Below are 122,669 nucleotides of genomic sequence, written 5' to 3'. Positions count from 1 at the left end.
GGGGTTTCACCACATTAGCCAGGCTGGTCTCGAACTTGTGATCCGACACCCTTTTCATCCTCTTTCAAGAAAAACACCAACAAAGTTCTGTGTGGGACAAGGACCAAGGACTGTGGTCTGAGGCTGTGCAACCACATAGCTTCTGTATGGCTCTAATGCTTGAGGTAAAAAATGAGAATGGCCAGGGCCTTAGCTGCTGTATTGCTGTCATAAGGTGAAGTACTTTATGGTATTGTACTTCCCCACAATAAGCACACGAGGGGAAAGAGTGGAATAGGGCAGGGGGAAGAGGACAGGACACATCAGTGCACTCCAAGAATGGTACAGAGGAGAGAGGCACCCTTGTTACATACAAATGTCATGAGAGGCCGGGCGCAGTGGCTCACGCCTATAATCCCAGCACTTTGGGAGGTCAAGGCGGGCAGATCACTTGAGGCCAGGAGTTGGAGACCAGCCTGGCCAGCATGGTGAAACTCTGTCTCGATTAAAAATACAAAAAATTAGCTGGACATCATGACAAGCGCCTGTAATCTCAGCTACTTGGGCGGCTGAGGCAGGAGAATCGTTGGAACCCGGGAGGCAGAGGTTGCAGTGAGCCAAGATCGCGCCACTGCACTCCAGCCTGGGTGAAAGAGTGAGACTCTGTCTTAAAAAAATAAAAATAAATAAATAAATATCAGGAAAAACTTTGAAAATGTATGGAATAAATATATGCAACTCTAGGGCCTCATGTTAATTTCAAAGAGAATATTTGACAGAATGAAGGTCACTCCCAACCACCAATCTTTTCTTGAATTCATCAGTTTTCACCATCTCCCAGTCTGGAGAGACATCTGCTCCAGGTCTGAGCCCCCAGAGCTCCCTCTACTTCAGGGGCCTCATGGGAAAGCCCTCTGTGGGGTAAGGGGGAAGAGACTAGAAGCCCTCACCCACCCTCTATTCCAGAAACCTCCTCCTTGTGAATTCAAGTCAGCACTGTTCAAGTGAGCTCACAGCAATAACCACTCACACTAGCAGGTGTTATTAAAAGGAATTTAATAATTTTAATTAAAAACTCTTAACAGCGAATTCCGTCACAGGCCTTGGCATCTGGAAGCAACTCCAGGGACATGTGCCCCCTTTGGGATGTGGCTGAACCACGGTTTTGGACCCGAGGCCCACTGGTGCCGTGTGGCGAGGGGCTACCTGGAAGTTACTTCAATACGATATCAAAGATCCGCGAAGATTTTTTTAAAAAAAGTTTTAAATATATTAGACTCTCTTGATTGCCATTTTTACACAAAGCTGCTGATACAGTATACAGAGTTTTAACTTTTTTTTCACATAAAATACATTTTTTAAAGTGTTCTCTGTACATCAGTGGCTTCTGGTCTGGTGAATTATTGCGGAGGGCTGGGGGTCTGCAGACTTTTCCTGGGTGTGCAGAGCCAGGCCCCGCACGGTGGCACTTGCAATGCCCATGGGAAGCGGGCCCTCTGGCCAACAAGAGAGTCCTGTCGGGGAGAGGCCTATAGCTTCTGGCACAGGGGGTCACTTTTGCAGAGTCATCCACTGACCATTGGACCCTTTGCTCTTATGTGCCCTGGGGCAGGGGAGACCATCCCCAAGTTACAAATAGCAAGAGTTAAATACAGTCTTTCTGGGCATCTTGAAAGGAGCACCCTTCTTGAAAGTACCCCAGTATCCTGCTCTAGAAGAGAGAGCAGGTAGGTGAGAGAGCTCAGGATGAAAAGGTATCTGACAGCAACAACCACAATGGTCTCATGTTACTACAAAGCCAGCAAACCGGTGGGGCAGGACAGGGGACACACCCTTGTTAACTTTTCTAAGCCCCTTGGAAATGGATCAAACAGTGCAGAGCAGTTTTACTTATGCTGCGTATTTGATGGAGAATTCTATCCTGAAGTCTTCAGTAGCTCTGGGCCTAGAGTTTATTTGGCTTCCCTAAGCTACTCACCAGAAACCCACAGTCTGGTAATAGCCGCCAACTTTCAATTGTTTGGGGCATATGATGGTGAGCCATGCAGCACCTGCTTTGGAAGTGGTCTCCTTTAATCTAATGAGGAGCTGCCACAGGACCTGGGTCTCAGCAGGAGCTAGGCATCTGGTTGACTTTGCCTGGTTTCTCCCAGCTCCCGAATCCACCCCTGCCATGGAGGGAGGCGGATTCCCGGGGAAAGGCTTTGATGCTGAAGGAAGCAGCAACTTTTCCTCCCATTATCCATTAGTGGGGTGAGAGGACTATGTAATAAATGAGCTACCATGAGCAAGAAACAACGACTTTAAAAACCTGAGATGCATTTGGCAGCAAATTGCAGAACAGTCTTCTAGACACTAATCTCAAGCTGATATTATAGAGTCCCCCAAAGATGCTGGCTGAAGGCAGCTATCACTGAAAGTTCCAGATGGAGCTGGATGATGTCTGCCTGGAACCCGAGACCCAGCATCTATAACTGGTGGCAAATGTTATCCAGGGGTGGCCATGACAGCTGTTCCCAGCTAAAGGAATTCAGACTCTAAGGATTCTGGGAGCTGAAAAGCAAAGGGTCGCTGCACCAAGATGCAGACACTTTGCCTCAGGAGACTTGAATGGGACTGCTGATGCCTGTGATCCCCAAGGGGCAGAAACCACAAAGAACAGTTCTCTTGACTCTGTCTTATTCCTCCTTTATCCGCAGAACCTAATAGTGGCTGGCATGTTGCAGCTACTCAGTAAATTAGTGAGTGAATTAATGAATGACGGCGGCTCATTCATTGGAGGTTGGTCTCCAACTTGTCTCTCAACACTCAGAAGACCTACAGGGAAAGCTCCCCAGGGACTTAAAGCCCCAAGAGGGGATGGTTTATCCCTGGCTGAATACATGAGCCAATGCCTGAGAGGCACCTGTGTGTGAAGTCAGCTCCTGTCAGGGAATCAGCTGGGATTCCCAGGCTTCTGGGTGGAGAGGAATGGCCCAGGAGGCAGGAGGCATGCGGAAAAGGAGGGAATGGCCTCAGGCGCTCAGTGGGTTGGGCAGCACATGCCTTCAGTGTTTGGCCCCTGAGCAAAAAGATCGGAAAACCTGCCCAGCTCTCTCCTGAGGAGCACGTGGCTTCCCTCAGAACTCCCTACCTTGTAGCTAAGGTCAGCTCATGAGGGATTTCAGCGTCAGTCTGGGCTCATACTGTTTTACAGCCAATGGTACTTGTGTTTTACATCATCCTGTCCTGTTCCAGCCACAGCCTGAGATGTTGAAGAGCCTACCCCAGATGGCAGGGACGTGGGAAGCATCTGTGCACCTGTCTTCAGCCTCCTGGGCCGCCTCCACCTCTACTCTAGAATACATCTATCCTGGCACTGGGGTGGAGGTGGCCTGATGCTGAGAATCTCTCCCCTTCCAGCAGCCACCAAGGGCGCAGTCACTCCCACAGGCCCTCTACTCTCTGGTCCAGTCGCTCTGCTCCTGGGAAAGCATCACTCAGGCTCCCTGAAGTCCAGCTTCCTCTCTGGGTTATAGGGCCATGGGGGCCACAGTAGCGGGCTAAGAATGAAGAATGACAAAAAGCAGATCCCATGACAAAAGTTGTGGCACAAGGCGGGGATGGTCTTCCAGCCCCAAGCCCCTAGCCCAGGTGCCCCTCAGGGAAAGTTTCTCATAGACTGAGAAAGAAGTGGGTTAAAAAGAACCCAGATCTGTTCCCCAGATTAAAACCTGGACCTAGGGGACCCCTTCAGAGCTCTAAGGAGGTAGTTTAAGGACAAATAAAAGGCGCACAGAGCAGGGGACAACCTGCAGCTTGTTGGTTGCACCAAAAGGTTCTGGCTGAGGCTGTGGGTAGTGCCCGTGCCATGGGCAACTCCAAAGGGGGTCCTGGGAGAATCAGCAGTGAGGGGAGAACAGCCATTCACAGTCCTCCCTCCCCAGCATCAGGAAGGCTGGGACTATGAAACTGCAGAGCTGGGCAAGACCCAACTCCAGCCCTACCACGGCTCTCCTGAATGCAGGACGGGATATTGACCACGTGCACCCTGGATTCGCAGATTTGGGACATCACCACTCCTGCAAGTGCAGGCTGGGAGCCCCTGGGCCAGGCAGGAACTCAAAAGGGCTGACTGGCAAATCTGCCTCACCAAGCATCCCCAGAAAAGCAAAAGCTGGGCCCGGGATCCTGAGCACTGACTCCACACACATGACTGATGGGGTGGAAGGGGCTGGGAGGTGGAGGTAGGCTGGCCCCTAATTGCTTGCTCTGACAGCTCAGTCTGAGGAGGGCTGGCTGAGATGGGCTGGGCTGAAACAGTCTGGATATTCACAAAGACCCAAGGGTGCTGGGCTGTGTCACTGTTAACTGGCGACTGTTTTTTAAAATTAACTGGCCTCTCTGGCTGGAAAAGCATTCCAATGGAAGCTCCTCGCTTAGTTTCATTTTTCCAGCACCAGCCAGTAAAACCCAGTGACCGTGATACGATCCGCAAGAAGAAGTGAATTCAGTTACCTCCCTCCCTCTAGGAGTTTTACAGACTACAGGAATTTTTTAAATCAGATATGCTTTTGTAAATACTGACCTTGTCCCCCTCCCACACCCTTTGACACTTCCATCCAAGAGGAAAACATGATTTGGTTGATTCCAGAAATGGAATCGCCTGGTTTTCCTCCTTTACCCCTGGATGGTCATACAGCTGACTCCTGGCATGGGTAGAAGTGTGGCTCTCAACAAGGCTGCGGGGAGCAGGTCTGTGTCCATCTCATCTACCCATGTAGGTTCCTGGCTCCCTCTGAACACAGCGAGGACTTCTCGCTCCTGTCAGGTGTGGCTGGTGGCCCAGACCTTGGGATGACTCTGAGCAGGACTATGGGTCTCAGCTTAGCAGGTCCCCTCCCCTGCTAAAGCCACATTGGCAGTGGTAATGAGACTCTGAGTCTTAATTTCCATCCTTTTGGGAATACCCCATACATTCTAAGCCCCCTTACTTCCCCTGAGCCCAGGTATGTCATTCCTACACACACTGATCGAGCTTGTGTGTGCGTGTGTGTCTGTGTGTGTGTGTGTGTGTGTGTGTGTGTATGTGTGTGTTGAGGTGACATGCACGTACTGATCCGGAGAAGCCTTTATACCAAGAATAGAGCTGGGATCTCAAGCCCACCCTCCCAAGATCAGACAGCAGAGTGAGCCAGGAGGCCATGACGGGCCTTGTGTCAGATGGCAGACGATGCAGCAGGAAGCAGAACCATGGGACATGGGACATGGGATGCTATGGGCAGCCAGGTGAGGGCTGGGGTCTGAGTTTCTCTGAAAAGCAGAGCCCACCTCTCCCCAACTGCCCTCTGACACCTCCCCAGCCAGGGCTGTCGGGCTGGCCTGGATTCCAGGAGCCCCTCTCCAGGCATCTCCCTCCGCCATCACATGAAGACTAGGAGATACGGCAGCAGCCATGCACCTTCTCCTCCATCTCCTCTATGGGGGCCTTGAACTTTAAAAGTGGGGGATCTCCGCTGGTGACCGTGTAATATACCGAGGTCCCATTGCTGCTGTACGGTGAAGTTCTGCCTCCGATCAAGGGGGCCTTGCCTTCACTGCTACTCTCGCCCGTCCTGGCCATGCTGCTGCCCAGGTGGGTGCTAAGGAAGGGGTGGCTGAGCAGCTTGGCTGCAGCCCGCTGCCGCTTCAGCTCCAGAAGCGTCTGAGGGCTCTCCTTGTAGCTGCTCCAGGGCGGGGTGGCGTCGGCCACGCCAGGGTTGCCATAGGCCATGCTGTAGTCGGGCACCTCATGCACCTTCCAGACATCCCCATTGGCCAGTGCATACTGGTAGGCACTGACCGGAGCCCGGAGGCCATTCTCAACAGGCATGTCCAGTTCACCTCGTGGGATCTTGGTAGGAAATTCGGAGAGTAGCACTGGCTTCTCCAGCCTGGGGTTCTGCGAGTGAGAAGGACAACATTACCAGCTGGCTGGAAGATCTGAACCTACTATCCACCTGTCTCTCTGCTGAGGGCATTATTCTTTAGACCTTTCCCCTATCTGTTTTCCCTCTCTGGGTATTGGGGCCAGGGTTGTCCTTTGGGGAACCCCCAATCTATGAATTTTTGTAGAGCTGACTGACCCCTGGTCTTGCTCCAGGGCCTGGATCATGACCTAAGGCCTAGCCAGTCAACATATTTCACTACCGGGATTGGCCCAGGGATGAGTTCTTAACTGAAATTGCTTCAGTGAAGCAACCCTGGGACTTCTGCGAGAACAACTGGGAAAGAGAAGTTTCTGTAGGAACTGTGGGTAGTAAGAATGATGTCAGCTGAGGGCTGGGGAGATATTATGTTGAAGGGTCTGCTTGCAAGTGAAGCTGACATGAAGGAAAACTAAGAGAGACTGCATCCTAGTGACACATTTGAAGCCCAGGATCCTTCCAGGCCCAGACTTTTCAGTTGCACAAGCCAATAAATTCTTTGTGTGTAAGTCCATTTTAGCTGGGTTTTTCAGTCACTTGTAATCCTTCCTCTGTATTTGAAGCGTATCTCACAAAGATTCTTACCCAGGGACCCTGTATACCCAATAATCCTTGGATAACAAGAGTTTGAAAAGTAACTGCTTCCTAAAAACTATAAACTAAAAAATAGATACAAGCGACAATAACATTTAAAGCACAGCAAAAATCACCATGAACAAGGAACAAGGTCAAAAGACACACTAAGAAACTAGAAAAATATTTTCAACATGTACGACAGAAAAGAGAAGAAATTTCGAAAGGAAAAAATACTCTTAAAAGTTTTGTTTTTTTTTTTTTTTTTGAAACGGAGTCTTGCTCTGTCTCTTAGGCTAGAGTGGGGCAGTGGCTCTCCGCTCACCACAACCTCTGCCTCCCGCATTCAAGCAATTCTCCCACCTCAGCCTCCCAAGTAGCTGGGATTACAGGTGCACACCACCACACCCAGCTAATTTTCGTATTTTTGTAGAGACCGGGTTTCACCATGCTGGCCAGGCTGATCTTGAACTCCTGACCTCAAGTGATCCACACTCCTCAGCTTCCCAAACTGCAGAGATTGCAGGCATGAGCCACCGCGCCCAGCCAAAAGTCAATTTTTAAAAGACTACCTACCCAGGCCAGGTGTGGTGGCTCATGCCTGTAATCCCAGCACTTTGGGAGGCTGAGGTGGGTGGATCACGAGGTCAGGAGATCAAGACCATCCTGGCTAACACAGTGAAACCCCGTCTCTACTAAAAATACAAAAAATTAGCCGGGTGTGGTGACGGGTGTCTGTGGTCCCAGCTACTCGGGAGGCTGAGGCAGGAGAATGGCATGAACCTGGGAGGCAGAGCTTGCATTGAGCCGAGATCTCACCACTGCACTCCAGCCTGGGCAACAGAGCGAGATTCCGTCTGAAAAAAAAAAAAAAAAAAAAAAAAGCCTACCTACCCCAAAAAAATAGTAGGCAGAGGATACTAATATGCAGCCCACAGCAAAATATATAGATATACATGGCATTGGAAAAAAGTATTCATCCTCACACATCGTTAATAATATAAAAATTAAAACAATAAAATATCACTTTTAGATATCACATTGACAAATATGTTTAAAGTGTGTTATTACTCAGTGTTGGCAGGGGTATAGGGAAATGAGTGAGAATGTAAATTGCTACAGTCTCTTTGATGGACAATTTTGCATCATCCTTCAGTGAAATTTTTTTTCTTTTTTTCCTTTCTTCTCTCCCCAGCTCTTCAGTAAAAAATAATAATAATAATGATAATAATTTTTTAGAAAAGATTGTATACTTTGCACTAGCAAGCCTATTTCCCAGATTTTCTCTCTCATTAGTGCAAAGCCTGAAAGTCATCATTAAGCAAGCAGGAAATTGTGGCCAGTACTTCTACTGGAATGCTCTGTAGCTTGTGAAAAGAATGAACGAAGTCGCCATGAGCTGGCATGGAAAGATGTCGAAGATATATATATAATCTAGTTTTCTAACATATATATAATAACACATATATATAACAACATATATAATAACATATATATGGTAATATGTGATAAGGCAAAGAACACTTTCCATAGTAAGTTTCCATTTATGAGTGTGTATTTCTTCTCTTTCTTCTTTTAGAGTCAGGGCCTCACTACGTTGCACAGGCTGGTCTTGAATTCCTGGTCTCAAGTGATCCTCTCACCTCAACCTCCCAAAACACTGGGATTACAGGCATGAGCCACCGAATCCACTTTTTTTTTTTTTTTTTAATGCTCCTTCTGAACTATGCAGGCAGACTGATGCCATGTCATGGGGAGACCGTTTCTTGGTGGTCCTAGTCAGTGCTTCTCAAACTTCGATGTGTATGTGAGTTGCCTAGGGATATTGTTAAAATCTGTATTCTGATTCAATAGGTCAGGGTTGGGGCCTGAAATTTGGCACTTCTAAGAATTTCCTGCTGATGTTTAGAGTGGCAAAGATCTGAGACACTGATCCCATCTTGGATGCACATTGGCATCATCTAGACCGTTAAAAACATGTACAGGCCAAGCGCAGTGGCTCACGCTTATAATCCCAGCACTTTGGGAGGCTGTGGATGGATCACTTGAGGTCAGGAGTTCAAGACCTGCCTGACCAACATGGTGAAACCTTGTCTCTACTAAAAGAAAAATACAAAAATTAGACAGGTGCAGTGATGCATGCCTCTAATCCCAGTTACTCAGGAGGCTGAGGCAGGATAATTGTTTGAAGCAGGAGGCAGAGGTAGCAGTGAGCCAAGATTGTATCACTGCGCTCCAGCCTGGGCAACAGAGTGAGACTCCATCTCAAAAAAAAAAAAAAAACCATATACAACACCAATCTGAAAACATCACATATTATATAATTCCGAGTATATACCATTTTGGAAAAGCAAGACTATGGAAACAGTAGAAGATCAGTGGTTGCTAGGGTTTGGGGAGGAAGCATAAGTAGAATACCGGGGCTGTTTAGTGGGACAGACTTGGTCTCTTTAACCAGTTGTTCGCAATCTCAGCCGTCTAATATAACTGCTTAAACCAATTGGCGAGAGCATTCTGTGTGACCCTATCATGATGGACACATGACATTAAGCATTTGTCAAAATCCACAGGAGGTACAGCACAAAGAGCAAACCTGACGTAAACTATGGGCTTTAGTTCACAATAAAGTATCAATATTGGCTCATTGGTGATAACATATGTACCACACTAATGCGAGTTGTTAATAACAGGGGAAACCAGGGTGGAGGGGGGTGTATATGGGAAATATCTGTACTTTCCACTCATTTTTCTAGAGCTCTAAAACTGCTCAAAAAAAAAAAAAAAATCTATTCGTTTAAAAAGAAAAAATCCCTGCTGGGTGCAGTGGCTCATGCCTGTAATCCCAGCACTTTGGGAGGCTGAGGTGGGAGAATGGCGCCAGCCTGAGAGTTGGAGACCAGCCTAGGCAACATAGTGAGACCTCATCGCTACAAAAAAATTTAAAAATTAGCTGGGCATGGTGGTGCGTGCCTGTGGTCCCAGTTACATGGGAGGCTGGGCAGGAGGATCACTTGAGCCCAGGAGGTTGAGGCTGCAGTGAGCCATATTTGCACCACTGCAGTCTAGCCTGAGTGACAGAATGAGACCCCGTCTGAACAAAACAAAACAAAACCCACCTATATCCATCTCCAGTGTCAGAAATCAGAGCACTGAAGGAAGAGGAATTAACTCCGGCCTGAAGGATGTGGGTTAGACGAAAGAGGTTTTCTCATGATGCAGGGAACTTCTAAATATATTTATCTGCCTAATGCTTAATGAGATACAAATTATGGGCTGAGTCCTATGCAGATAAGAACACAACTGACCCTAGAACACCCTTTGTGGTAGGCACATCATCTTGGCAATGGTGAGCTGAGATACTGGAAAACAGGAAGGTTAAACGAAACCCCCACCTTTCATGTTCTGGGGAATGGCTGACTGCACAGAATCACCCTTCCCCATAGGATTTCCAGAGCGCTCAGATGACCCCTCCTTTTCCTAGGACCACCCAAACACAGTTCCCCAAATTCTCATTCTTTTTCTCTGCAATGATTAGCTAAACTGTCAACTTACCAACTGAAATTAAATGCTTGCTAAATGATTTTTTTTTTTTTTTTTTTTTTTTTGAGATAGAGTCTCACTCTGTTGCCTAGGCTGGAGTGCAGTGGTGCGATCTTGGCTCACTGAAACCTCTGCTTCCCAGGTTCAAGTGATTCTCCTTCCTCAGGCTCCCAAGTAAGCTGGGATTTCAGGCACCTGCCACCACACCTGGCTATTTTTAGTAGCAACAGGGTTTCACCATGCTGGCCAGGCTGGTCTCGAACTCCTGACCTCAGATGATCTGCCCACCTGGGTCTCTCAAAGTGCTGGGATTACAGGCGTGAGCCAACATGCCCAGCGGTAAATGATTTAACCAAATTTTAGTTAAGCTGCTCCCCTCCCCACAGGATCCTGGACTTTGACTCACCCTGAGGGTAAACAAGCACTACAATGCAGAAAAACTCTCCTGAAGACCCTTCTGGAAATGGGCTGACCATGGGACACACATTCCTGGTCAACTGTCCAATTACACCACCTGCTCGTCCCACCCCCCACCCTCAGTCCTTGCAGCCTCTGTCTTCCTCCCTAGGAAACGAACTCCTTTCTCCCTGACCTCCGAGATCCTTGTCAATTCTGTGGTTGAAGCAATCTACTTACTGCTGCAATCACTTGAAAAACAGTCTCTCTTTAGGTTTGAAAAACAACCACATGGCCGGGCTCGATGGTCACGCCTGTAATCCCAGCACTTTGGGAGGTCGAGGTAGACGGATCACGAGGTCAAGGGATTGAGACCATCCTGGCCAGCATGGTGAAACCCTGTCTCTACTAAAAATACAAAAATTAGCTGGGTATGGTGGCGTGCACCTGTAGTCCCAGCTACTCAGGAGGCTGAGGCAGGAGAATCACTTGAACCCGGGAGGCAGAGGCTGCAGTGAGCCAAGATCAAGTCACTGCACTCCAGCCTGACCACAGAGCAAGACTCCATCTCAAAACAAACAAACAAACAAACAAAAACCAACAACAAACATATACAATGCCGAGGTCCCAACTCCTGAGATTCTGATTTAGTCTGTCTGTACTACTTCTTAAACATTAGATTAAAAAACAAGGGGCACAGTGGCTCACGCCTATAATCCCAGCACTCTGGGAGGCCAAGGCAGGCAGATCACTTAAGGTCAGGAGTTCGAGACCAGCTTGGCCAACATGGGGAAATTCCGTGTTCTATCAAAAAACACAAAAATTAGCCGGGCATGATAGCGGGTGCCTATAGTCCTAGCTACTCAGGAGGCTGAGGTGGGAGAATTGCTTGAATCTGGGAGGCAGACGCTGCAGTGAACCAAGATCACGCCACTGCACTCCAGTCCAGCCTGGGCGACAGAATGAGACCCTGTCTCAGAGGAAAAAAAAAAAAAAAGAAGAAGAAAAAACAGTGAACCAAAGTCAGCCACAGCCTTGAAAGAAATGTGATTTGGGGGTCAGGCTGAACAAATTATTCCTCAAATAAGTGGTTCTGAAATTCTTATGTGCAGCAGTATCGCCACATCTGGGGTGGGTCCTGAGAATCTACATTTATTTATTTTTACTTTTTGTTTGTTTTTAGAGACCAGGACTCACTCCGTCACCCAGGCTGGAGTGCAGTGGTGCTATCATAGCTCACTGCAGCCTCGAATTCCTTGACTCAAGCAATCCTCCTGCCTCAGCCTCATGAGACCGAAGACTACACACCACCACACCCACCTAATTGTTTTTTTTTAGGTGGGGGTGGTAGAGATAGGGTCTTGCTAGGTTGTCCAGCAACTCCTAGGCTCAGGAGATCCTCCCACCTCAGCCTCCCTCAGTTTTGGGGTTACAGGTGTGAGCCACTGTGCCCAGCCAAAATCTGCATTTCTAACAAGTTCCCAGGTGTGCTGATGTTGCTGCTCCGGGCACCATGCTTTGAGAATTCCCACCTTAACGTGGTGAAACCCCATCTCTACTAAAACACAAAAATTAGCTGGGCATGGTGGCAGGTGCCTGTAATCTCAGTTACTTGGGAGGCTGAGGTAGGAGAATCACTTGAACCCGGGAAGCAGAGATTGCAGTGAACCGAGATGGCGCCATTGCACTCCAGCCTGGGCAACAAGAGCGAAACTCTGTATCAAAAAAAAAAAAAAAAAAAAAAAAAGACTGACTATACCAAAAGTTGGCAAGAAACAGTCTGCCATGGGAAAGCAGACAGGTACAAAGCACCTTGGATAACTGCTTGGTAGTATCCACTACAGCTAAACATATGCCTACCTGTGACTCCCACTGTGTTCCTGGGTATATTCCCAACACAAAATAGTGCTTATGTCCACCAAAAGACACACACAAAAATGTTTATAGCAGCTTTATTCACAGTAGCCAGAAACAAGAAACCCAAATGTCCACCAAAAGGAGAATGGAGGCCAGGAACAGTGGCTCACTGTAATACCAACACTTTGGGAAGCCGAGGAGGGTGGATAATTTGAGGTCAGGAATTCAAGACCAGCCTGGCCAATATGGCGAAACCTCGTCTCTATTAAAAATATAAAAATCAGCCGGGCGTGGTGGCACGCACCTGTATTCCCAGCTACTCAGGAGGCTGAGGCAGGACAATCGCTTGAACCTGGAAGGCGGAGGTTGTAATGAGCTGAGAGCACGCCACTGCACTCTAGCTTGGGTGACAAAGCGAGACTCTGTCAAAAAAAAAAAAAAAAAGGAGAATGGATATGTAAATTTTAATATTCAAACAACCGAATTCTAGAAAGCAATAAAAAAGAATGAGGCAGCCAGGCGCATTGGCTCACGCCTGTAATCCCAGCACTTTGGGAGGCTGAGGCGGGTGGATCACGAGGTCAGGAGATCGAGACCATCCTGGCTAACACGGTGAAACCCCGTCTCTACTAAAAATACAAAACATTAGCTGGACGTGGTGGCAGGCGCCTGTAGTCCCAACTACTAGGGAAGCTGAGGCAGAAGAATGGCGTGAACCCGGGAGGCGGAGCTTGCAGTGAGCCAAGATCGCGCCACTATGCTCCAGCCTGGGTGACAGAGCGAGACTCTATCTCAAAAAAACAAAAACAAAACAAAACAAAACAAAAAACAGAATGAGGCCAGGGAGACTGGGGCATGAGGATCACTTGAGCCCAGGCGTTTGAGACCAGCCTGGATAACATAGCAAGATTCTATCTCTAAAAAAAATTTTGTGTTTTGTTTTGAGACAAAGTCACACTCTGTCCCCAGGCTGAAGTGCGGTGGCTCAATCTTGGCTCACTGCAACCTCCACCTCCCGGGTTCAAGGAATTCTCCTGCCTCAGCCTCCTGAGTAGCTGGGATTACACATGCCCACCACTACACCCAGTTAATTTTTGTATTTTTAGTAGAGACGGGATTTCACCATGTTGGCTAGGATGGTCTCGATCTCCTGACCTTGTGATCTACCCGCCTTGGCCTTCCAAAGTCTGGGATTACAGGCATGAGCCACAGTACCCGGCCAAAAAAAATATTTTTAATTAGCCAGGCATGTTAGTGCATACCTATAGTCCCAGCTACCCAAGAGGCTGAGGTGGGAGGATCACTTGATCCCAAGAGGTCAAGGCTGCAGTGAGCTAGGATCACACCGCTGCACTCTAGCCCAGACAAAAGAGTGAACTCCTGTCTCAAAAAAACAAAAAACAAAAAAACCCAAAAACAAACAGAACTACTGCTATATGCCACAACGTGGGTGACTCTCACAGATGTTAAAAAAGCCAGACATAAAAGAAAACAAACTACAGTGTCTATTCATATGCATATACAAAACTAATCTTTAGAACTCAAAGTTAGATAGTGGCTACATTTGGAGTGGGGGAAAGGACAGAGAGAGAACATGGATGATGAAAATGCTCTATGAATTCATCTGAGTGTGTACATTTGTAAAAGTTTGTTGAAAATCTCATTTAAGATTTGTCTACTTGGCCAGGCATGGTGGCTCACACCTGTAAGTCCAGCACTTTGGGAGGTTCAGGTGGGCGGACTGCTTGAGGTCAGAACTTCAAGACCAGCCTGGTCAACGTGGTGAAACCCCATCTCTACTAAAAATACAAAAATCATGTCATGGTGGGCACTAGTAATCCCAACTACTGGGGAGGCTGAGGCAGGAGGATCACTTGAACCCGTGAGGCAGAGGTTGCAGTGAGCTGAAATCACACCACTGCACTCCAGCCTGGGTAACAGAGCAAGGCTTCATATCATTTAAAAAAAAAAAAAAGATTTGTCTGCTTTACCATACTTAAGTTACACCACAATCACAAAGGAAAAATAAATAAAGCACAGCTGGGAGACATCTGAAATGTGATTTGATCTTGATCTACGTCTCTTTTCTTACCAATCCTCAGACTAAGGGGCCAGGCAGAACAAAGCTTCCCTATGTGCCCTCTCCATCACCAGCTGGTGGCTTTGATGTGGCCTCCCCTTGGGCAGGCACCTTCACACCTCCTGGTGAGACAGGCAGTAGGTGACCTCACTGTTCACGCTGGGAAGCAGGGTCTCTCTGAGACACGTGGGCATGCTGGGTAGCTAATCAACTGCATCCCACCAAAGCTAAACTCTCTAGGCATGTTTTCATCTGTTCATGGTGTGGTGGAAGAACGAAAATGGCAGACCACATCTGGTACAGTTAGCTTCTCCCTCGTCTTCAGCAATTCCACTCCAGCCCCAAACTTGTTCACTCCACTCAGCAAGAAAGCAGCCATGCTGAGTGTGTTGGTTCTGGGTTAAGTAGTGTCCCTCAAAAATTCATGTCTACCTGGAACCTCCGAATGTGACTTTATCTGGAAATAGATATTTGCAGGTGTAATAAATTAAATTAAGATTAGGTCATACTGGATTGGCATGGGCTCCAATCCAATGACTGGTGTCCTTATAAGAGGAAAAAACAGGCTAGGTACAGTGGCTCGAACCTGTAATCTCGGTACTTTGGGAAGCCAAGGTGGGAGGATTGCTTGAGGCTAAGTTTGAGACCAGCCTGGGCAACATAGCAAGACCTCATCTCTATAAGAAATTTAAAAATTAGCCAGGCATGATAGCCCCCGCCTGTAGTCCCAGCACTTGGGAGGCTGAGGTGGGAGGATCGCTTAAGCCCATGAGTTGGAGTCTTCAGTGATCTATAATCATGCCACTGCCTGAGTGACAGAGCAAGACCCTGTCTCAAAAAAAAAAAAAAAAATTCAATAAAATAAAAATAAAAAGAGAAAATACACACACACACACACACACACACACACACAAAGAAGAATGTCATGTGGAGATAGAAGCAGAGACTAGAATCGTGCTAGCAAAAGCCAAAGAATGCCTGAGCCACCAGAAGCTCACAGAGCTATGGAACGGAATCTCCTTGAGAGCCCCCAGAGGGAACCAACGCTGGTGTCACCTCGATTTTAGACTTCTGGCCTTCAGAATGGAGACAGAATAAATTTCCACCATGTTAAGCCATCCAGTTTGTGATAATTTCTCAAAGCAACCACCAGAAACGAATGTGTGTTCCCTTAGGAAAGCAGCTTAAAGCTTAAAGGACCATTGGCTGCTACAGAAGCAGGCTTCTCAGAGGTCCTGCTAGGATCCTACTCCATGTTTCAAAAAACATGTTCTGATAAACACAATTCTCAATATTTTGTTATATTTCCTGAAAAAGAAGTTGTAGCGCCCTCAGTTCCTGGGTGACTACCCTATTGAAGCTCTCTTCTGGGAAGCCTACTGCTAGGTGTGCTGGAGCACAGCGAGGCACACAGCGGACACTCACCCCTGTCAGTTAGGAGACCCACCTGTGTGCCAAAGCACCCAGCTCAGCCTCTAACACGCTCCCTGATCACCTCTTTAACTACAGCAGCCACCAGCATCGGACTGAAACTGCTGGTTTAACTACAATAGCCACCACCATCAGACTGGATATGCTAGTTTAAGAGCAGTGCCTGGCTACTTCCCTCTGAAGGCTCTCACTTGAAGAGGCAAGGCTAGGCTGGGCCCTGTTCTCCTCCCATTGCGTGGCTGATACTGGGGCAGGGCGCGAGGCCACTCACAGGGTCCTTATTCTCTTGGTCTGTCCTGGTCTCCCTGATGTCCCCGTTGTAGGTGGAGGTCCGCTGATCCTCGGCTGCACTCCGCTGCTGCCACAGGATGGCCTCTCCCTCATACTCCTTTCTGTACAGGTTGGTCCTGTCCGACAGGCTGGCTCGACGCACCACCTTCCTGAGAGGACAAAGTGGGTGCTGGAGGCTGCACCCAGGCGCCACAGGCAGAAGCACGCACGGGGACCCTTGGCTGCCCTGCCCTGGACTCACCCACGGCTGCCTGCGCTGGATGTCCTCCGGCTCAAGGATGACTTGTGCCTCAGCTGTGACTTCATGATCACGTCATGCTTGTGTTTTAGCTCCAGCAGCAGGACCTTGAACTCTTCCTCCTCGCACAGGTCTGAAGGGGCAGAGGAGTCTGTTGTGGGTGACAGGGCCAGGACCTGTGGCCCAAGAGGGTGCTCCACACCCCAACCCAATAAAAACTCCAAGCATCTTTTGGGGCATGCAGGGAGGGAAGAAAACAATGCCAGCCTAAGTTCCTGGGCTGCAACCCAAACCTTAGAGGACTATAAGAATGGGAAACCCAGGTTCTCGGCACAGTCACAATTCCTAAGGTTCCCAGCTATAACCGAGGGATTCATATTCCTCTTTGATAGTTTCCAAGAAGAGTCCTCAAGTCTTCACTGACAGGAGAAGTAGTGAGGGAAACAAGCAGGTACCCCACATAGCCCAAGCAATAAATTATGCAAAGATGCTAAGAAAGCTACATACTCCCATCTATTCTACTTAACCCCTTCATCCATCTATCTACCCACTGCTGACTGAGCCATCTATTCAGATTCATCCTTTACCCACTCATCCACTTATTCTTCTATCTATTCATCCATCCATCCACCCACCCACCCATCCAGTCAACCATACCTCATAATATCTACCCATGTACCCCTCTTATCCATCCATTCATCCATTTATCCATCTATCCCTTCATCTGTCCGTCTGTCCATTCATCTACCATCCATTAATTAATCCATCTATCTATCTATACACCAATCCATCAGTCTATACAACCACATATTTATCTATTCTCCCTCTACCCATCAAAAAATTGATAACTGTCTATTTGTGCACACCAGCTGTTGTGCTGGACTTACCTATTGGCATCTCATCCATGGATGTCCTTGCACTGAGACTAGCTCCATGGGACACCAATAGCTCTGCCATCTGCATCTGAAACACAGGAAGAAGCTCACGTGTCCCCCTGCCCAGAGCTCAGAAAGCCTAGGAGGTGGAGAGAGTGCCCAAGGCCTCTTAGGATGTGATTCAAAGAATGGTGGGACAAAGTTGATTTCCAGGGAAGGCCTGCATGCTAGAGCCATGGGGGGAATCCAGACAGATGCAATGAGCTTAGCTCCTCCTCCACATGCCTGGGCCACACCAAGAAGAGGGAGAAGAAAGAGTTGGCTGTAACTCTAGAGCTGGCAGGTATCTAAGGAGGGACTAGGTATAAGTGACAATCAGAGTTTTGTGTCTGGAAACAAATGGAGAAACTACTGGGAGCAAAAATGCTGGAAATTTTCTTATTTGGCAAATTTGATTACCATCCTATTAGAACACAACTTGTCGGCTGGGCACGGTGGCTCATGCCTGTAATCCCAGCACTTTGGGAGGTTGAGGCGGGCAGATCACCTGAGGTCAGGAGTTTGAGACCAGCCTGACCAACATAGTGAAACCCCGTCTCTACTAAAAATACAAAAAATTTAGCTGGGCATGGTGGCACATGCCTGGAATCCCAGCTACTCAGGAGGCTGAGGCAGGAGAATTGCTTGAACCCAGGAAACAGAGGTTGCAGTGAGCTGAGATTGCGCCACTGCACTCCACCAGCCTGGGCAACAGAGCAAGACTCTGGCTCAAAAAATTTAAAAAAAGAATAATAATCATTAAAAAAAAAGAACACAACTTGTCTTGTCCAATGTTTTTGCAAACTCCCTAGGCCTTTTCATATCCCACATATGAGCTATAGTCAACACCTTAAGCCTTAAAGTCTTATGTTCTTTGAAACCAATTGCCAGCCCAAAAAACTTGATGTTAGCAGGTTAGCCCTGTGCCGGCTTCACCCACAGCCCTATGGGTGAGAACTACCTGTCCCCAGAAGGCAGCTGCGTGCAGGGGCTCCCAGCCATCCCAGTCCTTCACATCCACACGCACTCCATGATCCAGGAGGAGCTCAGCTGCCCTCAGGTATCCATTGGCTCCAGCTATGTGCAGCTGGAGAAGAGGAAAGAAGTAAGCATTCCCTAGGGGATCAGCCCCACATGGAAGGTAGGCTAGCCCTCACCCCCACCCAAGTCCCACAGCATCCTTGGGGCCAATAGAATGGAATAGAATGAGATGGAAATACCAGTCACATTGCAGAGGATTATTAAGTCTGAAATATGGACCTAGAAGGAAAGGTAGAGAGCTAAATTCTTCTCCCATGTGGTTGGTCTTAGCATCCATGTGGTTAAAGCAACAGCATTTACTGAGCCCCTACTATGCACTGAGCCCTGAAGAAGGGGTCTCTGAGGTTCAATATGGTGATTTTTAAATATGTCTACAAATTATTTGACACACCTTCCTTTAGAAGATGGAGCCCGACTGTTCTCACCTTGAATGTGGGCCAGATTGAGTGACTCACTTCTAACAAATAGGATATTGTGAAGAGAGTGACGATGTGTGATTTCTGAGGCTAGAGCATAAAAGGCATTGCTGCTTCTACTTCACATTGTCTTGGATCAATTACTCTAGAAGGAGGCAGCCACTATGTTGTGAGGATGCTCTAGAAGCCTCAAGGAGAGGTCCTAAGCCTCAAGGAGAGGTGAGAAACTGAGGCCTCCTGCCAACAGCCAGCACTAACTTGCCAGCCATGTGAGTAAGCCACCTTGGAAGTGGATCCTGCAGCACCAGTCAAGCCTTCAGATGAGACTGCAGCCCCAGTAGTCTCAACAATATTGCAACATCTTGATTGCAGTATCATGACAGCCACCAAGCCAGAGCCACCCAGTTAAGCTGTTCCTAACTCTCTGACCCAAAGAAACCATATGAGACAATAAATATTTATTATTGTTTTAAGATGCTACATTGTGGGGTAGTTTGTCATGCAGCAATAGATAATACGTCCAATAAGGGACTGTGATCCCATTCAAGGCCTTCAGTCATGGCCACTGCCTGGCAGACCTCAGTTGTCATGCTTGTTCAATCTGCCCCCAAAATACATAAAGTGCTTAGCCCATAATGAACACTCAGTAAGGGATTCAAATTCTTAGAGAGCCCTAAGTGATGACCATGAGAATGAATGAGGGAGAAGGAAATAAGGCAGAAAGACATCAACTGTCCAGCCAAGATGAGAGATAGAAGTGAGAGTCCAAGGCGGCCAGCAGAGGACTGGCTGGGAGGAAGTCAGAGAGCCTCAGCAGACCTGAGGTCTGGGGCCAGAGAATCAGTGGGACAAAGAAGGCATGGCCTCAGGAAGTGATCCTTCCGAACACAGCCCTGATGGTCAGATGCTACCTCATCCTGGGAGAAGGTTGCTTAAAGCTCTGGTCAGTGGAGGGTTTTTGTTTCTTTGTTTTTTGTTTTGTTTTGTTTTCCAACTTGAAAAAGCAAGGGTATGATGTGAAAATTAGTATAATTATCTGATTTATAAATGTTTGATTCTTGCCAGTTGTAGAGAATGGTACCTGCTGGGCAGTACGACATTACAAACCTAACTACTTGGCTGGAAATTAAAAGGTATGAGTGGAATAGTGGCATTGTTAGTAAAAATAATGGTCATTGCTAACATATATTGAGAATTTACAGACTGTGCTAGGCACTTTCACACAGAATCTCATGTAATGCTCCCAACAACACTGTGAGGAAGACGAGGAAGGCACTATGATCTCCACTTTACTGGGAAGACCCGAGACCTAGTATATGCCTGGTCCATGGGGGTGGGGCCACCCTGAGACCAGCCCCAGCCCAGGAAGAGAAGATCCCTGTATCTTGAAGATCCAGTCACAGCCCCAGTAGAGCTGCAATGAGAGTGGGTAATGCCCTAGTGCAGCCTGACCTTGACTTCAGACAGAAACAGTCAGTCCTCCTACCTGACCCCATTCTTGAGTGCTAGGCTGAGCAGGTAATCCAAGCAGGGACCCAAGTAATAGAAATGGGCACAAAACAGATGTGAGAGCTCAGGAAGCAGGTGGAAGAAGCCCACTTATCACACCTAGGCTGCCAGGACAGGCCTGAGGGGTAGTGAGGATACCTGGTACTGCTGAGCCCTGCCTAGTGAGCTTGAGATCCCGAGACTGCTAAGTGCTTATGACCAGCAGGAACCTAAGCCTGGGACAGGGCACCCGCCCCCCAATCGGGGGGTAGGCTGCCACAGCCATGCTCTGAATTTTGATTTACAGGCTGCAGAAGTAGACCTCCCAATATTAGGCTGCAGTGTGCTCTGAGAGCCTATGAGGAGTGGCCAGGGAGGTTTTCCTAAGTCATTGACACTTGAGCTGCAAGGATGAGTGGAGTTAACCAGACAAACTTGAGAGAGAAGAAGGTCCCATTGTTCTGTCTCCAGGGTCTAGTAAAGTATGTGGCACAGAGGAGATGCTCATAACTGTGTATTGACTGGATGGATGGATGGATGGATGGATGGATGGATGGATGGATGGATGGTTGGATGGATGGATGGATGGAAGTCAGGGAACCCAAAGGAGAGACTATTGCAGTAATAACAGGGGAGCTGATGAGGCAAGGCAGTAGGGTGCTAGGATGGCAGAGGAGACACTAAGGCAGAGGAATGGACAGTGCAAAGAAAGAAAGCATGGGTGAGTGGGTGAATGGTGACACCAGTCCTTAATGGAGGAGGTCATTAGAGGAGAGGGAAATAAGGAGCTTAAGATGGACACCTGAAGCCTTGGGTGAAGGAGTATCTTGGAGACAGAGCAGGTGGTGAACAGGTGGGAGCCAGGTCTCCCACCCATGCTCCTAACTCCAAGCCCCACTTGAGAGTGGCCAGATTCTTTTTTGTTTGTTCGTTTATTAAAGACAAAGTCTTGCTCTGTCACCCAGGCTAGAGTGCACTGGTGCAATCACAGCTCAAACTCAAATTCCCGGGCGCATGTGATCCTCCCTCAGCCTCCCAAGTAGCTGGGACTACAGGTGTGAGCCACCAAGTTCAGCCCAGAAACAGGCCAGGTTCTCAAAGAGGCTGAGCCCTGCTCTGCTGACCCTCCCTATCCAGGGGCAATCCTGGCCCAAAAGGATTCTTGAGGAGGTCCAAGGTGACAGACAGGCCCCAAGGGTACAGGGTTGGTTCCCACCAGTTGCTGGCCCACTTTGGACCTAGCTGGTCTTGGTTTTGGCACTGGCCCATCTCCTCACCAGTGTGGCACCCTGGGCATCTATCCAGTCCAGGTCCTGGCCTGCTGCAATCATGCAGTGGATGTCCGCAATCATCTGCTGCTCAGGAGCTGCCCGCATCTCATTGATTTTCTCTTGGGTGATGCCTGCAGTGGGAAAGAGGGGATTTATTTAGCACCCTCAGGCCTAGGACCCCAGAGGGGAGGGGAAGGCAGACGAGGAGGAATGGTTCTTGTACCCTAGGGTACGCCAGTCAAGGGGGCATGCAGACATGCCCATAGATCATTGTCTTCAGGCCTGATGAGCATAGACACCATGCACTGGCCCACAGAGCAAGGGCATCCCTGCCTGGCACCCACTAGGCACTGGATTCATGTCAGCTGCTTTGCATATGCTGTTCTTCTACCTGAAAGTCCCTACCATCCAGCTACACACCTCCAGCTGCTCAGATGGCTGCCTCTGTCTTGTTCTTTAGGTCCTGGACTGGATCATCTCCCAAGCTGGCCTCTACTGACCACCCTATCTGACCAGGGTCTCTGTTAGTTTCCTTCGTCTTAACCACAGTTGTGTCTGTAGCACCTGGCACAATGCTCAATCAATTTTAGTTGCAGAACGACTGAATAAATGAATGTATTACTTTCAAGTGGAGAGCTGAGTCAGTTGAGGTAGGGGGCGCAGAGAGACATTGTATAGCCCGAATCCCATTCCTGTCTTAAAAGCGTGTTACTGACAGCTACGAATAGTATTTAAGGAGAGGATGACATGCTCCGTAAAAAGATGCATTAGACCAAGCACTCTTCGATCGAATTCAGGAGAGGTCTACAAAAGGAGGAAATAAAATCACACGTTTATTTTGACTAAGCTTTAAATGAAATTTAGCATTCCCTACCATTAGAATGTAAGCAAAACCCACAGTAGTGCTAGCAGTGCTTGTGACTTTGTTACCAATAGATACTATAGCTATTTTCATATCCTGTTATCTTATTGTTTAATGAATTAATGAAGTTTCTATCTAACACATTGAAAAATATTTTGGTAGTTATGCTTTAATATAATTGGCTTCCTTTATAATCCTATAATTTTATAACTGCATTTAAAAACATTATTCTGGCCAGGCGTGGGGGCTCATGCCTGTAATCTCAACACTTTGGGAGGCTGAGGCAGGCAGATCACCTGAGGTCAGGAGTTCGAGACCAGCCTGGCCAACATGATGAAACCCTGCTCTACTAAAAATACAAAAATTAGCTGGGCATGATGGCGCACGCCTGTAATCCCAGCTACTTGGGAGGCTGAGGCAAGTGAATCACTTGAACCTGGGAGGCACAGGTTGCAGTGAGCCGAGATTGTGCCATTGCACTCCAGCCTGGGGGACACAGCAAGACTCCATTTCAAAAAAATAAAAACATTATTCTGAGAAGGGGTCCACAGAGTCACCAGATTGGCACAAAAAATGGTTAAGAACCTCTATGGGAGATGAACAGGAAGAGCTGGGTGCAGGGAACAGGAGTTTCAATCACGGTTACTGTGGCTCTGTGGGGGACACAAGGGCAGGGCCAGCGCAGGACTGCAGCTGCAGCTGAGGATCTGGGGTGTGTGACATATTTCCAAGGAGGTGGAGTTTCAGAGGCCTGTCTGTGGGGTGCTGGGGGCACATAGGTCTCTCACTGCTGCATTTGTTTCCTCTCTGAACCTCATTTGTGAGTTGAGAACAGCCCACATCTTGTTTATCTGGGCCCCTGGCAGCCAGTGTGGTGCCTGGCACAGAGCAGGCACGCTCCAGTGTTCTTGACTTTATTATTGTCCCGCATAGAAATATATCTTTACGGTGAACGTTTATTGAATCAAATTGTCACAGCTGATGAAGACAAGGCCAGCTGCGGCCATTTGCGTGTGTGGGTGACACAAATGAGATCAATACCTCCCTTCTGTGCAGCACATTTTCCAGGGTCCTCTCATGTCCTGCTCTTGATAATCACACAGATAAGGATACGAATGAGGACCCATCCTATTCACCGAGCGTGGCGCACAAGGCAGGCCGAGGAGTAGCTAATCTGTTTGCCTGCACTGATTTAAGAGACGCTCTCTGAAACTCTGTGCTATGCTCACTTCAGAGCAGGCTGCCCTCCCTTACCCTGGTATGCCATGCAGGTCTCGATGACATCCAGGGTGGGTTCATCCTCGCAGAGGTCATATGGCATGTTCCCATCCGAGTTGACAGCAAGCAAGTCGGCCCCACTGCAGAGAAAGAGGCAGGGTGAGGGCCAAGTAGGTGTGGCTACGGTTGGTCTAGCTGCCTCTGCCCTCTGGCCTCTCACCTGCAATCCTACTGTACAACCCAGCACTCAAAACCCTACCAAGGTGTACCCCAGCAAGATGATGCTTGGATCTGCCTGACACACAGTCCAAGAGCATGACGGCTGCAGGATCCCAGGGCCCTAGGTGGGAAGAGACCAAAGTCCCAGGACAGCTATCCCAGGAGACCTCCCTAAGCCTTTCACTCTGTTGAACCAGCAGGCAGGGACTTAGGGACAGATATAAAAGTCCTCCTGGTGACAATAACAAAAATCGCATGAATGGCAGCAGCACCACTTACCAGGCACTTGCTTAGAGCCAAGCCTGATCTAAGCCCCTTTTGCAGGCATCCTTTTATTTAACCCTCATAATAGCTCAGGTTAATATTGTTGGCCCCATCTCACACAAGGGGAAACAAAGACTCAGACATGACTGGGCACAGTGGCTCACGCCTGTAATCCCAGCACTTTGGGAGGCCGAGGGGGGTGGATCATCTGAGGTCAGGAGTTCGAGACCAGCCTAGCCAATATAGTGAAACCCTGTCTCTACTAAAAATACAAAATTAATGGGGTGTGGTGGTGGGAGCCTGTAATCCCAGCTATTCAGGAGGCTGAGGCATAAGAATTGCTTGAACCCGGGAGACAGAGGTTGCAGTGAGCCAAGATCACGCCACTGCACTCCAGCCTGGGCGACAGAGCAAGGCTCGGTCTAAAAAAAAAAAAAAAAAAAAGACTCAGACAGGTTAGGTCACTTGTCTAAGGTCACACAGCTTGGATACAGTAGAGTCCAGACTTAACCCTCTCACACTAGTTTTTACTTCTCCATGTTCTATTTCATTTTTTTGCCCATATGCAGAAACACCCTCAGTTACATTCCACCTCCTCCAAGTCCCTACTCAAAAGGCTGATAGGACAGAGGTAGAAGAACAGAGACTTGGGACTCCCTGGAAGAATTTGCCCTTTGGGCCAGTGGTTCCTAAGAATGGCCCTGGATGCCCTGTGGCAGAATTACCTGCGGACCATGGGAATAAAATGCAGCATCTTGGATGGGCTTCACTCCAGCCCTCCTGAAAAAGTCCTTGGGTTAGGGCATGGGAATCTGTGTTTTAAACCCATGCCCCAGGTGATTGTAATACCGATCAGCTTTGGGACCCATTGACCCAGGCTGGCACCACTTTCCTTGTCCTCTTGGCACCATCACTGATCAGGTTGTGACTGCCTGAAGCTCTAGCAGAATTAACCGTACTCAGGTTCCCATCAGAGATGTAGGCATGGGCCACCATCCAGTCCTGTGGCCTCACAGTGCTCTGCTGTGACTTCTCTGAGCTCTTGTACGCCTCAGAGCAAGTTCATCCGGCTCTCTGAGCTGGGGCAGCAGTACTGTCATCTCCATCCCCGCGGGAGCCAATGATGGGCTCCTGCTGCTCTGCCAAGACCAGTGCAAAAGGCTACCTGCCCTTGGCCACTCTCTCTGACTCCCTGCCCTCAGATGATCAGTCCCCTGGTCTGGCTCTGTATCAATTCTGGTACTTAAACCCCCTGGCTTTCTTCCTGGCTCCCCAGGACTTCTGCATCCCTGTGTGCCCAGTGCCCAACTCTGGGTAATACCAATTATTATTTAGGTTGGTGCAAAAGTAATTGTGGTTCTTGCTATTACTTTTAAGAATCACAGTGATTTTTGTTCTTGTTGTTGTCGTTATTGTTGTTGTTGTTTTGAGACAAGGTCTTGCTCCATCACCCAGGCTGGTATGTAGCGGCTCGAACTCAGCTCACTGCAACCTCTGCCTCCCAGGTTCAAGCAATTCTCCTGCCTCAGCCTCCTGAGTAGCTGGGATTACAGGCATGCACCACCACGCCCAGCTAATTTTTTAATTTTTAGGAGACACAGGGTTTCACTATGTTGGCCAGGCTGGTCTCAAACTCCTGGCCTCAAGTGGTCTGCCCACCTCGGCCTCCCAAAGTGCTGGGATTACAGGTGTCAGCCACTGTGCCCAGCTCTCCAGTGATGTTTTTTGCAGAGTAGAATAGCTTATTCTAAAATTCATAGGGAATCTCAAGGAACCTGAATAGCCAACACAACCCTGAAAAAGAAGAACAAAGCTGATGGATTCACATTTCTTGATTTCAAAATGAACTCCAAAACTCTAGCATCAAAACAGTGTGGGACTGGCATAAAGACAAATATACAGACCAATAAAATAGAATAGAGTCCAGAAACAAACCCTCACATATACAGTTAAATGATTTTAGATAGGGTACCAAGGCCATTCAATGGAGAAAAGACCAACCATCTTTCCAACAGATAGTGTAGGAAAATTGGATATCCATATGCAAAAGAATGAAGTAGGTCCTTACCCAATATCACATATAAGATTTAATTCAAACTGGATCCATGACCTAAATGAAAGACTTAAAACTATAAAACTCTTAGGAGAAAACATAGAACAAAAGCTCCACGACAGTGGATTTGGCGGTGCTTTCTTGGATATGACATCAAAGGCACAGGCAACGAAAGGAAAAGTAGATAAATTGGACTTTGTGAAAATTTAAAAATTTTGTGCAGCAAAAGCCACAACCAACAGAGTTAAAAAGACAACCCATAGAATGGAAGAAAACATTACATCTATCTGATAAGGGATTCACCTCCAGAATACATAGAGAAATCCTAAAATTCAATGACAAAAACCCAACCCAATTCAAACGGACAAAGGACTTGAATAGACATTTCTCCAAAGAAGATATACAGATGGACAATGGGCACATGAAAAGATGCTCAACGTCACTCATCAATAGAAAAATACAAATCAAAACCACAGTGAGAGACCACCTCACACCTACTAGTATGGCTAATAACAAAAAAGAAAAAGCAGAAAATAACACGTGTTGGCGAGGCTGTGGATAAACTAGAACCCTTGTGTACTGTTGTGGGAATGTAAAATGTTGTGGAAAACAGTATAGCAGCTCCTTAAAAAATTTAAAATAGCATTACCATACGATCCAGCAATTCCACTTCTGGGTGTATAACCTAAGGAACTGGAATCAGGGTTTCAAGAGATATTTGTACACCCATATTCATCACAGCATGATTCACAATAACTAAAACATGGAGGCAACCCAGGTGTCCATCAACGAATGGATGCATAAGTGAAACATGGTATAGACATACAATGGAGTACATTCAGCCTTAAAAAGGAAGGAAACTCTGACACATACTACAACATAGATGAACCTTGAGGACATTATGCTAAGTGAAATATGCCAGTCAAAAAAAGACAAATACTGTACGAATTTACTTCTTGTTTTTTTTTTGAGATGGAGTTTCATTCACTCCATCGCCCAGGCTAGATTGCAGTGGTACAATCTCGGCTCACTGCAACCTCAGTCTCCTGGATTCAAGCGATTCTCCTGCCTCAGCCTCCCGAGTAGTTGGGATTACAGACGTGAGCCACTATGCCCAGCTGAATTCACTATTTATTTATTTATTTATTTATTTATTTATTTATTTATTTATTTTTTGAGGTAGAGTCTTGCTCTTGTTGCCCAAGCTGGAGTGCAATGGCGTGATCTCAGCTCATTGCAACCTCCACTTCCTGGGTTCAAGTGATTCTCCTGTCTCAGCCTGCCAAGTAGCTGGGATGACAGGCATGCGCCACCATACTCAGCTAATTTTGTATTTTTAGTAGAGATGGGACTTCACCATGTTGGTCAGGCTGGTCTCGAACCCCCGACCTCAGGTGATCCGCCCGCCTCAGCCTCCGAAAATGCTGAGATGACAGGCGTGAACTACCGCATCTGGCCATTCCAAATCCACTTCTATAAAGTGCTTACGGTAGTCAAATTCATAGAGACAGAAAGTAGAATGGTGGTTGCCAGGAACCAGGGGTGGACAGGGAATGGGAATTACTGTTTAATAGGTACAGAATTTCAGTTTTGCAAGATGAAAGTCGTTCTGAAGATGGAGGGGGTGATGGCTGCACAACAGTATGAATGTACTTAACACCACTAACCTGCACACTTAAAATGGGTAAGACGCTATTTTATGTTATATGTGTTTTATCACTAAAAAAAATTGGGGAGAAAGAGAGCACGAAAGGAGAAGAGAGAAAATAAAAAGAGACTGGAAAAAAAGAGTGAAGGACAGACAGAGCAGACAGAGATAGAAGAAGAAAATAACAGGCACACAGAGATGGGGACAGTAAGGGGGAACTGAGGGGAGGAGAGGGCAAGAGGTAGAAGCAAAGAGAGAGAGAGAGAGAGAGATGAAGAGAGGATGTGAGGAGAAAGAAAGTGACAAGCACTAAGAGATACTGAGAAAGAGTGACAGAGAGAGAGAAAAAAAGAGGAGAGGAAGAAAGAAAAGCAAAAAAGGAGGGAAGGAGGAAGGGAAGAAAGAAGAAAGGAAGGGAGGGAGAAAGGGAGGGAGGCAGGTAGGGAAAAGAAAGGAAGGGAGAGATGGAGGGACAAAAGAAGGAAGGGAGGAAGGGAGGGAAGAAGGAAGGGAGGAAGGGACAGAAGAAAAAAGGAAGAGAGGGAAGAAAGAAGGAAGGGAGGAAGTGAGGGAAGAAAAAGGAAAGGGAGGGAGGGAAGGAAAAAAGGGAGGAAGGAAGAGAGGGAAGAAAGAAGAAATGGAGGGAGGGAAGAAAGAAGGAAGGGAGGGAAGAAGGAAGAACGGAGGGAGGGAGGGAAGAAAGAAGGAAGGGAGGAAGTGAGGGGAGAAAGAAGGAAGTTGGAAAAAGACGAGAGGTGGAGGGAGGCTGCTCTGGGGCAGGGAGGGGCACGTACTACTGAACGAGGATCTTCACCAGGTTGATGTGGCCACACGTGGCTGCAGCATGGAGGGGTGTCCACAGCTCGTTGTCCTTGGCGTTCACGTTGGCACCATGGGAGAGGAGCAGCTTGACAATTTCCTCAAAGTTGTCGATGCAGCACTGGGAGGGACATACAGGCAGAGTCAGCTCCAGGCAGGACCCTGGGCCCTGGTCAGGACATGCCAGGTTCCCCCTGGAGGCCACGAGGAAGACTGTGGAAGGCCTAAGTTTGAGTCCAGCTCCATGAGGTTCACACTGTAAGCATTGCCCTTGACCTTGAGCAAGCAACTTAACCTCTCTGGGCCTCAATCTCCTTGTGAGTAAAAATGAAGTAAATAATATATAAGATAAAAATATACGGGTAAAAAACACTCTGTCAGCTATAACATGCTTTGCAAGTATCAGTGAAATGGAACAAAATTTTGAATGAGGTTTTAAAACGTTTTTTTAATCCCAGAAGGCTCTCTCCAAACAAAATTGTATGGAGAACTCTCACTCAGATGACCAGTAAATCCAAGCAGGATTGCTTGGGTTGAGGCAGGGGTGTGTGTGTATTGCGGGGGGCGGGGTGTCCCCTTTCCCGGCAGTGGCCTCCAAAGTGGTTTCAAGATCATAGCTTGAAACCTCTGACTTAGGAACCTCTGACCCAGTAGCTCAGATCTTGGGGAAGCCTCCAAGTAACCAAGACTCCCCTCGAAAGAATCTAGCTCCACGTGAGCGTTCCACCGGGTCCTCATAGCCCCTGCGAGGAGACAGCCATGTTTGTGCTCCTGCCTGTATGCTGCAGGATTGCACACGGCACATGGGGCAGTCCCGGTAAGAGGGAAGGGCCAGCAGCCTGCAGCCTCCTAGAGAGAACACAGGCTGCAACACAGGTGGCCCCCAGACTCCAGGGATAGGGAGGAAAAGATCCCAAGGAGACAGAGTGGTGTCAAGCTAGGCGCCAGGGTGAGAGAGGCCGGGAGAGAGGAGAAAGACAGGGAGCCACTTTACAGACTGCAGGAGGAAACTCTTCCCTACAGGTGACTCCTGCGGAAGCCAGCAGGGGACACAGCAGGGCTCAAAGGCTCAGCCTTGCCCATCCAGATAAGGGCTTGGGACTTGGTCCTCAGTGCAATGGGAGACACTGAGTTACGCTAAGAAGGGGAGCAGGATCAGACTTGCTTTTAAAAACAACAGCTCCTCTGATTGCACGTGGAGAACAGATTGTGTGTGTGCGCGTGCACGCCCACACACATGTGTGCACGTTGGGAGGGGACAGCAAGGAGCTGTGTTGAAGTCACCCGGTTAAGAGATGATGGTGGCTTGGCCTCCAGAAACGACCACGGGGATAGAGAGAAGAGTCCAGATGCCAGCAGAAGGAGCAGGAGCAGCTGTGGAAGCCCACGGCACCAGGTGGGTGTGGGCGTGGGTGTAGGCGTGGGTTGGGGCGGCACCACAGCCCCACCCCTATCCCCAGGGAAGCCAGGGCTCAGCGCCAGGACATGTGGGAAAGGAGCAGCCGTTTGCACAGATGGCGCCAGAGACCCAGGTTCTTTCTGCGCCAGCCAGTCTTTGCGGGGCGGGGGTGAGGGGGGAAGGTGGCTAGGTCTGAGGACATCACTCCGGACAGGCAGGGAAAGACGTGACCCTGTAGCGGCTGGGTGCTGCCTCAGGTGGGCGGGAGAACCACGCAGCAGCACGGCGTGGCCGGCAGAGGGCGCCAAAGGCAACGAAGCGAGGCTGTGGTGGCAGGTGAACATCTCCAGGCCTTCACTGGGAGATGCCACTGAGAAGCCCCTGGGGTCAGGGGCAAGAGGGCCAGAAATCCAACCCCTGGAGACTGCAGGAAACATAGGGGGTGGAGTGGAAGCCTCAGGTTGAAGCGGGAGGGGACTGTGTGCCCAGAATGGCAGAGTCTTGTGAGACACATGTGCAGGGGCTGGACCAGTCTATACCCGGGAGACCCAGCCTGAGTAAGGGCTGCGTTGGGGGCTGGGTGCGGGGCGCACATGGAGTAGGTGGTAGCTGGTGGAGTGGGCGGGCCTCCTCCTCTGCGGTGGCCGGTGGCCGAGGCGGGAAATGGCACCTGGCAGTCAGTCGCCTCCTCCCACCTCCTCCCACCTCCTCCCACCTCCTCCCTTCCCACGTTCAATCTATCACTAGGTATGAATTGCACATCTCCTAGATCGCTGTCCCCACCCTCTGCCCTGGATGAAGTTTCCTCATCTCTCTCTACCTCCCTGTCACTCCCCTTCCTAACACCCTCGACCAGAGAGAGCTTCCTCATTAATCTAATCATGTTGCTCTCCGTTTACAAACCTCTGAGGGCTCCCTGTTGCCAAGAGAAGAAAATCCACACTCCTTTGCCAGGCCTGGGCAGTTCTTCTTAATGTGCCCCCATCTCCTTTGTTGCACTGGAGCAACAGTGACAATAGCAGTGATAACAATAACAACAGCCCGGCAACAATAACATGTCACATCACATTGTCAATAACAATGTCAAATACTTTTTGAGGACTTACAAGAGTCAAGCAGCTTGCTAAGCTTTGGCCAAAATTGCCTCATTTAATCTTCAAAAAAAGGAGGATCGCTCTTTTTACAGATGGGGAAATGGCCCCTTTTATAGATGGGGAAACTGGCTCAAGGAGACCTGGTGGCACAATATCACACGGAGTAAGAAATGAATTGAAATCCAAGCAGTCTAACTCCAAAGGCCCTGTTCTTAACCTTCTCAGTCTCACCACCTGCACCTCTCCCTGAGGCTCCCTGCACTCTAATTGTGCCACACGGAACCCTCCAGACTCCAAACTTGAAATGCTGAGCCCCTTTCTCAAGGCTTTGCACATGCTATTCCCTTGCTTTGAATGTTCTGCCTTCCCCTTTTCTAGCTAGCAAGCTCCTACTCATCCTTCAAGACCCAACTCAGATATCCCTTCCTCTTAGAAGCCTTTCTCAGTTCCCCTTTGGGTCAAGTCTTCGGTTCCCAGCTTTAAGCTGCCTCTGTGCAAGGGCTGACCACACTGCATTACCTCTATTATGATTTATGTGCCTGTGGCCACAGCACACTCTGAATTCTGAGAGCAGGGACTCTGCCTAACTTGCTTCTGGGGCCCTGTCCCCAGAAGATACCTGGCATGGAGTGGATACACAATAGGTACTTGTTGAAAAAATAAATGGAATTCCACAGGCTGATGAGGGTGGATGTCTCCCTGAAAGGGATCTCAACATGGGGCCCAAGGCAAAGGTGGTGGTTGGGGTGGGGTGTGGGTTTCAGCTGGTCAGCCATGAGCTTCATGCAGCTAAACTCAGAGCCTGGTGAGTTCCCGCTTCCTTGACCATGCATCCCCAGGGGCCTCGGAACCCACAGGAGAAAGTGGTCCTGAAAAAGCAATGTGACCAACAAGGAAGAAGCACTATATGAGGTGGTGGGAACCTCAAGCTAAAAAAAGGGTGCCACTCGAGAGTTCACTGCATCAGGGATGGCAACTCAAGGGGAGACCTGGGGCTCAGAGAATTGCAGCTGTGGTGTCCACAGAGCAGTTAAGACTACCTTGTTTCAAATCCTGGCTTCAACACTCGATCACTGTTTGACCTTCGACAAGATTTCACCTCCCCAAGCTGCACAGTATAATATGACAGCCACTGTTTCTTTAAATCCAGTAAAATTAAATAAAATTCAAAATCCATTTCCTCAGTCACATCAGCCACATTTCGAGTGCTGGAGGTCTGCATGTGGCTGGTGGCTATTGTACTGTGCACTGCAGAAACACAGAACATTTTCATCATTGTAGAAAGTTCTATTGAATAGGCTGCCTCAGTTTCCTCAGTCATAAAATGGGGATGATAATATTTCTTTTTTTTTTTTGAGACAGCGTCTCACTCTGTCACCCAGGCTGGAAGGCAGGGGCATGATCTTGGCTCACTACAACCTCTGCTTCCCGGGTTCAAGCAAATCTCCGTACCTCAGCCTCCCTAGTAGCTGGGATTACAGACACCCGCCACCACACCCAGCTAATTTTTGTATTTTTAGTAAAGACAGGGTTTTGCCATGTTGGCCAGGCTGGTCTTGAACTCCTGACCTCAGGTGATCTGCCTGCCTTGGCCTCCCAAAGTGCCGGGATTACAGGCATGAGCCACCATGTCCGGCCTGGGGATGATAATATTTCTGAGGTTTGTTATAAGGATCAAAATGAAATATATAACTGAAGTAATTTGCAGAGAAGTGGTCACATGATACATTTTAATAATAATAACTTTTAATAAATAATAATAGATAATATTTATCCAGTATTGAGCACTGCTTAAAAGAGTTTTACGTGTGTTCATTTAATCCTCACAACCACCCAATGAGATGGGTACTTGTTATTCCTCTTTTAGAGATGAGGAAACTGAGGCACAGAGAGCTTAAGTAACTTCCCCACAGTCACACAGCTAGTGGGTGACAGTTCTGGGCCACAAGTCTGACTCAGTCCTGACGTCCTCACCTTTCTGGCACGCAGTAGGAAGTAGCCTACACATTTGGTCCTCATGCCCATGGCTGGTGGGTGCTACCCAGCCTTGGAAATTGGCATTTGGGTCTCCACTTCAGGGCAAGCTACAGCAGCCACCTGCCCTCCGCTCCCTGGTGGAGTCCCAGGCCCTCTAGAGTTCATGGAGCTGGGAGTCTGGGAGTTTCCAAGGGCAGATGGAGAGAGGGTACTGAGGCAGCTGCCTGAGAGTGGATGCCTGAGGCCCTGTGAGAGAGAAGTCAAGAGGACACACAGGGACCTGCCCCTGGGGCCTGTGGGCAGGGCGTGGCCAGTCTCTGTCCATCCCACCCGGCCCTTGCATGGAGGTGGGGAGGCCCTCGCCAGCCCGGGGTTCTGGCTGCCTGGCCTCTCACTCAAGTCCATCTACTTAGAAACTCGGGCACAGGGAGGCTTTGGTGTGTTCATGCATTAATTCAGCATGCACATATTGAGTACCTGCTGTATGCCAGCATGGGGAAAGATGCTAGGACACACCCATAAGCAAGAAGCATGGGCTGTGCCCTCGGGCAGCTCAGCGTCTGAGTAGGGGAGAAGTTAGCACCAAATGATGACATCAATGGCTAAAATGACTAATTACAAAGGAAGAGGGCCTTCAGAAGACAAAGGGTATGTCCATCACAGCACAGCTCTTAAGCTCTTGCTGTGGAGGGCAGCTAATGGGTGAAAGCACCAAGTGCTGTGGGAAGTGTGGTGGGGAGGAGCGCAGTGGGTCCAAGGACCTGAGAAGTTGGGTGGCTGGGGGCCCGAGAGCCAGGAGGCTTGGAAGATCGGGTGCGAGCCCCGCCTAGTGGGGCCTTGTGCAGAGTTTGTTTTTATCCCCCCCATTATAGGAAGACACCAGAGAACTTTGAGTAACACGAAGAGAGTTTTGGCTTCAGCATCCCCACGGCTGCTGTGTGGAGAGAGAATTATGGCAGAGCCAGACTGAATGCTGGGGAGCAGTTATGAGGCTATAGCAGCATCCACGTGAAAGGTGACAGCCAGAGCAGCCATCCCCAGCAAGGAGGACTGGACCCATCCCTCTGCCTTGGAAAAGACATGTCATGATAGCACATGGCTCAAGGCCATAAATCAAGACCATGTGACCTTGGGCAGGTCACATAAGTCCCGCCAACTGCCTCTGTCACGAGGGTGGATGGGATGTCCTGATTAAGTGTGAATGTGCTTCGTACACTGTCAAGCTCCAAACACACTTGCTTTCATGGGCAGGAGGGATGCAGTGAACAAATGCTTCCTGTCAACAGAGCCTGCACGTGCAGGCGCGTCTGTAGGATGGCAGTAACAGACACGCGTGTCTCCAAAGTAGACAAGAGCCTTTCAGATGGGCCAGCTGCAGCTCCTCCTCCCTCCCTCATTCCCTCCTCCCTGAGAGTTCTCAGCAGGAAAGTGCCAAGAAACAGGGTACCTGTCCAGGTGAGGAGCAGGGAGCCCGGGAGCCCCATGAGCCCAGCCTTACCTGGTGTAGGGCTGTGAGTCCGTCCTCATTGCACAAATCAGGGCTGACCTTATTCTTCAGGAAGTAGCGTACTGCAATAGGAGGGTACAGGAGTGAGCTTCCCGTTGCACACTGGGTGTGCAGGCATGCAGGGGCCTGGGTAAGACCCACTCTCCCCCAGGCCCATGAGGAATGTAGTAACACCTCCCCATTTTACAGATGAGACAACTGAGGCCCAGAATTTCCAAGAGGTGGATGCTGCTGCCTATCTTATTATGGATAACAATAACAAGAACTAACAATTATTCAGCACTTCCTGTATGCCAGGCACTGAGCTAAGCAATTTACATTTGTTGTCCAGAGGGTGCACATTCTAGTCATTGAAAGTATACACTCTGGAGGTTCAAATTTGGGCACCATTCTCATTGGCTGTGCAACCTCGGTCAAGACAGTACCTTCTCTGTGCCTCAGTTTTCTCATCTGCAAAATGGGGATGATGTTCATCCTCCTCACGGTGACAGTGTGAGTGGTCATCGAGGCGAGCCATGCCAGGGGCTCAGCACAGTGGCCTGCATGTGGTTTGGGGGTGAACTCCTGCTCTGGTAGCTGTGGTGATTTTTATTAAAACTGTGGGTCCCCGCAGCAGGTGATGGCTCACCTATAGGTGTCAAATGCCCCTTCTTTGGCCCTACTGAGCCCTGGGGAAGGAGGGTAGCAGAGGTTTTAACCATCTCCAATCCCTAGAATTTTGTCTAGGGGTGTGTGTGTGTGTGTGTGTGTGTGTGTGTGTTTTCAGGGATTCTGGGTGGACAGGGAGGCCACAGTGAACAGCACTGACAGCCTGGAATCCCTCTTGCTTAGGATAAGCCCCCTCCCCTTATCACTGTGATCCTCCTCCCTTCTCCTTTGCCCGCCACCATTCAGGCCCTAATTCTCCCCTGAACCCAAGTGCAAAGGGAGAGAAGAGAGGAGCTCACCCAGCAGCCCTGCAGCCCCCTTCCCCAGCTTGGCAACTGGGACCCCAGCTCTGGCTTTAGCAGGGTGATCTGAGGCCCTCCAGCTTTGCCTCTCCCCGTGGATGAGGAGTCTAGGGGGCCAGTGGGATGAGTCCACTCGAGCCCCTGGCTCCCCTTCCAGGCCACACCTCTACTGTTCCTGTCCAAATGGCTCTGAGCCTGCTTGCAGGGCCTCAGTAGGATCTTCCCTGGATCCAACTTCCCAAAGGTAGACTGTGCAGTTACTGGGCAAGCGGATCTCTAGGCCAGAGGGGTGAACAGAGGGTGGCTGTTTGTGGGGCAAGTGGACGAACTTGAACAAGCAAGCTGGCTTGTGTGTGTGGCCCTCGTGCCATCGTGCTGATGAAGCCAGGCGTGGAGGCCCAGGCACTGCAGATAGGACACATAGGCTGGCCCCGAGCCCTCTGAGCCTCCTCCCACCCCCAGCCAAGTCTGGCTCCCTGTGAAACAGAAGCCAAAGTCCACACCCCCTAATCCCCACCGCAGACGCTATCTCCACACTACGGTTCATGCCACAGGGCAGGGCTGAGGTGGCTTCCTTGTTGATTTCTGCTGTGGGGAAACAAATTAGAAGTGAGCTGGGCAGGGTGGAGAGAAGGCTATCCCTTCTGCAGGACAAAAAACCCAGTCAGCAACTCCAGGGGGTACAGGGGAAAAAGACGCTGGTAGGCAAGGGAGGAGTCCTTAAGGGCTCAGGAGCAGTGGATGGGGTGGGGGTACAGCCCCTCAGCTCCATCCTCATGAGGCCCAGTTCCCAAACCACAGTCCCAGTTGCACCCTAGGCCTCAGTGTGAGCCAAGGCCCTGCATGAAGGGGAGGTTGAGGTCACCACCCAGCAAGAGGTGGCATCTCCAGTAGACCTACCCAGTATGCATAGCCAGTATGGCTTAAGCATGACAGGACCTTGTCCAGTAAGGTCAGATCCTTCGGCGCTGTCCTGACCAACATGGTGCCACTAGCTACATCTGGCTATTATGGCTGCTTAAATGAATTAACATTTCAAATTTAGTTTCTCAGGCATGCTGTGCTGTTTCAAGTGGTTGGTGGCTACCATACTGGAAAGTGCAGACATAGAACATTTTCATCTTCCTGGAAAGTTATATTGGACAGTGCTGCTTTGGGGCATTATAAATGAAAATTAGCTCTATCACAAATCGTTAAAATCCTTCCATGGCTCCCCATTGCTCTGGGAATAAAGTCCAAAACTCTTCCTATGGCATACAAGTTCTTGCATGATGTGAGCCCTGCCTGGAGACCTCCAGCTTGTACAATTCTAGGGGGCACCATCCACATCATGGTTTCCAAGACTGGCATCCTCTGGAGCTGTCCAGTACACAATTTGCTCAGCTGTGCACAATCATCCTACCTGCTAACCTCTCCATTCTCATTTCTTAAACTCCAAACACTTTCCACAAGAGTCTTTTGTCAGTTACAGAGTCACACCACTTCTTGTGGTCTCTGAGATTTTGCATAGTCTGTTCCCATTGCCTGGAAAACTCAATCATTCATCCATCCATCCACCAGCATCCATTCATCCATCCAACCACCATCATCCATGCATCTGCCTCTAACACTAACACACACACACACACACACACACACACACACACACACACACACACCTCAGCCCCACTCCTCATCCTTTAGGTCTCAGCTCAAACTCCCCAGGCTCCTATTATATATACCCATAGCTCCTATACATCTCATTTACAGCCTTGTCACAACTACAATTGTATAACTAATTATGGGCTTTGAGTGTATCTGCCCATTGGACACTAAGCCCCACGAGGGCAGAACCATGACCTGGTATTTATGACTCTATCCCTAAAGCCTGGTACACAGTAAGTCCTCAAGAACTCCTCTAGGACCTTGACCCAATGGGCAGCCCTCTAGTTCAGTCCAAGGACAAAGCCTCTCCATCTCTGAGCAAAGCAGATCACCCTCAAGGGCTGACTCCGGAAGACTCATGTCTGTAGCAGGCAGGTCTCTGCTCGCAGGCGCCTCCTACAGACCCAGTGCCTGGTGTTAGCCTCAGGACCATGTAGGAGATTATGGCAAAGCCACTGATCACCAAAGCCCAACCTGCCCATGGGTGAGTGGGGGTGCCCTGAGCCTGACAGATGGCCTTTGGGAGAGGAGCAGTGGCCACTATGTCTCCCTGACTAGGATGGGTTTCTGGATGGTTCTGCTCATATTAGCTAGGGGTTCAATTCCCATGGGATGGGTAGCAGAATAAGCTTCCTGTCCAGGAGATACTCTTTGAGGCAGAAAATAAGCATCAGCTGCCAAAAGCAGTGTTTATGCACAGTAATTATTGGGGTGTCCTCCGTGCTGTGCCGGAATCCAAGCTATGTAATTACCCTGATGTTGGGCAGTTATTTTCAGCCCAAGAGGTGGGACAAATCATTCCCCTCTCTAGGAAGCCCTTAGTATTCATGAGCCAAGGCCCAACAGTGCTCAGCAGTGCTACTTCCAATGTAGCTAGGAGCCCAAGGCCCAGCTCTGCACCTACTCACAGGAGCAAAGTCCTCGCCGTCCAGTGCACAATCAGGCTCCTTGCCTCTAGAGTTCAGTAAGAAAATGATTATTATATTAATAATATTTTCTGGCCAGGCACATGCCTGTAATGTGGCTCATGCCTGTAATTCCAGCACTTTGGGAGGCCAAGGCATGTGGATCACTTGAGGTCAGGAGTTCAAGACCAGCCTGGCCAACATGGCAAAACCTTGTCACTACTAAAAATACAAAAATTAGCCAGCGTGGTAGCTCGTGCCTGTAATCCTAGCTACTCAAGAGGCTGAGGCAGGAGAATAGCTTGAATTTAGGAGGCAGAGGTTGCAGTGAGCCGACACTGCACCATTGCACTCCAGCCTGGGTTACGGAGCAAGACTCTGTCTCAAAAAATATATATAAATAAATAAAAATAATGTTTTCTTACCAAGCCTTTCATTTGCATCTTGGTCAATTCAGAATCACTTTATTTTATGGGTTCACATCTATAATTATTCCTCTTATGCAGAAGAAGAGACAGAGGGCCAGGAAGGTGTAGCTCAGTCACACGTGGCCAAATTAAGGAGCAGGGATTTGGCACCAGGCCTCTCTGATTTCAAAGCCCAGGCAGGTGGCCAGTGGACCATTCTACTCTGCCTTAAGGCCAGGAATGGGAACCAACATTTTTCTGGATTTCTGCCATGTTGAGACCTGTGCTGAGAGCTGATTTGGGGACGAGGGTAATGGGAAATGGACAGCAGGGACCTCTGCTTCTGGAACTGTCCATGTATCAGAGGCCCTGCGGTCCCAGGCCAAGCCTCTTTTTGAAGACAGAAGAGTTCAAGGATCTGCAAATGGGACAGAAGAAATGGTGTTACCCTGCTGAGGGATTAGCTCTTTCAGGGGCATTTAAAATGTAAACCTGCCTCCCCGACTCCCTGCTTTAAATCTTCTCATGGCTCCATTTTGCTCTTTTCTTCTTCTTCTTCTATTATTATTATTATTTTCAAATATAGAGATAGGATCTCACTAATGTTGACCAGGCTGGTCTCAAACTCCTGGCCTCAAGCAATCTTCCCATCTCAGCCTCCCAAAGTGCTGGGATTTAAGTCACGAGCCACCATGCCCAGCCTTCTTCTTCTTCTTTTTTTTTTTTTTTTGAGACGGAGTCTCACTCTGTTGCCCAGGCTGGAGTGCAGTGGTGTGATCTCAGCTCTCCTGCCTCAGTCTCCCGAGTAGCAGGGACTATAGGCACATGCCACCATGCTCAGCTAATTTTTTGTATTTTTAGTAGAGACGGGGTTTCACCGTGTTAGCCAGGATGGTCTAAATCTCCTGACCTCGTGATCTGCCTGCCTCGGCCTCCCAAAGTGCTGGGATTACAGGCGTGAGCCACTGCCTCTGGCTGCCACCTTCTTTTTTTAAGAGACAGGGCCTCACTATGTTGCCCAGGCTGGCCTCAAACTCTTGCTCTCAAGCAATCCTCCCACCTCGGCCTTCTGAGTAGTTGAGACTCCAAGCACACACACAACCATGTCCAGCCTCCACAGTGCTCTTGGGATGAAGTTCAGAATCTTTCCATGACCTTCACTGGGACTGGCAAACTATGGCCTGTGGGCCAAATCTGGCAGGCAGCCTGTTTCTGTAAATAAAGTTTTATTGGAACACATCCACACTCATTCATTTACATATCACCTATGACTGCTTTCACCCTACAACAGCAGATTTGAGTAGGTACAACAGAGACTGTATGGCTCACATGACCTACGATATTTACTATCTGGCCCTTTGCAGAAAAGGTTTGCAGACCCCTGGTCTTCAAAGTCCTGTATGGTGTGGTCCCTCCTACAGAACTACTGCCTTGCATAATTCCAAGGCAATATGCAAATACGCTTGCATAACAGTACCTTGCACTGTTCTCATCATAGTCTGTGTGAATAGAGTGCCCTGGAATTATGCAGTGTGCAGCCTGCTCAGCCATGCCCAGCGGTCCTGTGTCTCTACTTCTCCAGGCTCATCTCTTGCTTTCTGGAGCACCTGGAACAATGGAGGAAGCTGGCTTGGGTCTAAGGTGTTGCCTGGAGCTCAGGGAACACAAAGACAAGAAAGGCACACTTCTTTCCTTCGGCCAGGAGTGTCCACACCTTCTCTCAGTTGCCCACACTCAGGGCAGCTCCCTGCCCACAAAGCCCTAAGTCCCAGGCTCAGCCATCAGTTCGTCGGAGTGACCCATTTATTCTCATGCATTTGCTTAGCTGCAGCTCTAGGCAAGTTATTCCCCCTCTCTGCCTCCATGTCCTCATCTGCAAAATGGGGATCACAACAGTGCTCCCCCATGGCATTGCTGTGGGGTTAAGGAAGACAAGGCCCTGGCTACTGTTAGCATTCATTTTAAAAATAAAAACAAAAATCAACCAGTGAGCTTTTGCTTGTGTCCCAGCCTGTGCTGGGTGCTGGGAATACAACCATCAACACGTTGCATCTCTCAAGAGCTTTAGAGCTGGTGGTAAAATGACAGAGGCAGTCTCCCTCCAGGGAGCTCTGAGCATATGCTGGTTCACGGACCACCGTAAGGCCACAGTCGGTGCCCCACCACCCCCTACGCAGGCAGGACCCTATTGAGATGGCAAAGAAGTGGCTCCCCCCCACCTCACTCACGTATCCCTGCTCCTGGCGCCGACCCCGCCGCTCCGCCCACACCTCCCTGGCAATCTGGCTGGAATCTGGGCCAAACAGGGCCATCTGGTCCTCTCCATCTCCAGCTGTAGCAAGTGAGGCTGAGCCGGCCCGTCTCAGCAGGAAGCTGGTGGCGGCTGCCTTTGCAGGGAGACATGACCGCTGACAAGCTTGTGTTTTCTTTGGCATCTGACCCACTCCGTCTCACAGAGCATCTTCCTGACCTCGAGATGGTCAGTGACATGCGACCACAGGCGTGGCTCCTGCTCCTCCTCTGGGGAAACGGGGACAGCCAGACAGAGGTGTCTGCCCAGTGAAGGTGGACCTTGGGCAATCTGCATCTCCCTGGGGGGTGCCCTGGGGCTGAGCTGCTGCCACCTGGCCATGTGACTTGCAGTGTCATGTTCACTCACAAGGCCTACCCTCCTCTCTCTCTCCCTTCCTTTCCTGCCCCGTGCCCAGCAATGAGGCCTCATCCTCCCACTGCCTCCAAGGCACTGCATGATCTGGTCCCTGCCTGCTCCATACCCGCCTCACCTGGAAATCACTCCCTGAATCCCTCACTGGTTTAGCCACACTGGCCTCTCATTTCCTAAAACAAAACAAAACAAAAACCGAGCTCCGATTCTCCAGGCCTTTACACACAGTTTCCTACACCTGGAACCCTCTTTCTTCCCGTGGTTGGGCCGGCAAACTCTTCTTCATCCTTCAGATTTTAGCTAAAATGTCACCTCCTCTGGGAGGCCTTCCTTGATTGCCCCAATCTCCATTGAGCTTCCCCATCTATTCTCTCCACACTACCCTGCATTTCTGCTTTTGTCCTTCACAGCAGCACTTACTTTGTTGCCCATGGAGCTACCTGTTCCTGAGGCCATGAAACTATTTCCCAGTGTAGTCCCACAGACACGGGGCACTGCAGGAGCATGACTCAGGAACGAAAAGCAATGATTGTGACTTTTGTACAAAACTGAGTGAGGCCAGAAGTGGTGGCTCACACCTGTAATCCCAATGCTTTGGGAGGCCAAGGCGGTAGGATCACTTAAGGCCAGGAGTTCGAGGCTGCAGTGAGCTGTGATTGTACCACCGCACTCCAGCCTGGATGACAGAGCAGGATACTGTCTCTTAAAAACAACAACAACAGCAACAAAACAAACTTTAAAAAATGAGTCAGGAGACCCCCTTCCTTGAGCCTGCCTCATCAACACCGCCAGACCTGGGGGCTGACCACAGGAGTCCTTCAGCTCCCCCCAACACTGTCCCCTCTGCAGGCTGGATGCAGGGGACTCAGCAGGTCCCTTTGTCCAGGACCCCACTCCTCATTCTCTCTGCCCTGTGCCCTTGCTCTTTCTACAGCCCAGCACTAACTGTGTGCCAGGCATTGTGTGAAGCCCTTCATATCCATCAAGTCAATTAGTCCTCATAATCCAGCTACGAGGATAAGTAACCTGCTGTTATTAAATAACTCCCTGGGATTATTGCTCCAATTTACAGATGGGAAAACTAAGGCTCAGGTTTGAATACATGAAATGATTTGCCCAAAGACACCTGGCTGGGAATGGTAGAGCTGGGATTTTCATCCAGGCCCAGCCAGCTCTGAAGAGTGAACCCTTAACCACTTTGCTAAAATGGTAGCAAACAGGGACCCAGGGAAGGAAACATATATAGCAGAGAGACATACAGGATGGACACAGATGCTATCATGAAGAGAGCCCACAGGGATGGCAAAAAGCCAAGAGAAAGGTCAAGACCATTGTCAATAAAGGTCAGTGTTCCAGAACATCATGTGATAAAGAAGACAGTTGCCAACAGGCATTGCTGCAGCCTTTGTGTTTACTATATTTGCAAATGAAGTCACCGAGGCACAGAGGTGAACACTGAGCCTGAGGTCCAGCACCACCTGTCGGTCTTCCTGCTGCATCTCCACTGTGGGTAGACCGCAGCCTGCCCCTGCTTCCAAGCACCATGGTGGCCTGCCTCATGTTGCCACATCCCGCCCACTGGGTTGCACCTCCTGCATGAAAAGCTCAGTCCGCAAAGACTTATTTCCCCCCCTTCAAGGTGCTGTCAGGACTGCTGTGAGCCCAGCCCTCTGCTCAGATAATGCCAAAGGGTCAGCATTCTCAGAGCAGCCCCTCTGCTCTCCTCCCAAGTCAAAGCTGTCCTGTGTCCCTAAGGCAGTGCGCTTCCAAAATCACCCCACCGAGTAATTGCAACCTTTCCACCCACCATTGCTCCTCCCTGGAGCAGAAATAGCCAGAAATAGCTGCTCCCAGGGAAGCCCGGCAGCCTGGAGCTGAGGGTGGAGACTCAGTCAAGTCGCATGGTGGCTTCTGCAGTGGCTGGTGCAGCCCGCCCCTCTGCCAGGCAGCTCCCCCGAGATCCTGGGTGATGACTCACCCTGGTGGACCAGAAAGACACGGGCTTCCCTCAAAGTCACATTCCCAGGACTAAGCCTCAGGCCCCGGGCGCCAACTCCCTGCTCTTCCCCAGATAGATAGTATCACTCTTGGCCCATTCAAGAAGAGGAGGGGTTGGACAACCATGTGAAGACACACGGAAGTCAGAGCCCTCGGGCCCTGCTGGTGGGAATGTAAGATGGACAGCATTGTGGAAAACAGACTGACAGGTCCTTAAAAAGTTAAACATAGCATTACCACCTGACCTAGCAATTCTACTCCTAGGTATATATTCAAGAGGAATGAACATATATGTCCATACAAAACTTTGGATATGAATGTTTTTATAGCATTAGTTGCCATATCTCTAAAGTAAGACCCAAATTTCCATCAACTAATGAATGGATAAACAAAATTCCATACAATGGAACAGTATTTTGCCATACAAAGAAATAAAGTATGGCTATGTGTGACAACATGGACGAACCTTGAAAATATCATGCTAAGTAAAGGAAGCCAGACACAGAGGCCACATGTTGTGTGACTTCATTTACATGAAATGTCCGGAATAGGCAAATCCATAGAAAGAGAAAGCAGATTAGTGGTTGCCAGGGGTCAGGGGACTGGAAGGAGAATGGGGAGTGACTACTAATGAGTACAGGGTTTCCTCTGAGGATGCTGAAATTGTTCTGAAATTAAACACTGGTGATAGTTGTACAATCTTGTGAAAGGTCTTGTAGCAAAGGCCACAGAATTGCACACTTTAAAAAGGGTAAATTTGGGGCTGGGCGCAGTGGCTCACACCTGTAATCCCAGCACTTTGGGAGGCCAAGGCAGGTGGATCACCTGAGGTCAGGAGTTTGAGACCAGCCTGACCAACACGGAGAAACCCTGTTTGTACTAAAAATACAAAATTAGCCGGGCATGGTGGCGCATGCCTGTAATCCCAGCTACTCAGGAGGCTGAGGCAGGAGAATTGCTTGAACCCAGGAGACAGAGGTTGTGGTGAGCCAAGACAGTGCCATTGCACTCCAGCCTGGGCAACAAGAGCGAAATTTCATCTCAAAAAAAAAAAAAAAAAAAAAAAGGGTAAATTTTGGCCAGGTGCAATGGCTCACGTCTGGAATCCCAGCACTTTGGGAGGCCAAGACGGGCGGATCACGAGGTCAAGAGGTTGAGACCATCCTGGCCAACGTAGTGAAACCCCACCTCTACCAAAAATACAAAAATTAACCTGGCGTAGTGGTGAGCACATGTAATCCCAGCTATTCAGGAGGCTGAGGCAGGAGAATCACTTGAACCTGGGAGGTGGAGGCTGCAGTGAACTGAGATCGCACCATTGCACTCCAGCCTGGGCAACAAGAGTGAAACTCTGCCAAACAAACAAACAAACAAACAAAAGGGTAAAATTTATAGTATGTGAATTATATTTCAACTTTAAAAAAAGAAGAGGAAGGGGTTCCATACTAGGTCTGCTGGGATCTCACTCCCCTGCCAGCCTGGGAGGTCTGTGAGGTCAAGACAGCATCTGTCCCACTCATCACTGTCCCCACAGTGCTGAGGACAGTGTCTGGTACACAGTAGGTGCTCAATCATTGTGTATGGGAAGGAAAGGGGAAGGCCACTGGCTACTTGGGCCCTTCTGGGCCCTATGTGATCTGCCTGTCTTTCCCAGCATCATCCCTCCTAATCACCACACACCCTACCAGGCACACTCCATACCACCCTCTCTTGTGCATCTTCTCATGTGCTGTTCCTTCTTCCTGTCTTTTTTTTTTTTTTTTTTTTGGAGACAAGGTCCGTCTGTCACCCAGGCTGGACTGCAGTGGCGTGATGAGGCTCCCTGCAGCCTCAACCTCCAGGGCTCAAGCAATCCTCCCACCTCAGCCTCCTAAGTAGCTGGGAGTATAGGTGCGCACCACCATGCCCAGCTAATTTTTAAATTTTTTTTGGATTTTTGTAGAGATGACATTTTGCCATGTTGTCCAGGCTGGTCTTGAACTCCTGAGCTCAAGTGATCCTCCTGCCTCAGCCTCCCAAAGGGATGGGATTACAGTCGTGAGCCACCACGCCCAGCCCTGCCTGTCTTTCTCTGTCTTCACTTCACCTGGTTAATTCTTACTTAGATTCCAAGTCCCAGCTTCAATGTCATTTCCTCTACAAAGCCTCCTGCAGGTCTCCCAGGCTGGGCCAGGCACCCTTCTCATGTGATTGCTGTGCCCCCCAAACTCCAAAAAGACTTAACACTATTTTATAGTCATATATGAATTTGTCTGTGTCTTTACAACACTAAAGTTCTAGAGGGGTAGGGCGAGTAGGACCATCTTTTGGCTACCATGTTTCTCTATGTGATGCAGTTCAGGCCCCCAGTCAATTTCAGATGACCGCAGAAGTGAATGGAGCTTACCTGGCCTCTACCCAAGCCTCAGAAATGGCCAGAACATCTATTCTTGGGCTACTGTATGCTTCTTCCTTTGGACAAGACCATTCCCTGGCTGGGCCACAGACTTTTCCTTCTCAGAGAGAATCTTCACCCTTTGGTTTGAACAAAGAGGCCAGTTCCTCTCCTACCATCTCTGATACCCTTAGCATCACCAGGACAAGATAGCCAAGGGGACCCCAGACACGTAGCTATAAACCTTCTCCCTTCTAGAAGCTCCGTGCCCAGGACATATGTCTCTGCTAGACAAAAGGGGTTAACAGAGATTCACATCAGCTACCCAGATGCCTCTGCACATGTAACTTACATTTGGCATTGGGGGTATGCAGGAAAAGTGACAGCACACCCTTTAGGATATAAGCTCTATGTGGGCAACTCGTGTCTGAATTCTTATCTGGGGCATGCAGCTCCTAGAGAAAGCACTCAACAAATATTTGTTGACTGAATGAACAAATTAAAAAGACGTTTTTAATTCTAAGAATAAAAAACTAAAGATACCCAGAAAACTGATGTACAAAGTAGGCCTGCAGTTAATCCTTTTCAAAATGTATAGTCTTTCTGAGACATGGAGGTTGGGGTGAGGTGGGGCATCACTTCCTAATGTGTAAGGGGACATTTGTGTATTAGACTTCCTCAAAGGGAGGGAGAACTGCATTTAACTCAGCTACCATGAAGATGATATGGGCCTGTAAGGTTTCTCCACCAAAGCTGCAAAGACTGTGCCTTGGACCCTTCCCTCTCTCTTCTTCTCCCTTCCTTCCCCTTCTCTTACCCCTTACAGTGCTTAATCTCGGAGAATGACGGCAAGGGTTCCCCTTATCCAGAAACATGATCTTGGAACTTACGCATTCTATTCATAAAACATCAGACCCCCGCTGTATCAGGCCCCTGTTCTTTACTGATTCTACCTCCAGAATTCTCCCAGCACCTCTCTTTACAGCTTCACTGCAGACCTAGGGACCTGATCTCCCTTCCGCTCTGCAGAGCCTGGCATGCCTAAATAGGCACTGGCCGCCTGGGAGCTCTCCAAGGTATCTGCTCTTATCCCAATTCCCCTCTCCCCAAATGCCCTGCATGCCTCTTTCTGACTTGCTCTTGCTCTCCAAGACCCATTCCTTTCACCTCACTTCTCCTTCCAGCTATCTCTCCTGATTTTTTTTAATAGTCCAATTACTTTATCTCTCCAGGCAAGTAATAGATAAAAATATTTCCAGCCCTGCAAGTAGGAGATACATGCATATAAACACTGTAATAGCTTCACAGCCATCATAATAGCATCTAACATTCATTGACTATTTTCTGAGTATGAGGCACTGTCCCAGGATGTTACATGTATTATCCCAGATCCCTGGGATCCCTCAATCCCCACAACACCACCATGACTTAGGTGCTATTATTAGACCATTTGACAGAGAATTTATATGATTTGCCCAAGCTTATTTAGCTAGTAAGTGCTGAGATTCAATTCTAGTCTGGGTGATTCCATACATAACTGGTATTTCAGGCATGACTAATTACAAGGGACCCTCATTCAAATATAGCCAAGAATAAAATCCATTCCTATCAATCTTTAGCGAGAGGCAACAAGCTGCATATGAAGGGGGAAGTTCCTTCAGTTCACACCTGTCCCTTTTGAAGCTTCCCTCTGATTTCCCTGGTCCTGTTTTGCTGTCCCCAAACTACCTCTCCAGTCTCTGCCTGCCTTTCAATTTTGGTCTTTCCTAAAGATGCTACTCTGCCTCAGCCCTGTATTACATAGGACATGAACAAATCCTTCTTTGGGCTTCCAAGTGTCTGCCTGGGAAAATAAAACAAGATTTCTGAAAATTTTAAAGGTAACCACACAAGAAATTGAAGTCACTACTTGTATCTTCCACATTATCGATGGAAAAGATAAATGCAAATCAACATAGTATTCGTTAAAGTCGCAAAATGAAAGAAATAATAAAGAAACAAATGCCACAAATCACGAAGCAAGATGACTGACATCCAAATATGTACCAGATGAATAAATTGAATCATTTATCCTTCCCATAAAGCAGCAATGATTTGGTTGCCAAAAAAAAAAAAAAAAAAAAAATCAACTGTGTGCTGCTTACAAGAGATATATTCCGAACAAAATAACAGGGAGACTAAAAATAAAGGAATGTTCAAATATAAAACAGGCAAACACAAACACAAAGAAAGTGGAGGTGGCAGCGTTACTATTATGAAGAATGGAATTCTGAGCAAATAAGGAGGTAATCAACTTTAGGCTGATCAAAAATGAGGTACTTCAAAATGAATTTATAAACAGAAAACAGATCAGTGGCTGCCTGGGGCTAGTGGTGCAGGAGGGGAGAATGAAATCATTATCAGTGAGGAAACCTTATGAATTGCATAATCAGCAAAGTCAAATTCAGTAAAGCAAAAATGATTAGCATAGGCTGGGTGCCGTGGCTCACGCCTGTAATCCCAGCACTTTGGGAGCCTGAGGTGCATGGATGACCTGAGGTCAGGAGTTCGAGACCAGCCTGGCCAACATGGTGAAACCCCATCTCTACTAAAAATACAGAAAAATTAGCTGGGTGTGGTGGTGGGTGCCTGTAATCCCAGCTATTCAGGAGGCTGAGGCAGGAGAATTGCTTGAACCTGGGAGGTTGCAGTGGGCTGAGGTCACACTATTGCACTCCAGCATGGGCAACAAGAGCGAGACTCCAACTCAAAAAAAAGAAAGTTAGTATATAAGTTATAAGTCAGAAGCACAGTTTTCCTAGGAATCTTCAGCACACATACTCCCTAAAGAAAAGATCAGAGGGCAAAGATTTACGAACGAGGATGTTCACAGCAGCATTGTTTATATGCATATCATTTATAAGTGAGAAATCCTGGAAGCAACCCAAATGCCTAAAAAATTGAAGGTTGATTTGGTAAATGATGGAACATCCATATAATGGAATATTCTGCAGCTGCTAGCTTTGAGGAATTTCTAATGACATGGGAAAATGCTTGATATGTAATATAGAATGGAAAAACAAGGAGTCAAAACTTTACATTCAATGCAATCTCAACTGGAAAGGAAAAAAATGCATTCCACACATCCACACTTTTCATTGGAAAAAAATATATACGGTAGCTATGCTTTATCAGGGATTTTTATTTTCTGTTTGCCGGTATTTCCCAAGCATTTTAAAATCCATATGTACTACCTTTATAATCAGAACTTCTCAGTTTCACCAAAAAACCAAAACCTTCCACAGAATGATAGCCAAGTGGTAAGAACTCTCTTTCTGCTCAAAGTAGCTAGCGCAGAAACAAAGTCTCAACCTGGCTGACCCCATGAAGGAAGTGCTAAAGCTGGGATTCCTATATTGAGTAGGAAGTTAAATAGCAACAATAATACAAACCATTATGTTTGGAGAGTGCAGGGCTTGGCACACTGTGGTCTACAAACCAAATCTGACTTAATTTTATACTGCTTGCAAGCTACGAATGGCTTCTATTTTTTTAATGGTTGAAAAAAATCAAAGAAGAGTAATATTTGGCAATACGTGAACATTATATGAAAGTGGCATATCAGTGTCCAAAAACTAATTGGAACACACGCTCCCTTGTTATGCATTGCCTATGGCTGTTTTGAGGCTCCAGCAGCACAGCTGAGGAGTTAGACAGAGACCATATGGCCATACAGCCGAAAATATTTCTTATCTAGCCCTTTGCAGAAAAACTTTGCTGATCCTCAGGGTAATGCTTTTCAGCTAACAAAATATGTTCAATGGCTGGGTGCAGTGGCTCATGTCTGTAATCCCAGCACTTTGGGAGGCCAAGGTGAGCAGATCACCTGAGGTCAGGAGTTCGAGACCAGCCTGGCCAACATGGTGAAACATGTCTCTACTAAAAATACAAAAAAATTAGCCAGGTGTGGTGGTGGGCACCTGTAATCCCAGCTACGCAGGAGGCTGAAGTAGGATAATCGCCCGAACCTGGGAGGTGAAGGTTGCAGTGAGTTGAGATCACACCTTTGCACTCCAGCCTGGGCAACAAGAGCGAAACTCCATCTTAAAAAAAAAACAAAAAAACAAAAAAAACAAGTTCGAAACCACAGTCTCATTTCACCCTCACAATAAAAGTCTCCTGGTCCCTGGTAGGAGAGGAAGAAACAAATATAAGCCCAAGGTGAACCCTGGGATCGTGGCCAGGAAGGGCACAGACAGATTGGGCCCAGTTCCTTCACCTGTTAAGAAGTGAAGGGTGCACGAACCTCCCCAGAGAGCCTGCTGTTGTTTCTGGCTGTCCTCACTGTCTCTACCCCCGGCCCCAACTCAGCCATCTCTCCCCTCTGAAAGCAGCCGCATTTCCTGTCAAGAGCGTGACCTTCTGAAACCTGCATGGTGGAGGCTGCAGCTGCAAAGAGGATGGTATTTTTATCCAGACCCTGCTTCCTGTTTGCTTGGCTAGGGGGTTTTGTTTGCGGGTGTTTGGTTTTGTCATTTCTGATACAGACTCGGTTCCCATGTCATAACAGAACAGAGAAGTCTGGCTCCTGCAAGGTATGCTGACTGCCTGGCAGCCCCACCTGCCCGGGGGGCCCTGTCCTGCTACCCTCCCTTAATGCTGCACAATCTCCTGTGACTTCCAGATACCCATCTTCTGCCCGTGCAGTAGCAGAAACCAGGGCAGCTGGGTGGGCAGAGAGGAAACAGGAGCATTTCTGCTGCAGGAAATGGAAAAATCCACTCTCTTATCAGACAGGAACAGCTAGAGAGGAGCTGGCTGGGCCCAGAGGGGAGCAAGCTGCAAGTTTTCCAAGGCTTCTGGAACCCTCTGTTCCTGGCTCAGAGAGGACCAGGACAGGATGGAGGGAGAGTGATGTATGGGACTTGAGAGCCATTTGCTGAGAATGCCCTGAGCTCTAGGACCTGGGGGATGGATCATTTGCTGATGCTCCCAGCAATAGACAAAAGTGCCATGGTCTTCAACACTCATATCCTCACAGCTCAGCCAGATGTGGGAACAGAGAGCAGATGCATAGCAGCATCTAACAAGCCGGTGATAAGAAGAGCTCACGTTTACTGACCACTTGCTCTGTGCCCAGTCCTGAGTCTTGCACGTGTAGGAAATGATCTCATTTAATCCTTACAACAGCCCAAGGCAAATGTGAGGCAGGCTCTACCATGAGCTCCTGTTTTACAATTGGGGATACTGAGGCACAATGAGTTTAATTAACTTGCCCCAATCTACTCAGCTGGTAAGAGGCTCCAATACACCCACACTTGACCCATGCTTGCTCCACCATGAGAATATATGAGAGAGCCAAACTTGACCCCAGGTTTTAAGAGTTGGGAATCTGCATGCAGCCCAAAGCCTTCCTGTTTCCTCTTCTGCCAGCGTGCCTAGTGCCAGGCTCTGAGCCCAAGGGATGAAAGGGCCAGTCTGACCTTTGCTCCAACCACTTCCACCCTGGAGAGAAGCCATCACAGCATAATGTTGGGGGACATGCAGTCTACCTAAGCATTGCACCTGGTATGATATGAAAACACAGGTGTAGTGGTTCAGAATTCAGACCCCACCATATTCCAGTGGTTTGATCTCAGACGTGTCATCTCCTCTATCTGAGCCTCAGTTTCCTCATCTGTAGAATGGGGAGTATAATCTCACAAGATTGTCTGAGAATTAGATTATAAAGTGTTGACCACAGTGTCTGGAATGAGTAAGGTGTTTAGCTACTAGCTGGCTCTCCCCTACCCCACCTCCTAGCCCCAGCAGGCACCCCTTAGGAATGTAGGGCCCAGTCTTCAAGCTCCAAGACAACAAATAGCAGCACCAAATAGAGTTATCTTTGGAGATCTGTGGACTGACTACGAGATAAGGCCAAAGGACAGTTTGGGCATTGTGGTCCGTCTCCAAGATGCCACCCAAGTACCCCAGCCTCCTAGGATTCACGCTCTTGTCCAGTTCCCTTCCCCAGTGAACAGGGCTAACGTGTCACCAATAGGATGGAGTGTGCCTTGTGAGTCTGAGTCATAAAAGATGTTTCAGATGGCCAGGCGTGGTGGCTCACACCTGGGCCTGTAATCCCAGCACTTTGGGAGGCCGAGGCGGGCAGATCACCTGAGATCAGGAGTTCGAGACCATCCTGGTCAACATGGTGAAACCCTGTCTCCACTAAAAATACAAAAATTAGCCGGGTGTGGTAGCGCATACCTGCAATCTCAGCTACCCCAGAGGCTGAGACAGGAGAATTGCTTGAACCCGGGAGGCGGAGGTTGCAGTGAGCTGAGATCACACCATTGCATTCCAGCCTAGGCAACAGAGCGAGACTCCGTCTCCAAAAAAAAAAAGTTTCAGCTACTCTCTTGCCCCTTGGATCACCTGTTCTGGGAGAGGCCAGCTATTACAGTGTGAAGACTTAGTAGTCCTGTGAAAAGACCACCAGTGAGGGAGTGAGGCCTCCTGTCAACCGCCTGTGGGCGCCATTGTAGAATCAGATCTCCTAACCCAGTCAGGCCTTGGCCCACATATTGACTACAGCCTCCTGAGAGACCCTGAGACCAAACCACCCAGTGATCCCGGGTCCCTGACTCACAGAAACTGTGAGAAAACAGACATCTGTTGTTGCTTTCAGTCGCCACATTTTGGGGTGATTTGTTATGTAGCATACATAATGAGTGCCCCCAGAGAAGAGGCTCAACGGGAGGAAGCGATCTCGAGCCTGAAGGCATCACGCTGAGCTGGGCACCATGAGGACCGAAGAGCCCAGGCCTCCTAGACGTCTCAGAACCCAACCTCCCTCTCACCCGCAGCCAGTCAAGTTTCCGTTAACCAGGGAAATTCATCGCTGAACCCCACAGCTGACTAAGGGTTTCTATTTCCGCCCACAGTGCAGAGAACCATCCACATTTGACACTCATCACCCGGGTCTGTTTCTTGTTCTGGGAGCACAGCCCGGGCTTCCCCACCATGTGAGGATGGAACTGGGTCCTGACGCACCCTCCTGAGCTAAGGGTGCCACTGACCTGGCAGGAGAGGTGGGAAGGAGGTGGAAACCCCTGTCCTCAGCAGCCACGCACAGTTTTCTGATCAGCAGGGGAATTTTGACCTGCTCTGTTTCCAACCTGGGCCGATTCACCCCGCCTTAGGCATCCTGGTGTTCCTCCGCTCCCGGGAGGTCACCATATTCATGCCAAACTTAGTGCGGACACCCGATCGGCATAGCACACTACAGCCCAGATCTCCCAGACCCAAGTGATCCTCCTGCTTCAGCCTACTGAGTAGCTGGAACTACAGGCACGCACCACAGTGCCTCGCACCCACAGTTTTCTAAATCACAAACCTAAGTGCGCCCCTCTCTTCTGCTCAGAAACCTCTCCTGGTTCCTCTCTGCCTTCACAGTGTTCATGGTTTAGCCCAGTGGTCCTCAGTGATCCCTGGACCAGCAGCAGCAGCAGCACCTGGGAATCTGCTGGCAATGCAAATCCTGTGGCCCTACCCCAGCCCTACTGGATCAGGAACCCTGCGGGAGGGGGTGTCTAACAATCTGTGCTTTAACACACCCTCCCAGTGATTCCAGTGCACCGTCAAGTTTGAGAACGGTGTCTCCAGCTTCCTCTCTGAGCAGTCTTCTCTGCCTACTGCGCTTTAGAAATGCCCAACTCCTCTCTCCCTCCTTCCCCACTCCGCAAATATTCGCCAGGCACCAACTCTGCACCAGGTGCAGGGCTACAGCAGTGAACCAGACAGACACCAGTCTGCCCTCTCAGAGCTTGCAATCTGCTCCCTTAGTCTGGAATACCCTTCGCTCCTTCCTCCAAGCAGAGTCTCTGCCCAGCTATCACACCCAGCACAGGAAGCATTCAGTAAACATTAGTTGAACAGTAAATGAGCAAATGAATAAATGACTGAAGCCACCACCCGGTGAAGTCTCCCTTGACCCCGAGTTAAGTGCCCTCAGCAGGCTCTGCGCACCTCAGTCAGAGTGCCTGCCACCCTCCACGCGTCCAGGGCTGGGGAGTACTTGAAATGTGCATAATCCAGATTGAGATGGGCTGGGGGTATAAAATGCACACCGGACTTTGAAGATTTAGTGTGAAAAAGATATGTAACATACCCATTAATATTTTTATACTAAATACATGTTGAAATGATGTTGAGTTAAATAATTATTCAAATTAATTTCACCTGTCTCTTGCCTGCTTTACTGGAACTATTAGAACATTTAAAATTACATATGAGGCTCACATTATTTTTCCATTGATCAGAGCTGAGCTAGATTGTAAATACTTAGTTACATTACCATGGGCACAGCTGCACCCACAGTCACATGACGATGAGCTCTGTGAGGGTATTTCTGCCCATTTGTCTTCCCTCCCTTCCTCCTTCCCTCCCTCCCTTCCTTTCCTCCCTCCCTCCTTTCCTTCCTTCCTTCCTTCCTTCCTTCCTTCCTCTCTACTTCCCTACTCTCCTCCTTCTCAATCCTTCCCTTTCATCCCACCCCTCTCTCCTTCTTCCCACAAACATTGACTGAACATCTGTTCTTGTATCCCCCCATGAAGCTTGGCACAAAGCACGTGTCCACAATGTTTGCCGAATGAATAAACCAATGCTCAGAATGCACCCTGGCCCTGAGGTGACCCTGAGGGCATTTGCCTCCTATTGAATTCCCCATACCTGCTTGTTTGAGTGCAGGTTTCCCATTTCATTTCAAAAGGAGCCAAATTCCAAAGATGTTCTTAGGTAACATGGGGCTGGGGTCAGTTTTCTTTTTGCATACAGGGTTCATGTGCGCTCAGATACCGGGGCCAGGACTCCGTGTACAGGACACCTTGTTCTCAAAGCTCCAGGAGGCTGGCCAGGGCGTGGGCCTGAGCTTGCAGCTTTATAGTCAAGTTCTCCAGTGAGAGGAGGGCATGAGGCTGAGCCATGTGCTGCCCCACCCACCCCCCTAGGCCCTGGGAGAATGAGGGTACACACAGGTCAGGGAGATGCAGGCATCCAAGCCCTGTTTGAGGGTGCAGCTGCGGTAAACTGGGGCCTGGGTGTGAATCACTGCAGGAATTACATGCCTGTTTTCTGGTGGTCTCTGTCACAGCTGCCACTAACCATGCCCCAACCCTCCAGACCTCCAGTTTGAGAGGCTGCAAGACACTGTAATGAGCCACAATATCCCAGCTGAGCTGCCTCTTGGAGCTGAGAACGCAGCAAGGAAATTGGCCCAGAGCCTGGCCCTTCATGTCTCCAGTCCTGCCTGCAGCTAACACAAAGTCATGGCCCCTACAGTACAGGCCATCAGCCAGCAGGAACATCCCTGTCCCTTCCCTTCCCACTGTTTCACACCTTCCTAACTTTGCACTGAACCACCAGAGGATTTCCCTGCCCCAGGGCCCTTGCTCATCCTATTTTGTTCTGCCTAGAACACTCTCCTCTAGCCCAGCCTCCCTTATCCTTCTGCACAGCTGGCTCAGTTCCCATCCTTCAGGCCTCCTAAATGTCACCTCCTCAGAGGGACGCACCTGACTGGCCTTCCTATACACACACTGCCCCTTTGTTCCCTCTCAAAGCACTTTGCCTGTACCTTCGTAGCATTTAGTCAGACTTTTAAATGATAGGTTAGGTATTTGTGGGCTTGCAGTTTCCCCCTATAGATTATAAACTCTACAAGGACAGGGACCTTTTCTGTTTACTTATAAATGAGTCCTGGCACACCACAGTGCTCAATAAATTTTTGCTTTGTAGGCCGGGTGCAGTGGCTCACGCCTGTAATCCCAACACTTTGGGAGGCTTGAGGCGGGTGGATCACCTGAGGTCAGGAGTTCGAGACCAGTTTGGCCAACATGGTGAAATTCCATCACTACTAAAAATATAAAAATTAGTTGGGCATGGTGGTGCATGCCTGTAATTCCAGCTACTCAGGAGGCTGAGGCACGAGAATCACTTGAACCCAGGAGGTGGAGGTTACAGTGAGCCAAGATCATGCCACTGCATTCAGCCTGGGTGACACGTCAAGACTCTCTCAAAAATAAATAAATAAATAAATAAAAATAAAACGGCTAATTTTTTATGTGCATATCACCTCAAAAAAAAAAAAAAAAAAAAAAAAAAAAAAAAAAAAAACTGTAGTGGGGAAAAACCCCATCAGAACAATAGCTGCCTGGGAGAGGGTAGAGGACTGACTGGGAAGAGACACAAGGGAACTTTTTGGACCAATGGCACTGTCCTAGGGAAATATAACATAGGCCACATATGTGATTTGAAGTGTTTTGTTAGCAACATTTAAAAAATAAAAACAGGTGATACTTTAATGATATATTTTATCTAATCCAATATGTCCAAAATATTATAGTTTTATCATGTAACCAGTATTTCATAATTCTGCCTCTTGACTGCAGTGCTGGTCACACAAATCTGCTCCTGTGATTAAAGATTTCACAGAGCCAAACACACACACACACACACACATAAATTAATTCATACCAAACTGGCAAAATCTGGATAGAATTGGTGAACCGTATCAATGTCAATTTACTGGTTGTGATAACATATATTGGTTTTGCAAAATGTTACCATTTGGGAGGCCGAGGTGGGAGGATCACTTGAGGCCAGGAGTTCAAGACCAACCAGCCTGGCCAACATGGTGAAACCCCATCTCTATTAAAAACAAAAACTAGCCAGGCGTGGTGGCGTGCGCCTGTAATCCCAGCTACTCGGGAGGCTGAGGCAGAAGAATCCCGTGAACCCGGAAGACAGAGGTTGCAGTAAGCTGAGATCGCATCACTGCACTCCAGCCTGGGTGACAGAGTGAGACCCTCTCTCCAAAAAAAAAAAAAAAAAGTTACCATTTGGGTAAACTGGGTGTAGAGTAGAAGGAATCCCTCTGTATTTTTTAAACTGCATGTAAATCTATAATTATTTCAAAATAAAAAGGCATGAGCTTAGCTCACTGGGGTGTACCATGGGGTCCTTAGATGAAACGCAGGAGTGGTGCGGGCATGCAGTTGTTCAGATGGACTGTGCCCAGCGTGTACACTGTGCTGAGCGAACCAGAGCCAGCCTTTGCCCTGTGGAGCTCACAGTGATGCACAATAACAAGAAAGCCCTGAAATAGATGGAAACAGCGCAGGAGAGGAGCAGTAAGAAGAGGCAATCCATGCTAAGAGGGTGCATAGTGCCCAGGCAGGGCCTCAGCACAGTCACAGGACTGCAATTTTGGGGGGAAACACCAACTGATAGAATCAAAGAATCATGGCCAGGTGTGGTGGCTTACACCTGTAATCCCAGCACTTTGGGAGGCCGAGATGGGTGGATCATCTGAGGTCGGGAGTTTGAGGCCAGCCTGGCCAACACGGTGAAACCGTCTCTACTAAAAATACAAAAATTAGCCGGGTGTGGTGGTGCATGCCTGTAGTCCCAGCTACTCGGGAGGCTGAGGTAGAAGAATCGCTTGAACTCAGGAGGTGGAGGTTGCAGTGAGCCGAGTTCACGCCATTGCACTCCAGCCAGGGCAACAAAACAAGACTCCGTCTCAGGTGAAAAAAAAAACAACGAAAAACAAAAAAAATCAAATAATCACAAGAGCTGACAGCTAACACATTTGGGAAATGCTAACACAGTTTGGACAACTAACACATTTTGGAAACATTCCTCTGTGCCAGGCACTGTGCTAAAGCAAGGCTTCATTTAGCTTTGGTACAACCCTTTTAAATAGGTAGTATATTATTATTCTATTTAACCAAAAGAGAAACCGAGGCACAGAGAAATTGAATGGTTTGCCCAAGTTTACCCAGTAGGCAACAGAGCTAGGATTTGAGCCTAGATGGTCTCGCTCCAGAGCCCAGCATCTGAACCATGGACCCTGGTGACTCCTGAGTTGGACCACACAGGAAGCTCATATTCTGTCCCTGGTGGATCTTTAACCATCCCCATCCCCCAGAGTCACCTCCCACCTCTTCCCCATCAGTATCAGACTGATGTTTGGGCATGAATGGCTGGTGAGGTCAAGGAGCCAAGACCACAGTGCCCTTTGGGGACATCGCTTTAACCACCATTGCAGAGGTGGACCTTAGGGTGACTCTAGCCTGGATGTGTGTGGTTGGCAATGGAGTTTATCCACACAATGTAATACGATCCAATCATAAAAGGAATAAAGTACTGACACATGCTACAACGTAGATGAACCTGAAAAACATTATGCCAAGTAAAAGAAGCCAGACACGAAAAGTCACATATTATATGAAATATCCAGAACAGATAAATCCATAGAGACAGAAAGTAGATTAGCAGTTGCCAGGGGCTAGGGGGAAGAGGAAACTGGAGAGTGACTGCTAATGAGTCCAGGGTTTCCTTTTGGGACAATGAAAATGTTCTGGAACTAAGCGGAGGTGATGACTGCACAGCTTTGTGAAGGTACTTAAATGCCACTAAACTGTACACTTTTAAATGGTTAATTTTGTGTTTTGTGAATTTTACCTCAATTTAAAAGAAAACACCAGTACTGTGTGCACTGCAGGGCGCCTCTGCTCCACAGCATGTGCCTGATTCCTGGCATCACCAGACAGAGGCTGAGCTCCAGGCCCAGGAGGCCCACCCTCCATCCCAGGCTGTCTCCTGCATGGCAGGCTGTATCCCCTCTGTGGGAAAAAGACATGCCTTGCCTCACACCCCAGACATCCATGGTGCAAGAAAAAGCAAGCAGGCCTTCTTTGGGTTCGTTTCTGATGGGCTAACCACAAGAGTGCTGGCGAGATAACAGGCAGCTGCTATGGGACACTAACCACATGTCAACACACCTTCCAGGGCATTCTATGTCATCCACATTGCAAAGGAAGCTGTTGCTGTGCCCCGTTCTACAGATGCAGGAAAGAGACTCAGAGAAATCAAGTCAGCTGCTGAAGGTCGGGGTAGAACCCAGAGGTGCCCCTTCTTCCCGCTGCACACACTCAGCCCACAGAGGACAGCAAACCCGGGATTTAGGAGCTATTCTATTCCCTGGGGGCCCATTGCCTAAGTGATGATCCTCCCTCAGAAACCAGAAGCAGAAATCAAACCTCTCAAATTTTTATTTATTTTTTAATTTTTTTTTCTCCAAGATGGCGTCTCGCTCTGTCGCTCAGGCTGGAGTGCAGTGGCGCGATCTCACCTTACTGCAACCTCTCCCTCTTGGGTTCAAGCAATTCTCCTCCTCCAGCCTCCCAAGTAGCTGAGATTACTGGCGTACGCCACCATGCTTGGCTAATTTTTGTATTTTTAGTAGAGACGGGGTTTCACCATGTTGGCCAGGTTGGTCTCGATCTCCTGACCTCGTGATCTGCCCAACTCGGCCTCCCAAAGTGCTGGGATTATAGGCGTGAGACATCGCCCCTGGCCACTTTTCGAGTTTTTAAAGCCCAGATGATGAGTCGTGCCCTCAAAACAGAGGCAGGCTCTGCAGGGGCAGCTGAGATTACAACAGAAGCAGGAGACCCGGAGGTAGAAATCCGGCCCTGTCACCTATTGCCGTGGGAACATTCAGTAAGTGGCAACTCCTCTGCACCTCAGTCTCCTTATCTGTGAAGTGGAGCCCACCTGCGCAGGATGTGAGTGAAAGGTGGACCAGGCAACGCATCTAAAGAATGCAGCAGTGTACATGGCACAGGGTAGTTGCCCTGTGCAAGTCAGAGTTCTGTGTGCCAGGACACAGACAGAGGGGCCCAAGGAGGCAGAGTACGAAGAATGAAGCCTCTACTTCTCCTTCCAGTTCCCTCAATCTGGGCCCCAGGATCATCTCACACTTGGGCTTGGACATGGGTAGAGTTTGCCTTATACTCCAAACCAGAAACTCGGGCCATTCTGAATTCCAGCCTGGCTAAGGGGACAGAGCCCAAGAGACAGATAGCCCCAGAGAACCAGGGCTGAGGCCACCGGCATGATTCCAGGCCAACCCAGCCCATTTAATGGTGTTTTCCCAGCCAGAAGGAGGCCACGCTAATTAAGTGGAAACTGGCGGTCTGCAAATCGATTTCTGCAGCTCCAGCTCCAGGAGGGGCCAGGCACTCTCAAACTGGGTCAGAGACATGTTAGTCCCATAGTGTCACCCAGAAACACCCACTTCTTGTCTGCCTCTCAGAGCCTGGCTCTCTGCTGGTATGTAGGCCCCACACCCTCTGCAATCAAGTCCTGGCAGATCCCTTTGTGACAGGTGGGGGACTCCGGTGGTCTTTCTGGGTGAATGAGGTCCTGTGACTCCCTCTGTTATACACGCAGTCCGACCTCTGGTTGCAGTAGGGGGCAGCTTACGGTGGTGGTTCAATCCTAGACCACCACTGCTTGAGTTCAGATTCTAGGTCTGCTAACTAGCTCTGTGACTCTGGCCATGTTACTTCACCTTTTCTGTGCTTCTGTTTCCACAACTGCAAAAATGGGGTAATGAAAGGATCTCCCAAAAGGTTGCTGTGAGAATCAAATGGGTGAATATTTAGGAAGCAATTTAAGTCAGTGGCACTAGCAAGTGCTAGTAAGTGTCTCTTCCTCTCCCTAACTTCTCATTTTTAAATAGCTTTATGGAGACATAATTCATATGCCATACAACTCGCCTATTAAAAATGTACATTTCAGTTTTTTAAATTGTATTTAAAGTTGTACAATCATCACCACAATCAGTTTTAGAACATCTGGACACCCCAAAAAGAAACCCCATACCCTTGGCTGGGCGCCGTGGCTCACGCCTGTAATCCCAGCACTTTGGGAGGCTGAGACAGGCGGATCATGAGATCAGGAGATCGAGACCATCCTGGCTAACACAGTGAAACCCCGTCTCTACTAAAAATACAAAAAAATTTAGCTGGGCGTGGTGGTGGGCACCTGTTGTCCCAGCTATTCGGGAGGCTGAGGCAGGAGAATGGGGTGAACCCAGGAGGTGGAGCTTGCAGGGAGCCAAGATTGCGCCACTGCACTCCAGCCTGGGCAACAGAGCAAGACTCGTCTCAAAAAAAAAAAAAAAAAAAGAAACCCCATACCCATTAGCAGTCACTCCTCATTCCCCACCACACCCCAAACCCTAGGTAACTCCTAACCTACTTTCTGTCTCTATAGATTCATCTATTCTGGACATTTCACACCAGTGGAGTTCTAGAACACGTGGCCTTTTGTGTCTGGCTTCTTTCACTTAACATAGTGTTTTCAAGGTTCATCCGTGGTATAGCATATGTCTGTCCTTCATTTCTTTTTATGGCAGAATGAGATTCCTTTGTATGGCTAGACCGCATTCCATGTATCCCCTCATCAGTTGATGGACATTTGGGTTGTTTCCACTTTGGGGTGATTGTGAGAAATGTGGCTATGAGCATCTGTAGACAAGTGTTTATGTAGACATACGTCATTTCTCTTGGGGGAATATATCTAGGAATAGCGCTGCTGGGCTTTTGTGCACATTTTCATTAAACAGAAAACTTTCATCTCATCTGGGTCCCCCAGCAGAAAAGATGAGAATTAACCTCTATTGAGGACCTACTATATACCAGTCACTGTTCTAGGATGACATCCACAGGTTCATTTAATTCTCACAATTCCCTTGAAGTGGCTGTTACTGTGACCGTCACTGTCCAGATGAAAAACCTGGGGTGCAGATAGGCAAAGTGACTGGCCCAGGATCACACTGCTGCTGTCTAGAGGATCCAGAACAGGAACCTGGAAAGGGCCTGGTCCTTCCCATCATCTAGGCCAGAGTAAAAGGAGGCAGATGGTGTGGGCTCAGGCTGTGGGGAGACAGACACGGAAACGTGAAATGAAAAAAGTTTTCATTTCCATTACCCCTCACTTCGGCCTAGTGGAGCGGTCCTGGGCTCTGCAGGAGCTCAGTCATGCAGGGAGTTAAACCTGTCAGCAGGGATCTTTGAGCCACAGCAGCATGAAACCAGCCAAGTTCATGCTTCACAGATGCGAGGGGAAGTACGAGGTGCATCAGGTCTCTGCGGTCAGAGCAGGATTATCTGAGCCCCTGGAAGTTGCCTTCTGGGAACGTCCCCATTTCTACATTTTTTTTGTGTTTTGTGCTGTGGTTTGTAAGCACCAGAGGCAACTTGCATCCAGGGAGGCAGGCTGACTCCCGGGTGGTGGGCTTCCTAGAGTCACCATGGTTCAGAAGCTTCAGTTCTGGGCTGGGAGAGCCCACAAATGCTCTCTCTGCTTCATGACCCAGCACCACGATGGTCTCCTAGCATCAGGGAACTAAGTAGGGGGACCACTGTATCTACTCATCTTGAAGTCCACTCCTTCCCATAGACCAGAATGTTCTCGTCTACCATCCACACACCCTCTTTCAAACATCAGAACACCCAGGAAGCTGAATTGGTGACAAGCAGTGGCTGGGTGAGCCAGAAAGCAGGGCAGAGATCAGACAGCCTCCAAAGGCCGTAACTCATGGAATCAGAGGTGGGCGGGAGAGCAGGGAAGGAACGCCCAAGAGCTCCAAGATCTTGCTTTTGTACTCCCCACCCTAGGGCAGGCCACAGTCACCCTTGTGGCCATGCTCTCCCTCCTGAACACTCCTCTTCATCCCATTCCTCATTTCCTCAAGGACCTGCTTATTCCTGACTCTGACTCTGGATTTCTCGGCATGATGAGGCCCTCCTATTATGTCAGGAATTTTCTGGACAAAGGGTCAGACGGTGATTTTATTTCTGAGTCTTTGGGACTCTTCACTTTACCTCTAGCTACTAGCTATATTCTGTCTACATTTGCTTTCATATCTTCCTTTTAGTTTTTAGGTGGTAGGGTTTTGTCGGGGGCATTCATTTAACATCGAGTCAAAATTCAACTTGAGCACTTAGAGCTGTGAGACCTGAGCAACTCTCTGAACCTCTCTGCACCTCAGTTTCCTCTTCCACAAAATGGGTGTATAATAGTATCCTCTGCCTTATAGTTTCTGCCTTATATCATTTTCACGGCACCCAGCCCAGTTCAACATTCACTATGCTAACATTGCCTTTATCTCTTCTGAACATAGCAATGAGGACAGGCTCAGGGTCACTGGTCACCTGGCATTAACTGTCCCCTCCTCATAACTTTTCTTGGTGCTTCAGGAAGGCAGCCCAGCATGCCCTGGCCCTAGAGAGAGGGAAAGAAAACAGGCATGGGAGGCAACAAGGCTGGGGGCCCTACACAGCTGTGGGCTGGACTTGGGCCTGTTCTCCAAGGAGACTGGGCTTGGTCAGGGCTGGTGTCAGCCTCCTAAGAGTCCAGTAAGAGATCAGAAGCAAAAGAAGAACTGCAGGCCAGGCACGGTGGCTCACGCCTGTAATCCCAGCACTTTGGGAGGCCGAGGTGGGTGGATCACAAGGTGAGGGGTTTGAGACCACCCTGGCCGAGATGGTGAAACCCTGTCTCTACTAAAAATACAAAAATTAGCCGGGCGCGGTGGCAGGCTCCTGTAATCCCAGCTACTTGGGAGGCTGAGGCAGGAGAATCACTTGAACCTGGGAGGCAGAGGTTGCAGTGAGCCAAGATTGCGCCACTGCACTCTAGTCTGGGTGACAGAGCAAGGCTCCATCCAAAAAAAAAAAAAAGAAGAAGAAGAACTGCAGCAGGCCAGGGGCCACTATCCGGATTCTCAAGTGGCAACAGGAGATTGATGCAGGCTGGCTGAAGGGTGGGGGTGAGAAGATATCCCATCCCAGGGTGAAAACTGACAGGTCAGGGCCCTATCATAACCATGCTGAGATTCTTCAAGCCAAATGTTTTATATGCTGGATGGTGACCCTGCGGCAGAGCCTAGCCCTGCAGGTGGAGCCATCACTCTGGAGGGACACAAGAGTCTTGGCTCTCCCAGGCATCTCATAGACAAGGACATCTCATCGCAAGATCAAATCTATCTCCCTCAGTGGGAAGGGGTCTCGCCCTCTTCTAGGGCCTGCCCAGGTCAGAACCAGCTCAAATACCAAGTTGAGCTTTGGCCTGCAGCTGTGCAGCACTGGGACAGGCAGGGGCCAACATCCCACCAGGTAGCTCTGGTTATTCCCGTTTTACAGAGGGGACAGATTCGAGACTCAGAGAGGTTGAGTGACTTTCCTCAGGGTCACACAGCAGATGTGTCATAGAACTGGGGCTGGAATCCAGGCCCAGCTGCTTCTGAACTCCATGTTTCTCCACTCATGCTGCCTGTATGTCTGTACATGGTGCAGGGCATAAAAGGGGAGTGTAAGAGACTGAAGAGGACCCAGGGAAGGGGGAGGATCAGAGAAGATGGGCACAGGACCGGAGGAAAACACCAATACTCCCAGCGGGAGGAAGGGCATGAGTAACTGTGCAAATGGGACCTGCAGGGGACCCCTGGGAGCACTGGGAAACAAGTTAGCATGGAAGACCCTGGAAGCCACTTTAAGGAGTATGAAATATGAGCTAAAGGAAACCAGTATATAAAGCAAAAGTTATTCCACCTTACTCAAAACCTAGGTACAGCCTGCCAACCAGGCTGACTAGCTCATAGTAGATGCACAGAAAATTGCTGGCTGCTGGGAGAGACTCTGCTGAGTGTTCGCTAGACTTTGCTTCCTTATCCTCCTGGACAGAAAGCTAGATGCTGCATGTACCAGTCTCCCTCGCAAAGGTGTGACCACAGTCTGGGTTCCGGTCAGTGGAATGTGGGCAGAACTTGCCACTTCCAGATCTGGCCTGCAGATCCCTCCCCTGCAATCCCCACCTCCAACCTGAATGAGGGGACTCTGAGGATCCAGGGCTATACTGCCCCATATGGTGACTATGAGCCACGTGTGGCCACAACACTTGAAATGTGGCTAATCTGAATCAACACAAGATGCATCAATTTCAGATTTCAAAAACATACAAAAAGGCCAGGCACAGTGGCTCACACCTGTAGTCCCAGCACTATGGGAGGACGAGGTGGGAGGATCACCTGAGGTCAGAAGTTTGAGACCAGCCTGACCAACATAGTGAAACCCCATCTCTACTAAAAATACAAAATTAGCCTGCCACGGTGGCAATGCCTGTACTCGCAGCTACTTGGGAGACTGAGTCAGGAGAGTCACTTGAACCTGGAGGGTGGAGGTTGCAGTGAGCTGAGATCGCATCATTGCACTCCAATGGGTGCAATGGTGACAAGAGTGAAACTCCGTCTCTAAATAAATAAATAAATGTAAAAAATATGAGAAAACCAGAATGTAAAATCTCTCATTAATAAGTTTTATGTTTATTGCATGTTGAAATGATATTTTGGATATATTGGATTAAATAAAGTATATTAAAATTAATTTCACCTGTTTTTTTTTTTTTTTACCTTTTAAAAATGTAGCTACTAGTGCATTTAAGGATTACCAGCCAGGCACAGTGGCTCATGCCTATAACCTCAACACCTTGGGAGTTCAAACCAGGCCAGGAGTTCAAACAAGCCTGGGCAACATATCAAGACCCTGTCTCTACAAAACATTTAAAAATCAGCCAGATGTGGTGGCATGTGGCTGTAGTCCTAGCTACTTGGGAGGTTGAGGTGGGAAGACAGCTTGAGGCCAGGAGTCTGAGGCTGCAATGAGCCATGATTTTGCCACTTCATCCCAGGCTGGGCAACAGAGCAAGAACCTGACTCTAAATAAATAAATAAAGTTACATATGTGGCTTGAATTTGTTTTCTATTGGACAGCTCTGATCTAGAAGGCAGAGCCATAGGATGGAAGGAGCTTGGGTATGGGGTCACTGTTTGAAGAGAGCTGCCTAAGAGGGATTTTTGCACAGAGTTGCAACCATCACCACAACGGTGCACCACAACGGTGCACCACAACGGTTCACAGAGTTGTGCAACCATCACCACAATCCATTTCAGAACATTTCATACACACCCCCTCCCCAGAAAAAAAGGAACCCACACTAGCAGTCACTCCCCGTTCCCCACCCACAGGCTGAAGTAAGCATGAATACCCGTGCTGGGCTGTCACATGAACAAGAGATAAACTTCAAAATGCTGTAGCAGGTAGCCTCCCGTGGCTGTTTAAAGACAGCCCCAGTTGTGACCATCAAACTCCTGCCAGCAGAAGGTGAGGTCTTCATCCCTTCCACTTAAGTCAGGGTCAGCTTGATAGCTGTTCCAAGGTCTTCAGAAAATGGCGGCTTCCTGGATCCTGCAACATTTGCTCTTGGAGCTCTGAGCCATCATCTAAGAAGTCTGACTCTGCCAAGGCCACCATGGTAGAGAGGCCCTGGGACAACAGGATGACTGTTTCAGTCATTGCAGCTGAGGCTCTGGATGTTGTGGAGCAGAGACAAATTTTCCCCTGTGTGCTCCATCTGAACCCCTGACCCACGTGAGATCATTTAAGCAGCTAAATTTTAGAATTTTTTTTTTTTTTAATGTAACAATAGAGAACCAGGACACCTCCCTAATAATACAGGTTCCTTCTACATCCCTACTTGCTTCAAGTTCCTGGGCACCTCTCTGGGTAGCATCAGGGATTTGGTAAACAAGCCCACTGCCTTCTCCAGAGTTTTATGGGTCTGAATCATATCCCCTTCCTCCAATCTCATTGCCAGAAGAGCATGGCAGCCACTAGGTACATTCATTTATTAATATTTACCCAATACATCAGGTTTAGCCCTTTCCTCTGCCTCTTTTCTTTTCCTTTCCACCAGGAAGTTTTCAAAGACCAGGGTTCTCCCCCACAAAATGATATGTCCTGTGTTCTGGCAGGATCTGAAGACCCCATAGCTCTTCCAATCAGCAGTAAACTTTGCTTCAATGCAGCCAGGACTTGGGAATGGGCTTCTAGCTTTTTGAGGCCTTTGTGTCCACCCCAAGCCTTCCAGAGAATCCCTCATCAGTTTCTCCAGCATCACGGAGAAGCCCAGGGACATCAAAGAAGCCAGCTCTCTTGCCCAGCCTCAGAAAGTGCCTGCTATAGACTACACTGTGTTCCCTGCAAATTCATACATTGAAGTCCTTTCCCCAGTGCGATGGAATTTGGAGATGGGACTTTTGGGAGATACTTTTAGATAAGGTCATGATGGTGGGGCCCCCATGATGGGATTAGTGTCCTTAAAAGAGACGCCAGAGAGTCTCTCTTACCCCAAACCACCACCAGGTGAGGAAACAGTGAGAAGGTGGAAAACCAGGAAGAGAGCCCTCATGAGAAACCAGCCATTCTGGCACCTTGATCTTGGATTTCTGGCTCCCAGAACTGTAAGGAAATACGTTTCTATCGTTTACGTCACCCAGTCTATAATATTTTTTTCTGGTCGCCTGAGATAAGATAGTGTCCTAGTGCCCAACTGAAGTTCTCAAGCCATGTCTGCCAAGAAAGACTGGTGGGCTCAAACCATCTGAGGGATTTTTGACCACATCAGCTGTGTCCTGAGAGATACTTGGGTCAATGCAACCATCAGTCACTGAGTGCCATGAGTCAGAAGCTGTTTATTAACCAGAGCACACCAAGACTGGAATATACTTGCCAAAAATGGAGCTTTAAGAAATCTACAGAGTTGTGTGGGCTTTAAATATATATTTTCAGCTGCAGAGACAAAGATGGTGTATTTGACATGTCCCCAAACCTACCTACCAATCTATCTATATAAAAGCCAACCCTCTTCCATTAATTAGTGCTTAACCTTAAGCTCCTTTTAGTGCAAAACAATTTTACCAATCACGAGCCTCCTGGAGTGAATGGCCTATCTTGGAGCCAGCAGCTTATTAAATGAGGGAGCATGTCACCAATGACAATGCGACTGCACTGTTTCCATCAAATAAGGAATACAGTTAGGCTCTTCCATTAAATAAGGAATACAGTTAGGCTCTCCAAACATGAATTTTTTTAATTAAAACATTACAAAGCCTGGAATTATACAATATGTTCCAAGTACCTAGATGACCCTTGACATGGCATCTGTCCCAAGACACACCGGAAAGGATGGCTGTCAGACAGAGGAGAGAAGAAGAAACTTCCTAAACCCAGGAGCCTTCCGTTTCTTTGTCTCATTCTATATAGATAATGGAAATTCACCGTGGACTATAAATGTCTCAGTGCAAACGAGGTCTGATTGCCAGTGGTGGGTGCACCCTGGGGAAGACTGATTCTAAACTGTGACTTTATCCAACAGATCTTACGGGCAATGGGTTTGGAAAAGGGCAGCCAGGTGGCCATGCCCACCGTACGTAGGGACCATGAGCATTTGAATTGTTTCTCAGGCTCCTTACCCAACCAGGACAGCCTACCTGAGCTTTGACTCCCAGCCCAGACCTTGCTAAGTGCTGTTAAATAGTGAATGGGTAGGGGTGAGCTTTTGAAGGAGAAATGCTCCATGTAGAAGTAACCATGATTGTGGCATGAGGCTTAGAGGTCAGACAGTCCTGGCTATGCCTCTTACGTGAGCAAGTTGTTAGACTTTTTAAGCCTCAGTTTATCCACCTGTAAGATGGGGTTACTAATGGTTCTTATTTTGTAGAGTTGTTGAGAGGATGCAATGAGTTGATGCATAGAAAGATTTTTAGCACAATGCCTGGTGCTTAAGTTGTCCCATAAAAAACTGGTTGAGAGAAGGATGAAGGTGATGATGGGGAAACTGGGGGCTCAGGTGTGAGTTGTGCCAGGACCTCTGGCAGGCAAACTCATCCATCCTTCGAGGGGCTGAGAGAAGAGAGAGCCCCTCCTTCAAGGAAATAAACTCACCACATCTACCTGCTACTGCTACAACCTGAGCCTCACTCCCAGAGAGCTTCACCCCAACAGTTTACAACAGCCCAGATTCCAGCTAACTGGTACAGACTTAGGCTGAGTTTACTTCTCACCAGCGAGACCTAAGGAAGTGGCAAAATGAAGGCAACTGGAACAGAGCAGAGTAGCCTCTACCCCAGGTCAGGGGCTGTCTTCTGTTGCCCCACTGCAGTAACTCCCACTTTGTACCTGGCCTTCATCATCAAGTTACTCTTCCATTCTCCAGCTACTTTGCCTTATTGCCTGGTTACTCCCTCTCGCCCCAGCTGCTTCCCATCACCTTACCTGCCTCTTCATTATCCAATTCTCTGTCACCTACTCAGATGCTCCCTCATTACCCAGCTACTTTGCCACCCCCAGCTTGTTATCATATCTGGAATTATTATCCTCTAATTTAACATCAGTTTGGAACAATCAAGGGAATCCTAGTTTCAGTCAGGGCAAGTCTATCCTGGTCTCTCCTCCTCCTCCTCTTCCTCCTCCTCCTCCTCCTCCTCCTCCTCCTTCTCCTCCTCCTTCTTCTTCTCTCTCTCTCTCTCTACATATATATATATGTAGGAAACTGTCTCTTCCTGGACCAAGCAGCTGGTATTTACAGATGGGATGTCCTGCCTATCATCTTTGAGGCCTTTAGTCTGGGCTGCAGGGAGTAGGACGGCAGAGCTCACATGGTACACAACTTGGAGCACTGCCAGGAGTCTCAGCCACAAGGGGGGCACCCCACTGGGTGGGTAGCAGGGCCCTGTTGCAACTCTCCTGGCTCCAAGTGTGCTGCTCAGGCAGGGGGCTCCTCCCCTTCACCAGGGCCCTGCCCTTAACCAGCCCTGTGGTTCAGGATGTTTTCTCCTGAAAGCTGGGAGAGCTTCATTATGGATCTGATTAAATCATAAGGAATCTCATCCTAAGCTTGCCAGAAAACAAGTTATTTTCAGCGTCCGTGGGCAGCAAATGGAGAAGAAAGTCATGAGCCGGAAGGAATGACTATATAGAAACCGAGCCCATTCAGGCGAAGGTTGGCCACCATGTCTCCTTGACAAAATGTTAGGTGCCAAGTAACTTGGGAGAAGTTCTGTGGAGTATCCTAGGGTTTTTTGTCTTTTGGTTTTTGTTTTTAATAACAAGGGAACAGATTGCATTAATTCCAAAAGGTTAGAGAAAGTAATTTAAAGAAGTTAATTAGCATCCCTCCAAAGAACTTTTGTTATTAAGATGAGTTTTAGACATTCGAATGGCTCAAGTCAACTAAAACAGATATTCATGGCCATGTTCAGAGATGACACATGGGAACCAGGAAAAGCCGGGCACCATTAGGTCTGTGATCTCAGAAGTTCTTCAGGGAGCAGGTCCTTTTCTTTTAGAGACTCTGCAAGGGCTCTGTATTGCAAGCAGGCTTTAAGTCACATATTATGTGGGGTGGCCAAAGCCTTTCACTTCCCACTGGCTTCCAATGAAAATAGATACAAAATGTGCTGATTCATTCATACTAAAGTGTAAATGACTACAATAAGAATACTCTTATGTAACTGACTGATAGAAGGCTGCCATTGAGTAAACAGAGACAGAGAAAATGGGAATAGTTTTGGCAATGTGGGGAGCAGAAGAATTAGAAAGAAAAGGAAGAGATGTTAACCTTGCCTCTGGCTTACTGTAACCAAGACTACTGGCAGATGACAGTAACAGCTACACTGACCATGTCCACTATCCATCCTTTATTTCTATGAATCTTCATGGTGAGCCACTCCCCTCCCTTCCCTGCATCATTCTCTCCACTTTACAGATGAGGAATCTGAGTCCAAAAGAGGTTAAGTAACTTGCCCAGGGTCACAAAATAGAGATTAAAAATTAGTTTTGTCTGACTCCATGCTCTTAACCTTCAAGGTCCACTGCATCTCTGCAGAGCTTCCCAAGCTTTCCACTGCAGGCCTCTTTATATTTGATTGCACCCATGTCATCCACATTTTGAAAGATTTTATTACTGAGCACACTGCATTTGTGAACTAATAATTTCTTCCATCTGGCTGATGATTATTTTTCTATTCCTGTTTCTGTTACAACATCAATCCAGACTTTAACCCCAATTATTGAAGGTTCAATATAATATTATAAAATCACATAAATCACTGTTGTGTCTCTGCAGCTAATAGGCTAATAAAATTAAATCAGCATACGCGCCACTGCCTAGTGCTGAATTCTGAATGCCACGTGGTTTTAGAGTCAATGCCAACTAAACACTAGGCATTCTCAACCCAAAGTCCAGGGTTCCCAGAGAGAGGCAGTGTTTGGTCCACCCCATACATCTCAGACATTCCAGGGACATCAATAGGCAATTACAGTGTCTGAGCAACATGACATATCTAGGGTTATCACATCGAGTTGCTAGAATTCAGATCTAAAGCAAAGCAAAGTCTAGAATGTGTGGTAGATTATAACAATGGCCCCCAATGAACTATGCCTTTCAGTACCCAAGAACTTGTATAGACTTTTCCCACACTGAGTCTGAGTTTGGTCATGTGATCCATTTTAGCCAATGAGACATGAACAAACACGATGCAGGCAAAGGCTGGATAAATACTTGTGCATTGGAGCTTACCTGCTTGGAACTCTGAGACCATCGTGCTGGATAAAGGACCACATGCAGAGAGAGGCCAGGTCATCCCAGCTGAGCCCCAGACACTGGTTGACTGAGCAGCTATCTGTAGCCTCATGAGTGAGCCCAGGAAGAACCAGCAGAAGAACTGCCCAGGCAAGACCAGCAGAAAGAGTGCCCAGTCAAGCCAAAGAATCATTGAGAAATAAGAAGTTGTTGTTTCAGTCCACTAAGTGTTTCAAGAGTGGTTTGTAATGCAACAAAAGGCAAGTGATTACAGTCTAGCTCTTGACACTGATTCACCTGTTGGACTGCCACTACTACTTTTGTGGTGCCCAGGAAATGTGGGGTCCTGAAGTCAAAAAGCCTGTGTCCTGAGCTTCTCTTGAAAGATTGAAAACTCTATAACACCTCCATTGAGATTTGAGTTTCATTTAGCTTTTCCAGCGTAACTGGCAGAGGGACCATTTCCCTCTCCCCTACTCAGCAGGTTTCTTGTATCTCCTTTCTTAGTCTTCACCTCTGCTCTGCATGCAACTTCCTCAGCCTAACATGGTAGACAAAGGATGAGGGCAGTGGGACCAGCTCTGTTTGTTGGTACAAACATGGGATGGACATGTTGGAAAATGCAATACTCTAAGAAGATTCTGGAACATTCCTGTTTTTCAAACCCCAGTGTTCCTCCACGTGATGCTTCAGCCTTGGCGATTGTTGACAGAAGGGCCTGAAGTCCATGCATACAAACAGCCTCATGAGTTTCTTTGACAGAAATACCGACCATTTTCTCACTCCATTAGAAAGGAAACAGTGGGGCAGGACGCGGTGGTTCATGTAATTCCAGCACTTTGGGTATAATTCCACTTTGGTGCTGTAATTCCAGCACTTTGGGAGGCTGAGGGGAATGGATCACCTGAGGTCAGGAGTTTGAGACCAGCCTGGTCAACATGGTGAAACTCTGTCTCTACTAAAACTACAAAAATTATCTGGGCATGGTGGTTGGCACCTGTAATCCCAGCTACTCAGGAGACTGAGACAGGAAAATCACTTGAACCTGAGAGGCAGAGGTTGCAGTGAGCCGAGATCATGCCACTGCACTCCAGCCTTGGCAACAGAGCAAGACTCTGTCCCCCTACACTCCCACCCCAACAACAACAACAAAAGGAAACAGTGGTCCCTAGAAGCCAAGCAAGAATGAATCATGCCAGCAATGGCTCATCTATCTTCTCAATGGGTTCACTACACTGAGAAATTTCAAAGATAGAAAATGTCTAGACTCCATTGAACACCTGACAAGCCTCTCATATATCTCCTTATTAACACCCTGCAGAAATACTGGTTGAGTGTCATTGTGGTTTGATTTGAGGGAGGTTCCAAGGGAGTTCCAATTGGTTAAATATCCCCAAGATCCCTAGGATGGTATCACCTTGGTGATCAACCATGGTTGACCAGCCTACCAACGGCAGTTTCTTCTCCCAAGAGCAGTCTCATACTATCCAAGTTTATGAGGTTGCTGCATAAAAACACAATGCCAGGATCACAGGAGAATAATTGCTTTGCACGTATGAAATTCAGTTAAGCATGGTCAACTCATTCTGTGCTTATAGGCAGACCTGGCTGGGATGCCAAATTATAATCAGAAGGTTGTAAGGAAGTACATAATCATCATGTTTAATGATTACGCTAAGATCACTAAGATGGGTTGAAGTCCCCTTTTTCCATAATCAGATTGTCCTTAGCAATGGGATGAAAATCGTCAAAGTCGTTGCTCACAGTGTCCTCTCCCCTGAATTATATTTAAATAGAATTGTTCATAAATGATCTCCTAGCCCCCTTTCTCTGGCATCTGTTCTTGACAAGGCTTTCTTTTTTTTTGTTTTTTTCCCCAGATACAGGGCCTTGCTCTGTCACCCAGGCTGGAGTACAGTGGCACAATTGTGACTGACTGCAGCCTTGCCCACATGGGCTTAAGCAATTCTCCTGCCTCAGCGTCCCAAGCAGCTAGGAGTACAGGCCCACACCACCATGCGTGGCTTTTTATTTATTTATTTATTTTTTTTTGGCAGAGATACAGTCTCACTATGCTGCCCAGGCTGATCTCGAACTCTTGGCCTCAAGTGATCCTCCTGTCTTGGCCTCCCAAAGTGCTGGAATTACAGGTGTGAGCCACCATGCCCCACAAGGCCTTCTTTATAATAACACCATCCATTGTTAAGCATGTTAATACTATACTCTCTTCACAATGACTTTGCTAGACTCTGAGCTCCAAGGTGGCCCGGCCCATTTTGTTTTGTTCACTACTGAACCACCAATGCCAGCCTGATGATGTCCAGACTATGTTCCATAAATGTCTGTGCATGAATCGCTACTCTCATCCATCACATTTTGTTGTAATTTAACCCTCAGAGAGAAATCGTCTTCCAAGTTTTGTAGGCAAAGATGGCTTTTTTCTAGAGACAGAGTCTCACGCTGTCACCCAGGCCGGAGTGCAGTGGTGCAATCTCAACTCACTGCAACATCTGCCTCCTGTATTCAAGCAATTCTCCTGCCTCAGCCTCCTGAGTAGCTGGGATTACAGGCATGTGCCACCACGCCCAGCTAATTTTTATGTTTTTAGTAGAGACTGGGTTTCGCCATGTTGGCCAGGCTGGTCTTGAACTCCTGACCTCTGGTGATCTGCCCACCTTGGCCTCCCAAAGTGTTGGGATTACAGGCGTGAGCCACCACACCCAGCCAGCTCTTTTTTTTTTTTTTTTTTAATTATAGAGACTCCTGCTACTGTTCCCACATACCAACTGCAAATAACAATGTAGTTAAGTTCATTTCAGTTTCACAACTATTCCCAAAGTTTAATAGTTGACTTTGATACATTAATCTGAAAAAGGTCTCCAGGGGTGTGGCCCCAGGCAGCATCTCTACCCATGACCTATTCAACAATTTTTTTTTTTTTTTTGAGATGGAGTCTTGCTCTATTGCCCAGGCTGGAGTGCAGTGGCATGATCTCGGGTCACTGCAACCTCCACCTCCCATGTTCAAGCAATTCTCCTGCCTCAGCCTCCCAAGTACTACAGGTGTCCATCACCACACCTGGCTATTTTTTGTATTTTTTAGTAGAGACAGGGTTTCCGCATGTTGGCCAGGCTGGTCTCAAACTGCTGACCTCAGGCGATCCACCCACCTTAGCCTCCCAAAATGCTGGTATTAACAAGCGGAGCCACCGTGCCAGGCCCTATTCAATATTTTTATCAGGGATTTGGATAATGGTCTATGACTATGTTTCTGAGTCAGCAGCCTCTAGCCTAGCCACAGTTGACTAATTACCTTATTTCTAACTAAATACAATCAAAACTTTAGCAGCTATCGTATTGGACAACACATTTCCGTCATCAGAAAAAAATTCTATTGGACAATTCTGGTCTAGAAGGCAAATCCTTATTGCAATTATGAATGATATGGAGTAGAAACTGCTGGTGAATATTTCATTTGAGGTGAATATATTTAATCATAGCCTAACCAGCATCCATTCTCCCTCCTTCTGGAAATAGCATCCCAATATTTTGGGGGGAGTGGGTAGGTACAACATAAACCCAAGTGTCAGTCCATGTGTTTGGGAGAAGCAGACTCCAGGAGTGGGCATGTGGCTCCAATCAGACCAATCATAGCATTGCTTCCCTGATCTAGCCATTGCAATTGACTCAGGAATTGACCTCATAGCCAATGAGGTTCCATTCTGGGACTTGTTGAGCCTGGGACACTTCTGGGAAAAGAAATTATTCTTATTGAGGTTGCCAAAAGGATTTAGGATATATATTTCAAGCTGCTGATAGTCGTCTTCTCAGAGACATTTCTTGGTAATCTCATGCATCCACATGTGCCTGAAGCTGTGCTATCTTTGAACTTCTCCACTACATGAACACTGTTTTGTTAACCTTGTTAGTGTGAGTTTTTGTCACTGGGGACACCAAAGTCCTAACGTATCATTCAATAATCCAAAATTATCTGAACAGGTAGATAATTGGGCTCAAAACTCAACAAGATAAATGTAGAGATTGACCTCAATGTTAAAAATCAACTGTGGGTCCAGGAAGGCTTCTGGGGGTCCTGGTAATGTTCTGTTTCTTGATCTGAGTGCTGATTAGTTACACTGGTATGCTTAGCATATAAAAATCCAACCAGTTTTACCCTTTTCTGCCTGATGATTATGCTTCAACAACTAGATTTTTTTTTTTAATCTACTCTACTAAAAAATGTAGCTTCATTAAAGGGAAACTGACTTGGGGGTTTTGTTTTCTTATAAATTCAATATGAGTCAACAGCAGCTACCCAAAAAGCTAACGGAAACTTGAGTCATACTAACAGGCAAAACCAACCAGAACGAGGAAAGTGACAGTTCCATTCACTCTACAGTAAGCCAGATCAGACTTTGGGAAGAATGTAGACAAAGTAGAGCATGTTCACAAATCTCAAGGTCACATATCATAAAAGAATACTAAAAGGAACAGAAGTAGTTAGCCTGGAGAGAAGGGGAGAGAGGATAGAATCTGGATAGGACTCAGATCTCCAGGCTCACTGAAACACTGGAATGATTAAACAACTTTATCATCTGCAAATAATGTTCTTTCTATATAGAAACCCCAAGATAACTTACTGAAAAACCGAGGCTAAGGTGAAAGCAGTAAATTGACTTGGTATAACATTAATGTACAAAACCCAAAGCCCTCCTTTTAAGACATTAAACAGGACTTACATGAAAACAAAACAAAACAAAACAAACCAACAAAAAAACCTACAGCTTTCCTAAAGGACAAGAAAGAATACATGTTTAACAGAGAAAGGTGCCATTTCCATGCTTAGAAAAACTCAGCATGGTAAACGTATCAGTTTGGTCCAAATTAATTAATTATTTTAATTTTTAAACTTTTAAGTTCGGGGTACAAGTGCAGGTGTGTTACATAGGTAAACTTGTGTCAGGCCGGGCGCGGTGGCTCAAGCCTGTAATCCCAGCACTTTGGGAGGCCGAGACGGGCGGATCACGAGGTCAGGAGATCGAGACCATCCTGGCTAACTCAGTGAAACCCCGTCTCTACTAAAAAATATAAAAAACTAGCCGGGCGAGGTGGCGGGCGCCTGTAGTCCCAGCTACTCGGGAGGCTGAGGCAGGAGAATGGCGTAAACCCGGGAGGCGGAGCTTGCAGTGAGCTGGGATCCGGCCACTGCACTCCAGCCCGGGCGACAGAGCGAGACTCCGTCTCAAAAACAAAACAAAACAAAACAAACAAACAAACAAACAAACTTGTGTCTTGGGAATGTGTTGTACAGATTATTTCACCCCCCAGGTATTAAGCCTAGTACCCATTAGTTATTTTTCCTGATCTCCTCTCTCCTCCCACAATCCACCATCCAACAGGGACCCAGTGTGTGTTGTTCCCCTCTATGCGTCCATGTGTTTTCATCATTTAGCTCCCACTTATAAGTGAGAACATGCTGTCTTTGGTTTTCTGTCCCTGTGTTAGTTTGCTAAGGACAATAGCCTCCAGCTCCATCCATGTCCCTGCAAAGCTTTGGAGAAATCTATTTTTGAGGTTTGGAGGGAAAACTTGACCAAACAGTCCTAAATGTTATGTGAACAGCTGAAAATAACCAGGAACATTTTGAAAAAGAAGAATAATCTGAAGAAAAACTTGTTTCATCACATATTAAGCCACATCATAAATCTACAAGGATGAAAGCGGTATGTAACTGGCACCAAAATAGGTTGCTGGAACAGAATAGACAGGTTGAAGAGTTACCCTTCATTACAGATGAGGCTCTAGAGTACGAGGGTGGCCTCACAAACTCGTGGGGAAGGAAGGGATGTTGGGACAATTGATGATGCTTTGGAAACAAAATATAGACAGATTTTCATTTAGTACTCTATACTAAAATGGAGTCCAGAAACACTATTTATTTAAATAAGGCCAAAAAACCGTAGAAGAAAACATAGGTTTAATATACATCACTAAATGAGGAAACATTTTAGTGCAAGAGCCCATAAACTACTTCTGTAAAGGGCCAGAGAGTAAATATTTTAATCTTTGCAGGCCATGTGGTCGCGGTTACAACTCAACTCTGCCATTGTAATGTGAAAACAGCCATAGATAATAGGTAAATGAATGGGCATGGCTGTGTTCCAATAAAACTTTATTTACAAAAACAGACAGTGGGAAGATTTGGACTTCAGGCCACACTTTTCTGGTCCCTGCTTTAAAGGGATAAAAACAAAAAATAAAATGACTTTTAAAAAAGAAATCAAGTATCATTAGGTTTGACAATATAAAAAATAAGAACTCCAAGGCATAAAAATATTACTATACACAAAACGTTAAAGCAAAGACATACACACACTGCAGAAAATATAAGAACCATACATGACAACAAAGGGTTGGCATCTCTCCCTCCAATGTCATTCTCCCCCTTTCTCGCCTTCTCCCTGTCTCCTCTCACACACACAAACATAAACGTACACAATCATTGAAACCAATAAGAAGCACACTAGTAGAAAAAATCGACAAATAGTCTGGGTGTAGTGGCTCATGCCTGTAATCCCAGCACTTTGGGAGGCTGAGGCAGGCAGATCACCTGAGGTCAAGAGTTTGAGACCAGCCTGGCCAGCATGGTGAAACCCTATCTCTACTAAAAATACAAAAAGTACCCAGGTGTGGAGGTGGGTGCCTGTAATCTTAGCTACTCAGGAGGCTGAGACAGGAGAACTGCTTGAATCCAGGAGGCAGAGGTTGCAGTGAGCCAAGATTGCACCACTGCACTCCAGCCTGGGGAGGGAGGGAGACTCCATCTCAAAACAACAACAACAACAAAAAGACAAACAAACTAGACAACTCAAAGGAGAGAGATGACCAGTAAACTTATGAATAGGTATTTAACCTTAACTGTCTCAATTTTATGCAAATTAAGACAACAGGACTATTTTCCATATATCAAATATATCAGCAAAGGTGTGTTTTCAATGTCATCATCCAGCATTGATGTGGCAGGTAGTGATGAGGTGGGGAGACAGCCGGGATGGATACACACAGCTGATGCAACCTCTCTGGTAGTCAAATGAGTGGTTTATATCGAGACCTCAAAGCCAATGAACATCTAGGAATCTACCTAGTAAATAAAGCTATGGCCAAATACTTTTTATTTTTATTTTATCTATTTAGTTTTTTGGAGACAGGGTCTCACTCTGTCACCTGGGCTGGAATGCAGTGGCACAACCACGGCTTACTGCAGCCTCAACCTCCTGGGCTCAGGAGTTCCTCCCACCTCCACCCCACCAAGTTGCTAAGACCACAGGTACACGTCACTACACCTGGGTAATTTTTAAAATTTTGTGTAGATACAGGATCTCACTATGTTGCCTAGGCTGGTCTTGAACTCGTGGGCTCAAGTGATCCTCCTGCCTTGGCCTCTCAAAGTGCTGGGATTTATAGGCATGAGCCACTGCACCCAGCCAACCAAATACTTTTATACAATGATATTCACCACGGCATATTTATACTAGCAAAAATTGGGAATGGCCTCAAAATACAATAATAAGGGAGTAGTTGCATAAATTATGGAACATCCAGACAGGATATATGAGGTGATCATTAGAAATCTCTTTTTCCAAAGACTGTATAAAGATAAGACAAAATATTCAACCCCTCAACAGCATTTGACTGAGCCAACAGTCCTTTCTTCCAGGCTTCTGAGATGCCACACTCTTCCTAGTTTTCTTTCTACCATCTGAGTAGATGATTCTGGTCTCCTTTGTTCTCTTCTTCTTGAGTCAATAGGCAGCTATTGAGGTGTCCCAGAGCTTTCTCTAGTGATCCCTTCTCTGCGATCCCTTCTCTGCTCCAACTACCCTTTCTTCCTAGATGACCTCATACAGTCCCACATTTTTGAAAAGACTGCACTCGTATCATGCTGATGACTTCCCAAATATTATAACCATCCCTCATATCTCCCCTGAGCTCCAGACTCACATATTCATCTGCCTTTTCAAGAACTCCATGTGGATGTTAAAAGGACATGTCAACTTGGACAGTCGTACAGAACTTGATTCTCTCCAAATCCCCTCCTCCCTCCTACTCCGATCTTCCCAGTCTCAGAATGTGGCACTGTTATCCACCTAGGTGTTCAAACCAAAAACCCAAGAGTCATCACTGAGTCCCTCCTCTGTCACTTGACACAGAAGCCCCGTGGGCTCCACCCCCTGATTTCTGCATCATCCAGTGACCACCATAGGTTCTCACCACTGTGACGGCTTCTCATGAGCCTCCCTGCTCCCCTCACGGCCCCATGAAAATAGATTCCTATAGTCCATTCTGCACTCAGCAACTAGGAAAATCCATCCCTAATTCAAAATCTATGTCTCATCATATGATTCCCCTTTCAAAACCACCAGTGGCTTTTCATCGAAATCAAATGTACAGTTCCTACTCTAGTCTTCTAAGGTCAGTATGCTCTCCCCAACCACCTGCTCCCCCTACCCTTTCCCCTCCCATCTTTCTCCTGTCTTCAAACACACCAAGCCTATTCCCATCAGATATCCTTTGTACATTTCTCCCAGACTCCTCCACATTCAGGTCCGAGCCCAAATCACCTCCTCAGACAGGCTCTCCACGATACCACAACTCTAGCAGATGACTCATTTTGCTGAATTCACAAGTGAATGTTAGGGTAAAAGTTGTTTTTACTTTTACATTTTTACGTATTTGTTTATTTATTTTTTAGGGACAGAGTCTTCCGCTGTCACTTAGGCTGGAGTGTAGTGGCACCATCACAGCTCATTGCAGTCTTGAACTCCTGGGCTCAAGCCATCCTCCCACCTCAGGCTCCCAAAGCTCTGGGATGACAGGCATGGGCCACCATATTTGGCCTTAAAAGTTGTTTTTTAAATGTACACAAACTCACTCCTTGTTTGTGTGCAGATCCGAAGGGTTGAAGACAGCTGGGCTCACTCTTTGCCCCATCTGTCCTTCTAGATCTTCCCTTCTCCATGCCTGAGGAAGTCAGCCGACTTGCACTACATCAAAGGCTTCCTTGCATGCTGCTTTCTGGTTCGGTTTGTCATGGAAAGCACCAGAATGGCAGAGGCATGGAGTGGCAGCCACCGCTCCTGTTAGGCAGCCCTCTCCATACGGTACCTGCCTTAGGTTCCAGTAGGTTCCATTTCCTTGTCTCCTTCAGGCCCGGGGGGCAGTGGGGTGGGGTGGGTAAGATCTCCCAACTTTTTTGCTATCCCAGGGTATTGCCCCATTCCTTGTTGACCCCCATAAACCAGTGGTTCTCAAAGTGATCCCTAGACTCTTTCAGGGTATTAAAAGATCAAAATGATTTTCACAGTAACACTTAGAAATTACTTGCATTTTCCAGTGTGTTGACATTTGCACTGATGGTATAAAAGCAATAGTGGGTAAAACTACTATTGTTTTAACAGAATTAACTCAGTGGCACCAAGCTATACTAGCAATCACCAACTTCATTGTTTCGTATGTGCAATCAAAAGAAAAAAAATCAATACCAGTTTCCCTTAAAAATGTCCTTGATAAAGCAGTAAAATGTATCAATTTTATGAAACCTTTTTTTTTTTCAATTTTATGAAACCTTAATCCTTGAGTATATGTCCTTTTAATATACCATGTGACAAAATGGGAAGTTCAAAAAAAGAATAATCATTGTCTCCAACTGCAATACTTGAACCATTTTTTTTTTGAGACGGTGTCTCGCTCTGTCCCCCAGGCTGGAGTGCAGTGGCCCGATCTCCGCTCACTGCAAGCTCCGCCTCCCGGGTTCACGCCAGCCTCCTGAGTAACTGGGACTACAAGCTCCCGCCACCGTGCCCGGCTAATTTTTTGTATTTTTAGTAGAGACGGGGTTTCACCGTGGTCTCGATCTCCTGACCTTGTGATCCGCCCGCCTCGGCCTCCCAAAGTGCTGGGATTACAGGCGTGAGCCACCGCACCCAGCCCACTTGAGCCATTTTTTAAGCTGTGTGCTAAGCTAGCCTCTTCTCTCATGGAGCACTAGTTTTACTTAAAGGATGTCTAGCAAACAATGGTTATTCAGACTTGAGTATTTAACAGGCAGTGGTTGTTTTTTTTTTTTTTTTTTTTCCTAAAAAGGGCAAATGGATCTTCTCACAACTAACAGCATTTGTTACCAATGATAGAGTTTGAACTTTTAAGCAAAAATCCAAATTTTAGAAAACTTTTATAGCTACCATGAACTTAACAGTTTCCCAGTACTTGAATAATTGTATGGCAAGACTGGTATTGAAACTATGCATTTTCTTATATTGTATAAAGCAACGTGTCAACATTTGGAAGATCTGTATAACTCAGTGAACCAATATTTTCTAACAGATCCAATACATTACATTTTTTAAAAAAAGTACACATGGGTAAAGTGAACCAATATTTTCTAACAGATCCAATACATTACATTAAAAAAAAAAAGTACACATGGGTAAAAGAACCATTCAAAATGCAAGACAGACCAATGGATTTTGATGTAAATTGATATGGCTTCAGATTCTGCACTGCAACTAACCTTTAAGAAAGTACTACTTGTTGAGTTTAGATGTAGTATCAAAGAATATCCACAATATCTGAAAAAGCAAATTAAAATATTTCCTCCCTTTTCCAACTACATAAGACTTTCTTTATTTACTTCAACCAAAATAACATATCACAGCAGATTGAAGGCAGAAGCAGATAAGATACTCCAACTGTCTTCTGTTAAGCCAGATCTTAAAAAGATTTGCAAAAATATAAAACAAGGCTACTCTCCTCATTGCTTTTTTTTTGTTTTGAAAAATATCATTTTTCATAAAAATATTTATGTTAACATGTGGTGGTTTTAAAACATGTCCACAAATTCTCTCTTCAAAAGATGAAGCTTAATTCCCCACCCCTTGAGTGTGGGCTGGACCTAGTGAGTCATTTCTCATGAATAAAAGATGGTAGAAGTGATGGCACATGATTTCCAACACGAGGTCATAAAGGCATTGTGGATTCCTCTCTCTCTTGGATCACTCACTCTGAAAAAAGCCACCTGTCATGCTGAGAGAACAGTCGAGCTGTCCTATAGAGAGGGTCACATGGCAGGGAACTGAGGCCTCTTGCCAAGAGCCATGCCTGTGAGCCATCTTGGAAGTTGGATTCTCCAGCCCCAGGTAAATCCTGAAGTGACTGCAACCTTATGAGATACCCTGAACTAGAACCACCCAGCTGAGCTGCTCTGGATCCCTGAGCCACAGAAATTGTGTAAGGCAGTAAATGTTTATTGTTTTAAGCTGCTAAATTTCGAGCTCATCTGCTACGCAGAAGCAGATAGTCAATAGATAATGTGTTTATCACTCTGACTTAATGAATGAATAAATATGTAATGCCTCTGTTTGAATTTCGAATACAGTAAATATGGGTAGATAGAACCCAGTTAAACCAAGGCTCTTAGAAGTTCTCAGGTTTTAAGAATATAAAGGGGCTCTGAGACCAAAAAGTTTGAGGACCACTTCCCTAAACCCTTTACAAACTGCCCCTTCATCAAACTTTCCAAAAATCTCCCCATATAAAATCACCATTTGTTTCCTCCCAGGACGCTGCCTGACACAATACCAAAATATTATCAATGGTTGTTGCTGTTCAGTGGGAATATGGGTGATTTTATCTTCTTCTTAATGCTTCTTTTTTCTGTACTTCTAAAAGTTTCTATGACAATAATAGGGTTTTTTTTTTTTTTTTTAATAATTAGAAGAAAAGAAACTTCCCTTTTCAAAATCACCAAAAGTGAAAGTCAGAGTTAGTTCCTGCAGATAAGCCAATGGTTTAAGAGGGGGGCGGCAGGGCCCAGGTGTCTGGTGCTGTGCCTGGGGGCAGGGGAGGGGGTTGCAGGTGGCAGGGATGACTGAGAGCCCCACCCATCTGACCCCAGTCAGAACAGCTCCTTCCTTTGTTTTACATATTGGGCTTCTGCATAATATCTCATTTAAAGAAAAGTTTCCACTGCTTAAAAAAGAGTTCAAAAACCTTTACAGTGAGAAAAATCATTAAATTTAATAAGAGTTAAATTTAGAGTACAGAAGAATCACTCAAACATTTTTTGAATGAGAATTTCCATAAAGAAAACCCTACACATTCTGAGAGAAAAACAGAAGTCTCTAACAACTTAACATAAATTCGATGATTTCAAGGGAGGCTGGGCTATTGTGGCCCTAGAAAGAGTTTTATCTGGGGCTAAAGAGTTTATCTGGGGGCCCCCAAATCAAAGGGCCTAAGAGGCCAGCAGAAACACCAGGATGCCTAAGGCCAAAACAAACACAGATCAGAACCACAACTGAGGGTTCGCTGCTTTTCTAGTGAAAACAAAAGCAGGAAGTACAGAACTGCCTGGTGGTTAAATACATGGGGTTCAGAGACAACTGATCTGGGTTTGAGTCCTGGGATTGAGTCTGATACTTAAAACCTGTGAGACCTTGGCAGGTGACTTACTCTCTCTGAGCTTCAAATTCCTCATCCGTAAAACGGGGGGATGAGAATTAACACAGTGAAGCCATTTTCCAAGACAGTACAGCAGTTTCTTAAAAAGTTAAACATGATTTACCATATGACCCAACAATTCTATTCCAAGGTGATGACCCAGGAGAAATGAAAACATATATCCACACGAAGACTTGTACCCAAATTTGCTTACCAGCATTCTTCATCCTACCCCAAAACAGAAATAATCCAAATGCTCACCTACTGGTGAATGGATAAACAAAATGTGGTATATCTATACAATGGAATACTATGGGGCAATGAAAAGGAATGAAACCCTGATATATGATGTCACACCAAGGATGAACTTTGAAAGCAGTATTCTGAATGAAAGAAGTCAATCACAAAGATCATATATTATATGATTCCATGTAAATAATATGTCCAGAAAAGGCAAATCTATACAGACAGAAAGTAGATTATGGTTGCCTGGGGCTGGGAACCAGGAGTTACTGTAAATGGGCATGAGGCTTCTTTTTGGGATGATGAAAACGCTTTCTGTTTGTTTTTGAGATGGGGTCTTGCTCTGTCACTCAGGCTAGTGGTTCAATCATGGCTCACTGCAGCTTTAACATCCCAGACTCAAGTGATCCTCCTGCCTAAGCCTTCCAAGTGGCTGGGACCACAGGCACGTGCTGCCATGCCTGGCTTTTTTTTTTTTTTTTTTACCTTCAGTACAGACGGGCTTTCCAGGCTGGTCTAGAACTCCTGGGCTTAAGCGATCCTCTACCTTGGCCTCCCAAAGTGCTGGGATTACAGGTGTGAGCCACCCCACCCAGTGATGGAAATGTTTTACAATTCGAGTGTGACTGATGGATGCACAACTCTGTAAATTTACTGAAAATCATTGAATTGTACACTTAAAGTGGGCAAATTGTATAATATGTAAACTGAACCCCAAGCTATTTTTAAAAAATGGGGTTTGACTCTAACCTCAAAGAGTTACTGTGAAGATTAACCGAGATAACATATATAAGGCAAGCTGTCTGGTACAAAGTACCTGATAAATAATAACAATGATGACAATCAGAATATGCCGTAATAATAGATTATGTAAATGTAGAATAATAGTGTAGAATAACAACAATTTATATCACTTACATAGCTCTTACCATACCACTTCAACATTTATCAACTTAATTTAACCCCCCCAACAACTTTTGGAGCAGGTATATTATCATCCTCATTTTTACAGATGGAGAAACAGAGGCACCGAGAAGTAAAGTAACTTTCCCAAGGATGCACAGCTAGTAAACGGTAGAGCAGGGATTTGAATCCTGGAGGACAAACTGCAGGGTCTGTGCTCCTAGCCATGACACTACACTGTCTCTCAGTAAACATCAGCTACGTATTGAGTTGCTACTTTAACCAGTGATGGGGTGGAAGTGCAGAAAAGGCTCATGGATGGCTCCCTAGAGGTCACGCCGGACTCAAAGCTGAGGGTTACAGAAGTTAGTCACAGGAAGAGTGTCTCAGACAGAGGGAATTGCGTATATAAAGGTGTGGAGGTAAGATAACACAGGGAATATGGGAGGATCTCGGTGGAGCTGGCATTACCTGGGGCAGAAGGTGATGGCAGTGAGAGCAGTGAGCATGGGGCTCAGGCAAGTCCAAGGGCAAGGACACTAGCCTAAAGGCAATATGGGACCAGAGGACGAAACTCAGAGTTCCCAGCCTGCCTTTCTCTGGAAACAACTCACATTCCCCAGGCAGGTGGGGGAGGTTGACTCAGAAGCTGCTGTGAGCTCAGGGGAGCGGGGGAGCTGCCACCCCACGTTCCCACGCCACTGTGAGCTAACACCCCGGCAGCCTCCCAAACACCAGCTCCACCAGCAAGAAGCAGCCGTTTCTAGCCTGCTGGAAGCAGCAGGCTATGTAGTGCTGCCAGGAAGCTGAGCATAGCCCAGTGAGGTCAAGGGCTGACTGATGGCAGCCTCACACCCCTCATCCAAACCCAGGCACCTGTGGACCCCCAAACCAACCCGAGGGCCTGGCACAGAGCACAGTGTTCTGGCCTCTTCCCCTCACTTGGCTGCCCCTAGAGACAGGGGGACCAGCCCATGGGGTCTAGCACTTTTCTCATTCAAATTTAATACCTTCAGATCCATCTCTTTTGTTTCACCACATCTGTCCTCAATAAACATTTGCACATGCACATAAAACATTCACTGTGGCAAAAGCAAAGCTACTGGAAAGATCTGCATCAATAAGGAGCTAGTTCGAAAATTCTGGTGAATCCATACTATGGAATACTACACAGCATATAAAAATAATGGCACAGATCTGTACTGTATATGTTCTGGCATGAAAATGTCTCCCAGATATACTGTTGGATGGGAAAAAAAGAAAATTGCAGAATAATGTGTCCAGGATACCATCACTTATGTAAAAGCTTTTTAAAAAAGAAACCTGGCTCTATATTTCTCTGAAGTCCACAAATGCATAGGCAAATGAAAAAAAATACCTGGAAAAGAAACATCACACTAACAACAGTAGTGATGGATGGACAAAAAGAAGCAAAGGAAAGGAGGAAGGAGAGTGGGAGGAAGGGAGAGACAGAAAGGACTTTTTACTTTGTACACTTCTATGTTGATTGTTTTTTACAAGAAGAATGTATTTGTGCATATTTAGGTTCTGAAAGACATTAAAGTCTGTAACAAACCGAACAAAATAAAGTGCATTATCACCGTGCTGGTACAGGTCTCAGGGTAAATTTTCAAAGAACTGTCACATCCAGGACCTTGTCTAAGTCTTGCCATACCCTCTTGAGGGCAAGCTTCAAAACCTGATTTCACAGATTCAAAAACTGAAGGCAGTGGCTCACGCCTGTAATCCCAGCACTTTGGGAGGCCGAGGTGAGTGGATCACTTTGAGGTCAGGAGTTTGAGACCCGCCTTGCCAACATGGCAAAACCCCAACTCTACTAAAAATACAAAAATTAGCTAGGTGTGGTGGCACATGCCTGTAGTCTCAGCTACTTGAGAGGCTGAGGCAGGAGAATCGCTTGAACTCAGGAGGCAGAGGTTGCCGTGAGCCAAGATTGCACCACTGCACTCCAGCCTGGGCAAGAGAGCGAGACTTGGTCTCAAAAACAAAACAAAACAAAAAAACTGGACCCACAGAGATGAAACAAGCTGCTCAAAGTCACAGGTAGGGCTGCGGGGCACTGACCCCTTCACTCCCAACCCAGTGCTCCTACTAACCAGGAAACAAGACATCAGCAAGGGGTAGGGGCTCGGCAGGGGGCTGGGAGAATGGTCTGAAGCCCGCAGCCCATGAACAGAGCCCCTCGGGGAGGGGCAATGGGGCTTTGTCAGGCAAGAAGGCAGTCAATAACGAGGGGTGAGAAGAGCTGATGAACTTCCACCCCCAGCAAAAATTAGACATCATGACAAGCCACCCACTGCGTGGGGATGGGGCTGCCGCGTCACTCGGCAAACTGCACGTGGGAAGGAGCCTCGGGGCCATGTCCCCAAGCCCGAGATTCCACCTCTCTTCTCACCAGGGCTGCTCACCCCGGGCTCTCAGTGGAGCAGCTTGCAGCAGAGTAGTTCCAGGGATGCCTCTTGGCTTGTTTCCTAGAGCCCTCTGCAGCCAGGTGGAAGTGGAATTACACTTCTCAGAGGGTTCTAGAACCTGAAGAGCAAGGTGACTAAAACCCAGCACCTCTCGGGCCAGAAATACCACCACCTCTCTGTTCTTTCATTCACTGGAAGGTGTGTGCAGGGACCCAGGAAGCATGGCCAGGCCTCTCCAGGGACAGCCAGGAAGGTTTATTATACAGGGATGGGTCAGAGGTGCCCAGGGGAACAGGGAGGTGCACAGACCTTGGCTCACAATGAGCAGGCGAGATCGCCTCCAAACAAGCCCAGGGAAGGGGGCTGTGGTTAAATCGTGGATCCTCCATTTATTCCTACAACAGGAAGCAAACCTATAAGGCTATGAGGGCAGTGACAAGAGTCGGATGCCGGTGGTTCTGATTCCGCTCTGCCACCTTGGTCAAGGTTCTGAACCTCTATGAGTTTCACTTTCCCCATCTGTAAAATGGGTGTTATCATACATGGCTCTTAAAGCACTGTACACGGTACAGATCATGATATCTAGCTCATGAGACACAAAAATAATATAATTAAGTTAAATATGACTAGTACAAGGTATCCATAAAATCTGGAAACATAGGCTGGGCCCAGTGACTCATGCCTGTAATCCCAGCACTTTGGAAGGCCAAGGCGGGTGGATCACCTGAGGTTAAGAGTTCGAGACTAGGTTGGCCAACATGGTGAAATCCCATCTCTACTAAAAATTTTTAAAAATAGCTAGGGCATGGAGGTGTACACCTGCAATCCCAGCTACTCAGGAGGCTAAGGTAGAAGAATTGCTGGAACCTGGGAGGCAGAGGTTGCAGTGAGCCAAGATCATACCGCTGCACTCTGCCCAGCCTGGGCAACAAGTGAGACTCCATCTCAAAAAAAAAAAAAAAGAAAAAAACCTGGAAACATAAATTATACGAATGTGTATACATGTTTCTTTATATTTATTTACTCATTCACTTTACAGAGTGAAAATGTCACAGACAGCATTGTCTATATCTGTTTTCAGACTTTATGGACATCCTCTGTTAATGTAAATAAAATATACTAATATAATAAAATAAAACATTAATAATCACTTCCTCAGCATAAGGGACCATGTTTAGGAACTTCACAGGGATTTTCTAACTTAATGTTCACAGCAAGCCCTTAAAGTGGATTTTCTTATTAGCCCCATTTTACAGAGGTGTAAACAAAATACAGAGAGCAGAAGAGACTTGTCTACTTGTTAAGCTCATGCAGGGAAGTGACAAAGCCAGTTTTAGATTCAGGTAGTCTCACTTCAGAGTCCATCCCTCTACACCATTCATGACTGCAGCAAAGGCTACATACACTGAATACACGGAACAGCATTCAGAGGGTGCCAGGCATGGGGTCTGGCACAGAGGAGAGCTTTATGAAATGCAAGATCCTATGAGTATTAAGCTCTTGGTGGGGAGAAACCAGATCCAACTTGTTCACCACTATATCTAGGAAAGTAATGCAAAAGAAGGTGTCTGTAAATATTTGTGGTTATCTGCAAATATTTGTGGGAGAGAAAGAAAGTTATTATGGTACTCCTTAGCCAAAGGCTGGAATCCTTGATCCCCAAAAAATAAAGCTGGGCAAGGTGGCTTGCCTATAATCCTAGCTGCTTGGGAGGCTGAGGCACGAGGATCCCTTTAAGCTGGGAGTTTGAGACCAGCCTGGGCAACATAGTAAGACCCTATGTATAAATAAATAAATAAATACAAATGAATAGAGATGTTTAAACAAAAAGTCTAGGCCTGGCGCTGTGGCTCATACCTGTAATCTCGGCACTTTGGGAGACCAATGTGGGCAGATCACTTGAGCTTCGGAATTCGAGACCAGCCGGGGCAACAAAATGAGACCCCTATCTCTACAAAAACTTTTTTTTTTTTTTTAAATTAGCTGGGTATGGTGGCAGTACACCTGTGATCCCAGTTACTAGGGAAGCTGAGGTGGAAGGATCACTTGAGCCTGGGTGGCAGAGGTTGTAGTGAGCTGAGATCATGCCACTGTACTCCTCCAGCCTGGGAGACAGAGCGAGACCCTGTCTTAGAGAGAGAGAAAAAAAAAGTCTATGATAAATTCGAAGCTTTTCCTAGGAACGTCCACTTCCTAAGAGGAATGGGGCTGCTGGAACTTGGAAGAGGGTCTGCAGACCTGCCTTGCCCACACGTCTACTGCACAGAAGCTGGATTCCAAACCCTGATCAGAGGCCAAGGCAGCTGCATGGCCGCCAAGGCACAGAGGGGCCTACCTTCCTCGGCGTCGTTCCTCAGCGAGGCCTCCAGCAGGGCCACGCTGGCCTCGAATGACACTTTCTTGCGGCGGCTGCCCGTGCTGCGCTTCCGCTCATGCTTTCGCTTGCGGTGCTGCAAGTCCTGCTCGTACTGTGCCCACTTCTTCAGCTGCTGGGCCCGGCGCTTCTGGGCGGCCCGCAGCCGCTCCAGCGTGGGCACCTTCTCCAGCAGCTGCAGTTCCGTCAGCAGGTCCACGTGGCTGGCCATGGCCACCGCCCTCCCCACGCCCTGGCTGGGGGCTAGCACAGTGCACCGGGGGCCAGGGCAGTGCGGGGCCTCTGGTGGGGCTGGGGCCTCATGGTGGGGCCTGTGGCAGGGAGGGAGACACAGATGAACACGTGTCAGACTCCACAACTCAGATCTGATTGTCACCCCAACGCCCCGTGTTCAAAACGCTTTTGAGGTTTTCCTTCCATTGCTCCTTGAAAAAAGTGCAAATCCTTACAGTGGCTCTGTAAGTATCAGCAAGGTCTGGCTGTGCTGTCTAATGCAGCAGCCAGTAGCCACCTGTGACTATTTACATTTAAATTAATTAGAATAAAGTAAAATAATTTAATTCCTTGGTTGCACTATCCACATTTCAAGTGCATAATCGCCACATGCTTCATATTGGACAATGCAGATAGAGAATATTTCCATCACTGCAGAAAGCTCTATTGGATAGCTTGGTTGTCTGCCTCTCTAGCTGCAGCCATTTAACAGGAACCATGCCCTTTTAGTTTTCTTGTATAGAGTCACTCTACCTTTTTTTATTTTTATTTTTTGAGACGCAGTCTCTCTCTGTCGCCCAGGCTGGAGTGCAGTGGCGTTATATTGGCTCACTGCAAGCTCCATCTCCAGGGTTCACGCCATTCGTCTGCCTCAGCCTCCCGAGTAGCTGGGACTACAGGTGCCCACCACCACGCCCAGCTAATTTTTTTATATTTTTAGTAGAGACAGGGTTTCACCATGTTAACCAGGATGGTCTCGATCTCCTGACCTTGTAATCCTCCCGCCTTGGCCTCCCAAAGTGCTGGGATTACAGGCGTGAGCCACCATGCCCGGCCAAGAGTCACCCTACTTAAGGATCTGGGTATCTGGGTGCTGGAACCAGAAGGGGTGCAGGGAGGGTCAGGACATGATGGGGGCTGTAGACCCCCCAAAATCTGGAGACTATACAAATGTCCAAGGCCTCAGAATTATGAATATCTGACACTTCTGCTCAAGCCTCTTTTGTTCTGATCACTATGAGATGCAAGTTGTTCTGGAGATGGGATGGACAGGACTAGAAAGAGACCAGAAGAAATAATATGCTATTGCAGTGCTTCTCAAAGTGTGGTCTGGGAACCCCATAGGGAATCCCTGAAACCATTTCAAGAAGTCCACAGGTCAAAACTATTTTCATAACTATACTAAGATATTACTAACCTTTTCCACTCATTATCTCATGCGTGTACAGTGGTTCCCAAAGCTATATGAAAAGTGACATTGCAACAGACTAAAATGCAGAAGTAGATACAAGAATCCAGCTGCTAAGCTCAACATAAAGAATTTTGCAAAATTTTTAAACACCACTTTTCTCACTAAATTTTTTTGTTTTGAAAAATAGCTATTTTTCATCAAAATGTTATATATTATGCTTTCATAAGTCTAATAAAAATATAGATTATTATATTGTTACAATATATCTTGGGTTTATGGTTTATTTTAAAGGAATTATTACTATTTTTAAAAATTTCTCAACATTCATTTATATTACGATAAATATTGACAGATATAATCCACATAAACAAAAGCTCTTTGGGGTGCTCAATTTAAGGAACTAAAGAAATCCTAAGACCAAAAAGTTTGAAAAATGCAGAACTACTGAGACACAGAGAATCTTAAAGTTTCTCTCTTTGAATGACCTTTTAAAAAAAATTATTATCTCTTGCTCTCATGAGTCTCAGACAACATGAGGTCAACAAAATTTCAGAGTCTAAAGCCAGCTGGTCTTCGGCACAGACTCTATGAACTTTCAGACACAGAGGGAAAGGGTCTTAGGACAATCACTTGATCCTCTCTAAGCCTGCTCCTCCACCTGCAAAGTGTCCTATCCACCTCCCAGAAGTTACAAGTGCAAGGAATAAAAAGAGCTGGGGCTGGATGCAGTGGCTCAATGCCTGCAATCTCAACATTTTGGGAGTCCAGGGTGGGAGGATAGCTTGAGACCAGGAGTTCCAGACCAGCCTGGGGAACATGGTGAGACCCTTATCTCTACAAAAAAATAAAAATAATTTTTTTAAAAGAGCTGGCGCAAAACGTTAAGACACCTAAGCAATGAGACACAAGCTTGGAGGAGGAATGGCAGGGAGATGTTAATGCAGCACGTCTGTGAACCAGCAGGCAAGGCTGGTTTTGGGTTGCTGGGTAACAGGAAAGAATGGCAGGAGTCTACATCTGTGTGATGTGGCCCACTGTCGCATAGAGTATTGGGTTAGCCCCTGGTTGGTTTCAGGAAGCGTTGTTAATCTCCTGGGTCACCCGCATCACCTGCTCCTCCAAAAGCCCTTTCTATGGAAGCTGAAGAGCAGGGTTCAGCCTAAATCCTCACGTGCTAGGTTGGGTCAGATCCAGATCGTTCTTCATGCCTCTCCCAGCTCGGAGACCGGAGACCGGAGACCGGAGAGTAAACAGGCAAAATGTGGAAGGGGTTGGCTTGGCATTGCCCAAAGGGCAAAAGTCCCAGGGTCTGAGTGGGTGTGACCTCCAGCATAAATAAGCCAGTGGCAAGTCTCAGTGGGAGACAAGCTAGCTGGCTTTGGTTGCCTTTTGTTTGTTTTGTTTTGATTTCTGTTTTGAATACACTTGCAATGCACTTTCAACTAATTAAAGTTTTTATTTTAGATCATTGTAGATTCACAGGGAGCTGTAACAAATAGTACAGAGAGATCCTGTGTACACTTCACCCAGTTTATCCCAGTGGTAGCATCTTGAAAACTACTACACAATATCACAGCCAGAAACCTGACAGTGATACAACCCACCAATCTTATGCCGATTTCCCTAGTTTTACGTGTACTTATTTGAATGTGTTTTGTTTTATGCAACTGTATCAATGTATCTGCCACCTCAGTTCGTAACCACACCTATCTCCTTCTCTAAGCTCCCCCTCCAACCCACTCCTGTCCCTGCCTTGGCAATTACTAATCTGTTCCCCATCTGTAGAATTCTGTCATTTCAAAAGATGTTATATAAATAGAATCAGATAGCAGGTAACCTTTGAGGAGTGGCTTTTTTCACCCAGCATCATTCCTTTGAGATTCATCCACATTGTTGCATGCATCAATAGTGCATTTCTTCTAGTTGCTGGGTAGTATTCCATTTTATGGATGGCCCCAATTTGTTTAACCATTTGCCTATTGAGGAACATCTGCATTGTTTCCAGTTTAAGGCTGTTCCATTCATCTATAGATTGTGTAAACATAAGTTTTTGTTTCTCAGGAGCAAATATCCAAGAGTACAAGTGATAAGGCATATGGTAATTGCATGTTTACATTTTTTTCTTTTTTTAATCTCACTCTGTCACCCAGGCTGGAGTACAATGGTGCGATCTTGGTTCACTGCAACCTCTGCCTCCCAGGTTCAAGCGATTCTCCTGCCTCAGTCTCCCAAGTAGCTGAGATTACAGGCACCCACCATCATGCCCGGCTAATTTTTTTATTTTTGTAGAGACAGGGTTTCACCATGTTGGCCAGGCTGGTCTCAAACTCCTGACCTCAGGTGATCTGCCCACCTTGACCTCCCAAAATGCTGGGATTATAGGGATTACAGGCATGAGCCACCGCGCCTGGTGCATGTTTGCTTTTTTTTTTTTTTTTTTTTTTTGAGACAGAGTTTTGCTCTGTTGCCCAGGCTGGAGTGTAGTGGTGCGATCTCCGCTAACTGCAAGCTCCGCCTCCCGGGTTCACGCCATTCTCCTGCCTCAGCCTCCCAAGTAGCTGGGACTACAGGCGCCTGCCACCGCGCCTGGCTAATTTTTTGTATTTTTAGTAGAGACGGGGTTTCACTGTGTTAGCCAGGATGGTCTCGATCTCCTGACCTTGTGATCCACCCGCCTCAGCCTCCCAAAGTGCTGGGATTACAGGCGTGAGCCACCATGCCTGGCCGCAAGTTTACTTTTAAAAGAAAACTGCCCAACTGTTCTCCAGAATGGCTGTGCTGGTTTCATGCCCTCCAACAATGTGTGAGTGATCCAGCTCCCTGCCAGCATTTGGGATTGTCACTGCTTTCTATTTTAGCCACTTAGATAGATGTTTTGGTTGCTTTGTTAGAAGTAAGGAGTTCAAAATAGTTCAATTCACAACCACCCAATAGAATTATTATAGTCAGACGTCTCTGGGAGCTAGCAGACCAACACTTTGTTTCACTCCACTTCCGCAAGTGAGCAAACATTTAATGAAGTCCTGTTCTGTGACGAGCCCTGATTCAGAGATGGATGTGGACCAGCTCTACCTTCTGTCTGTCAATTTATCTTAAAAATCCATTTAATTATCCCAGTAACCTAATAAAATAGTAATACTAGGTACTATCATGCCCATTTTCCAGATGAGGAAACTGAGGCACAGAGGGATTAAGTCATTTACCCAACATACCACAGCTAGATAATGGAAGAGCCAGTCCGCCCAGGGTTCTCAAGGAAGGCTCTCCAGAATACAGGACAATGGATCTGAATCTCAGTGCAGAAGCAGGATTTCACCAGTTGAAAGGAGCAGACATGAACTGAGAGGGAGTTAGACGGTGTTCAAAGGTTTACTGAGTGACTGACCACAATGGAGGGAACTCTGGAAACCAACATGCACAAACATGGCCCAAAGAAGACGTGGCTGCCCAGCCCAAAAGGAGCAGAGAAGTCTTGTTGGCAGTGATGAGCCACTTGTGGCTGTGGGCCAGGCCTAACCAGAAAGTCCCCCTGCGATCCACATCATGTTTGTTGGTTTGTTTGGTCGAAGTCTGCACCATGTTTTACAATATTTTAATTCATTGCCAACATTTACAACTTGGAGATTTTATATCCAACATCGGAGGTTCAGCTTTTCTTAGAACATCTTGGTATGTGGCCACAGTGGGCTCACAGGGCATCACCATCAACTGGTGTAGAATCGGGCTGTCCCCTTTAGATAGGGCACATACCCTCTCCATTACCATAGTCCCCAATGCTCCCCATTACTCCCGCCTGACTGCCCTCACTAACTGACATCATTTGCCAGCTCCAATGTCATTTGAGTTTGCAAGCTCTGTCTTAGGCAGAATGAGACAGCAGTTTCCAAATAACCAGAGCTCCAATCTGCACAAGAAAGGAAGGAGAGCCTGTGCGTTTCCCCAACACAGAGCAGGATGAACACAGCAGCTGGGCAGCCCCAAGACAGGGCACTGGCCTGGGTGCTGCGGCAGCCCACGGCAGCCAGGTTCCAATGGGTTGCAGCCTGGCCTCCTCGTGAGACCTGGGCTCACCTGTCCACACTTCCAGAGAAAGCCCCAGAGGGTAGCAGGAACACAACCCAACTGCCAGGACCTGGGAGAGCAATAGTTATCATCAACACTTAAAGGGGATCCCCAATGAAGACCTGATTTGGAGAAACAGGAAGTACAAGGAAGCAGTTGTGCGCACCCCAAGAACAGACACCAGCCTCCAGAGCTGTCCAACAAGCAATTCGACAAAGGTACTTGTGGTCAACGGCTGTCTCAGGAGGTGGTAAGTTCCTCATCACTCACTGGAGGATAAAATTTCCACCCGTGTCAGACTGGCCTAAGTATTTTGTGAGATGTCTTTCAGCCCTAAGATCCTGTACATAGTTAACTCACTTCTTCATTATTATAACTGATCACCTCTGAGTGGGAGGTACCAAAAACATGCTAAAAGTAACGATAAGAGTAATGGCACCAATCGCTTATGCTGTTAAAGCACTTTATCCCTTTCAAAGAACTTCCTCAGCCATCATCTCAGTCAAGTGCTTCCCTAAGTGTGGAAGGAGAATCCACTCCAAGGAAACTTTCAAAAGTACAGGAACAAGTCTTGACGTAACATGGACCCACACAGACAGCAGGGTATATACACTTTTCACTTCTCTTTTAATCTTTCCGACTTTCTCCAGAGAAAAGTGTCAGTCCGATGCTAATAGATCCTTAACATCTTTATAACCATGCCAATCCTCCTTGTAAACAAAGAGAAAGCAGGCCTCAGGCTCCTGACCTGGGTAAGCCACTGTATCTAGGATAGAACGTAATAACATTGTTTTGTTTCCTGTGGATTTGTTTTCACAATTACTGTTTATTTATGGTCGTGATATAAAATTTCCTTTTTAAACAAATCGATTTCAGTTGGAAATATCAAGTTGATAGTAAAGAAAAATTTAATGACAATGGCATTTAGTGTTGGCAAAACTTATAAGTGACTGACATTTGGGAAACCCGTCTTGCCACTTATCCTCATGGCAATAATCTTACAAGAGAAACACTCATATAAACTCATTATTTTGTTTGACATATATTTAGGGGGCACCTACCACATGCCAGGCCTGTGCTCAGGGCTAAAGAGGCAGCAGGGTGAAGGCAGACACAGTCCCTGTGCAGTGGATGGACGGCACAGACACACAGGAGTGGGTGACGTGCTCCAAGGATACAGAGGCTGAGCAGTAGCTAAACTTGGGGCCTGACTCACCGCACAGTGCTCCCTCCATGGGCCCCAGGGTGGCAGGCCCCAGGCAGACAGAAGGCACCACTGCAGTGTCCTCCCTACTCCCAGCAAAAAGAATTAAGGGCAGTTGCCCAGCCCCCTGGAGAAAGGTGAGAACAATGTCTCCCACGGGCCAGTAAAAGGGGCCAGAGGCACATTTTCTCTGACTTGGCCCTCCCCGCCAGCCCCTCCCACCTCGCCCCGCTGGGCTCCTTGGAGCTGGGGCTCGAGGACAGCTCCCTCTTGATTACTGGTTTTCAGGTGACCTAGTTTCCCCCAATAGACCCACACACCTCCTCCCACCCCCGTCTGAGAAAACCCTGCTTGGTCTAATTAAAGAACTGCCATGGTGCTGCAAACACAGCAGCGGGGCAGCCCCAAGACAGGGCACTGGCCTGGGTGCTGAGGCAGCCCACGGCAGCCATGGCTCCAGTGGGCTGCAGACTGGCCTCCTTGTGAGACCTGGGCTCACCGATCCACGCTTCCAGAGAAAGCCCCAGAGGGTGACGGGAACACAGCCCAAACTGCCAGGATCTGGGAGAGCGATGGTTACCATCAACACTTAAAGGGGATCCCCAAGAAGACCTCATTTGGAGGAAAACCAGCTCCATGGAGATATAGCAAGTCCAGCATTGGAAAATCCAGACGGACTATCCTACAGAGAATGGGACACATGGGCCCACAAGTCAACAGAGTGTCCAGGACTGGCAAGACATCTGTGGGAGGGATCTGTGGAGGCCAGGTCGGGTGAGGTCATCCAGGAAGTAGGTGTGATATGAGAAGAGAAATCCGAAGCAAGGGGAAATAGGGCAGGGTACTTAATTTTTCTAACATCTGGGTGGATGAACAAAAATAGTTTGATTGTGACCAGCAGGAAGTCTGAGGCCAAGGCACTTGACCCTTGGGGAAGCAGAAACAGGCCGCTGAGGTGTGTTCACCTCTTCCCCCAGAGCCTTAACTCAGCCCCTGTTGTCTGACAAAGTCTGAACTTCATTCCTCTTGTTGACCCCAAAGGGAGAGACAGAGTCAGTGCATATCTGGGGAAGCAGAGACTCAGCTCCAGAGAGCTGACCCTTTAAGGGAAGGGCAAGAAAGTATGGCAGGGTACACCTCAGCCCTCCCACAATACACTTCTTTGAATAATATCATCACCCAAGGTATGGCAAGGAAGTGGGCAGGATGTACTACAGAACTCCTCACACTCCCCGCCCTCAAAAAAGAAAGACGTCTATTACAAGAGTTGTTTGGGGGACTAAATATACCTCTGGGAAAACTACAGAGGCACCGGTTTGGTGGTGATCTGTGTATTCCCACATTATTAGTCAGTTCTGGGTCCTGATGGGCCAGAGCCTGTCAGCAGCCGCCTGAGCCTCGCGGCAGTGATTGGTTGGGGCACGTGTCCCGAGTTGGCCCAATCAGAAGCTCTCTCTTCTCACAAGCTGTGAACTGGAAGCATAACACCCGGTTGCTCCTGGAAGCCATCTTGCCACCATCCCTGCAGGAAGCTGGCTTTTGGATGAAGCCAGTGCTTGGCAGTCACCAGAGGGGAACAGGGTCCTTTAATTAAGGGGTCTCAGGACTTCAGTTATCCAAGTCAACAAAAGCCCCTTTATTACTTGAGCCAGTTGAATTGGATGCTGCTACCTGTAGCCAAAAGCACCTTAAGAGACAGCAATGATGTTTTTAGGGGTGCAGAAATAGGGACCCCAGAGGCAACTGTTGCTTGTAGCAAAATGAATGGCCTCTTGCTGAGGCATATTACCAAATACCTTCTCTTACCCCTACAATGGTTATTTCTTGGCCCTTCAGGCCCGAGGTGAGGCCCAGCTTTGAGGAAGGGTAGGAAGGTCAAAGGCAGGTTCTCAGAGAAGCCCTGCCCACTCAGCTAGGAGAAGGGGGCCCAGGCTTTGTTACTTCTTAATTCTGGGGGAGCAATCGGTTGACACATCTTTGGACTCGAGCCTAGTGCCTCGAGAAAAACAACACGAAGGAAGGTGAATTCAAATTTAAGAGATTTAAAATATGAGTCAGAAAGTGTTTCAAAGTTCACACTGTTAAAAGGAAATGTGAAGATTTGTTTTCATGTTCTTCAGCTATTCTTCTCTACACAATATTGGCAGCAGCCTGGAGGAAGGCGATGGGTCCTTTTCTCCTTGTGTTTCCTGTACCATTGAGCACGAGGGAAAGAAGAAAACAAAACAAACAGTGCTGGCTTTCCTACTCCTGGGATCTCACTAGGGACCTACTTTTTCTCCTAAAGGATGTACGCCCCCGCCCTCCCACAACACACTTCTTTGAATAATAGCATTTTTTTTTTTCAAGCATAAAGATGCTTTAACTCATGAGCATAGAGACTTCTGGGGCCCTTGGTGCTCCAAATACCGGAATTAGAAATCACTGTTGTCCCCCCTAATCTCATTCCCATGGGATTTTTGTGGACTGATTGTCCTACTCCTGCTAGAATGAACCTTCTAGACTTTGGGCCTTGTCATCATAGACAGATCTGGTTTTAAATCGGTTGTGAAACTCAGATCCCCACAGGCCTGCTCTGTAACTCCAATTCTCCCAGCTGTGCTCCTTCATTCAGATCTCTGACTTGTCACTGTCCCCTGAAGCCCATTGGCTGTAACCCCATTTGGCAGGACTTTGTGTGTATTGGGGAGGCTGAAGGTAGAGGAGGCAGGATTCAAAAACCACACATTGAACAAGAACAAAGATGAAACAACTCATGTATCTTGAGCTGTCCCAGGAAAAGAATCAGGTCATCGTGTCCAGCAGTGGAACAATAACAGACCTGCTCACCTCTGTCTGAACTGGCTGGGCCATACTGGGAGCAGAGGACCAGGTGTTAACAAAAGGCAACAAGAAAGGATCAGCTTTGTTCCAGGCCTCTGGAGGGCAGAGTGAGGCTCAGGCATGGTAATATGAAGAAGTGGAATCCGCAGCCTGGGCAACATAGCAAGACCCCATCTCTATAAAAAAAAACAATTAAAAGTAGCCAGGTGTGGTGGCGTGTGCCTCTAGTCCCAGCTACTTGGGAGGCTGAGGTGGGAGGATCGCTTGAGCTTAGGGGTTCGAGGCTGCACTGACCTATGATGACACCAGTCCACTCCAACCCGGGTGACAGAACAAGACCCTGTCTCTAAAAATAAAAAATAAAAATAAATCATTTAAAAAATAAATACATGAATAATCTTTTGAAAGAACAACTAGGATCAGCCTGGCATGAGAATAAACTGTCTAACAGTGATAATTCAACAAAGTCCAGCCATGGCATGATGCTGGAGTCCCCACTGCCAGGAACTCCGTGGCCTTTAGAGGTCTATGTTGGGTGGTAGATGGGACTGGCCCCGTGAAGGCCCATGAGCCCCAGTCCTGGCCTGCAGGGGAAGGCATCGTATTGGGACTAAGCACTCTATCATGCGTATCTGCACCCAGCATTTGGTAACCACCAGGCTACACAACTTGCAAGGCCCATTTTAAGCAGACACTGATTGATGATTTGGATTGGTTCTGCCTGTCAGGGTGAAGCCGCTCTCTCAGGCTCAGCCCCAAGAAAACTTCAAAGGAGGCCACAGCTCAAACAGGTAAAGGAAAACCCATGAACACACCCGCCTTCCATGCTGAGCTTCCCCGCAAGATCTTCAACCCAGGGAAGCCCACACACTTGCGGGTAAGTACAGCAGTGTGGAGAAGGCCGTAGGGGACAGGAACAAGGGTGCCAAGGACAGGGGCACTCACAAAGCTGACATGATGTCTACAAACACATTAGTCAGTCACAGTCACGGTGCTAAACCAAACAGCCTGTCTTCTAAAGAAGCTTATGTAATAGCTAAGCTTGGGGAAACGGGAGTCAAATTACAAACAGTTTCTCCAGGCTTGAGGGAGTGTGGTCCACCCCCTCCCTTCACAGGGAGATAAAAACTCCCTTTGCAGCTGGAGGGATCATTTTCCAAAGGAGACCACCTGTGGCTACGGAACACACTCCTGGGTTACACAGGTATTAAATAGGGGATGGCCCTTCACGTCGGGTAGGCTGGGGTGGCCTCTAATGCCTGCCTTTCTCTCCCAGCATGACACTCATGACAAAACTTTCCTCTGTTGTGCCACCACTTAGGTTGGTGGTGGCTACTTGGTGCACTGTGAGGAGAGGGATTATGAAGCCATGTGTGATAACGGGAAGAATGTGTGTTGTGATTAATTAGCAAAGCCTGCCACGGCTGAAGAGATGGGAAGTAGCTGCCTGCATACTGAGTACGCAATTCTGTTCTACATCATGCTGCCTCAGAACTTGGCATCCAATAGTTGTCTTTGTATCCACTGATTAAAATCCTTGGCTGGGCATGGTGGTTTATGCCTGTAATCCTAGCACTTTGGGAAGCCGAGGATCTAGAAAGTTATCAGATACGAGTGGAAAGGCCCCTCAAATCCCAGGATATCATCCAAACAACAGCAAAAACTCACTGTGGCATCAGTAGATAAGCATCAAGAAAATCTCAGGTTCACATCGGAATTTTTCCAATAACCCACCCTAGGGGGCAAAGGAAGAACTGTACTCCACCCTGTTAAGGTGACTAGATCCAGACTCTAGGAACTCAAGCAGACGAGTGCAGCCCCTGTTTTACTCCATATGGATGTTAGCAAGTATTTCTTCTATTGCAAATTGGTCTGTCTGCTTTGTTAACCAAAATGTCCCCTTATCTCCCTGATCACTAATACCATGGATTTTCTGACATCTTGTTGCATTTTACCAGGAAGATCTTCTAAATAACTTGCAGCTCTTTTACAGTTTTTTCTAGTTCCTACTTCCCCCTCCCAAGCCTGGCCCTGGAATGTGGGGAGATAGCATGCTGCTGGTAATTGAATAGGGTCCATTCAGGAATGGAGAAGGACCAAGGCACTGTCGCCAGCTGACACCCTTCCTCATCCAGATCTGGGGATCACTGTCTTGTCCATTCCAAGCATCTTGGGCTCCACATCATTACCAGCATAAGAGAGAAAGGGGAACATAGTTTGCTGCCTAATAAGACCACTCTCCCCATTTCAGAAACCTCAAATATCCCTAACAAGCTATCTCTTCCCCTTTAGCTAGGGATGTTCTTAGCCAATTAGGAAGTAGTTGGGATAGTTTTTGTTTGTTTGTTTGTTTGTTTGTTTTTGGATATAGAGTCTAACTCTGTTGCCCAGGCTGGAGAGTGTTGGTATGATCTCAACTCACTGCAATCTCCGCCTCCTGGGTTTAAGTAATTCTCCTGCTTCAGCCTCCTGAGTAGTTGAGATTACAGGCATTTACCACCATGCCCAGCTAATTTTTGTATTTGTAGCAAAGACAGGGTTTCACCATGTTGGCCAGGCTGGTCTTGAACTCCTGACTTCCACTGATTCCATCCATCTTTGCCTCCCAAAGCGCTGGGATTATAGGCGTGAGCCACCATACCCAGCCTGGGATGGGAAATTTTTTAAACTTTTCATATAGTTTGTTCACTGAAGTTCAGAGAATAATTCCAAGGAAACAGGGATGATTAAAAGCATAGAATTGAACCTGAAGGAAAAAGTTCTACCCTGGAGGACAAAAGAATGAGAAGAGGAAGACAGAAGGCAACACAGAGAGCAGATTCCAATTAAGTGGAGGATGGAACTGACATTCGAACCAACGTCTGCCTAACTCTAAAGCTTACACCCATAGAAAGCAGAAGGAGAAGAAGGAACTGGGAAAATCTCTAATGGAACCATAAGTGCTTTAATAGACCTTTCTCATGAATTGCAAGAAGATTTCAGAAAACCCACAGTATTTATGACCAGGGAGATGGGCAGACAACCAATTGGTAATAGAACAAATACTTGCTGAGGTCAGTATAGAGTAAAACATACGCTTAATGAAATTAAAGGCTAACATTGCAGAACCTATAAACTAAATACATAAAATGAACCTAGAAACAAAGAATGCCAGGTAATCATGGCAGCTTCTGTGTCCAGCATACCTTCCACCTGCCAAATTCTTTGCATGTAACCTTTCTGGGAATCACTGCACCAACTCTGCAATGTAGATATTGTTACCATTTCAGAGAGGAGAAAACTGGGACTCAGAGAGGTTAGGGAACTCGTAACTAGGGCTGATGTTCCAGATGTGTGTGGTTGGCATCTCTTCTGATTAGTCTGGCATCTGTTTTGATTGGTCAGGCTCTATGCCATTAGTTTAGTATTTTTAATATCCTCCCTGCTTAAAAATAAAAGAAAAAAATGTCGGACAGGAAAGATGAGCCACAGAGGCATGACTGTAAGAGGAGTCCTTGAAGGAAAATAAATGAAATCTATGCAGAGTAAGGATAACTGATTAAAGTCATAACTTCCCTTACTGTTGGAGCTGTCATCACTTTTGGAGGCTTGGGCAGGAAATATATCTCATCCTAAATTTCATAAAATCTGCCTTCCAAACCCCCATAGGCTCAACCCCCTATGGGTGCTCCTTTTTTCAGTGAGCATTTTTGTGTGTTTTTTTGTTTTGTTTTGTTTTGTTTTGTTTTTTGAGACAAAGCCTCTGTCACCCAGGCTGGAGTGCAATGGCACTATCTCGGCGGCTCACTGCAACCTCAACTTCCCAGGTTCAAGTGATTCTCCTGCCTCAGCCTCTTGAGTGGCTGGGACTACACCCCGCCCGGCTAATTTTTGTATTTTTAGCAGAGACAGGGTTTCACCATGTTGGCCAGGCTGGTCTCGAACTCCTGACCTCAAGTGATCCGCCAACCTCAGCCTCCCAAAGTGCTGGGATTACAGGTGTGAGCCACCGTGACCAGCCTCAGTGAGCACTTTCTCACTTTCACTTCACTCGGTAACTCCCAAACCAGATTCATAACAGCAACTGGCCTCTCTCCTCTCCTGTCTGAGAGATGAAACTGCTAATAGAATAAAACAGAAAGTTTCCAGTTGCTCTACATTTTGGTAAGTGAAGTTTCCATCCAATAGGCAGGTTTTGAAGTCTCAGTACTGGATCTATGACCTTCCAGGTCACCATGCAGAGAAGCAGGCTGTAGTATTCTGCCTTTAGAGCATTGCTTCTGTTCCTCCCCTCTTTGATCTCCAGCCAAAGTTCCTCCACTTTGATTCCCTCCTCTTGGGTACACAGAACTCCAAGTATACCTCCGCTTCCCTCTCACTAGTTGTATTTCCTTTGAACAAGGTAACTTCTCTATAAGCCATAGTTTCATCCCATGAAAGTGGTGTTGCTAACACGATTGAATTTGTCTCCTCATATTAAAATCTCAGGTTCACTTTGTTAACTGCTTTGGTCTACACTCAAATGTCTGGAGCTCTACGACCATACCCAACCTTCTACTCAGCAAATTCCTGAACACCCTGTTTCATACTCGATGCCAACAATGAGTAACTACTAGTTTCAGGATTTTCTTCTGGCAATTTTCTCTGTGAATTCACTTCCATTTTTAACTTAAAGCCTATTTATTTAGCCAATGAACAAATATTTATTGCCATCTATATGAGGTAGGCAATAAAGTAGGGTGGCTCTAAGGATCCCTTAATGAACAAAGCTATTGATCAGAGAGGTCCTGCTTCTAGTAAGGGCAAAGTAGCTCTTTCTGGACCAAACTTCCCACACAAAACTATTATGAACTCTAGACAAGAAAAAAAAAAAAAAGAGATTGGAAGGCACTAAATGTGTTTGACTACAAGCAAGTAGAAACTGGAGAGAAGGCAACACCTGAAAGAAAGAAATGGCACGGCCAGGCCCGGTGGCTCACGCCTGTGACCCCAGCACTTTGGGAGGCCAAGGCAGGCAGATCACAAGGTCAGAACATCGAGACCATCCTGGCTAACATGGTGAAACCCCGTCTCTACTAAAAATACAAAACATTAGCTGAGCGTGGTGGCAGGCGCCTGTAGGCCCAGCTACTCGGAAGGCTGAAGCAGGAGAATGGTGTGAACCACGGAGGTGGAGCTTGCAGTGAGTCAACTGCCACTGCACTCCAGCCACTGCACTCCAGCCTGGGCAACAGAGTGAGACTCCGTCTCGGAAAAGAAAAAAAGAAATGGCACTAGATGACTTTCGTGTTTTTATAGCTTTTTACTTGTAGGAAGCCCCCAGGCAATGCTGTACTTACTAGCTAAAACTTGGATAGAAAACCAAAACCACTGTCTTACTATTTGAGGAGTTTAAAGACAGAGTTCAGGTAACCACAGCTGGAAAATAAGGAGAAATACCCCAGAAAAGAATCACAGAACAGTAGCCCCAAATTCTGAGTATAAACAGTGCCCAAATCTCACTGAATGATACATACAGGGCAGACTTCAAGTAGTTCAACTAAAGCTAAATGAATTGAGCAAAGATTTCACATGTTGCCCACCCAAGGAAGACTGACTTTGGAGTTTGAGTTTGGTCAAGTTAATTGCCTGATATATATATATATATAATTTATATATATAAATAGATTTATATTCAATATATATAATATATATATATTTCTGAGGAATAGGAAAGAATTCTGAGTCTCTTCAGGTCTCATTCACAACATTTAGGGTGTAATCCAAAATTACTAGGCAAATTAAAAACAAACAAATGGGAAAATGTGACTCCAATTCAAGAGAAAAGGCAATCAATGGAGAACAATCTCAAGGTGACCCAGGTGTTGGAAATAATAAAGATCTTTAAAGCAGTTATTACTTTGCTCAAGAATGTAAAGGAAATTATGCTTACAATAAACGAACAGATAGGAAATCTCAGCAGCAACATTGAAATTACAAAGAAAAGAACCCAAAGCATCAATTCCACTAAATTCTCACCAATACCTTCCTCTGCAACTCTTTGGGTGGTGTCTCTCACTAGGGACAGTTACAAAGTTCTAATATATTTATTTCAATGACCATTTTTAAGCACCTTCCAAGTGCCAGGTTCCAGGCAGCCTTTGGGGCACAAAAATATGTCACAAAGACCAGATTTTCTTCTCTGACAGTGTCTAGATAGCCCACTAGTCACTTCTCATATCTTCCCTTCTCATTCAGGTCTTAAATTTTAAAAAGAGATTAAAGTCCTGCTGCAGCATCTTTCCAGAGCTTCGTAGTGCTTCCCCCTTAGCTTCCAGATCACTTCTGGTGGAGCCATTTGCTCCAAATAAAGCACATAGGAATGAGAGGCAGTCTGTCAGGTTTGATACATGTGAATATTCTCCCTCCACCGGCTGAGAGCCAGGTCAGTTCTACCAAAAACTCCGGGACATCACAGGAAGTCCATGGGGAGGCACTCACCATTACAACATCTCTTTCCCCAGTGCTACTCTGCTTTTGCAAAATCTATTAGGAAAGAGGTTCTCAAACTTGGCATTGGAATCACTTGGAGATGCTGGGAATATACATGAAGATCACAGAGAAAGGCCACTACAAATCTATCAGAATGGCCAAATTTTTTTTGAGACAGAAAATGCCAACTGTTGGCAAAAATTCTTACACACTGAGTGGGAATATAAATTAGTACAACCACTTTTTAAAGCTGTTCAGCAGTGTCTTGTAAACTTAAACACGGGCATGTCCTATAATCCAGCAATTGAATTCCTAGGAATACACCCAGCAGAAATTTCTTTTCTTTTGAGATGAAGTTTCACTCTTGTTGCCCAGGCTGGAGGAGTGCAATGGTGCAATCTTGGCTCACCGCATCCTCCGCCTCCCGGGTTCAAGTAGTTCTCCTGCCTCAGCCTCCTGAGGAGCTGGGATTACAGTCATACGTCACCACACCTGGTTAATTTTGTATTTTTAGTAGAGACGGGGTTTCTCCATGTTGGTCAGGCTGGTCTTGAACTCCCGACATGAGGTGATCTGCCTGCCTAGGCCTCCCAAAGTGCTGGAATTACAGGCATGAGCCACCGCGCCTGGTCAGAAATTTCTATATACATTCACTAAAAGGCATTCACAAGAATGTTAATTGCACTATTTCTAATAGACGCAAACTATAAACAACCCAAAATGTCCCCAGCAGTAGTTTGGAGAAAAAATATGGTTTGTTCACACAATAGAACATTGTACAGCAATGAGAATGAACAATGTACAATTACACTCAACAATATGGATGACTCTCACAAACAATGTTAACCAAAATAACCCAAACACACAAAACTGCATGCTATATGATTGCATTTATGTAAAATTCAACAACAGGCAAAACTAATCTATGCGGTTTCAGGGTGTGGGGAGTGACTAGAAAGGGACATACAGGGTGGGGGAGGGGGCTTCTGGAGTGCTGTTAGCGCCCCAAGCAGGATATGGGTTAGACAGATTCAGTTTGTGAAAAATTGATTCATTTAAGATTTGTGAACTTTCGTGTATTTGTTTTTCCTTAAGAAATCATCACAATTTTTTTTTTTTTTTTTTTTTAATACTGCTGTCTGGGTCCCACCTCTTCAGATTCTAGTTTAATTGGTCTGGAATGCAGCCAGAAGTTGACATTTTTAAAAGCTCCCCAGGTGGGTCTCATGTGCACCCAAGAACCACTGTATCAGAACCTGGCAACTCTCCTTACTATTTCTTGGAGCAGAAAGTGCTGCTGCTTCTCCAGAAAGGCTAAAGGCAGGATGATTTTGGTAGAACACTAGTAGCACCAGAGGATGTTAATAGGAGTTACATGAAAAAAAGCCTTCTATAGTCGTATATGTAATATATTTATTTTTATTTTATTTTATCTTTTTTGAGATAGGGTCTCAGTATGCTGCCCAGACTGATCTCAAACTCCTGGGTTCAAACAATCCTCCCTCCTCAGCCTCCTAAGCAGCTGGGATTATAGCTACTACCACATCCAGCTAGTAATACATTTCATTACAATTATCAACTGTTACTGAACACTCACTGCATTCCTGGAGCTAAGCTGTATGATTTAGCTACTCATACTATCTCGTGTAATCTTCACAGCAAGACTATGAGAAAGGTACTATTAATCCCTATTTTATAGAAGGGCAAACTAAGCTCAGTGGGGTTAAGTAATTGCCCAATGTCCAGTAAGCAATAGGGCTGGGATTCAAATCCAGAGTGGCTTTGACACTGAAACCCATGCTCTTTTTTATTTTTTCCTTTTTCTTCCAAGAATTACAAGGGATCAGGTACAGTGATTCATGCCTGAATCCCAGCACTTTGGGAGGCCAAGATGGAAGGATGGCTTGAGCCCAGGAGTTTGAGAGTAGCCTGGACAATACAGTGAGACTTCATCTCTACAAAACATTAAAAAATTAGCTGGGTGTGTTGGCTCCCACCTATAGTCCCAGCAACTCAGGAGGCTGAGGTGGGAGGATCTCCTGAGCCCAGGAGGTGGAGGCTGCAGTGAACTGTGATTGCACCATTGCACGATCGCAGATCACTACACTCTAGCCTGGGCAACAGAGTGAGATCTTGTCTCAAGAAAGAAAAAAAAAAGAGGACAATCAGTAAAGCCTACACACTCGACTAATGCCCTAAATTCCCTGTCCAGACAGCCCTTGACTGCAGGAGTTAACCGAGCCTTCGCTATGGTAATCTGAGCTGTGAGGTGAAGACAAGAATATTGAATGCAGCAGTTCCCAAAGTGGTTTCCTTGCCTCCACCGCTTACCTTCCAACCCACCATCTACATCATTGGTGGAGTTTTTACTCTTAAGCCAAGTTTGATCCTGTATTTCCTTTGGAGGGAAGCATCTTGATGGCTCCCACTGCCTATGCTGTCCAGTTTCAAGCTCTCAGCCTAAACCATCCAATATCTGGACCTTGCCATTTTAGCTTTCTCTCTGGACAGTCTAACTTCCCTCCCCACCCCCAACTCACTAAATACCTAATTTTCCAGCTGCATCCAACAGGACTGATGGATTCACTCCTCCCCAGTGGTACTCACCATTTGCTGAGACTCTACTGTGTGCCAGGTACTATGCATAAATTGACTTTAATCCACGCAATGAGTCGTAGAAACAGGTGTCATTACCCCCACTGGATTTATTAGTAAAAGGAGGCTCCTCTTGACATGCCCGAAGTCACAACTAGGAAGTGGCAGGGCTAGGATTTGAACCAAGATGTTTCTGCTACAAAGTCCATGCAATTTTCACTACACCACACTCACCTCCTCGCCTTCACACACACTGTTTTTTGTTTTGTTTTGCTTTGTTTGAAACGGAGTCTCACTCTGTCATCCAGGCTGGAGTGCAGTGGCACGATCTCAGCTCACTGCACACTCCGCCTCCTGGGTTCATGCCTTTCTCCTGCCTCAGCCTCCCAAGTAGCTGGGACTACAGGTGCCCGCCACCACACCCGGCTAAGTTTTTGTATTTTTAGTAGAGACGGAGTTTCACCGTGTTAGCCAGGATGGTCTCGATCTCCTGACCTTGTGATCCACCCACCTTGGCCTCCCAAAGTGCTGGGATTACAGGCATGAGTCACCACACCCAGCCCACACACGCTGTTTTATGAGTGGCAGTACCCTTCTTTCTCTCCACCTGGCACACTCCTCTTGTTCTTTGAGAGGTAGCTCAAGTGCTAAAACGACAATAGCTATCATCTCTTAAGGGCTTTCCAGGCACCGTGTTCAGCACTTGCCTTGTCTCATTTAGACAATGTTGTCTCAATGTCTTTTTTTTTTCTTGAGATGGAGTTTCAATCTTGTCACCCAGGCTGGAGTGCAGTGGTGTGATCTCAGCTCACTACAGCTTCCGGCTCCCAGGTTCAAGTGATTCTCTTGCCTCAGCCTCCCGAGTAACTGGGATTACAGGCACACACAACCATGCCTGGCTAATTTTTTTGTATTTTTAGTAGAGACAGTTTCACCATGTTGGCCAGGCCGGTCTTGAACTCCTGACCTAAGGTGATCCGCCCACCTCAGCCTCCCAAAGTGCTGGGATTATAGGCATGAGCCACTGCACCCAGCCTCAATGTCTTAATATTGCCTCTGAATTGTTCTTTATCTCTCCTGTGCCAAATGGGCTTCGTTCCCCTCTCTAGTCCCAAGGCATTTGACTGCATCTCTTCTGTGGCGCTCAGCACTCTGGTAATTGCTGGTTTCAGATCTGCCTCTTCCATTGGACTGGATGCTCTCAGAAGACAAGAGATATGTATTGTTCACCTTTACATCCTATCATAGTGCCACCCAGCACATGGTAGGTATTCAATAAATGGGAGAGGGTGGACAGCAGGCTGGCCAAGAGACTGAAAATTCACGAAGAATTTCTGTTCTGCCATGAGAGAGTGGTCCTTTCACTTAGAACAAGAGCTATAAAATCAAACTGGGCAAAACAGACCTGGCTAATGGGCGAGGAGGGTGGACCTTGGGACCAGAACCAGGACATACCTCAGCTGGCCCCTGTGCTTTGCCTCCTGTGAGAGGATGGACTAAGATTGTTCTGGTCTTCACAGTCTCTTTTCCACTCTGCATGCTTTGCAATTGGCTCTATCTATCCCTGCTGAGGGGATTTGTTATAAAACAACGGTTAGGTTCATTCCACAGCACTGATTCAGTTGATTTTCTCAACTGCTCCTTGTGTTGTGTTGCTTTTAAGATGTCTCAAGTGAATGAAGAGCTATCTAGGACAGGTGGGCCCAAAGAAAATGTATCTAGCTAAGGCTTGGTTCCCCCAGGTGGGTTGACTAGATGGTCATACCCCTTTCTACATGGGCCTGTTCTGTTTCAGAAGAGGCCCCTTTACAAGACATAGACAGATGTTTGATGTTCACTCATTGATTGAAAACCATTCTGTGGATCCACTCTACCACAGGCCTGTTCAGAGCACACCTGCTTGTAACCCCTGTGGTAAACAACCTATTTATGCCACCCACATCCAATCTCTATGAGCTTCAAGGTTGCTGATTTTTAAAGCCAGCCTCCTGTTCCCTTGCTCGCACTCTATCTGGACCAACATACAGATCTGCCCAGGTTTGAGTGATCGGTAATCAGTGCCAGCTGCAAACTCAGCGGGTTTCCCCATAGGCTCCCTCAAACAAACCCTATTTGTAAACATGGAAACTACCAAAGAGACTATTTTAAAATTACTCACCCCTTCCTAACTTCCTACTTCTTCTGCTGCCCTAATAAGGATAAGCTCCATTATTATTTTTTTTTTTCTTCTAATCAAGTTGTTTTCTTTTGAGAATTTCAAGCCTCCTCACACCCTGGGACATAGTGCATACGGTATTTTATGAATTCATTTGTGATATTCGTGAATATAGAGTTTATCAAACAAAAGTTAGTTAAGCTTATGCATTTCTCTAGCACAAGGTGAACCATACTGTTTTGTTCTCATTTTATTTGTTCATGTGTCTGCCAACTCCAGGAGATGGGATCAGCCTGAGGGCAAAGGCTGGTTTCATTTAATTTTGTATCCAATTCCAAGCATAAGGCCAGGTACAATGTAGTTTCTGAATATTTGATCATCATTATGTAGGCATAATCCAAAAGGTTATAAAATCTAAAAATTACTGCAGAACCTGCTGCAGAAACGTTCTGTTTTATATCTATCAGACTGACAAAAATGAAAGTTACTTAGTCCTCAGTGCTGAAGAATAGATGGGGGAAACAGTCACACACTGTTGAGGAAACAGAAATTGGTTCAGCTTCTTTGGAGAACAGTTTAGCAATGTCTATGATAATTGAAACTGCCAGGAATTTTCCTTATGAATAAAATCATCGATGTATAGAGTACACAAAGATATATACACTGCTCAGACAAGGATGTTGCAACATTATACGTTTGTAGGAGGAAAAAACTGGAAACTATCTTAGCCATCATCAAGAAACTAGAAAATAAATGATGGTACATTATCACTGGATTATCAGATAGCCTTAAAGATCCAGGTGTGTTGGCATGTGCTCAGATAAATTAGCTGAAAAAGAAGATCTCAGAAGAGTTTTGTATAGTTGTGTTAAAAAGAAAAATGCATAAACATGTAAATGAATTTGGGTTTGCATATGCATATGAAATTTATGGAAAGATACATAAAACATTCATAGATTTATTCTGGGGAAAAGGGATAAGTGGCTGGGAAGATGGGGAAAATTTACTTATGATACACTTCTATATTTTGTGTAATTGAAAAGCATGACATACAGCAATAGGAAAACAAAAGCTTAAGTTACATATAAAAGAAAAAATGTGAATGACATTTTGATGAAAATCTTTGCTATATTTTTATAAGGTAATAGGCAATATTTATAAGACATTTCCTCTCTGTCCAGTCCATGGGATAGCCAATGACAGCAACAGTTCCAGAAAGAAAACCACAGACAGAGAAAATCACCAAAAAGGGCTAAGAACCCTAAAGAGAATAAGTGTCAAAATGTGTACCTTTTACTTGTTCTTGGATGCAAGGAAATAAAGCCAGTTCTGAATAAGAGTCTGAACTAAGACATTCTGAGAACTCACCAGGCTGGCACAGACTCCAGGGCCAAGAAGCAGAGACTAGGAATGCCCAGATAAGTAATGGCCATAAGTAACCTACTGAACAAAACGAATGACCAAGCTCTTGGGGACATAATGACACAGTGCTCTGCTCACCTATTTCCCCAGCCCCTGAATACTCCTAGGGACTAACTCTAATGATAATAACGCCATAAGAATAGTTGGCATGTATCAGGAACCTCCTACTGGTCAAGCAGAGGCTAAATGCCTAATCATATCAATTTATATTATGTTATTATTATTCCTGTTTTACACATGGGGAAATTGTGGCTCAGCAAATATATGCATGTAATTTACTCAAGGTTGCAACCGGTGCTGGAGGTAGGAATCAAACCTGTACCTGACTCTAAAGCCAGCCAAGGTCATTGCTAGCCTTCCCCCCTCTGAGGGAAGGACAAGAAAAAAGCACTCCCTCCGAGTAGGGAGTAGGGACAGCTCCATAAAGAGAAGACAGCATTTTTATGCAAAGAAAGGGCCAGAGAGTGTAATGATTCAATGCAAGGACTTTGAAGCCTGAATTCGAATCTTGACTTTGCCATTTACTGGCTGTGTGACCTTGAGTAAGTCATTGAACCTGTGCTTCACTTTCCCAAGCAGCAAAATCAGAGTAGCAAGAAAGTCATCCCTGGCCAGACGCAGTGGCTCATGCCTGTAATCCCAACACCTTGGGAGGCCGAGGCGGGCAGATCACCTGAGGTCAGGATTTCGAGACAAGCCTGGTCAACATGGTGAAACCCCATCTCTACTGAAAATACAAAATGCAGCTGGGAGTGGTGGCGAGCGCCTGTAATCTCAGCTTCTCGGGAGGCTGAGGCAGGAGAATCACTTGAACCTGGGAGGTGGAGGTTGCAGTTAGCTGAGATCGCACCACTGCACTCCAACCTGGGCGACAGAGCGAGACTCTGTCTCAAAATAAATAAAATAATAATAATAACAATATATCACCCCTTAGAGTTGTTAGGAGGACTGAAGGAGTTAAATAGACAGCCCCTGGCTCATAACAAGCACCAAGTGATCATGACGAATATTAAGAAAAAGGTGCCCTTCCCTCTAAGCAGATGCAACCCTGCAGGGTGCAGAGTTTGGCAAGTGGATCACAGGCTAGATTTCAGCCTCTCCTTTAGCTGAGTGCCACTGTGCCTATCAGCAATACACAACTCTACAACCTTGCATAGGTCCTGCTGAGCAATTAACCTGCATGTACTGGCAGTTCTTCCTCCCACCTTCCCTTCCATCAGTCTAGCTGTGAATCAGAATCACCTGGCACACTTTGAAAAAATACAGACTTTCAGGGCCCTACCTTGGCCAATTCTAACACAGGTGGACTGGGCTAGGGCCCAGGCATCTGTACTTTTCACAAATTCCAGGTGACCAGATGACCCAGAAACAGCATGTTCTTGGATACGTGTTTTTGGAAGTACTCAAAGTTCATCATTCTGGCCGATATTCTGGCTGTCTGAGTTGCTTCTTGAGATCAAGCATCCTCTTTGTCAAGTCTGGTCCCAGGCCTGGGCACACAGGGAAGGGGCACAGTGAACATCTGTGACTCTGCAAGTCAGCCAGCACAGCAGATGGCTGTGTGAACAGGCACAACAGGCTGCATTTGCTTTTGTGCTTCAGCGGTTTGCACCAGGGAACCCTCACCTGTAGACTTGGGGTCTCCCATACCCTTGCTTCTCAAAGTGCAGTTCACAGACTAGCAGCTTGACACCCCCTGGGAGCTTGGTAGAAATGCAGAAAACTCCATACCCAGCCCTAGTGAGTCAGTTTCCGCATTTTAGCAGGAACCCAAAGGGCATCCATATGCAAGTTTGTGGATACGCCCCAGACCCCTTCTCTCTATCCAAGTAAGTTCTAACCAATGGGCACATCTAACCTGTCCAAACACCCTTTGGGGCCAGCCTTCTCTTTCAAACTCCTACAGAGACCCAGAAAAACAGCACAGTCCCTTCAGCAGCCCAGACTCGCACGTAGCAGCCAGCCGAAGGCTCCAGGTGAAACTTCGCTTTAATAAGTTATTTATTTCTAAGTCCACATTAAAATAAACCTTCCCAATAAATTGACAAAGAGACACCTCTGGCCTCTGTAATTCCAGGACATAAAACACCCTCCTCTTTTGTACAGGATTGAGACCCCTGCTTTCCTGCCTAAAGCCATCCAGGGACATCAAACAGTCCAAAGAAAACAAGCGATGTCTTCCTGTTGGCCACACTTCAAGTTATCAGGCAGATTTCACACTGCAGCTTGACCTCATTAATCCAAGGCCTATCACATTGCTGTAAATGTCAGTGGAAAATAGCCATTCAGTGGGTTTCCTTCATTCCACTAGAAAGGGACAAAACAGGAAGCTGACAAGCAGCTGTGCCCCAGCTTGGCAAATCCCAAGGGCCCAGCTGACAGCACCTATGCTCCTCTGCCCCAGCCTACTTTCCAGATAAAGACGGCTCCTGTATCTACATAAGTAAAATGCAGTGGTGATGGCAGGAACAATTCAGATAATCTGGGCCCCCAAGCACCTGCTTGGGAAGGAAAACAGCTCGGTCTGAATGTCTTTGGCCTGAATTACCAATTGGCTGTTCATCATTCAAGTTCATCTAAATCTCTTCTGCCTATTCAAATGTTCCACAAGCTAAACCCCTGGGACTCCAGGGGACACAAGGCCTTCCAAGTCCTCATTCATTCCTTTAATGCATATTGATTGTCTCCCGTGTGCTGGGCATCATGCTGATCACGCTGGCCAACTGGAGACACACAGCTGAATGAATTGGACACAGTCACCGACCTTATGGGGCTCATAGTCCAGTGTAGTCTTTCTTAACCTCAGCACTATTGACATTTGGGATCAGATAATTTTTTGTTGTGGGAGGCTGTGCTGTGCACCATAGGACATTTAGCAGCATCCGTGGTATCTACTCACTGGATGTCAGTAGCTCCGCTCTCCCACTATCCCCCACAAAGTTGTAACAGCCAAAAATGTCTTTAGACATTGCCAAATATCCTCCCCAGGGAGGGTCAAACTGCCCCAAGTTGATAACCACAGGTCTAATGGATGAAACAGAAGACTAAGAGAGTAAGGCTCACATATAACCATATAATCACAATTATGATAAGTACTGCAGAGAAAAATCTGCTGGATATTATATCAATATTATCTACAGCTTGGAAGCCAAGCATTTTACATATGATTACAAATCCTTATGACAATTCAGAATTGTTTGTTAGTCACTATTTAGCAACTTATTGAAGATGGTAAAAATAGCAACTTATTTCTTCATCTTTATTTCCAGATGAAGAAATTAAGATTCAAGGAAGTGAAAAAATTTCCCTAGGCCCCAAAACCAGTGGAAGGCAGAGCCAGGATTTGAACCCTGGCCCCAAACTTTGCCCCCATGTAAAAGGAAATGTAAGCCTGTGTTTGGATGTCCTCTGAAACAGGGAGGGTCTGTGGTCATGTGATGCTCTGACCAGCCATCCTAAAAGATTCATTCCTTCCTGGGGCCACCGTGGGGCTCAGCCACCATCTGCCACATCAATCAACTGCACATTGCTCGCATCAAGGCACATCTGTGGGCAAAGGAATGCCATTCTAGATTCTGAGACATCCAAGAACACCTCCCCCCAAAGTGCCTGCACCCAGGAATTTCCCCAAAGTCAGGGTACATACCCAGAACACACCCCACTGTGATCCATCTCCAAAATTCCTACTGCCCAGCACCCAAAGGTACACAAAGCGAAAGAGGCCAGATATTCTGTGGTCAGCCTTAGATTTACAAAGTGTGTGAAGAAGGTGGTGCAGGATAGCACATGGCAACTTTGAGATGCCCCCAAGATGTGAGTTCCTGTCACTTACAAGCTGCATGCCTTTTAGCAAATAGCCTCACCCTCTATGCCACAGTTTCTCCCTCTGTGCAGTGGGGGATAAGTGCATTCTTTTCAATGGATTGGTATGAGAATTCAACGGTGATGCAAGTAAACACCTTTGACAGTGACCAGCATCCAGAAGTGCAAACTTGATGCTATATCATGATCAATAAGTGAGTCAGGTCATGACGCTTCCTCCACCTCTACCCTCTTCTGTCAAGTGAGAAACTGAGTCCCAGGAAGAGAGAAACAAGTGTAGAGGTGGGAAAAGCATCTCAGGAAGAGGGAGTGGACCTCTTCTTCTTCGTACTTTCTGAGTGGAACGAAGAGGGAAGGATGGTGAATGTATGGACGGTTGAGCTGAGGCCAGCTGTTCCTCCCATGCAAAAGTTAATCCTGAAGTTTCTTGGACAACCCTCACTAGAGACCCACCCTCCAAGGAAGGTGCAGAGGGACTGCTTCAGGTCAGTGAGCGTTTAATCCTTCGGGGCTCCCGGCAGGATGGCCTCTGCTACCTCCCTGGCCTTGCTTCTGCCTTCATCAAACTTTCTGATGACTCTGCTCCATCAGCAACTCCTCCCACTGCTCTCCAAAAACATCCAGCACTTTTAAGCCTCGGTGCCTCTGCACACGCTGTTCTCCCTGCTAGGGCTGCCCTACCACCTGGAAAACTGTCACTGAAGGGCTCAACATGCTCCCACAGCAACTTTTGCCCACCTGTTATTGGCAACAATAGACTAATAATAGCAATGAACATCTGTGAGCACTTATTAATATCTAGAAAGCCCAAGCTAGGTTTTTAAGTTTTTTGGTTTTGTTTTTTGTGTTTGTTTGTTTGTTTTTGAGACAAGGTCTTACTCTGTTGCCCAGGCTAGAGTGCAGAGACGCACGCAATCATGGCTCACAGTAGCCTCCACTTCCCTGGTTCAGGTGATTCTCCCATCTCAGCCTCCCAAGTAGCTGGGACTATAGGTGCACACCACCATGCTTGGCTACATTTTTGTATTTTTTGTAGAGATGGGGTTTTGCCATGTTGCCCAGGCTGGTCTCGAACTCCTGGAGTCAATGAATCTGTCCACCTCTGCCTCCCAAAGTGCTGGGATTACAGGCGTGAGCCACCGCACCTGGTCCAAGCTAGGTTTTTTACCCACAGTGTCTCACTTCTTTCCTCACATCATCACCTTAGGGAGGTAGCTTATCTGCTTGAGAGATAAGGCCCCTGTCCGTCCTCACCCAGCTACAAGGTGGCAGCTTCAGGATTCAGACCTGGGTCAGCCTGAGCCATGTGGATCTGCTCTTCACTCTCTCTTCTTACTGCTGCAGCCTTTATCCCACAGTGCCCTCATTATCTGTCTCCAGGCCTGCCTCTCCCCATAGAGGGAGAACTCTGAGAGCTGCCTCATTCATCTTGAAATCCCTTGCTAAGCACAAGGGCCAGGATGGAATAAACATCTTTTGAATGAATCAATGAATCCTGGAAAATGGCAGTCAGCTGAGAAAGGCTAAGTGGCTGCTCACAGACTCCCCGGGGAAAAGCTGGTGCGAGACTCAAGTTCCCAGGAGAGAGCCCCCACCCGCACCCCAGGAGACAGGCTGAGAGGCTTTCCCTGTCCTAATGGCCACAGGCAGAAGAGACAGGGTCTAACTCACTCCCCACCCTGGCACTGGAGGAGGTGGGACCTTTGAGAGCCCAGCACAAAGGAGGAAATAGTAGTGATGGTGACAATGATCATTTTCTGCATTCCTACCCACACCAGATGCTGTACTGAGCACTTTCTTTTTTTTTTTTTTTTTTTTGAGATGGAGTCTCAGTCTGTCACCCAGGCTGGAGGGCAGTCGTGTGATCTTGGCTCATTGCAACCTCCTCCTCCCGGGTTCAAGCAATTCTTGTGCCTCAGCCTCCCAAGTAGCTAGGACTACAGGCATGCGCCACCATGCTGAGCTAATTTTTGTATTTTTAGTGGAGATAGGGTTTCACCATGTTGGCCGGCTGGTCTCGAACTCCTGACGTCTAGTGATCCTCCCACCTTGGCCTCCCAAAATGCTAGGATTACAGGTGTGAGCCACTACGCCCGGCCCTAGTACTGAGCACTTTCTATGTGTTAATGGTCTCATGGAATCCTTACAATCCCACAAAGTAGGCATTACTATGATACCTGTTTTACAAATGAGAAAACCAGGCTCAGAGAGATTAAGTCATGTATACAGGGTCACGGAGCTTTTAGGTATAGATCCCTAATTAAAATTAGACCTCTCTGGCTCCCTCACTCTTCATACTCACAGCTTTCTGTAAGAGGCAGGCTTGTCCAAGCCCTCCTTGAAGCCCAGTTGCTAAGATGCACTCAGGACAGTGAAGGATTTCCTGGTCTCTGCTGGAAGCGTGCCAGTTGGGACCTACTGTTCAACAAATGTCACAAGTGTCCTGGGTGCAGGAAGGGTGGTGGTTAGGTTGTGAGAGGGGAGGGAAAGGTTCGGGGGATGGGGTCCTGAGAGTCCAAACACAGCACCTGAATTCAGGTATGTGCCTTCTGCCTTCTGCTAAACCAGGTTGGCTGCAGCCTCTGTTGCTCCACTTGGGGCATGGAGCTGGTTTTGAGAGGAGCTGAGCCCCAGTTTTCCCATCTGCAAAATGGGAATCGGTAATGCCTACTTCATGGGGTTGTGAGGATTCTGTGAGGCCATCACACATAGGCCTAGTTTCCAATGGTCTCAAATGGGCTCTGCAGAAAGGAGAAAGGTTCTGGCTTTCAGGAAAAACCACCTCCCTACGTCAGCATCCTCTTAGCCCTGTGGCTCAAGCTCCTGAAATGACTTAACAGCCAGATTAGAATTTAACTTCCACTCCACCGTCAATTACCAGAGAGAGCGAAGTCTGAGTGGGCACAAGGCCTTGCCTACCACATCTTTCCAGGCCATGGATGATCTGGAGAGCACAGATGGCACGGGGCCCTTGACACATGAACCACAGAGCCACTAATGAGTGCCACGGTGGTAGGAGACCAAAAGAGAGGAAAGAAGACATTCCAGAGGCTGGGAACAGCTGGGGCCAGGAAGGTTCCAGGACAGGGGGACACTGTTAGGTAGACCCCAATAGACAAGTAGGTACAGAGTTGATGGTCCAGGATGGCCTGGTTGACACCTTGCCCCCAGCATCCTGGGGACTCAGCCAGGAAGATTGGATTTGGGTGACAGGTGGGAGAGAAGGGCATGGGAGATTTGTGTGGGAAGGGCCGTGTGAGCAGGCAGCCGGCTGGAAAGATTTGCTGGCCCCCACAGGCCTCCTGCAAGCTGGCTTTTTATGACAGAGCTGGGGGAGGAAGATGTGGAAACTCCCCCAGCCCCTGCAGAACCACCCACCAGGGCTCCACTTCTGCACCTGTCTAAGAGAGACACGCCCCACTCAAAGCCAATTCCGAGGGCGGCCAGTATTGGCCAAGGAGTGTCCATCCTCCCGCTCTGCTGCACCCAGCCTCTCCCTCATCTCCCCACAGTCTGGCGGCTGTTAGCCCCAGTTTCTTAGAGGCAGTTGAGACTCCAGAGGCCAAGTACCTTGTCCACGAGTAGACAGCTAGTCGCTGGCTGAGCTAAGAAGCTTTATTACCAGCCTTGGAGGAGGCCTCCTAGATGGAGGGTTTTTCTCCGGTGCTTCACCAGCCGCAGGAAATGGCAGAGTACACAGGGAAGTACCCCTGCGGACTGAGGCCGCCATGGGCAGGCCCTTTCCAGGGAGAGCCCTGCGGAAAAGGGCGCCTGGTACCTCCGGGCCCCGGGTCCTCCACAGAGGGTGATTCAGAGGCGACACCTGGTGCCCCGAGCCGCGGAGAGCTGGGGGGCGCTTCTGACAGTGAGAACAGGGGCCCTTTATGTGAAATGCAATCACATGGGCGCGCAGGCAGCTCGGTTTTCCGTTCCTAGAAGCGCTGATGAAGCCACATCCCTCTCCCTCCGCTCTTGAGGTGCCCGGGAGCACCGGGACCCAGGCCTGGCGCGCGGCAGCGGCACAGCCCTGGGGTCTCGGGAGGGCCAGATTCAAAGCTCTCCCAGGCTCAATTATCCACTAAGGGTTGGGAGCTGCATCATCAGCATCTCCAGTGAAGCTGGAGGCCAGGCCGGGGAGGAGGAGCGGAGGAAGGGAGTCTGCATGGGGGAAGGAGGCGGGCAGCGAGCGCCTGCCTCTCCCCGCTCTCCACCCGGGGCGGTCTGGGCAGCTCAGTCTGGGCACTCCGGGTGACCTTGGCGAGACCCCTCTGGGCGACCTCTCTAGGGCGCTGCACGTCTCCGCCCATCCTCGGCGCTCGGGGGCGCTCCTCCCGGCCTGAATCGATGAGCGGGAGTCGCCCGGAGGGGAGCGCTCCCGGCGCGGGGGACCCAGCAGCCGGCGCACGGGGCCCTGGGAGAGGCCGGGCGCGCCCCTCCCAGGGAACTACCAAGCGCCGGGTCTCCCCGGGCTGGCTGGTGCTGTCAGCTGGATCCTGAGGCGGGGCGGGTCTGCAGGCAAAGGCGCCTGCTTTGGGGACCTTTCCTGCCCAGGCAGGAGCGCTCTCTGTACCCTGCCGCTGCCCGCGGGGACCAAGCCCCGCCACGCGAGGGGGCGGCACCCCCATGCCAGGCCGGGAGAGTGGGCGCGAGGGGGCTGTTTGTTGTCCGCTGTGGCTCCCGCCGCCCGGCATTGCACCCCCGGCAGACGGCGGCCCACGAGCCTAGAACCGACGAAGGACCCCACCTCCCCGCCCTAAGATTGGGCCACGACGGCCGCAGCCAACAACCTGCCAATGTGCCCCCTCCCCTGGCCTCGTCAAGGAATTGCGAGGCCGGGGAGAACGCCCTCACTCCAGCCCGACTCCCGGACCCAGCGCCCTCCGTACCCGCCTTTCCAGAGTCCCCACACTCCCATTTATCTTAAGCTACCGTCCCTTGGCCAAAGCGCCCTGGCCCCCAGCTAGGTGATCGGAGGCTGGGACCACCTCCCCGCCCCATCTTCATACCCCGCCCCGCGAAGCCGCAGAGGGCAAGGAGGGAGGCGGCGCCGCCGGGGAACTCACCAGCTCTCCCGAGCCCTGCCCCGGGCGGCTCCCGACCCCGGCTGTGTCTGTGGGTCCCCCAGCCGCAGCTGCTCCAGCGGCTACAGAGCCGGCTCTGCTCCGCCGCGAGCCTCCGCGCCGCCTCTCGGCTCCTCCCCCAAGGCGGGGCCTGAGCTCCCGGGACTGGGGTGGGCGCGCTCAACCCCATCCGGCTTGGGAGGCAGCGCCGGACAGGGTCCCGGCGCTCTCGGGTGGGGACCCCTCTTCTGAGCTGCAGGAAGTTGAAACTGGTTGGGACGCGGCCAGGCTTCGGAATAGTATTCCTAATGCTGCCTCCTCCTCCAAAATAGTTTTCCTAACCCCAACCCCGACCATGGAAAGAGGGAAGCCAAGGACGGTATCCCTGCTCCCATTTGACAGACGGGAATCCTGAATCCCAGAGTGGAGTAGTAACCTGCTCAAGGTCACACAGAATGAATTCCAGGAACTCAGGGTTCCTAGCTTGAAGTACTGCGCGGCCTGAGTCTGAAGGCTTCCCGGGAGGTCCAGGGGCCGGCCCTGGCCTTGCGCTGGGGACAGAACTGTGGGGCCAGGTCGCCCAGCTGGCGGGAGCGAGACATGGGGGCTGTGGCCTGCGGCGTGGACTCGCATCATTTCCTCTTTCTGGAAAGAAGAGAGGTGAAGCGCTGGAGGAAGGAAGTGGTCGTACCTCTGCTGACGTCTGCCACCCTTTGAGGTGTGCAGGATGAAGATAGGGGCTGCTTCCCTGAGATTTAACGCTAAAAATAAAAAGCAAAACATACCTGGTGACTTCCGTCACCTTATTCAAGCCTCTTTCTGGGGCTGAAGGCCTCTGCGCTCTGTGCACCAGCCTTTCTTTACTTTACATCACAATAGGTTTAACTATTTAAGTTGCTGAGAGTAACCCCCCATCCCCCGCGCCGCCACCATCACCACCCCAGGAAGAGAAGAGAAAGTTCATAAACAAAGCGGAGAAAACATCCCCAAACATTCTCTGGAATCCACATTTGCTGAACCCTGGCCTTGGAACAATAGCTTTCTCTTCTCCACAAAGGCCTTGTTTCCTGAGCTTTCCCGGCCTACAGATGAGAGCCCTAGGCACCCTAGGGCCAGCCAGCTGGGGAAATTCAGAGTTTAAGTTTGGGGAGTTTGGGGATGGTACCCAGTTAATTTAATTCTCAGCTGTCATGTTTGAGGAACTCTCCCGAATCCTTTTTTTTTTTTCACTACCAATGTTTTTTTTTTTTTTTTTTTTTTTTTTTGCTCTGTCGCCCAGGCTGGAGTGCAGTGGCCAGTGGCTCACTGCAAGCTCCACCTCCCGGGTTCACGCCATTCTCCTGCCTCAGCCTCCCGAGTAGCTGGAACTACAGGCGCCCACCACCTCGCCCGGCTAGTTTTTTGTATTTTTTAGTAGAGACGGGGTTTCACCGTGTTAGCCAGGATGGTCTCGATCTCCTGACCTCGTGATCCGCCCGTCTCGGCCTCCCAAAGTGCTGGGATTACAGGCTTGAGCCACCGCGCCCGGCCTCACTACCAATGTTCTTTTGAGACCACTAGCATCACCTGAGTGTAGTGATTTTCTGTGTGCTCGGTCAGCTTTCTTGGGGGAGAGAAAATCTGTGGGTTGAAGTTGTTCCAGGCCCCCAGGCCCTCCCCAGGAACTGTGCCAGCCCCCTTGGTTGGCTACCTGGCTCCCTCTCAGTTCATTAATAATCCAGAGCAGGTGGGGAAGGCTTAAAGTGATGTTTAAAATAACCCAAGGGGATCATTGTTCTCCGCAGAATGTTTCCATTGATTGATAATGAAGAGCCATGGGCTGAGAGGATGGGAACCCATCTCTCCAAGGCTTTTGTGGCACCTGGGGCCTGTGTTCCTAAAATGAGGTGCTTGGAGGGGCTCCCAGCTCCAATGACATGCTGTTCATTCACCTCTCACACAGTGTTTGGTATCAGAAGTTAAAGTAAATTCAGAATAAGTTGGAGGACTTACATGTCCTGATTTCAAAACTGGGTAGGAAACTTCAGTCATCAAGGCAGGGTGGTATGGGTATAAGGATGGGCATACAGACCAATGGAATAAAACTGAGAGTCCAGACAGAAGTCCTTACGTTTACTGCCAAATGATTTTCAACAAGAGTGCCAAGACAATTTAATGGGGAAAGAATAGTGTTTTCAAAAAAATGATGCTGGGACAACTGGATATCCACATGCAAAAGAATGAATTTGGATCCCAGCTTCGTACTATATGCAACATGTAGATCTAAATGTAAGAGCTAAAAGTGTAAAACTCTCTGAAGAAAACATAAGCCTAAATCTTCATAACTTTGGATTAAGCAGTGGTTGCTTAGATATGACACCTATAGCACAAGCAACAAAAGAAAAAATAGATAAATTAAAAACTTTTGTGCTTTTAGGGGTATCATCAAGAAAGTGAAAAGATAGGACTGGGCCTGGTGGCTCA

The 122,669-nt window shown here is 47.4% G+C and overlaps 1 protein-coding gene across 2 annotated transcripts; it reads right to left on the bottom strand.

Annotated features, from left to right (window-relative positions):
* Positions 1–1,018: 1,018 nt before the first annotated feature.
* On the bottom strand, positions 1,019–120,355 carry PPP1R16B (protein phosphatase 1 regulatory subunit 16B). 2 transcript variants are annotated; one of them, XM_023227941.2, is made up of 11 exons: positions 120,210–120,355; positions 89,170–89,519; positions 34,512–34,582; positions 28,519–28,664; positions 23,577–23,680; positions 21,467–21,591; positions 18,206–18,331; positions 17,218–17,293; positions 16,334–16,463; positions 16,073–16,241; positions 1,019–5,899 (listed from the first exon to the last, which is right to left on the bottom strand). In XM_023227941.2, exons 2-11 carry the CDS (start codon positions 89,417–89,419, stop codon positions 5,393–5,395), a joined length of 1,704 nt encoding a protein of 567 aa, XP_023083709.1. In that variant the 5' UTR covers positions 89,420–89,519; positions 120,210–120,355; the 3' UTR covers positions 1,019–5,392. The 2 variants fall into 2 exon arrangements, with proteins under 2 accessions (XP_023083709.1, XP_023083710.1); XM_023227942.2 differs by having other exon boundaries at positions 16,073–16,237.
* Positions 120,356–122,669: the final 2,314 nt, after the last annotated feature.

The sequence above is a fragment of the Piliocolobus tephrosceles genome, chromosome 20, assembly GCF_002776525.5.
Source record: "Piliocolobus tephrosceles isolate RC106 chromosome 20, ASM277652v3, whole genome shotgun sequence".
In the NCBI taxonomy this organism is placed as follows: Eukaryota; Metazoa; Chordata; class Mammalia; order Primates; family Cercopithecidae; genus Piliocolobus; species Piliocolobus tephrosceles.
This window is presented reverse-complemented; position numbering and strand designations above follow the sequence as displayed.

Coding starts and splice junctions, on each gene's coding strand:
- PPP1R16B (XM_023227941.2), bottom strand. CDS start 89,419: ATGGCCAGCCACGTGGACCTGCTGACGGAACTGCAGCTGCTGGAGAAG. Junction 23,681..28,518: donor GTGAAGATCCTCGTTCAGTA/GTACGTGCCCCT, acceptor CTTTCTCTGCAG/TGGGGCCGACTTGCTTGCTG. Junction 18,332..21,466: donor ATGCCCAGGGTGCCACACTG/GTGAGGAGATGG, acceptor CCTCTTCTCCAG/CTGCACATAGCTGGAGCCAA.